We start from the raw sequence: 121,896 nt of genomic DNA on the forward strand, positions 1-121,896 counted from the left end.
ACACACACACACATCTGTCAAGACAACATACACACATTACCAAACTTGGAGCGCTAATAACTTGAGTGCTGTAATAATTAATGTTCTCTGTCATCAGAGAGGGTTCTGCATTAGATCACTAGATGTGTGTGTGTGTGTGTGTGTGTGTGTGTGTGTGTGTGTGTGTGTGTGTGTGTGTGTGTGTGTGTCTGCCCAGGTCAAAGCCCGCAGGCCACAGAGACTCAGGAGTTTAAAAAATGACAGTCCAGTTTTGGGCATTCTGTATCTCTGTCTCACACATTAAATCATCTAAAAATCTACAGAACATATTTTGCATATTTGATGGCCTCCATTTAACTCCCCTTCTCTTCTTCTTTCAGATTAACTTCTTTATATTCATCCGAATTATCAAAATCCTGATGTCTAAACTCAGAGCTCATCAGATGAGATACACCGACTACAAGTTCAGGTGAGAGAACTGGGGATATTTGCCAGACAGGTGGTGTACAGTGTGTTTTTAGTAAAAAATGACGTGCAGTGAGAGCCGAAAGGTCCTGTAGTGTTCTGTAGAGATGAGTCTGCAGAATCAGGTGATAGGTCATTACTATAATCAACCCCTTTATAAGTCATGTGATCCATCATTAATATAGCTTCTTTAAAATCTTACAAATTAACGTTTTACCTCCTTGCATTTCATTTCAGAAATACTTATTATACTGAAGAGTGTAATGAAGTATTTAAGTATTTTTTCTCCTGCTATATGTTTGTATAGCTTAATGTTTTTTTTTTAATTATAATATAATGTAAATTCTCTGTAAAGTTTAATGAACCTGTTCCATGTCTTTTTTGATTATGAAGCAGGTCTAGGTTCTATATTAATAAGAAAGTATCAAACCACTCAGTCTACGGCCTTAAAACGAGTCATCAGGGCCTCTGTAACCCACCATTCAATCTTGCAGGATCTGGTTTCTCACAGTGTTGACCTGAAATCTGCTATATTTTTATTTGATCACTCAAAAAACAGTCAGCCAATCAGAAGAGAAGAGGCTCTGGTTTTAGGTACTAAAAACCACAGAGATATCTTCTTATAGATATCATCACCTCAAATAAAACGTAGGAAAAGTGTCAAATATGGGACCTTTAATTTTACCTGATGAAGGTCAGTAGGATGAGGGTGGTACGTGAAATGAGTAGCAGCTGACCTTTCTAGTTTCTTGTAATATTCTGTAGTCCTTGCAACTATTCCCTTTGTCACGTTTCCTTCTCTGGTGCAGACTGGCAAAGTCCACTCTGACTCTCATCCCTCTGCTGGGGATTCACGCCATCCTCTTCACCTTTGTCATCGACGAGTCGGTCCCCAAAGGCTCCATGCTGCGCCTCATTCGCCTCTTCTGTGACCTCCTGTTTAATTCCTTTCAGGTCAGAACAACTTTACCGGAAACTTAACTCTCTTCTTCACATTTTGTTGTAGTGTGTTTAACTGTCTTTTCTCTCTCTTTTTCTCCTCTGAGTCTGACATTTTCTAAGCCAGTTTCTTCAAAATGCATTTTTCCTCTCAGAAACGTTTGATTATAAATAACCTGGGTGTTATTTTCTGTCATATGTTTCATCACAGTTTGCAGTTGTGGCATTTAGAACACTGAGCATTTCTTCTGTCTATAATTAATATTCCACCTCAAAGAAGATTTACAATGTCAAAATGTCTTTTATCCATTTCATACTTTTCCCCCGTAAAATGTTTCACCACTTTTCAGTTGAGAAAGAGTAATAACATGGATCTGGAATAAACCACAGTACAAATGGATGAATAATGAATGAATAGTATTTGTATTTAAAGGTGCCCTGTGGTGTTTTCTGTTTACATGTGGTGTTACTCACCATAACACATCTGCAAAGCTGATATCTAGAAAAGTTTGAGTTTACGGCCCCCTGTAGATGAGTAGAATAGTGTGAAGCCATTTGCAGGAATGTGTATCACTTCACCTGCTTAATGACAAAACAGAGGCGCACTCATAAAAAACATTGCTCAGTAACATTACTACTGAACCAAAACTCCACTGGGTACTTTATGGTATGGTTCTTTCACATATTTTACATTGTTATTTTTTTGGATAACAATGGAATTTATTATATAAAATTACTTACGTGATATCTGGGTATTTGTTGATAATAATAAAAAGATGAAATGGTCAGAGCTTTGTCCTTTAAAACACAGTTAAAAGTAACATTAGTTTCATTAGTTTCTTTGTTCAGTATCTGATGTGACTGTTATGTTAAAGCTCCTCCCTCCATTTCAGGGCCTGCTGGTTGCCATCCTCTACTGCTTCGTCAACAAAGAGGTGAGATAGATGTGCTTTCATGTCAAGAAGTACCTTAATTCAATCTCTGCCATAGCTGCAGTTCCTTCCTTCCCCTTTGTAGAGAAGATAAATTAGACATTTTTCATAATCAGTGTTCATGTTGCCAACCTTTATTGGTCTTTTTATATCTCTAAAAGCTCCATCTTTGTTCAAGACCCACTTGATTCTTTTGTCTACAAAGTGGGGCGGACACAACATCGTCCATCTGCTTATCTCTAAACTTTTAAATGTAGTCTTTGGCAGGAGACGTCCATCTAATGAAGTGCTCAGTGTCTTATTTAATCTTCGTCACAATGCTTCATGTGTCCCTCCGCTATCTGCTCTCTCTCTGCCATCCCATCGTCCCTCAGGTGCAGTCAGAGATGCTGAAAAAGTGGAAGAGGTGGAAGCTGGGAAAGGACATTGACGAGGAGTACCGCCACAGCCACACGCCGCACATCAAGAGCGGCAGCATCGCCACCGGCAATCTGCCCGACCTTCACGACAACAACGCCAGCGACCCCAGCGGTGACTCGCCCCGCCTCAGCAAAGCTGACAGAGGCCCGTCCTGCTCCGCCGCACCGGAGGAGAACCGCCGACTGGTCGTCTCCTACAGCAACGGGATGGGGAAGGGCAGGCCTGCCAAGAGCAGACATACCCTCCAGTTCTCTTTCCTGCCACACCGAGGCCCCGCCAACCATGCCAGTACCACCACAGAGGACGTGTGTCTGGAAGAGAGGGCACAGTGCCGCGTATACCCTCTGAAGGGAGAGGAGACTAATGTCTGAGGGCAAACCTGCTCTGAGCTCTCACCTCATCGTGAAAACTCTCACTGATTGTGCTTATTGTTGTTTCAGAGCAGTGTTTATGGACGGCCTGAGTGGGAATGAGGAGAATGAGGAAGTGAGCCTCACGGATCAGGATGTTCACACCTGCATGACATTGCAGGAAGTGATGTTTTAACCTGCCCAGCTGCAAATGAATATTTATTGGTTTTGGGACCTTGAGCAAAAAAAAGCACCTATTGACTTCAGACATCAGGAATGATTAAACTCTAGTGGTGTGTCAGTGTGAATGTGTGTATGAAGTCATTTTGACCCTTTGCCATCACACCCTGCCCACCTCTGCGCTGCTGACTGTTGCCGTTGTGAATCATGCTTGTGTTGTGTGTCTGTTGTACTCTCCTACAAAAACCTCTCAGTGTCAGTGTTTTTTTTTTGGTTTATGGTTTTATGAACCTGAATGTGGACTACAGCGTGCATGGACGTGGTTATTGAATGACTCCTGCCACACAGTGTTTGCCATGCTCAGGCAGTCTCACAGAGGATGGATGCTTTCATCTTCAAGACTGTGCTATGATGTTTAAGTTATTCTGGTTTTAAACGACCAAAGCCAAACAAAGAAAAATAATAATATACCTTTGCGGGTTTTATATCATTTGGGTAAAGCATTAAATCCATTCTTTGATGCACATTACTTTCCTCTTTTGTTTTCTGTACCAACTCTATACTTCTCCTTTTTAAACAGGTTCTGCTGTCTGAATGTATATGAGCAATGGAGATATATGGGTGAAACAATGTCTAAGTGTATATATTGTATGTAATTAGAAATACACACAATCTCCACAGCACCTAAATTTAACCAGTGATGAGGCTTCATTTAAAATCTTGATTTGCTTTCATACAGACAAAATTCATACATGACACACAGGCAGTGAAATGAGTTAAAATAAATTTGGCAAATTTGACTTTTACTATATATATATATATATATATATATATATATATATAGTACCTATAATAATACCCTCCATGTGACAGCTGCAGTGGCTATGACTGGAGTAACAGGTGATGGTACGGTGGCCCTGAGAGCTCAACACACTGCAACTTATTAAAAACACATGCCAAGACACAAACGCACTGCAAATTCAGAAAACATCTTCATCAAATTTGCAACACATGCGCTGCAAATACACACAACCCAACGGAAGTGTTTCCAGGGGGACACTAAAAAGTGATGGACCTGGCAGGGACTTGTTCAATGCCCAACAGTGACTTTTGAAGTTAAAAGCATTGAATCTAGTGCGCAGCGTGTGTGTTTTCAAATTAATGAAGATGTTTTCTGAATTTGCAGCAGGTTTGTTTCTTTGCATGTGTTTTTAATAAGTTGCAGTGTGTTGAGCTCTCAGGGCCACCGTACCATCATCCTGTTGCTCCAGTCATTGTCCATACAGCTGCACATTTAGGCTACAGTGTTGTTTGGAAAGAATGGAGACAGACTCAGAAAATTACATGTACAGATGAGAGAAGTCCTTTTATATGGCAGAAAGCTTTTTAAAGTAAAGGTGTTGCATTTCATAACACAATGTGTGAATATTTTTTGTTGAAAAGATCACCACATTACCAATGGAAGAACAAATTTGTTTTATTTTCTCCCTCTACTGATTGAATCATGGCTCGTATGTCATGACACAGAGAGGAAAATGTGCCTCACACAACCGCTTTTATTACTATGACTTACTATGGAAATGACAAATTTTTAAAAATCCATTTTCATTTAAGAAATAGACTGGATTCAGCTGTCAATAGATTTCAGTCACAATGGAGCCGACAAGGATTTTCACAAAGAGATTCCTAATAAAGTTTTTGATCAAGGACGGACTACACTTCAGTTGGAAGTGTAGGAGAGTGCATTGTATAATGTAAATAATAAAAGTGAATATTATAGAGACAAAGAGGGGAAGGGTGGAGGGATGTGTTGTTTGTGTGTTTTTGCTTGAAGTCCAGGTGACTCAAAAATGAAAATGACTAATTATCTTGAGAAAAGACTCTATTTCACACAACATGATTGTACCTGTCCTTTTATTTAAAATGTTGCAGTGAGGGGTCCAAAGCAAACAATGTCATGAGTGAAAGCAAAAGGTTTTATATAAAAAGCCAAATTGTTGTGTCTCATATGTCGCTGTAGATCCAATTAAAGTGAATTCTGTCAGCCAAAAAAAAAATTGTCAGTATATATGTGTCAGTATGAGATTCATTCTTTTGCAGCTATGCAATGAGTCTAATGAGCAGGAGCGAATCTGCATTTGCCAAATTTGTGATGTAAAAGTTAAAAAATGTTGTACCTAACTGACATCTGGTGGCGGCTTTCACTGCACAAATGATCCTCTCATCGACTTGTAAAGTGTGTTTCAACATGAGCCGAAAAATGAGACAAATAAATCAAATAAATTAAAGTGTGTGCGCACATGCGTGCATATGATTGTGTAGTTATTCCACACCATGTTTGACTGCAAAGCCGGTCAGTGGACTTATTATCAATCATCAGGCATGTTTCCATTGGAGATTTCTGCGACATGAAATTATAGACTCATCTAAGTCCTGTTGTGCAGACGGTAATAAGTTGTCAGCACATGAATTATATATTGGTTACGCTCCCAGTGTCAAACAACGTGTGTGTATGTGTGCTCTCGTGTGTGATTGATCAACAAATCTCTCTGTAAACACCTGCCTCGCCATGCTCGTATAACATTAACCACTGGCTCTCTGAATGGCAGGATGAAGTCAGCTGAGAATATTAGTCAAGGAACAATGAGTCACTGAGGAATCACCTGCCTTTCACAACAGGTGAAGACGGTTATGACAACAGGATAAGACGACAGTACATGGAAGATATTAGACTTTTTAGCTGATAGGCTTTTTGTCTAACTTCAGCTATACGCCTCGCCCTTTCATGTGCATCCATTTACCTGCTCATCAAAGTCTCATATTAGTGTCAAATATGGATGTATTCCACATTTCTAGGACAACCAGGGTTAATTGAAGTATTTGATGTGATTAATTGCATTCAAGATTTATAACGGATTACATTCATGTGTTCAATGAGAGTTTTGAAGGTGTTAAATGTACTAGATCATTACAGGACATCTTTTGGTGAAAATGAGCAACTATGGGTTCACAACTGCCTCATGACCAATAGATAAAATAAATTAAAATGTTTTTGTCATTACTTATGCCAAGGAGATTATCTCTTCAGCCATTGCTGCTGTTACTTTAGTTTTAGTTTATTAGGTTGTGTTTGTTTTTCAGCAGGATTACATAAAAAGGAGTGAACTGATTTGCACCAAACTTGGTGGAGGGGGCCAGGGAAGATTCCCTTCAATCTGGATCAATAACTATGAATATGAGTTGAAGTATATTTTGTTTGACATTGGGCTCGGTGGAGGTCTGTGCTGTCTGAGTGCCCTTCTAGTTTTATTTAAATGTATAAAGCCAACATAGCCTCATCCGTTCAAGGCCAATTTACAACACACAAATTGTGAACTTAACATAAATTTACCTCCGCCAACAAGGTTTTCACCCGTGTCTGTTAGTCGGTTCATCAGAGGGATTACTTAAATAGCACACAACCGATTTATTCAAAACTTGGTGGAGGGATGGGACATGGGCCAAAGAAGCAAATAGAAGAAATAATGGAGTTCCTAAAAAACCTATTTCATCATTATTCGTTGTATTTCATTACAACACAGATTAATAACATGGTCTTATGTATGCAGCTAAAGGCTGGTATCACTCAATCATGAACGAAATCTGTTTTTAAGCAGTGAAACACTCAACACCTTTCCAATAATAATACTGATCGAATCTGCTTTTGCAAAAACTTTGCTTTCACCATTTCATTAAGAAGCTGTTGTCACCAAAACAGCGAAATTCTATTACTTGATTGTCTAACGAGCAAGCAGAAGCTTATTTTCTGCAAAAAAAAAAAACAAATTATGAAACCAAAGCCAAGTCTGCGGGGAGGAATACTGCATGGAAAATACATTATGTTCATGAAGGGTCACTGAAAACATATTGGAGTGGTCAGAAATCTTCCATGCATCCTCCATAAAGCCCCAGGATCACTCTGCTGAAACCATCTGTCAGCAGCAGGTCCAGTTCATTGTTGAAAAGTTTTACAGCAATAACCTCAATTTCAGCCCAGACCCAAAGCCAGATGGATTGTAGAAGCATAAAAACACCTCTATTCCAGGTATTAATGAAATCTCTACCACATATTTTCCCCACATTTACTTGTCCAACTACGTTTAAGGTCAACATTAGTCCAGCAAATATTCAGCTCCATAAAAATCTCCAATCTGGTGAAAGGTGTGTGAAAGTAGTGGGTGAGACTGTGGGAGACGGAGCAGATCATCATTGCTGAGCGCCATCTTCAAAGCAAAGGCCAGTATAATTATTGAGTGAAATATTAAATATGTGGGATTATATTGAATGATATTGAATGGATAAATATTTAAAAGCTAAATCCAATTTTCCCCAATGGTTCCCTGCGCTTTTGTGGCTAGAATTATCACGTGCATGTGTGCATGGGCGTGTGTGTGTGTGTGAGCGTGTGTGTGTGTGTGTGTGAGTGTATGTGAGCGTGTGTGTGTGTGTGTGTGTGTGTTGCAATCGCCGGCAGATTTTCTGAGTGAATACCAGTCTCCATCTTTCTTGTGTCGCTTTAGTCCGTGACTTCCTGTGAGTTAAAACTGGGTAGGAAGTCGTATACACGCGCCACACGAAATCAGGAGACGTTATTTTGGGATCAGGACAAAAACAGCTCCTAACAAAGACATAAGAACGACAAAGGAGCTACATGGAGCAGAAATCAATCAGCCGCGACAGGTCTATTGTGGAAAGTACTTGAGTCTAAGAACAGGCAAAGGCTGGGTGAGGTTTAACAGTCCCCACATCAGTGAAGGAAGAGGAAAAAACATCTGTGTGAACAGTGTGTGATACTGTGGGTTTGTGTGTGTTGGGGTGGGTGGGGTGTCAATATTGCATAAAAATCATTACACCCCTCACGAGCACAATGCAATTAGGTCTGTGATATGAATCAAATCCCACTTTTCCCACTGAAACACTTTAATTACGGTGGTCCTTGTCCTCGTGTTCAATGGAAGGAATCAATCTTTTAGAAATGAGATGTTTCCTTGTAAGAAAAACATCAACATACTAGAACTGCAATGAGCTGACCAAGTTCAGTGTTTGTTACATAGAGACACATTCAGAAAAGGAAACATGGACATACGGTGGCACCAAACTGTACAAGAAATGATTGAGATGTTTTAACTTATAGCATTTTATCAGCATTTGACAATAAACAGTAACAAAATTCAAACAGACCACGCGCTATGTGGACTGTGGACCCGCAAATGCAGTTGTGTGTGTTTATTTGTAACACATGGAATGTGGTCTGGCAACTCTGGCTCAACTCTTCCCATCATGTGTTTTCCTGCGTCTGGAGATCCGTGAAGAGTCTTCATACAAGACTTCAGCGTGCGCTGGTCCTGCAGGCCGAGTGACTGATAGAGGAATGCAGATGACTGATGGCTCATTAAGTCCGAATATATGTAACAGCAATAGAAGCAGACACAGATAGATGCTGATTCCTTCCACACTTGGCTCAGACTTCCATAACCACTAATGACTTGTCAGTTCATCTGCCAGAGAAGCGCCGCTGCTGTACCTCTTGCCCATGAAATGATTTGTCCTCGACCCTGCAACGTATCCTTCTCTTAAACTACCTGTAGTCTCATCTCTTAACCACCCTTGTCTGACTGGGTGAGCTGCACTTCTTTCTGTCACATATATAGACCGCAGTGAATTTTAATTACTAAATGAGAAGGGATTGGCATGGAAGCCAAACACATTGATTTTTGTGACCACTTGTTCCCCAAATGACAGCGTGTGGAGAAGGGAAGTGCATGCTTCAGAAAGCAAATGAATAAAACAGATTGAAGTCACTTTTGGCTTTTCATCAGCTTGTATGACATCGATGAAGCTGCAGTGGCAGTTCATGGAAAGGTGTGACAGGTCACCTGAGAGCATCGAAACACTGATGATGGAGAGTAAACATTGGTCATAGAGCAAACACTGCAAAGGTGTAATGTTGCCTGTGGGGGCAAGTTATTTGAAAAACACATCATTACTTTTACTCATTAATTATATTACCCTACTAATTACTCATCAGAAAAAGCTATTACATTACTTATGTTATATATGTCGCCATATCAAGAGTGATGTTGCAATAAATGTCGCCTATATAGGGGATATATTATTATGACACATATACATCCTCTGGATTAAGATGTAAGTTAATAACAATGAAATACCCATAGTACAATTTGTAAATGTACATATATGAAAAATATCTATCATGAATTTTTACATGGTATAATATGTTGTGATCATATTTGTTAATGATATATATATATATATATAATTTATATATGCAAGTTTATTAAAACAACATGCATACATAAAAAATCTGTATGCTTCTATATGTTTTTTCTTATTCATTTCTTATTCATTTTAATGTCTATCTTTCCATCCTGGGAAAGTGGTCTCAGACTTGGACTGTATATACTGTATGTCTGCAATATAAGCATACATAAATTGACATACATATTTGTATGAGCTACAATATATGTCAATATGTAATAGATTTCATATACATAATTTTTACATATATGTTTTTATGTTACATATATTCTACATGTGTTTCATATATGGGCATTCAATATATGTACATATGTGCATAAGAAGGTTCGAATGGGTTTCTCTCAAGCTCAGAAGATTTATTAGAGGATTTTTGGTATGTATCAGCTAAAGAAACTAGTTTTTAGCTTCACCTTTTGCTTTGTCATTCTGACTTGAACCTACTTTTTATTTTCCATGGTCTACTAACCCTAGCATTAGCTAATCATAGCTGCCTTTTATGGATGATTGGAAGAAAGACTGATGGAGTTGATGAAAGGGAAAGAGGGAGGAAAAATGATTGAGTGAGAAAAATGATTGAGGAAAGTCAGTGAATGTCATTTAGTCCAGATCATTTTACCCCTGGCTTTGTCTTATAATTCTGATGTGTCCTGGTTAAAGAAAGAAAGGGAAGTCAGAAGTAAAATCTTTCTTTATTATTACCTTTTTATTTATTTGGTAATTTCATTTTGTGAAAAAAGATGATTCAATCCGGGGACAGAAAGGAATGGCAAGGAAGGAGAAGGAAACGCAGAAAAACTACGATGAAATAGAAGAATCGACCTTTTGTACTTTCATAAAATATTAATTTTTTTAGTACATTTTCTCCTCAAAGCACAAATCAGTTTTTCTTCTCTAGAGTTCAACCCTCTCTGTTACCTTACCTCTAAGTTCTTGTCCAGTCTTAAATTTGCATTTCGGTTTTTCCCTTTGCTTTAATCTTAGCATGACACTGTGATTTGACTGACTTCATGCAACAGATTTCAGAAAACTTTAGAAAATGTAATTTGGATTAAAAAAAAAAAAATATCTGACCACTTTATTCATTTTACTCTGGAAGATGAGTTCAATTCTGACAGCCCAGCCAACATGTACCATTTTTCAAATCCCAAGGAGACAGCACTTAGCACAAACCATTCAAGCCAACCATTAAGATCTCTGCAGATAGACCCTAAAGACTGGACGAACCCTCACAGGAAAAGTGAGTGTCTGACATCATTATGACATGAAATGTAACACACCAGTTCGATGAAATAACAAGCACGTTTGACAAGAGACTGAATGAACACCAGAAAAAGACAACAAACCGTCTGTGAACATCAGACCAAAATCACAAATTTGCTGCGGAAGACCACAAGATGTGGCTGAAAGCTTCAGACACACCATGTAAGTGGACCTTTTTATCCTCTGTGATGTGATGTATTTCCTCATTAAAAGGAATATGGCGGAGGGGTGCAGTTCATGGATGTATAAAAAGCTGGATGCAGAGCTTCCACTCAGTCTACCTGCCAATTTCTTCCAGTGGCCACTTGCAGTAGCTACTACAACAACAAAATCACCTGTGGCCAAAAAGCATTTTCCCCATTACGGTACGTTTCCAACGACAAAGTAGGTCAGTTATTAGACGTGCAAAGAAAAGTATTCTTTCAGGAATGATATAATTGTGATGTAAAGTGTATGGGCCTAGGGGGAGAGCATAGGTGGGGCCAACGGAACACAGTGAAATGCACATGTGCATGTGGGCCACACAAAAGTAAACCCAGAAGCTACAAACATTTTTTTTTTCTTTTCTTTTTTATGCCTCTGCTCCAGGGCATAAACGCAATATCTCAGTAGCCTTGAGGGAATTTCTTCAAATTTGCCATAAACATTCATTTTGACTCAAGTATACACAGATTCGGTTTTGGCAATCAAAGGTCAAAGTTCAAGGTCACGGTGACCTTACAAAACGCACGACCTGTATTTCCTGCACGGCTCACAGCTCGCTGCTGTGACACATCATCTAGAGATTCAGTGTCTCATCTATTTTTCATGCGTGACATGCGCAAAATTGACAGGGAAAAGATCTGTAGATCGTAACCTTGACATCATACCAGCCACATTACATAAAAGTGACACCAGACACTTGACAATGTCTAGGCTGAATATGACACAGACATGAGAAAAATTTAGATATTAAATTGTTTAACCATTTTAGCAACTGCATGTGGAGACAGTGGAGGCCACATGTACTATATAGTCATAGTCAGAAACCCAAGGTAGGCTATAATTATATTATGTCAATAATTAAATTTGTCCTCTCTCTTTCTCTCTCTCTAAAGTTAAATAAGGTTAATGAGGTCTATAATGAAAAGACATTTGATTATCGATGGCAATTATCCAAGACAAAATCAGTGTAGAAAGACAGGGCTGAAAGTAGTAGCGCCGCAGCAGAGCCACAGCAAACACTGTGACAATAAAATGACAAACAGGAGGTTGTGTATCCTCCCTTTGATTTCACAGATTTACAGCCATGTCCCTCTGTTTTCATTCACTGACAAAATAGGAGATAAATGTACTGAAGGTATGACATCATTGTCATAACCCACTCCTGGCTTTCCCTTCTCCTGCACAGCAAGATGTTTCCAGAGAAAGAACAGATGACGGTGTGGTGTGTGTGTGTGTGTGTGTGTGTGTGTGTGTGTGTATGTCTGTAGGGGGTTGGGGTGATGGGGTGGGGGGTGGGGGGTGAATGGAATTTTTTGATAACGACCAAAACATCCAGACCCAGGATCAGTGGTCTGACAGAGGGAGAAAATTCCAGTGGCGGCTCATGCTTCCTCCGCGGCCTTGTTTTTCTTAACAATACAGCAATCTACTCAAACACACACACACACCAACATCAATATCGTGATTACACTCAATGTTAAATTAAAGCTGCCCTTTAATCAAGTCCTGTTTATTATATGTAATGAACATGCTTTCACCTTAAAGAGACATTGAAGTAGAGCGGGAACAGGGGAAAGAAAAAATAGAGAAAACAAGAGGAGAAATTACATGATCAGTGAGTCAGAGAGAAAAGAAAAACTTAAAAATATGACTCAGTAAGCTTAGAGGGAGGGAAAGAGACACATATAGAGAGATGAGGAGGAGGAGGATACAGATGTGAACATGCAGTCCAGCTGAACTTTTCATCCGTTGTTCGCGTCCTGATGAGGAGGTGCGAACAGAAACAGCTTCAGGCTACCTCCTTGCTCCTCATGCATCAGTAGTTCCCTTCGGACGGTGAAAAAGTTACGTAGTTAATAGAGACAGAAATTAATGGGTACTGAAAAATCGGGACGTGAGGAATTAGTTGAATAAGGACAAAAGCAGGAGACGTAAGCAAGGAAAGCAGAAAGGGGATGCAGAGGAGGAGGAGGAGAAGAAGAGATGGTGTCCATGCTAAAGTAACTGTGGGTTATAAAACTAATCTATGCACATTGTTTATTGGCTTAATTAATTCATGTTGATTCAGCTCATTGGCAGTTTCAATTCTCCACAGACTTCTGTTCTCTTTGAATGAATCTTTTAATATGGTCACTGACTTCGGGGCCTCACTAATAAAGTCTGCTGCCTGAAAAATTCAAAGAATAATAATTGAAGACTCTTCTTCCTTCCCACAGCAAGATTCTGTATCATTTTACAACAGGGTAACCTACACATACATACACCCTAAGAATGTAGATGATTTGAATTAATCAGACATGATCATGAACAGCTGACTGATAGCATTGACCGCTAGCTGAGAGCACGGCCAACGGCTGCTGCACTGGCTGCAAAACGGTGAAGAGCCTTGGGGACACAAAAGAGTATCATGCAAATTCTTTTAGAGGCATGTACGCTGCAGTGACATGCACACTTTACACAGAGTTGATTACTGTCACCCTGACTGGTTAATGATTACACATGATGATGAGCCTCATTATTTTTTCTCCCACACACACACACACACACACACACACACACACATACACACACACACACACTACATCTCCCACTCCTACACATACAGCATACACACTGAAGACACTATGTTCTGCTTAATGTGTCATTTTTCTACATTTGTAATTGTAAGTAATTTGTTAATGAAGTCCACAATTTATCTACTTGACATAGAGACTGAATTAACACAGTTGCGCAAATGCATTCAGAAGCAAACACAAGGACACATGCAGTGTCTTCATTTAAATGAATAGTCATCGGATTATTTCTGACCGACAGTAGGTGCCAGGCTACTAGTGTCTAGTACTGTTGCTTCATATTTCGCGTACACCCATGGGAGTGGTATAGATCTTCTCATCTAACTCTTGTTGAACTATCCCTTTAAGAGTGAATTTCCAGAGACTTAAGAAGCGACAGACGTGAAAGAACAATATTTGCATGCTATGCTGTAACCCTCCCCTCCCTCCCCACATTCATCTCCTCCAAGACAATCCGGATATTTTTCAAACTGTTGGTCGCTGCTCAGTTGCTTCGTTGTCCCTAATAAAACTCGGTAAGGTCAGAAGGCAAGGCAGCTTTGATGCCTTTGAATGGTCCCTGTGGGAATCTGAGCACAGTCTGCTCCTCTTTGAAATTCAGATCCCATCCACGCCAAATATTATTTTGCATTTCAAAGTATGGAATTTCCTCTTTCCATATATAGAGGAACATGTTGTGATGGTGAGCTCTGAAGCTGAAGGCACATGCACACACAGGCACATGCACACACGCACGCACACACTTGCAGTTTACTAGACTTATGAGCAGTTTCCACTGTTTACATTTACTCCCCTAAATTGAACTCTAACCACTACATGTCTTAGCTTAACTCTGACCCTGAACACACACACACACACACACACATTGTCATTAATGAAACCTTGAACAAACACTGCAGAGACTCTGTGGATACATTTTTCCGAAAATGTGCTACTGTTTATACAGTTGACAGCATGAGAGAGGAGATAAGATTAGTGATTTAACGTAGCAGAGGCCTTCAGGGGACCCGATGACTGCCAACACAGTACATCCATTTTAATTTATACATCAGACAAGGTCTGTTATCAGCTTGGAAGAGAAATTTTAAGACTGATCGATGTATTTGTCCTACCTTCACACAAGCACCTGAAAGTATCATTCAGTATTGCCCTTCCATAAAATTACAGGAGCAGAAAGTTTTTTTTTTTTGTTCGATCTTCCCTGCCTGGTAAACACATGAAACTGTTTTGACTGGCTCCATCGTGCTCCTCATGTCTAGATAACTCATTTTGATGTGTAAACGGCATTAACAGGCAGTGAAACACAAGACTGACGAAAATAAAAGACATGCGGTAACTGTGATTGATTACCTGGAGCAAGTTTCAAGTCCATGCAAGTTGATTCTTCAACCGCTCTGAAAGGAACAGAAACCAGTGACTGTGTGGAAGGTAGGAAAATGTATTCAACAACCAAAAACCTGTGGATTGGAAAATGGATGGCATATGTGTTGCATTTACTTTAAGTTCATCCAAACTTTGTGCACATTTCAGTTATTTCCTGTATCTTCAGACAAGACTGGACTTTCTGTATCTAGGTGTCTCAAAGAATTTTGTTTAAAGACAATTAATGCAAGATATAGTTTGTAATATTCACAGTTTGATAGAAACACATTACGGCTGCTTAGTAAATATGATTATTTTACCAAGTAAATTTGATTACTTTTGTCTGTAAAAAGTAGTGTAGGGGATTGTAGTATAAAACAAAAACATTTTCTGGAGAAATTTTGAATGTGCCTGCTTGGCAAGCACATTCACCACACCACGAAACAGGTCAGGGAGAAGGTAAAATACTGAAACAGGACTTCAAAAAAATAAAGGACCACAACAACCAGAGTGCCTAGGGTTGCAGCCCGTCACGTTTAATACGTTTAAAACTAAAAGTTCCAGGTACTTTTTGGTCGAAACGCGGCTAGGGTAAGGTGAATATCCATAAGGTGGAGATGGTGCTTGTGTGTAAATGTATGTGTGTGTGTGTGGTGGTAGAAACTGCCTAATCTTAACCCTTATTAAACCATTTGTTTTGTAGTTTTCAGGACTGGCCAAAATGACCTCACAATAATGGTTTCAAACCAATGTACACACACAAACAACGACACAACAACATGCACACACGTAGTACACGCACATACATGCTGTTGATTTACCTTACAGTTGCTCTCATACCCATGTTAAAAAGCTAGGAGTTAATTAATCTAATTAACCAATCAGAATCAGCTTTCTGCCAAGAATATGTGCTCACAGCACCTGCTGGGACACTGGTTGCTATGGCAACTGTGGCCACCAGGGGGAGGAGGGAAATATTCACACACAATCCCCTCTTTAACCCTATAGTATGTAGTATGGAAGTATTTCTGTATGGAAGTATTTCTGTGCCATCTGAGTTTGAATATGAATTTCTAAGATTGAATTTTTTCAATATCAAAATCAGACTTTGAATTTTAAAAACCATCAACTTTCTAGCACTGATTTTTTTTTTTGCCTCTGAATTTTTTTCAATGTTGAAAAAAATTCAGTCTAAAAAAATTCAACATCAAAAAAATCAGTCTAAAAAAAATCAACATCAAAAAAATCAGTCTAAAAAAAATCAACATATCAAAAAATCCAGTCTAAAAAAATTCAACATCTCAAAAAATTCAGTCTAAAAAAATTCAATCTCAAAAAATTCAGTCTAAAAAAATTCAACCTCAAAAAATTCAACATATCAAAAAATTCAGTCTAAAAAAATTCAACCTCAAAAAATTCAGTCTCAAAAAATTCAACCTCAAAAAATTCAACCTCAAAAAATTCAGTCTAAAAAGAACCAGACTCAACATCCGGGTCACCAGGGAGAAGCAATCGATCCCTGTCTCAATTAAGCCAACGTCCAGCCAATCATGTTACGCTCCATTGGTCATGTGACACCCACCCAGGTAGGACAGACCGGTCCAGCCATGGCCACAAACGCAGGTGATGGTGCTTCGGTGAGCCTGTTTACTTTATTTGCCATTTGTGTTCGTAAAATTGAGTAATAGATATTACTCGACACGTTGCACATTAACCGGGTTTATTTAACAATATCTACAGTGAACTTTTAATGAGGTGGCGTTCGTGAAAACTGCGTTAGTAACTAGCTAACGGTAAGTAGGCTATTAAACCGTGATAGTGTTAACTGGTGACAGTGTTTCCCACAGGGTTTTAGGAGACGGGGAGGGGGTAATTTTAACACTGTACAATTAGAGACGGCAGGTGGAGGGGCTGACTGGCAGAGAAGGTAGATGGTGAAACGCTGTTTATTTTTTTTTATTTTTTTTCTGTTGGGAAACAGTGGGTGACAGCATATCGTGGTTGCTCTAAGTTAGTGATGGCAGCTGTTGACAAACGGCTACAAGCAACAAACCAGTCTATACCCACCAGTCCTCCCATTAGCTGGCCTACTCTCCTTGCTTTACCTGTATTTGGCCCTGCCTGCTTACCAGAAGCTGCATTCATCAGCTCCTCTTTGACTGAACGATCCCATTTCCCATATTTTTCCATACTCCACAGTGTTTCTGAGCTTTACTTTCCATATTCAAGACAAATCAGCATCCTCTATAAAAAATGGGATTATAACAAAGTTGAACAACAATTACTTTGTTTGAACAGAAAAACTTACTTGCTTATGTCATCAAAAGTTAGAGTGGTCCATATTCCATAAAATTCATTAATGCGCTCCTTATATATGTTTTTTCCAATGTTCTAGGTGTAAATATGGTTCTAATCATTCACTCCTCCCTGTCCTCCTGTTGTTTCACCTGAGCTAGCCGCCATCCCTGGACTCATTTTGACGAGTCAAACTGCGCAAACATCAAGGGCTTAATCCGTAAATTCTGTTTCCGGTTCTCTGTGTGAACTGCAGCAGCAGCATGTGCATGGCAGCAAAAGTGTGAGCAGACAGCTTAAGTACAACACCATAACCCATACTATGCTGAATTTGTGTTCCAGTGAGAAGGGTGTGCCATAGCAGCAGCCTCAAGTTGACTGCCTGAACTACCTTGCAGGCTTTGCTTCATGGCACTTTCATGGTGATCAATCTAATAGCTGTCATTATATTGCACTCTGAACCACAAATGTCAACCTCATGCTGGCACAACAGGAAAGGTCATGGGATCACAAAAACATTAGCATTCATCCTATCGACCAGGTTATCAAGATATTACAGTCTGGCAAAGTGGTGGACCTACCAACAGAAATTTTAGCCACGCTGCTAAGAGCATGATTTAAGAGTTATTTGTGTTGACTGACTTACAACAACCTGTACAGCTGTGATATCATCCACACTAGCTCAAATTAAACTTAAATTTGTACCTAACCCATCAGAAATGACTTTGTTTCTCTATGGTGGATCAGAAGAAAACACCATCATGTGTCTGTTATATTATCTTTGTTTGTGTAAGGCTGAAGTCAAATCTCATTTCTACACCATGAACATGGAAATGTGACAAAACATGATCTGAATGCAGAAAGCATCTCCAGCAATTACTCTGTTCCCAAAATATGTTGATTGAAGCATCTCGCTTAAACTTTGTTAATTAGCATCGTCCTTGAGTGTTTCTTTTGTTTTTCTCTCAGGTGCGACTGACTTAGAGGCAACATCTTGACATGAAACGCTACTCGTCATCAGTCTCAGGGCTTAGTCATACTTGTTCTTTCCATTTTGATTTGCATCTTCTCTACCTCTCTGCTCATGTTATTGTTGATATGATTTATCTGAACACATGTCATTTTAGGTTTCTGAGCAGCAACGCTCATTCTGGCAGCTTCTTACAATTCTTTGGATGATTGATTTTGGATAACTTCCACTGCAACCAACCACAGCATCAATGGCGAATAGATTTCGCAACACTTTTTCCAACTGTGTCTGTGATTGTGCTCACATAGCAACTGCAGATTCAAGTGACCAGATGTTTGCGAGACAGCAGTTGGATCAGATTGGTGCAAACTGGCTTCTTCCTTTACTGTCTATCAATCATGTGAGTTTGTTTCTTCTCTGTCTTTTTTTTTTTTTTCTTTTGAGGTAACCGTGATTTATTTTGAGATGATAGATGACACAACCACAGCTCCGAAAAGAAAAGGGTCCAGGGTTGAAAGAAAATGATTGATAGTGTCACATTTGTGATATAAAATATTTACTAAGTATGGCACACTTCACTATCAACTTTGTTTTAAGCAGCCTACCTTATTTGCTTCCATGCATGCATTTTTTGTAACACTTTATAACAGTAAGCACACAGGTTGGCCATCTTTAAACCAAATTATAAAGTCAAAAGGAATTATTATTAAAAGGAACAGTTCAATATGTTGCAAAATAGGTTTATTTGCTTTCTTCATAGTTAGTCAAGAACAGTTCTCATGCATGTTTGGTTGATATGAAGTTACTCCCAACAGCCAGTTAGTTTAGCATAAAAACTGGAAGTTGCAACCTCACTAGAAGTTGCTGTGTGGTCGCTGTCAACCTCACAGTGACAGCAAGACTCCAAGCAGTCGTTACTACTGGCCAACAAATATTGCGTCACATGACCTTTCAAACTCAAAAGATATAACATGTTAATAAGTGAGCTTAAGAGGTACTGGTAGGTGGATATAATCTTTGGACAGAGCCAGGCTAACTGTTTCCCCCTGTTTCCAGTCTTCATGCTAAGCTAAGGTAACTGGCTGCTGGCTGTAACTTAAAATTTAGCGTACAGAAAGAGTGGTATCAATCTCAACAAGGCACTAATCCGATTCATCATCAAATCTCAAATATTCATCCACCAGGTTACAGAATTAATTTATCTATCTATCTATGATTCATTAAGGATTTCATTAAAATGTATATATAGATACATTTTAATGTATCCTTCACGTACAACCCTCATTATTTTGCTGTTCAATCTGGGTTTGGTCTTTCTGTGAGTCACCATGTTTAATGCTGCAGGCTATTGATCACCCACTGAATAATTAATGTGGTTGTGCAGAAATAATACAGAAATACCATTTTGAAGTCTGAGCTTTGGAAATCTGAAATCTGTGTATGTGTTTCTGATCTGTGCATGTATGTGTGTGCATGTGTGTTTGTGTGATTAACTGGTTCTCCTGCCATTAAAATGATTGTGCACACTGTCACCACCACACATCTTCACAGCCTGTCACAACGACTGGAGTCACATGTTTTTCTCAGTGATAAGCCCTGAGATGATTTGACAGCTTTTGTTTGTAGTCTTTGAGGGAGAGAAAGATTGAAAAAGAGGGAAGGAAGGAGGTTGAGGAAGCGATACAAGAGAGGCAGAAGTGACGTTTGTATTCTGTATAAACATAACTGCTCCCTTAAGACATATTTCATGAATTAATTCCATCTAGTAGCTTTTGGCTTGTTTATTTGGATGTTAATTAGCTGTTTTTGCTTTCCTAATGTCTGTAATTATGATAATGGGCTAATATAAGTGATTTTGGAAGTGTGTTGTGAGTGTGCATGGCAGTACATATCTGTGTCTGCCTGTGGGCCATATCTTAATATGCATACAAGTGTGATTTTCACTTATGACTCAGTTCTTTTGTTTTTTGTTTCATTTTTTGAAGCTCTAAGTAACTCTATAGCATCAGACATGAAAAGCATTTTATCACAAAGCACATGCCAAGAAATGCCACAAATTGCTTCACGCGCGTCATTTTTGCACACATGTACGTAATGCTGTGGAAAGAGAGAGACTCTTGTTCAAGAGATGTGGGCATTGCGCTATGACTCAGAGAAGCAGTTAGCGAGGAAGAACCATAATTAGTTTAATGATATCAGTAAACATCATACACTTACATTAAACCAAACATATTACAAACAGATTCTCTTGGTACTTATCCTTCATAATGTAAGAAGTGTAAGCCACAAATTACGAGTGGTTTCCCATGGCTCAAATCATTTCCACAATATAAAGGTAATGAAGTAATGAAGGCAGCACAGTGGCTGAGTGGTGTGTTTTATTGTCCTGTAAGCTGTGGGACTGATTCTACAAGGGTTTTGTGTGTTTTTCATTGGGTTTCTCTCAGGTGCTCCACTTTCCCCCCATAATCCGATGATATGGGGATTTCAAATTGATCTTGAAAAAAATTTGTAAATTCTTTTAATCTTTTGCTCAAGTATGTTATAGTAACTGTAACATATATGTTACAATATTTACTCAGCATCAAGTGGATGTTTGAGAGCAATCATTCATAACGATCTATAGCAAAAAGAGCAGAAAGATCTTTCACAGTAAAACCTACCAGTACTTACTATTGAAGTAAGAGAAGGTGGTCTAAGCTGCCAAACTGTTTAAATTACAATCTTTCCTGTTCTTTGTTGCTATAGTGACTAAGACTTCTAACAAAAGATGCTTGGCGCAGAGACCCAATCAACATCATGTTGCATGTGTGTGATAATGAACTGTGGTATGATTGATAGTGTCATAGCTCTTGTGGTCAGTCCTCTACCCACTCCTTGTAAATTTTTATCCACTTTAAGGAAATAAAACTGTGCTGCATTTGCATACAGGACACATAAGGCTTTAAGCACACCCAATGCAACTCTGTGACCCATATGGCTGACTCTTCAAACACATAATGATGACCTTGTTTACACACAGTCAGCTTCCGGTGGTGCTCTGCTGACTGATGTACGCTCCAGCCCTGTGAAGTCTACAAATAAAAATTTTTTCCACACAGTGTTGGCCATTAGTTATTTATGACGCCCTTCATAACATTGAACGTTTGAGAGGAACCCTCATTCTGTTAAGTTTGTATTCCACACACAGTTACGCTGGAGTGCTCAGATCACAGATGGCACAACGTCTCAGAGGTTATGTAAATCATATTGCAGAATCAGATTGTATCGTGATATATCGGTATATTTGTAGATAAAATAGCCGTACAGGAAATTCTTTTTCTGAAATGCCTGAAACATCAGGTTTCCCCACATTGATGCAAAAAAATCCCTCTATAGCCATAACGCAGACCTGCTCATTGACCTCATGCACCACAAGATATTAAAGGGGAAGTTAGTGGCAAAATTTCTGAAGGGTAACACATTTCAATCATCTCATGCTACATGTCATAAAAATATTGTTTAAACTTAATGCAGCCTGTAACTCACAGTCTGACTAAGTAAAGATAATGCTTTATATTTGTGAATGCTGGCCCCTTTTATTGTTTTTATGCAACAATTTTTACATTTGTTTATTTTTGATTTATTTTGATTTGCTCTTCTTCTTTGTAGGACATAATATGAGAGAAAACTGGATGTGAGAGGAATGACAAGAGGCAATAGGCAGATTTCTGCAGGCTTGTGGTCCACTAATTCATGTATCACTTATCTTTTATTAACCTTTCACAGGAGCAGTGATTTACTGGGGGAATATCTACTCAAGATAAACACAGAATCACAGCAATAAAACAGACTTGCATGAAGTTTTCATCTTACTTTAGTTTAGTTTTTTTTTTATTTGAAAGGGACAATGCAATTTAACATAGTTTCACGAGTTCATGTGTTGCACAAAGAGTTTATAGCTATTGCTAATTCTCAACTCCTGTCCCTAGTCGGGCTTTTACATGTGTAATGTAATTAAAACAGTCAATAGCAAATGATGTTGTGTGTAAATTATAAGTTTTATTCCTTCCCTTCACTAATCTTTACTTTGTCCTTCTTCGATTCCATTTCTCTGCTTTCATTTTGTGTGTGTGTGCACTTGTCCTTTCAAAGTGCTGAGTACCCTCTTCAGTGATGGGCGTTTCCGACAAAGAGGGTGGTTTTATGACTCTCCTTAATGAGAGGCAATGTATCTGCCAGCCCTTGCATAATATGACAAACTGCCGGTCGAGTGTTCCCCTCAGTGTAACATATTTAAATAACCACAAAATTTATGAGCAGTAAGAACACTTGGAAGGAAGTATGTGTGTGTGTTTTACAAGTGTGACATTTTAACAAAGCATACTGGGAGGAAAGGGTGGATTAGACTGGACAGTCGTAGAGCAGGAAATGCAGGGATGATGGTCACACTGGTGATATGTGAGGTGAGACTCCAAGAGAAAGACAAATTGTGATACTATAGGAGAATGTGACCTGAGGAGTTGAGAGTTTGATGGAGCGCTTTTAATGTGCAACATTAGGATATGTTCTGAAAGAAGGACAAAATGCTGTGCACACTTCATATCCTCCCAAGGAAGGGAGGAGGCAATTACAGCAGTGAATTTCAGTGTGTGCGTGTGTGTGTGTGTGTGTTAGTCTTTAATTGCTCTACTCTCCGTCCTCAGGCATTCAGGAGTAAAAACTTAATGTGCCGCTGAAAAAAAGATAAACATCAGTATATTAAAAAAGGTATGTGAGAGAGCAGGTGAGACTCAGTTAACCAGATGCTGTAGTTTTCATCTTTCATAAGTAAATCAGATTATGTTTCAGTATTGAAAATAATTCACAAGGCAAACAAAAGGAATTATCTGCTGGCATATTCAAATGCACATACAACGGTGATGGATGTAGAAGCCAAAAAAAGAACCTTGCTTGTTATATGTTCAGAGACATTTCATCAGTTGGATTTTTTTTTCATCAGGATATTGTATGCCTACTACTTTATGCAATAATGAATGCACTCAGGCTTAAGAACTGCCTTTATAGAGGTGAGTATTGGTGAGTTTTAGTACCCGCAACTTTACAACCCATAAAATGTAAGATTTAACCAAATTAATTTCCAAAAAGAACAGTAAAGGGACAGGAAGCGAGAGGGCATTCAGCTGAACAATTATAGATCTCTACCGCCCTTCTGTGGATATCAGTTGTAACTACAGTGATCACGGCTGGACCATCAGTCCCACAGCACAAATACATAAACAGTTATATATAAAGTCATATCTTGTATACCCACATACAGTATTGAATCAATGCTGTTTTAATAATAATGATAAACTTTCTCAATGCAGATCAAACTAAGGTTATGTGTTAGAGTGCACTTGGAGCCCCATTTGATGATCAATATACGGTAAACACTATATTACTTTTATGTGGAGCTTTAAGAATTCCTGTACGTTATTATTTTTTATGGCCCAGCATCAGTAGCCCTTTCTCTATATTTAAACTAATGAATGATCAGTTATAAGAAACACAGCTGACTATTCACTCAGACAGACTTAAACCAAATTTGAGAGTTAATATTTTACACTGCACTGTAACTTTTATTCTCCTGTTTTTCCTTTTTAGCTTCTTTTTATTTCCAAATTCAACACTTTTTCAATTGTATTTAAATGTCTTTTTACTTGTGTTGCTATTATATTCTGTCTTGATGCCTTTTTATGCTCTATGTCAAGCACTTTGAATTGCCTTGTTGTTGAAATGTGCTATACAAATAAACTTGCCTTGCCTTGTTTTTTGTGAATCTGATGGCTGTGTTACAACTTGTTTCAGGCTCTGGCTCTGGCTGCAGTACTGACTGGTTACTGTGCAGACAGTGGCTGGTGGGTCTCGTGGGTTTGGCTGTAGGTTATTTGAGGTAAGGAAAAGAAAATGTAATAAAAACAAATCTAGTCAATCTTCAACCTTAAGTCCAGATACTGTAAATCCAGATCGTGATCACGTGTGATTGGTGATTTCATTTAATTATCTCTGATGTTTTCTTTGGAAAAGGCTAACTGCTGCAAGAAAAGGTTGGGGAATGCCATCCCATTTGCAGACTATCACATTCTGCTTCCTTCCAGGCTCTGTTTTCAAACTTCCTGTTTCTACGGGCAACAGCACAAACAAAATAACAAGCTGCTTCCAAGTGATGGACAACTTTCAATTGGTTTGTGCAAACAAAGTATTCACTGAGGACACTGAGGTCATGTCAGCTTGCGAGGTGCCGAGGCACAAACTATTGCCTTTAGATACAGACACATGTCGAGTCATAGGACCAAGTTTGATTGATGAATACTGGAACTGGGCATGTCAGGGCCCAACATCAGTTATGACATGGATTGTATCTCTGTGTTCCAGGGAAAAATCTTTTCCCAAAAGCAGCATAAGACTCAAAACCAGGATACAATGAGTGCGTGTAAACAATGGCCACTTGTACATTAAGATTTGATAATGCTCCTCAGCAGAACATTCGCGTGTCACAGCAGTACAAGAAGCAGTCTACAGAGGTAACAGATAAATAACTATTTCAAGTGAATAAATGCAGCAGAATAAGAATGCTGTTGTTGTCTGTCCCCATACGTTAAAAAGTAGTTAGTAGGCTGCAGGGCCTCTCCTATCATGCTTATTTCCTCTGGAATAACCTCGCTGCTGACATTAGACCGTCTGACATTGTTAAGGCTTACAACTCTCTTTTTTTTTTGCCATAGCTTTCAGTTAGTAGCCGTTTCTTTGATTATTTGAGGCCTTGTAACTGTTACCAATGTCCTGCCACTGGTTGGTCTCTCTCCTATGGGAGCAGTGGTTGTGCAGCTCGAGTCTGCTTGGTGACATATGGAAAGTGATCTATTTCCTTCCAGATCCATATCATTCACATACTGTATGTTTAGTCTATCTGTAATTTTGTCATCCTACTATAATTTTACTATGTTGCTCTATTTACACATCTATTGTTTGCATATCTGTTCATCCTGGAAGTGCGATCCCTCCTCTGTTGCTCTTCCTCAAGACAACTTAAGGAAGTTGTTGTTTTTCCTCCCATTAAAGGGGTTTTTGGGGAGTTTTTCCTTGTCTGAACCGAGAGTCTAAGGACAGAGGGGCGCTGTACAGACTCTTAAAAACAAATTTGTGACTTGTGATATTGGGCTGCATGAATAAAACTGGCTTTATTGATACTGAGGCAAAAGTTCACATTAGTGCTAGTCCCTGCATGCCAGTGAGTCAAGCTCATGCCAACATTAATCCTTTATCCAGGAAATAACAAATAAAAACCCCCACCTAGATACACATTTGCCACAAGTTAACATGCTATTTGTATATGATTATAACCTATCTGACAGTTTATTCGGCATCCTTACATTTAGCCATCATTCCTTCACATGCTAATGTCAGCCAGATTAAACCAGATGTTACACATGGTGCAGGCCAGTGGCTTTTCGAGGGCCTGAATCAAGCTTTAAGGTCGTTTATCTCTTCATTCTTATCAACCCCACTACAACCGGTGTCTGTTCGGGCTGTCTTCCAGCCAGCCAGCCGGCACAGGCAGGCTAATTTTCCGGCCGTGCCCGGTTCCCGTTGCCATGGAGATGACGTCATGCTGCAGCACCGGGATGAACGGCGCAGTCGCGGACGCAGGGAAGGGCGAGACAGAGAGCTTACAGCGCAGCCACAGCTCCTCCGCCATTCAGACAGACTGTTGACTGAGTCGGGAGGGCCAGGACGGACCAGCCAGCAGACCCGTCGTCAGCTTCCAGTGTTCCCCTGCAGCAGCAGCAGCAGCAGCTCTCTGTGAGACTCCCCACACCGCAGCGACAACATGCGTGAGATAGTGCACCTGCAGGCCGGGCAGTGCGGGAACCAGATTGGAGCAAAGGTATGAAAACACGCATGCACCCGTTGGCGTATTATCGACCTGTTAACTGCAGTCGGCTTAATGTGATCGAATTTAGTTTATTCTTGTTGCTGCCTACGTGTCTGCTGTTAAGACGTCATGCTGCCCACAGGAAATACTAAATAGGTCAACACAGTGGAGTGGAAAGTGTTGTATAAGACTGTGGTGAACGCAGCGTACAATAGCATCCTTTAGGATGGGCGGTGGCGAGCAGAGACATCCCCGCTGTTGTCACTTGATGCCCTTTAAATGAGCGCATCCACCTCAACTGAGCCACTGTCACAGAGTGTGTCTGCGATGTAGTTGGTGTGTGTATTTCAGGGGAGATTGTTTTTTTCTGTTGCAGTCAGAGTTTTGACACTCCTGTGTGTGTGTGTGTGTGTGTGTGTGTGTGTGTGTGTATGTTTTTCTTTTTCTTTATTTTAGTTTTCTTTTTTTAGTGAGTGGTGGTGGTGGGGGGGGGGGGTAGAGAGAGAGGGGTGTGGCTCAGAATGCACTGGAACGCAGACAGGCAGTTTTCAACACTCATGAGATCATATTAAATTATAATAAGAAGTACGCCTATTTACTGATATTTTAATACCATCCCTGCATCAAATAATGGGTTAGGCATTAGCCTCATTTCAAGTAGTAGATCAACCAATCCTTTAATGGGATCTGTGAACCTGATTTAACATTATTCTGGGCCTGCAGCTGGCAAGTTTTTATTTATCCATTAATCTGTGGCTTGTTAAACAGAGAGATAGAGAAAAGTAGCCATCACAAGATGACATTGTGAGATTGCCTGTTTTATCTAATAAAGAGTCCAAACTCCAAAGATAAAATTTACAGTTATGTTTAATAGTAGTGGCAAATCTTCGCATTTGAGAGGCTGCTACCATAAAAGAGTTTGAAACTTTACAAAAGACTTAAATTATTATTCTGTCATCAGTTTTGCTGTCAGTTGATTTTCTGTTGAAAACCCATGGATGAATTGATTGCTTCAGCACTGTAATACTCACTTGGCGAGGCTGCTGCGGCTCAACAAGTTGACCAGGATGTACAGGGCAGTATAAACAGCAGGCCATTTACTGTGTTGAGATTTTAAAATGTCAGTAGTTAAATTCAGCTTGAATTATACAAGTTTTTATTAACTTGTCTCTGCCTAATCTCACCCATCGACCCGTCTGTAGTTCTGGGAGGTGATCAGTGATGAGCACGGCATCGACCCAACTGGAACCTATCACGGAGACAGCGACCTGCAGCTGGACAGAATCAATGTCTACTATAACGAGGCTTCAGGTCAGGACTGCTAAAAAACGCAGTGAGCTTCTAATATTCTGTCTTTTCTTTTCTAATAAATAGTTTTGACACATGCATTTGTGTTCAAGGTGGGAAGTACGTGCCTAGGGCCATCTTAGTGGATCTGGAGCCAGGCACTATGGACTCTGTCCGCTCCGGCCCCTTCGGACAGATATTCAGACCTGACAACTTTGTCTTTGGTATACACGATCAGTCACACGCACGCACATATGTTGGTTATTACACAGGAAACAATAAAATCATGTTAATTATCAGTTTATGTGCCAGAATTGCTGCAGTCCATGTTGAGAAGTAAAACAGTTTTTCAGTTTAAATGATAAACTAAGACCTTTTGGCTTGATCCATTAATTTGAATATTGCAAGAGTAGATTGTAATTAATCCATTCCTTTCAGGTCAGAGTGGAGCAGGTAACAACTGGGCCAAGGGCCACTACACAGAGGGAGCTGAGCTGGTGGACTCCGTCCTGGATGTGGTGAGGAAGGAGGCTGAGAGCTGCGACTGCCTCCAGGGTTTCCAGCTCACACATTCCCTGGGCGGTGGTACCGGCTCTGGCATGGGAACTCTGCTCATCAGCAAGATCCGAGAGGAGTACCCCGATCGTATCATGAACACCTTCAGCGTTGTGCCCTCTCCTAAGGTACGGTGATTATGTCACTCTTGTTTTTGGTACTTTATTCTGGCTCTTCATCTCCCTGACCTTCGTATGTTCTGCCTCCAGGTGTCAGATACAGTGGTGGAGCCCTACAACGCCACGCTGTCTGTCCACCAGCTGGTTGAGAACACAGACGAGACATACTGCATCGACAACGAGGCCCTGTATGACATCTGTTTCCGCACCCTCAAACTCACCACACCCACTTACGGAGACCTTAACCACCTGGTCTCCGCCACCATGAGCGGGGTGACAACTTGCCTGCGTTTCCCCGGCCAGCTCAACGCTGACCTCCGCAAACTGGCCGTCAACATGGTGCCCTTCCCTCGTCTGCACTTCTTCATGCCCGGCTTCGCCCCCTTGACCAGCCGGGGAAGCCAGCAGTACAGAGCCCTCTCTGTGCCTGAACTCACTCAGCAGATGTTTGACGCCAAGAACATGATGGCCGCCTGCGACCCGCGCCACGGCCGCTACCTCACCGTGGCCGCCGTGTTCCGTGGCCGCATGTCGATGAAGGAAGTGGACGAGCAGATGCTGAATGTGCAGAACAAGAACAGCAGCTACTTCGTGGAGTGGATCCCCAACAACGTCAAGACGGCCGTGTGTGACATCCCGCCCCGTGGGCTCAAGATGGCGGCCACTTTCATCGGCAATAGCACAGCCATCCAGGAGCTGTTCAAGCGCATCTCCGAGCAGTTCACTGCCATGTTCCGCCGCAAGGCCTTCCTCCACTGGTACACCGGCGAGGGCATGGATGAGATGGAGTTCACCGAGGCGGAGAGCAACATGAACGACTTGGTGTCCGAGTACCAGCAGTATCAGGACGCCACAGCTGAGGAGGGAGAGTTTGAGGAGGAGGGAGAGGAGGAGGTGGCCTAAGGCTAAAATCAATCATCATTTCTCCACTGCACTCATCATAACTCCATCCAACCGTCCATCCACTGATTTCAGCCCTTCTCTGCTCTCTTTCTCTGACTTTTATTTTTATTTCCCAGCTCTCTTGCCCTTGTATTCCCTCTGTTTCGTCTTCTCTCTGCCTCTCCTCTCTCTTCCATTGAGCCCCCTGTCCTCCTCCAAGAGCAGGATTCCCAATACTACACTGACCCTCCCATCTCAGTGCTAATGTAGAGGTAGCTAACACAGGTGTGCTTGTGGTCTTTTGTCAGTAGCCTTCTGTTAATGTTCATTTATCATCATCAGTCATGCAGTTCCATACCTGGGCCAATTATTCAATAAAACTCCCTGAAATTTGATCACTTGTCTAATTTGGCACTGATTGAAATAAACTTATTGGAAAAATATGCCTTTGTGTTATTGAAGTTTTCCTGTGTGATAGATTTTACATTTGAATACATTTTAAAATTATGTACAAACAAATTGAGGAGATAGCTACAGTTTATAGTTATAGAAGTAAAGCTCACTCTGTAAATCCTTCTGATAAACCTTTACAAAAATATACTACTCTTGAATGAAATGGACCAAACACTGTATCAGCAACTTTTGAGGATTCTACTCTGATTGTCACAGTATGGAGCAAACCAAAATGGAGACCTGCATTGTGTAGAGATTAGGCAGTGTTGCTTGAACACCACAAGGAGGCAGTATGAGATCTGTGTGTTTCCCTGAGCAGGATGTGGACACCTGATTGTCTCTTTTCCACTTAAAAAACTGTAACGGCAAATGCTCTGTTATAATGTAAATGCCTATCCTGTTTATTTGAGCAATAACTAAACAAACCGTGTCAGTTTTCCATGTAGGCTATATGAGATATTCTCAAACCAATGCATGTCTTTCGATGTAAATCAAGCAATAAACAGATCCTAAATAGCAGCTCCCGTGTTCTTGGCACATCACAAAAGGATTCATGAATTGTGGGTACCATTTCTTTCATGTGTTTATTAATGACTGTTCTTTAAATGATAGATTATCTGGCAATGGTTCTAATGTAGAGATGAAAAATGAAATCAAAGGCGGAGAAAAGAAGGGGAATATTTTTATGCAAATAACAATGAGGTCACAGAAATGCTTTTTCTATAACTTGAATATTTGCTGCAGCTGCTCATATAGATACATACCATTTTGATTTGAAAATAAATAATAATAATAATAATTACAGGCTTAGTAAAGGGCAAGCAAAGGGAAGTTAAGAGGAGAGAATATAAATAAGAATTTGGAGAGGTGGTCTTGTAACAGACGTCATATGCATACATTGACACAACACATATAATGAGATAGATCAGGAAGTGTTCTGTCACTCCTGCGCTTATTGTGCAGACTGCTTCCTTTGCTGTTATCCGCCTTCGTTTATACTGTCGCTACATTGGGGAGGGGTGGGGGGGGTGACCGTTACCTCAAACACCTGCTGAAGATCTCTGGACAAACACATGGACACAGACACATTCAGACAACATGGGCTCCAGACTGAAGTAAGTTAATCGTGTCATTTGAGTTGAACTTCCATCATCATCACTCTGCCCGTCAGTCTGTTCTTGTGGTTTTTATTACTTCCTCTCACAACTGCACAGGAAGCTTCCTGCAGCAACTCTGTTGCCCTGTATCAGTTGCCATACATTTCATGGTAGACGCACTTTTGTTCAACGCAGAGCAAGACTCTGTTTCAATTACATTCAACCAGCATTTGAATATTTTAATGTAATCACACTCAACTCTTTCTGTAAAACGTATCTAGTCACTACTGAATACATCGCATTTTACCTTTGTCTTTAAAAACCTATTTTATATTTTCCTGCGAGCAGAATCATTTAGGTTTTTGTAGAATTGTGATTTCGGTAATGTATAGTCTATATGTACTGTATATATATTTAATTATGCAGGCCCACTGGAATGTCTTAGTATTAATGTGACCATGTTTGGTCGGTAACACACTGTAAATATAGTCTCACATCAGAGTCTGAATCTCTTTCCTGTCAGACAAAACCCTGAGCGAACTTTCTACTGGTTCTTTGAAGCATCTTGCCCAGTAGCCAGAGACAAAGGTGAGGCCTCTGTCTTCTTTCCCAGCAGCGTAACTGGGCCAGGTAGTATTTGCAAATACCGTGTTTTCTAGCATGTGTTTCAGCCTCCATTGAGTACTAGAAGTGTGCCACTTGTGACAGCACAATTCATATGTGCAGAATGATTTGTTAGTAAAAGAGAAGTTGATTAAAATTGTTCCTCCTATGACTCTGTTCGTCATCTTCTTGTCATTTTCCCACGTGACACACCACACCGATTTAACTGTTAACCACCAACTGAGATTGGCTTCAATCACAAAAAGACACACACTAAATAATTTCTGTCTTGTAAATGGTAAAAATGTAATGGTAAAATGTAAGACTTTGTGTATATGAGGGTGTTTCTGTCGAGCTGAGAGTTGCTCATACTTCCTGTCATGTGATCAGTCTAACCACACAGCCTGTCTAGTCATACTTGAAGTAGATGGGGGCATGTTGTGGTAATCTGACAGCCTGCACAGCTGAGCGTGAGCTGAAGGGGTTAAAAAACTTTTTTTTTTATTGTTTTTCAACTTTTATTGAATTTGCCCAGTTCAATAATTTGTGTCACTCATTTACTCGTGTACAACAGAAAGACTTTGCCTCACTGTGTATTCTGTAAAATACAAATAAAATGGAGTTTGTTTGGAGAATTATCAATGATGTTCATTCAGTTGTTTTGATTTTACAGATCCTGGTGTACAGTTTCAGTTTCCAGAGGACTTCAGTGATGAGGTAGCCACTCATGGAAACATACAGCATAATGTTTGTGGATGTGTTGTCCGGTTGACATGATCATAGCAGCTTGTTTTTAGCCTCATTAGCAGCATGGCTCTGGGGATTGTAATGTCAGTCAGTTGGTACGTCTGAATGATATATTGACGATAATACTGCAACAAAATAATAATAATACTAATAATAATATTATGATGGAGTGCCATGAAATGTTTATAGACACTCATGGTACCCAGATGATCAATCCTAATAACGCTGGTGATTTGGTGATTTTTCTTCTATTCCCCTCATGAGGAACTGTAACAAAAATTTTACTTTGCAAAACTAAACTCACATTCCCATTAACCTCAGTTGTACCTTGCATTTAGTACCAATTAGCAAATGTCACAGTGCTGACATATAACAATAAGATGGAGATCATGATAGAAATTATACCTACTAAAAATCAGGACACCAACTCTGCAGAACTAGCTGACGAACTCGAAGAATTTCACTGTTGTTTTGGCGCGGGGTCTTCATCAGGGTGAAATCACTGAAACACGTTAGTCTTTTTTTTAATTTTTTATTTGCTCCTTTGTTACTTGAGCATGTAGTTGACTGAGGTAGCAACAGCACACTCCACTTCATGTTTCATTTTACACACACAATTATGTCCCACTTTCTAGGAGTCCTGTCAAATATTGCCCAGATTCTGCTTCCCATATGACATACAAAGGTGAGTATACTGCCTCGTTGGCTCTTTACTCCATCTTCTAGCTTGTTTGTTTTTCATGTGTCCACCTATCACTACATTCGTTTGCTCAGAGTGAGGGATGGAGTGGCCGTGCAGCACTTTACTTTTGTTCTGACTGACCTTGAGGGATGCCAACGCTTCGGCTTCTGTCGTCTCACCAACAGCACAAATACCTGTCTTTGCATACTCAGGTACGTGCCTGGGGTGTGAATGCATGCATGTGTGGGATGTGTGTGTGTGTGTGCGTGTGTGTGAGTGTGTGTGTGTGTGTGTGAGTGTGTGCATGGGGCCAAGTTGAACCATGTCTTTAGCGACATGATAAAAACCACTTGTATTCAATGTCATTACAGCTATCTTCCATGGTTCGAAGTGTTTTACAAACTTCTCAACAACTTGGCTGATTACCTGACAAAAGGACAGGTGAGTTTCCACTGCTTGTGTGGGACGGTTTTGCTCCTGTATTAGTTTCTGATTCATAGTATCATTACCATAACCACCATCGTCTTCTCAACAGACCAATGAGATGAAAGCGCTGCTGGGCGCCCTCTACGAGCAGCCCATACCACCGGCAGCTGGATCTGTCACTCTACAGATGGTAAATCTCTAACTAGCCAATAAGAACCTGCGGTCATACTTGACTTAAATGGCTGTTTTTCTGTCAGTGGTTAGCGTGTTGTGTTTTTTTCTGAGGGAGAGCAGCTATTGGTCAGCACAGAGGTGTCCCATCCTGTTGGACACCAAGAGGGGCAAGAGGGGGTGAGTCCCACAGGAGTTCATGTGGTCTGGAATAATACCAGAGTAGAGACAGACTAACTCCTGCTGGAAAACTGGAATCTGTCTGTGCTTGATGGCTGAACCTGATGTGTGTGGACTAAAACCTTTTCTCTCACCCCAAAGCCAAACTTAATACGATTAACATCTAACAGTCAATGTGATGTTTGGAACAGTTCTAACTGTATGTATTCATAACCCATGAATAACCCACAATTGTACTGACCCCACAACAAATGTTTTGTCTTGCGAGAAATTGCCTCCATGTGGCTCAAATCTACAGCTGTGTGTATTTTGAGGATTTTTTGTGTTTCAAGAGTTTCATTCCAAATTGGAAAATCCTCCACTTGAAAGAAACATTCAATCATCTAAAGCAATTCTAGAGCGTGAAAATATAGAAAGTATTATTGAAGTTGTAATCCATACGATTTCGGTCCTAATTGATGTGGAGACACCCATGGTTACCGTGGTAATGACTTAACTCTGGTTTGCATTAGCATTAACTTAATACAGGTCTGATGTGACGTGAAGCAAGTGAAGGTAATTTTAATTCAGTGCAGTAATGGCAGACTGCGCCACTAACAATGACACCTCTACATTGAGAGGTAATTACTGAATGCAAACAAATTAATGGCCATTGCAGAAGAAAATGCCAACCAGAAACAGTATCTTAAGCGTTATAACTTTAACGTTGTGTCACAGTAAAACATAAACTTACATAAGATCACTGTAGTTTGCATCTAGCATTGTTGTTTACTGGATACAGAATTTTGGAATGAAACCCTGAAGTTTGATCCTGTAAACTTTGATGCATGTATGTCTGTATGATGCTGAACATACTAATCCCACTGAAAACAAAACCTTTTTCTTAAATCCCCACAGTTTTCTCAGTAACGTTCTGTTTCACTCGTTCTTGACCAGGTTCCATACTTCATTGCTCCAGACCCCAGAAGTCTCCCTTCCATTCCTGAAAACGTGAGTATGTTAGATTAAACTGAACTCTTGGTTTGTAGTGTATATCCTTTACAAAGCAGGTGGGCTGTTATTTGTGCAGAACCCTTTGCCCATTTAAACTGATATGTGTGTGTGTGTGTGTGTGTGTGTGTGTGTGTGTGTGTGTGTGTGTGTGTGTGTGTGTGTCTGTGTGTGTGTCTGTGTCTGTGGGTTTACCAGAGGAATTTGACAGAGCTGATTGTGGCAGTGGATGTGGGGAACCTGCTCCAGCTCTACGCCAGCATGCTGTTTGAGAGGCGTATCCTGATCTTTGCCAGCAAACTCAGCACTGTAAGACGCACATCATTCTTCCTTACTTGTGTGAAGACGCATTTTCATTCTGTGGAAACCTACGCTAAACCATATTTCAACTCCTACCTACCTTAGCATTTACCTAACCATGGTGAAAACCACCACTTTAGTTTCTGCTAAATACAACCACAGGCAAACATTACTCACTGCAACTAGATAAATCTCCATTGTGCTGTCTTGGATTCACACATTGGCCACCACATGTGGCCTCTGACAGGCCACACAGGCATGTTTGTGTGTCCTGTGTGTTGTTGTGTTGTCTGAAACAAACCTCCATTTTGTGTTGTGTGCAGCTGACGTCTTGTGTGCATGCACTCAGCGCTGTGTTGTACCCCATGTACTGGCAACACATCTTCATACCTGTCCTGCCACCCCACCTACTGGACTACTGTTGGTAAGAAGTCTGTCTATCGAGCCAGCTAGCTATGCATTGACTTTGGATTCACACATTTTTTGTATTTGGTTACAGTGCACCTATGCCTTACCTAATAGGGGTCCACACCAGTCTATCTGAGGTAAACTACCTATTAAAACTATTTCACTATGTCTCACAATTTACCAAATCTATGAATCTACCACGTTTGTCCCCGCAAATGGACAAATATTATAATGTGTCTCTGCGTCTGTCTGACAGAGGGTGAGGAGTCGTGGGTTGGAGGAAGTTGTGATTCTAAATGTGGACACAAACACAATAGAAACCCCATTTGACGACCTTAAGAGGATACCTTCAGATGTGGTAATAAATAGTCCGTGTCAGTTTGTATGTGTTTGTGTGATTGTATGTGATACTTCTTGTTTCCCACTTAACATTTGTTTTGTTTTTATCGGGATGGAAAGTGTGACTAAAATGTTATTTAAATGCTTTCTTAGATTATGGTCTGTAGCACGGAATCAGGTGACACTTGTTAGCACAGGAACCACAGGAACTAAACTAGGAAATAAAAGTATACATTCCCGGTTGCATTTCCACCACATCTGAAGAATCATGAAGATTAGGTAAATGAAATCATTAACAACAGAAAAAAAACATCTCTGTCATTTTAGATAGTTATTGTACTGTAAATAAATTCCATTCAAGTTTGGGATGTTCAGCACTTGACACTCATGAATAGAGCACAGCAGTAGCACTGTAGGTTGCTCTGAATTAATGTCCTAGCTGTGATTGTAAATTTGCTTGCAGATGTCCGGGCTGAAGGTGTGTTTGAAACGTCAGGCTGTGTCTCCGGGCTCTGGTGTCTCACGGGCCTTCCTGAAAGCTCAGGCGCTGCTGTTTGGAGGCTACAGGGATGCACTGCAGGGTCACAAGGTCTGTCACTCTCAGACTGGCTTTTTGTAGGTTTAAGTATTTGTATTTTTAATAATGAAACTAACAACAGTAGCGTGAATAATTGATAATTTGTTAAAATATATTGTTTTCACTTTAATATACATTTAAAACTCTGATTTAATTATTTTACTTTTAATACTCATTCTTGTCTTTAGTTGTGCCTTTCTCTCTCTCTCCTTATTTTCAGGAAGGTGAAATATGTTTCAATGAGGAGCTGTTTCTAGACCACAAGTCTCACAGTATGAGGCACTTCCTACAGTGCGCCATTCATTTACAGTTCTTCAAACAGGTACACCCTGTGCCTCATGTAGTTTGGCTGCCCCCTGCTGGACAGATACTGCAACTCTAACACTTGAGAAAGGCTTGTCGGGCAGAGAATTAAAGTGAAATAGTAAATAATAGTTAATAAATTATAGATAAATAATAATAAATGAATAAATAATAATTGTGTCGGACACCCTTTGATGCAGAAACATAGACTAATGGGCAAGTTGTTGCACCTAGTCTGGGTTGTTATTCACACCCGGTATCTAGACATTTCACATGGTTCAAGCCACATGATTGTATCTTGGTTAATAAAGTTCAATTTGTTGTGAAATCATTGGGACTATCCTGTCCAAGTGTTACACGAGATTGATTTTCATATATTTAGATAAAAAATAAATAAAATAATATCAGTTTATATATTTTTTTAGTTCATTGATGGCCGCCTGGATATTCTGAACAAAGGGAATGAACCAGATGACCTCTTCGAAGATGAGATCCTTAAGTGTGAAACAACAGCCGGTGTGTATCTGTCTGTGTGTGTGTGTGTGTGTGTGTGTGTGTGTGTGTGTGTGTGTGTGTGTTCAATTTTCTACGACTCACTTATCACTTATCCTCTTTGTATTTTTTGTTTTGTTTTTGTTTTGATTATTTACAGGAAGAGGCAAATCTTATCAGCAGTTAGTTGGTAATTTAAAGGTAAGTTCTTTAAATCTTTAATGAAAATACTTTTACGTTTGAGCATTTGTTTCCCATCTTGTTAAAAAGAAAAGTGTAACACGGATGGATTTGCCCTTTTGATAGAAGGGGGGAGGAGCGCTAATCCTCAACATGAAGTCAAAGGCAAACATTAGGGTGAGTGCCGGCTGAGGTGTTTTGGCAGGTTGGGAGGGCAGGTGAAGTCTGTCTGCAGTACCAAAACAATTCTCTTCATTGTTTTTTTAATCTCTCCCAGGCCAAAGGTCTCGCCAGGTCTGGTTTGAAAAACTTCCTGATGCACAAGGTGGGCTCGTGTTTATGTGGGCATGTGTTTCAATAGGTACAAGTTCTGCTGTGGTTTTACTGTAACACTTCTTCCTTGTGTGTGTGTATGCATGCATGTGTGTGTATTGCAGACCCATGATGAAGAACACACCCTTCAGAGAGGAGGGTCGGTGTCGCACCGCCGTGCCCGATCTGACTGCCTGCAGAATCGCCTGCCGATCACACAACACTTTGGGATGGTGAGATCTCTTTCAAAACAGCAACACATCTCATTTTCATGCGCCAACTGTAAATCTCATTCATTTTTGAAGTCTTAATAAATTGGAGATACCATCCACTCATATTATATTCATGACCTAATCTACCTGTTTTGTTTTTTTTTTTATATTTTTTCTTTGTGCTACTTTTGTTGCCCTGTGTCATTGTGATTCACCCCAACATTTGTCATGTTTGTTGTGGGGATGTTGCGTTGCGATCCCTTTGCTTTGTTACTATGTTGCCTCATGTCAGTCACGTCCCCGTCGGCCTGTTAACAAGGTTAGGGCTCCAAAGGACCAGGAAGACTTGAAGGACAGTGGAGATACATGGGATGGGTGAGCAATGGTGCAACGTAACTGAGTACCCTGATTAAAGTACTGTACTTAAGTACAATTTTAAGAGTAGTTTCATTTTCTGCTGGTTTATACTTCTATGTCATTACATTTCAGAGAGAAATATTGCACGTTACTCAAATTAAGCTTACATGTAATATGATCTACTGTAACAGATTAAACTACCACAATCAAAGTTAAAACAAACTTGAAACGAACAGCAATCCAACGATCACAAAAAATTTATTGTGATTTATTTATCCTTGTTGAGTGAGCGAACAAATTACAAACTCCTGCTGTCTCTTGCTCTGGTACAAAAACACTATCTAAGACACTATCTAAATAAGAAATAAGAAAATACAGAGAATAAATCACACACCCACAATGAATTAGCTCCCACACGCCAGTCCCAACAGTATATAAAAAAGCCTAGTTCAAATTGGCTCCATATCAAACTAAATGGCTCCAATGTACATTATAAAACAGTGAAGGGGACCATTCTGCATAAATAGTACCTACTATTTTTGGCTGTTAATAAGTTTAACATTTTGATGGAAAGACTTTTATTGCTACTTTTACTTAAAAGATCGGATTACCTGTTCCACCAGTGGGGTTGAGAGACAGAGAAACGGGGAAACGCAGGAAAAAGATTGTATTACACAGTATGTGTTTTTTTGTTTGTGCTGTTATGTGTGTTTCCTGCTTGTTATTAGGGCTGTTTCTGGGCCTTCAGTTGAGCCTGGCTCTGAGCTCCAGAAGGATGAAGAAGAAGGGGAAGATACACTGCTGTGTGACTCGGAGGAGATGGATTTGCTTGGTGAGATTTTTGACACACTCAGCTCCCGGAGCTCCCATGACCGTGGCCTGCTGTACGGCACACGCAGCCTGGATCTGTTCGCACCAGACAGTCATGACTTTATCACAAAGGTAAGAAATGAAGGAACTGACACACACACACACACACCCACAAACAGACATGCATTTCTTGTCTAACATGGGCTGTTGCTGTGTTTTCCAGCACGGTCCAGCCAACCCCAGCCAGGAGAGCCTGTCACTGTCCATCAGTGGCAGTGGCAGCCTGCACAGCTGGAATCTGGAAACCACAGAGGAGCTGTCAGACCTGACGGGGGACTCTGATTGGCTGTGCCAGGACACCAGCCTACGAGAGGAGGAGGGGTCAGAGAGTCTGCTGGCAGCATGTGAAATGGGGGAACAAGAGAGGGGACAGAATGAGGGCAGAGAGAAACAGGAAGAAGTGAAGGTATTAATAAATGGGAACCAAGGCAAAGACATAGATAACAGAAATAACTTTAAGGAAGTGAACTTTGAGGAAGAGAGAAAGAAAGATCAAGAAAAGAGAGAGAGTTTAGGAGAGGAACCTGTGAAAGAAACATCGCAGAAGCAAGAGGATGAAGGGTTAAAAGAAAAGAGGGAAGATGAGAGAAATCAGAGTGAGGAGGTAGCTGAGGGACAAGAAGCGGAAAGAGAAACAAATAAAATGCAGAAAATTGTAGGAAGAGAAGACAATGGAAAAGAGAACCAAGAGGAGAAAGACAAAGACGCGCAAGGATCTTTAAACTACCTGAAACCCCTTGATCCCAACACAGTGGAGGAGCAGCAAGGACAAGAGGAAACAGCCAATCCAGAAACGTCAGGTTCTCCTGGCTCTCACAGCCTCGCTGCTGACCCTAAACCTCCAGCAGGTCAGGAAAAAAGGAATGAGGAAGTAGTAAAGAAAGAAGAACAAGAGATAACACAAACCCCCCCTCCTCCTAAAGTACTATCTGCTGTAGCACGCTTCCAGTCTCAGGCATCCAGCCAGAGCTTACAGGCGAAGTCTGGGACCAAAAGCTTGGCCGAACCTGGGAGACCGTGCAACTTGTCGCGGAGCAGGGAGAACACACAAACTCACCCGCCGTGGGACTCAAATATATCTGAAGAGAACGACCGCTCAGAGGCACATGAGGAAGGCCCTTGTCCCATCAAAGTGTCTGAACTTAAGAAGAGATTTGAAGCTTGAAGGATTAAGCTGTTGACATTGTTTTTTGTTTTTTTTTGTTATTGTCAACAAATCACATGAAAAAGACCAAAATCAATAGTGTGTATGTCTCTCTTAATATTTCCTATACTACCCATCTCTCCAGCCCGTCTGTGACTCCAGGCCCAAGCTTGATTGTTGCTGGAGTAAAGAGTGCATTTACTGGAGACTATTTTCAGCCATAGATTTGGTTCTTAAGTGAGTATTTACAGCAACAGGACGATGTATGTGTGACTGAGTCAGTGTGTCAGTGGCAGTGACTCGCTGCCACAGTGCGACACAGGGATTTGTTTCTAATAGTTTTCATTGGATCTGTTGACAATAAAGAAAACAAAGAAAAATCAACAGACTTATCCTTAGGGGTACAAATTTGCTGTCAGGTGACTTTGCCAACATTTAGCAAATATTTAAACAGATTTGTTTATTTGCATATTGTATACTTGTTGAAATGATGGTCAATTGTCTTAGAATGAAGGCAACTAGGCAGCATGGCTGAAATAAAGAAATAATGAATTTTTTAACAATGGGGACATGAAAAGGTTTGCAGATCAGCTACTGTATGATGGTGCATTTATAAGTGAGTGTATTCTACAAATACATGTGTGTGAGATAGATACGCTCTCCACCAGCTACTGCCCAACAACTGACAAGTTCTGAGGATAATTACTCTGTTTTTTGGTAACACAGTATCTAAATAAATAACGTAAAACCTTAATAAACTTAACATTTTGAACATCCAAGACATTTTCCCCCTTGCCTTCAATGCTCTAAGACAAGGGATAGAAAGAGCTGTAGTACTGGGTGTGCACATTGGTTTATTAACAGAATACTGTATCATACACATTGGTTAAGCATGAAATCGAGCTTCTCCAAGTTGACATAAAAGTGCATCATAGTCACCGTCACTGTTTTTAAATCAATCTCCTTTGTGGAAATAGTGTAAAAGACTATGTTTTATATATAAATACACAGAACACACAGTACAGTAAAAATAAGAATGTGCTTTGTACAAATACAAAACATACTTCAGCTCATGTTCCCCATGCAGTGAGAGTGAAGGGAGTGTCTTGTTAAGATAAGGAAATAACAACAGAGAGCGAACACACACAACATATTTACTCTTCTCATGCAGTGTAACAGGTGGTGGAATTGACAGTCTGATCAGTCTGTTGTCACTGGGAATGAGAAGGTGCAGCACAAACAGTGTTCAGTGTGTTTGAAGATTTCTGGTGCAAAAGACAAACATAGCTGATCCCCGAGGACAGCAGCACAGGCAACGACAGAAAACAGGAGGAATCGATCTCCAGGCTTACACGGTGACAGAAGAGTAAAGGTATGCGAGGCCACTTTTATCATATGAGACGTTCCTCTTTAGGCAACGGTAAAGGCAGGCCAGGTTTCTCAGATCCCGCTGCTCCTGTCTGTTTCCTCTCCTCTGCACTGGGCCTGTATGTTCCCTCCATCCTTCTTTTCTTCCTGATGACACACAGCAGCAGCAGCAGAGACAAGCTGAGCAGGGACAGCACAGTGGAGACAAACGCTGACACTGTAGGTAGGAATAACTCCTGCATCGCCATGGTGACACAGAGCTGGGGAGGGAATAGCACAACAGGTCAGGCTGTCAGAGGGGTCCGTTAATGTATAACTCTAGATCAAAACACTGATGCTCATATGCATCATGTAAAAAAAAAAAGTCTTTGTAATGCTTTGGTTTATTATTTCTCATTAAGTTCTTAATTATTTCCAAAATGTTACAAAGAAAGAACTATGTAATTTGGTACAAAAAACAGCATAAAGTGTAACCTTGAGAATAAGATCAGCAAACCAACTGAACATGCAAAAATGCTAAATGTGTCTTCATCCAAGCTTCCAATTCAACCTAAATGTAAAGTTTCTATTAGTAAATGTATTAGTGAGTAAATATTTCCAAAGGTTTAAAATAATTTTCTCTTTTGAGAGAATTCACGTTTCCTGTGATCAGTACCACATCAGACGATTCTTTTCATTAGACCTCAAACCTCATCCCCCAGTCTTCCTTATAACAAACAGCTGAACCGTGTTTAGACATTTAGTCAGCGCCCGCCTCCCTGAGCAACAGAAAGATCCGATAAGGTCTGTGAGGCCTGTGCTCTTACATCTCCAACACAGCATCGGTTTCATACACTCAAAATAAAAAGGACAAACCGGGGATGAACCTCATCTTACGCACAAGAACAAAGGCAAAGACCACATCAGTTCGTCAGATTTATGTAGGTATAGGAGGTCTATGTGAAATCACATTCTATTTGTAGAACACAATTTGTGAAATAAGGCAGTTCAGTGTGCACATGTTCATATACGTAACAGAGAAACAGATAGTGGAGAAGTGGGTTTGGATGGTGAGCTACATACTTATGTGCCAGACTGAAAAAATAGTAGGGCTGTAAAAGATCAGTGTGTTCCTTATCGATTAATCCGCCGATAATTTGCCGATCAACTGTAAAACAATTAGCTTTTAAATTTATCAGAACATACAAGAGAATGTCCATCACATTCTCCTAAAGTCCAAGTTGACAGGTCGCTTGTTTTTTTTCCCCAATCAGCTGTCGAAAACCCAAAGGTGTAGTGTTCAATATTTATTATTATTATTATTATTATTATTATTAAGTATTTGACAGTTAATTTTCTCTAGCCTAACTAATCAATTAATCTCAATAATTTCCACTAAAGGATTATGAAAGTGGAAAAAGCAGAAGCAGGGTTGGTGGTTGGCAGTTAAAGCACATGAAAAAAAAGGAGAAAGACTAAAAGCCCAAAGGCCAAATGACCTAAGTGACCTGAAACCAACGTAACTGTCAAGGAAATGTTGATCTTTCAGGGCTGGAGAACTTTGAGTACCAGGAAAAAGATCTTATCAATTCATCACACTGACTGGAAGACAACTAAAATGTTTAAGAGGAGTATTATGTCATTGCCAGGACAGGTTGCATCCTTGGAAGAAAAAAAAAAAAACTGCACTGCAGTATATTTTGCTGTTCCATTTGTGTAAAACAGGAGAAAACATCCGTCCAATCCCACAAAGTATGACAGTTGAACCAAGAACCTCTCTGACAAACAAACAAGTTTTTACACATATTTACAGAAGGCATACTGTACTGCCTACACGGTTAAAATTAGACGTATTCCTCACATATGAAACAATAACTATTACTACCCTACCCTAAATACCACTAATTAATGAGTCTATAAATTGGCATGTACTCGATAAACCAATTACACCCAGCAAAGTTTAGTGTTGCCACAGGCGCAGGCATGCCTGTGCTCGGCGGAATGCCACAGGTCCTGCTACACCTGTCTAACCAGTACCCTCTCAGCTCAGTTGAGCGCTTAGCTGCTGCTGTGAGCTGACAGGTGAAACGCTGAGAGCTGGAGAAATTAAGCAGCTCCTGTAGCTCTCCGAACCACGAAGCCGCGCAGAAACAGTTTCAGTTGTAACTCCGCTCGAAGGTTAGGCTACGTGTTGTTTCCTTTATAAAAAAAAAAAAAAACCGGTGGGAGTTAGTTACCTGCCGGCTATGGAGCTTCGAGGTGAGATGACCGATGTGCCCTGTGTTGACCCCTGGTTTAAAGCAAGATGCTCCGGGTAACCGACAAAACTCATAATCCAGCAGTCAGGGGTCGACGTACCGCGACATAGCTGAAACTATTTTCTTCCACGCTCACCTGCCCTGCTCCACCTGCCACTACCAATGCAAATGAGTCTGATCACGTGTTCCATCTGCACCAATGAAGAGCAGCTGCTTATCAATCGCTCTTCCTCTCTCTGTCTCTCTCTAGACACTACAATGATACAATAATACAATTTAATTTTTCTGTATTAACACAAGTCACAGAGCCCACTACTGAGAGTATTTGGATTGATTGTATTTGCTGTGACAAACGCAAAAAAGTCAGTTAGGTTTAATAATTAGAGAGAAGAAGCCTTGCGCAAGTTTAGAGAGCTGTTGTTTGACATCCCTGGACAAACGGCTTTCTGGCCTGGCCTACTTTCGTTATTACCAATCAAACAAACTTTGTTCAGATGAAACAGTAGGGCTGCTTCCCCAGGACAACGACAAACTGACAGCTGTAGATTGAATAGGGTTTTAGAGAAAAGACATAATCTACATTTGATGAGTTAGACAGATCTTTTTGTAGATCCTTTCTTGTCATAGGTGGGAGGAGTATTATACTCCTTGAGCAGAATGACTGCACTGTTACTTCTCTGAAATAGTAAGAAATCAGAAATCAAATATATACCCTAAACGGACAACTGGGAAATTACCAGTTAAAAGTGCAGAGCAAACAGCAAAATGTAACCCCAGGTTACCTTTTTGAACTTTGAAGGTCGAGTTCTCAAGATCTACATATATGGTTACACAACAGTTAGCTCCGATCAAGACATTTGATTGGACGAGAGGTATTCCAAGAGTGCTGACAGAGTATAAATGCACTGGGACTTTTACTACATGTATCACTCCGCTTCACAGGTGTTCCATTAACCGGCCTTACATTTATGGTCGTTATCTATCTTAGATTGTAACAAACCTATATATATCCTGGAACATATTTTCAAAAAATAACATCTGAATTAAATTATGTATGGTAGTCAGAAGAGCATGAAGGGAAGAAGCCTGGATACTTCCGCGCACACCTGAGGCAACGTGTAGACAAAGTAGCAAGCTAGTGTGCACCGTGACCGACTCACAGCCGTGCTGATATTCAGTACATTATTCCCTCGTGTTATATCCAATGGAAAAAAAATCAATATTGTTTATTAACTACACACACGTAATTATGCATCGTAATGCATACATACTTGCCTGTAAGTCTAAATCTATTTCCCATATTCATGCCTGGATATTGTTCGACGATTTCAAACACTCCTAGTGGACCATACAATTTACAAACCTTGACGTTAGCTGCAGGTTACCTACCATGGTACCTACCTCACTCCTACTACTGGCTGCCATCCTCAAGGCTACTTACAAAACAGTAGGTAAATGTAAGTAGCAGTAGCTAACTATCTTTCTTGTTTAATACAATGTACTTTCTTACTTTTTGAGTTTCCGAATTAGGCTATGTCAAGGATGCATGCTAATGTCAAGGACGCATGCTAATGTTAGCTAGTTTCTAACCTTAGCCTGAAGTTACAGCTAAGCTATCTAACTTTAGTCAGCTGGTAACGCGCCCTTTTGTTGTAGAGGTTTTGACATGCTTTGTTATCCTTGTTGATATTAGCTTTTATAACAGACACCTCCTGTCTTTCCTCTGAGGAATTCAGGAGTTTTACCTGTTGGGTAAATGAAAAGTTTTAAACTGCATGTGTGCTGAAGGCTAAGTAATTGTATTAGCAGTTGTGGAAAGTAATTAAGTACATTTACTCATAGTACTGTACTTAAGTATAATTTTGAGGTACTTGGACTTAATTTGGCAATTTATATTTTATGTTACTTTATACTTAAAATCCACTACATTTCAGAAGGAAATATTGTTTTGTACATAATGTTCTGTCCATTACATTTATTTGACAGCTTTAGTTAAACAAGCAAGGTACTTTAAGGACTGTGACACTCGCCACTAAAGCATCTGCCCTTGTATATATGTTTTAAACGTAATAATGGTATCAAACTTATTATCTCATGACTAGGAAGAAACCGGAAAAACTCATGTCCGAAATGTCAAACTATTCCTTTAAGAAACAACATATTAATAGAAAATATTTTCACTTCCAATTTTCTTGTAAATATATATTTTTCTGCAATTACTGATGTACAGTAGATGGACAACATGTCTAAAATTCACTTTCACAGTAAATGCAATTTTATGTTGCCCTTTTCTATTCATAGTGCCTTTTCTGTAACATTATACAGTAGCTGTTTAGGGATAAAACACCAGTGAGATGTTTGTTTTTGGCTAATCCAGCAAATTAAATACCAATCATTTACCAAATTTCTGGTGGTTGACAATTTGTAGGCTAATTTCTCATCGTATTTATCACTATATTTCAGAAGCTTGTAGAGAAGATGTAATCAAAATGTTTACAGCTTAAATATACTTTTTTATTTTAATTGAAATAGTCTTTGCCCTTAAAGCACAAAACTTACTTAGTAAAGTTGGATCAGTCAAAACACTTTGTTTGTATTTGTTTACTGTATAATATTAATATAAAAGATTTTGCACTGAAGGATTCAGTATAATGTAAATTGATAATTTACCAGTCATCAAACAATACTTCAATGTAATTGTTGGTAACAAAGGGGTAAAGGTGCCAACCGTGAACTGCAGTGTCATTGGTTCACAGCAAGATTACGTGAAAATTTAAAAGATCAAACAGTGGCATCCATCTTTCAGTAAATGTATTCATTCGAAAATATCTGAATAGATTTTCATTGGCTATTCAAATCATTAAATCTCTGAGCCATAGAATGATATGAAATCTTTAAAAAGAAATATGGAATTATATAAATTAAATGAAAAAAAATTATAAATCATATAATGTAAATGATATATATAATTATGTTGAAGACATAAATATAAACCATCAAAAAAAAACATCAAATCACAGACTCCCAATCACTCCCTGCTGTTGAAACCTTTACCCAGTAATTACTCAACACAAATTTAACCCCACTATCTGTGAGTTTGTGCTTGTCCAGTATGTTTGAGTAGTGTGAGTGTACTGAATCAGCAAGTTCAGAATAACTATAAGCTACTTAAATTTGCCAAACAACAAAATGACAGAGAGAACAATCATGCCATGCTAAATTTATATTTTATTTTATTTTATATGATTTTCGTAATATGCACACAAAGTGCCCAACCTCCCAGGGTTTACAATACACCAAAAGTACAGTTGCAGTGGTCAAACATTTCATTTCATTACAAAATTACAGTACATTTTATAACTCAGCCTTAAACAAAATATTCTGCCTTCTCTCCCAAGCTTGGCAGATAAAATCTGATGCAAAGAAGTTCCCTCAGGTTCATAATCACCCAGCCAGAAGAAATTAGTATAAATAAAGGACATTTTAAAAGTATATCACTTATGTCCTCAGCAAAACAAAAAATGAACGTCATTCTCAGTTTCACCTAGCTCACACAACAAGCAAAGTCTGTCCTCATCTGGAGTGGCATTAAACCTGCCGTCTATCAGAAACAGAACAGTGTTTTTTTTTTTTTTTGCAATGAACTGTTTATTCATCCGTGAGTTTAGAAATCAAAACATGTGAACCCTCATTGATTTTCTAATGTTTATTTTTTACCTCAGAGCAGAGATAACTTTTATCAGAAATTGATTGGTTTCTCAACTGCTGCTGGGAAGTCATGAGGCATTTATTTGTTAAGTGTGTTTGTGCTTTCCTGTGTACAGAAACTTTTGGGTAGGGGAAGCATGAGACCATAGCAAAGTGAGGTTGAGGTGCAGGAGGAGGGAGGTGAAAGGATAAAAGGAGGGAGCTACAGAGCAGTAAACTACATTGACAGCAGAACGGGATCAGGAGGATGATGAGTAGGACTCAGCTGTGGCTGCTGGCCTCTCTGGCCTTTGCCTCTCAGACTTTTCAGGCTGATGGATCTCCATTGTGAGTAGATCTGCCTTACCTTTATACACTGTGTGCACAATTATTAGGCAAGTGAGTATTTTGACCATATCATCATTTTATGAATATCTTCCAACTGCAAGCTGTATAAACTTGAATGCTTATTGGATTTAAGCATATCAGGTGATGTGTATTTGTGTAATGAGGGAGGGTCTGGCCTAAAGATATCAAGGTGTGCATAATTATTAGGCAAGTTCTTTCCCTCAGACAAAACGGGCCGAAAAAGAGATTAAACTGACTCTGAAAGGTCAAAAATTGTAAAAAAAAAACAAAAAAAAAAAAAACAAAAAAGAGGGATGCAGCACTCATGAAATTGCTAAGATATTGGGGCCTGATCACCGAACCATTAAATGCTTTGTTGCAAATAGTCAATCAGGTCGCAAGAAACGTGTTGAGAAAAAAAGATGCAAATTAACTGCTAAAGATTTGAGAAGAATCAAACGTGAAGCTACCAGGAACCCATTATCCTCCAGTGCCATCATATTCCAGAACTGCAACCTACCTGGAGTGTCCAGAAGTACAAGGTGTTCAGTGCTCAGAGACATGGCCAAGGTAAGGAAGGCTGAAATCCGACCACCATTAAACAAGACACATAAGTTGAAACGTCAAGACTGGGCCAAGAAAAATCTGAAGACAGATTTTTCAAAGGTTTTATGGACTGATTAGATGAGAGTGACTCTTGACGGACCAGATGAATGGGCCCGTGGCTGGATCAGTAACAGGCACAGAGTTCCACTTCGAATCAGACGCCAGCAAGGTGGAGGTGGGGTACTGGTATGGGCTGGTATTATTAAGGATGAGAGATGAGAGTGACTCTTGACGGACCAGATGAATGGGCCCGTGGCTGGATCAGTAACAGGCACAGAGTTCCACTTCGAATCAGACGCCAGCAAGGTGGAGGTGGGGTACTGGTATGGGCTGGTATTATTAAGGATGAGCTAGTTGGACCTTTTCGGGTTGAAGATGGACTTAAAATCTACTCCCAAACCTATTGCCAGTGTTTAGAAGACACTTTCTTCAAGCAGTGGTACAGGAAAAAGGAAAAGAAGGCCATGATTTTTATGCAGGACAGTGCTCCATTGCATAAAGATGAAAGAATAATGACATGGCCCCCTTCCTCACCTGACCTAAACCCTATTGAGAACTTGTGGGCCCCTCTTAAACGGGAGATTTACAGTGAGGGAAGACAATACACCTCTCTGAACAGCGTCTGGGAGGCTGTGGTTGCTGCTGCACAAAACATTGTGCATAAATAGATATTCTCCTAAGAAAGCCAAAAACTCACTTTTACTGTCTTAAATATTCAGATTTGAGGTTTATTAACATTTTGGATTGACCGAGAGCACTGTATTTGTTCAACAATAAAATGAATCCTCAAAAATACAACATGCCTAATAATTGTGCATGCAGTGTATACTCTCACTGCGTTTTAATTAATGCACTCTAAACAGATATAAAATATACAGTCAACAGTATCAGGGGCTCCGTCCGATTTAAGTCTATGGAAATACGTATTATTAGTTTAATTCGGTTGCATTTCACTTGTGTCTTACATAATAAGCAACTTTAGTCCAATTTGCAGTTTGTGTTCACATTAGTCAAGGTAATGTGCTCTTTTAAATGATGCAAATAAGTAGTAAGCCTAAATTTCTGCAAACAGAGCCCAGAGCCATGATGAAATATTGTATTGATTCAGTGCTGGATCTTTATCAAGATAATTAATAGATCATTCATTGTGTTTAAAGTCCATGCTAGAGCAGATGACCCTGAAAATGTTTTTTTCTTGGAAATTGGATGAATTGAAACATTTACACAAAGACTCTGTGACGAAATGCTTAAAGGGATAAGAAACACTTATTTGGAACAAATTTATGTTTTTTTTGCTGTTTTTGTTGTGAGATAAGGATTGATGAGGATGAGGATTTCACATTGAAGCCATAACCTGTGAGGAAGCACAAATTACCTCATTATGAGCGATAACAAGCCAAAAACATCAGAAACAACTTCTCTGAGAAATTTACACATACAACCTTTGTACAGACAAAAAAACAAACAAATAATTCTATAAATAATGTGTCTAAACAGTGACCATATGTGGTCTATAGTGCCTAAATGCATACAATAAAAAAGGTACTTGTGCTTGTCATTAAGTCAGTAGTACAGTACATCCCTAACAGTACTAGGGCTGTCACTATTTATTCGAAATTCAAACATTCGTTCGAACTTGGGTGAAAAGTTCATATTCAAACTATAATAATGACCTGTTCGAAAGCTACAGTCTTTACAAGCCATCAGGCTATTTGAAGTAGTTTGCCTTGTGATCCAACAGAGGGCGCTCTATCGGCTTGAATTATTGAACTATCAGTAAACTAAGGAACTAAGCATGATAATGCCGTGTTGTTTTGTTATGAAAATGGACAATAGCAAGCAAAGTCGTCCTTAGCAGACAACCACGACACCAAAACATCCTAGAAGTCACGAATAAAGATAAAGCTGTTTGTTGACTTTGTAAAGAGCAGCTGCCTTACTCTTCAACAACAACAAATCTGCAGACTCATCTGTTGGCTTACCATCCCACTGAGCCAGCAGAGGCAGCACAGACAGCCAGAGCAACGCCAAGTGTACAGCCTCGTCAATCGATCTTGATTTTTTTGGAAAAAGTGACAGCCCTAAACAATACGTGGTGCACAGTGACAACAGTGTATTCTCTATCTTCTTCTTTTCCCACTGCTCTGCAGGAAGGTGATGTCTGCCCCCAACTTGTTGCGTGTAGGAACAGCAGAAAACATCTTTGTGGAGTGTCAAGACTGCACCGGAGGAGACATAAAGGTCGATATCAGCGTGATGAACTATCCATCCAAGGAAAAAAGGCTGGTAACCACATCTGTGACCCTTACCAGTGGAGAACACTTCCAGGGATTTGGACAAATAACGGTAGATGAAATACTGTTTCTCCTACTTGGCTTCATGTTCTGTCATGACCTCAATGTAGAATTCAGAAATTCTCATCATATAAACCCGTCCTGCTGCTCACACGCCACATCTCTCTTCAAACTGGCCTCAGATTCCTGCAGGAGACTTCAACAGGGATCCAACCTTGAAGCAGCGTGTCTACCTGCAAGCTCAATTCCCTGACCGCCTGCTTGAGAAAGTCGTCTTAGTGTCCTTCCAGTCCGGCTACATCTTCATCCAGACTGACAAGACCCTCTACACCCCAAACAGTATAGGTGAGTCCAGTACTACATCAGTGCTGAGAAACACTCCCATCTCTGTCAGAGTGTCTCTACATAACAATGTACATTAGAAAATACATAACAGTATGATTTTATTTAGATTAGTTGGACTAATGCATTTTTCATGTTTGTAAATGAATGACTGTACTTTAAACTACAGAAACATGAACCTCTTTCTCTTTCTGTCAGTTCATTTCAGGATGTTTGCAGTAACACCACGCATGGAGCCTGTGGAGAGGGACACCGTAACCCAAGCTGATACTACCATAGCCATCGAGATTGTGGTATTGTATTTTCACTTAAGCACAGAATCAAAAGTAATATTATAATTAGGGCTGGGTGATATGGCCTAAGAGTAATATTGCAGTATTTTTAGGCTGTATCGCAATACACAACATATAGTGATTTTTTTAAAATCTACTCAATAGAACTTCGTAAATACAAGATTTAACCCTTTGTTGCATAAAGAGACACTCTCATGCTTCGCTGCTGTTTTGTGTGATGTGGAAATTCAGCATCTCACCAGCCAAAATAGACAGGGAAACAATTGTTGATAGTCATACTAATATCATACCAGCAACGTTATATATAATTGACACCTTTAACTAGCCTACAGCTTAAATGTCTCGACTTTATATGAATATGACACAGACATGAAAAAAATATAACTTTATAAATATGAATATATATAAAGTTTTATCTATATATATATGTGTGTGTGTGTGTGTGTGTGTGTGTGTGTGTGTGTGTGTGTGTGTGTGTGTATTATATAACTTATTTCTAACCATTTTAGCAACTGCGTGGAGAGAAAGAGGAGACCACATGTAGGCTAGTAGATGGTCATAGCAGAAACCCAATGTTAGTAAAATTATGTTGATAATTTAACAGGTGAAGGGCAGTATTTTACAGGTGCTCTCTCTCTCTTTCTCTGTGGTGTCTTGCTCTGAACAAGGGTAAACAAAAGTCAAGGCAAACTGTATGTAGAATTACAGAGCTGCAACAGTACAGCTGCCACGAACACGCGTGGTTTCTAAACTTGGATAAACTTGCTTTGCCATTTCACTTTTTTCCCTTTTCAGTTCCCTCCGCTCCAGATACAAACACACCTCCTCACCTACATCACACATGCAGAGAGTTTTCTGGATGTGTGGGGTAGTATGTCAGTGAGAGGGAGAGAGCAAGAGGAGCGAAATGCCAAAGAGAATTTAATGCTGGCGTCTTAAAACAATTATGTGACAATTTATACTTGATGTTCGCGATATTGTCATTACAAAAAAACAGCAAAAAGATATATAGAGTATATTCAAGATATTGCCCACCCCTAATGATAATCATCTGTCACTGTTGAACAACAGGTCATTTCCCTACTTTCACCTTCTTCTTGCAAAATTGCCACTGTGAAACTTAATATCCTAAACGAAGACAGAAATTTTAGTGTCAGTCAAGACGCTGATCAGACTCATGGATGATAGACAAAAGATTTGTTGAAAAGTCTTTGTTGCAGTATGGTTGTACTACATGCATTTGTTAAGTGGCTAGGCTCACTGTTAATGGTTGCTCAATGTTGTTTGTGTTTAGACTCCTGAAGACATCATTTTCCCTCTTGACAGTGTCTCTCTGAAATCGGGAATCCACTCTGGAAGTTATCAACTTGGTGAAATTGTCAGGTGAGTATTTAATTTAATTAAATTTACATTTCTTTACATTCTGTTTACATTTCAACAGTAACAGGTGAATTCAATTCAATTAAATGACAAGTATCTTGTATATTTCAAGTGTATTTTAACATGTTTATAGTAAGTACAGTACAGCCCAGTACAGGTAATGTTGTACAGGTAATGTTGCCTATTCAGTGTTTTGACAACTAATAAAAAAATGATCAAGTCATACAAGGTGAACAAGATGAGGAGACACTTTGAATCCTTCGTACAAACACATAAATGAATGAATAATTCTTAGTTAAACTAAATAGGAGAGGAGACATAAACTGGAGTTGAGTGAGGTGTAACTTTGTTTAACAAATATGAAAAGTCTTAAATTCCTGGGCTCTGCAATCCTAAAACCCTGTTTGTGTGTGTGTGTGTGTGTGTGTGTGTGTGTGTGTGTGTGTGTGTGTGTGTGTGTGTGTGTGTGTGTGTGTGTGTGTGTGTGTGTGTGTGTTTGTGTAGTCTCGGGCTTTGGAAAGTGGTGGCCAGGTTTCACAGCAACCCACAGCAAAGCTACTCTGCAGAATTTGAGGTCAAAGAATACGGTGAGTCCCTTTTCACCCGAACTGTTATTTACTGTAAAACCTATAAAGCATTCACCTATTTTGACCTGATGTTGGACACAAAATAAAATGTATTTAATTTATCAGTGCTGCCCAGTTTTGAGGTGAAAGTGATACCTACGAGCTCCTTCTTCTACGTGGACAGTCCACAGCTCACCATGGACATTAAAGCTACGTATGTGAAAGTTTTACTTTGTGGCTTTGGACAACAAGTTTTAGTAGACGTATTGGAGGAGAAAATAAATAATGTTTTTAAGAGGTTGGAACTCTTGCTGTTGTAGTTTGTTAAAATAAAATGTCCTTCTCTTGTGGCTTTAGGTATCTGTTTGGTGAAGAGGTGGATGGGACAGCCTTCGTGGTATTTGGTGTTGTGCATGAGGGTCAAAAGAAGAGTTTTCCCGACTCCATTCAGAAAGTGCAGGTGAGCACACGGGGGTGACTGCAGATGGTTGCAACACTTTTTGCATTTCTCTCAATTAGTCAAGAGACTTTTTGTTCTAGACCAACGAAACATTTGCATATTAAACTTTCATCGTTTTGCTAATTTCCCATACACCCATACACTAAAATGATTACATATGACACATCATTACCCAATATTTATTTGAATGGAAGAATTCAGATGATGCAACTGATCCCAACCCAGGGGACAGTTGAAACACAGGTCAGGGATGGTTGCAACATATTGAAAATACATTGAATTTCACCAATTATCTCTTGCTTTTGGTCTCAATAAGAGCAGTATTCTGTAAATATGCACTGTTTTACAATATTATTATTATAATATTCATTTATCAAGTGATATTTATCAAAGAACATATATTGAGCTTTGTTTGCATAGAAGAGAGGCCTACCTTGTGTCAAAATAGGCACAATTTATCAATTTTATTGCTTATGATGAACAGAACAGGCAAATATACTATAAGACCATAAGAGGCTAACAAAATAATTCACAAAATAAGTTGTTTGTATTCTTTTATATGTATGTACAGTATGAATAAAATACAGTTCATGAAAAAATTACTTTCATACCTCCAAAACAAGTTTTTACATTAATACATGCAGCAGCAGAAGTTGAATGTGTGTCAGTTTGTTGGTCATTCTGTCTCATACAGTATGTGTTTTACAGCTTGGCTTTTACCAGACCTACAAAATATGCAAGACTATAAAGACTTGAAAATGTTTAGGATTTCCTATTTTTCAGATGACTGCTTTTATTTCAGTTACATTGTTACAGCCCTATCTGTAGAGATTAAGTATTTATGATGTTCAGAATGTATGTATTTTGTACCTATACCTGTTTGCTGGCTGTGTTACTGTGCCACTATCCTCTATTTCAAGGTGTATTTTTGTGTTATGTCAGATCCAGGACGGTGAAGGAGTGATCGTACTGAAGAGGGAGCACATCACACAGACCTTTGACATCAACGTCCTGGTGGGGAGTTCCATTTTTGTATCTGTCAGTGTGCTGACGGAGAACGGTAAGAAACAGACTGTGTGTTAGTGACTGTTCAGTATATTTGATCATTTGTTATTCATAATAATTCAGCAGCTCAAAGGGTTTATTCAGTATTACTGATGTCTAAATGCTTCATAGACTTCATATCAGGAAACGTACGTCAGAGATGGAATGGACATGTTTTTATTAATCAGTTTATCAAGTGAATGAACAAATGAAAAACACACTCCTGTCATCAGCGTGTGTGTGCATGTGTTTGCGTTTCTGCATCAACTCACAGGTGGTGAAATGGTGGAGGCAGAGTTGAGAGGTATCCAGATTGTCACATCACCTTATACTATCCACTTCAGGAGAACGCCCAAATATTTCAAACCAGGAATGTCCTTCGATGTTGCGGTAAAGTACTTAGATTTACATTTATGTAAAATGGCAGCAACAATATGGCTGTATTTCTACTTTATTAAAAGTCTTTTCTAAAAACATCCTAAAAAAATTTCATACCATATTTTTAGAATTTATTTACTTTTCAAACGCCACATGCAATTTAATGCTCTCTTAGTAACTAAAAATAATTAGTGCAGTGTTTCGATCTGTTATGGATCTTCATTATGATGCAAAAATATTCCAGGGGAAAAGTAGAAGTATTGGATCACTGTATTTTATCTAAGTCATAATACTTAATGCACAGCTAGTGCAGTTTGTAGACAAAATTATTTAATTGCCTTTACTAAGACGAGATTAATTGAATGACTTTATAAGACAGTAAGATGTTTTCTGATTGGTCAGATGTTTGTTTCTTTGATGGCAGGTTGAAGTTATGAATCCAGATGAAACTCCAGCAAAAGGTATTGCGGTGGTGCTGGAGCCAGGCGCTGTGAAGGGTTTCACTGCAGCCAACGGCATGGCAAAGGTTACCATCAATACAGTGGCAGGACTCTCAAGTCTGCTTATCACTGTAAGTCTCCAATTTTTCTTTTTCTTTTTTTTTTTTTTGAGGGTGGTGGTGGTGGGGTGGGGTTTGCAAGAACCTACAATTGTATCATCAGAACGTTTACAAAAAGTACAAAGGTATATAGTATCTTAATAAAGACATTATGAAAAAGATGACAGTGACATAGTGCGACAGGCACTGAGTTCAAAGGTAGGCCTTTAAAACTTGGCCGGGTACACCTCAGCTGAATTCAGATTCTGTCAATTAAGCCCAGAAGCTTCTAAAGCCCTGGCAGCGCTGTAATTTTCCAAGCAGTTTCAATGCATCATCAACTTAGTCTATGTAAATGTCTGACCAACTGGAATTGTGATATAGTGAATTAAAAACTAAACAGTTTGTCAGTAAACAATTGTTTGGAAAAATTACTTGTGTCGTGCACAAAATCCATAGATGCCCTCACAGACTTGGGAAAACTTAAGTTTGATAACATGAACTCTGTGGAGTGGTTAAAAAAATAGCTTTGATGACTTTGACTTAAGTGTATCTAAACCTCTGACTTGTGTGTATGCTTACTTGTGTGTGTCTCTAATTGCAGGCAAAGACCAATGATCCTGATATTTCACGTGAAAGACAAGCATCAGCCACCATGACAGCTCTCCCATATAAAACTAAGAGCAACAACTACATCCACATAGGTAAAGAAAGTCTTGAAATAACATCAGATGAAAAAACAAGGTGGTGACAGCAAAGTATGCACCATGTACAAGATCTTTTCAGCGTTGAACACTCACTACAAAATGTCATTTTTGCAGGTGTGGATACAGCAGAGCTGGAATTAGGAGACAATCTGAAAATCAACCTCAACCTCAACAGGCAGTTAAATAATCAACAAACTGATATCACATACCTGGTGAGAGATATTTTGAACATATGGACATATACACAGCTATTTTTGTTGCATGTTATGACCTACTTAGTGGGTAAGTGCTGATGTGTAGATCTGTGTCCGTAGATCCTGAGCAGAGGTCAGCTGGTGAAACATGGCCATTACAGGAATAGAGGCCAAGTACTGATTTCCCTGATAGTTCCCATCACCAAAGACATGCTGCCATCGTTCCGCATCATAGCCTACTACCATACAAATGACAATGAAGTGGTTTCAGACTCTGTTTGGGTGGATGTCAAGGACTCCTGCATGGGCTCGGTGAGACACACAACACTTGATTTAACAACATTAAACTAATTAAGTGAACAAACAACAGACACACAAAGTAAAAATGATTGTTTTCTATATTTAACATATTTCAAGTAATTGCTTTAACAAGTACAAAACAGCATTCTCATTCATTGCCTTTCCCTTCACATTTAGCTGACGTTGGAATCATCAAGACCTGCTGTGTCCTATGAGCCTCGCAGGATGTTTGGTCTGAAAGTCACTGGAGATCCAGAGGCCACAGTGGGACTGGTGGCAGTTGACAAAGGCGTCTATGTCCTGAATAACAAGCACCGCCTCACCCAGAAAAAGGCAATTTCTTTATTTCATCTTTAACTGTGAAAATATTTGAAATTGTTGTTTGTATTTTTGTGTGTAAATGATTTCCACCCTGCTTAGATCTGGGACATTGTAGAGAAGTCCGACACAGGCTGCACCCCAGGTGGAGGGAAGGACAATATGGGTGTGTTCTTCGATGCTGGGCTGTTGTTTGAGTCGAGCACTGCTTCTGGGACTCCCTACAGACAAGGTGACACTACTTTACTCTACAGTCTGACTGTTTTCCCCTCTCCTTCTAGACTCATTTCATCCTCCCCTTTTGTGGTATCTTGCCATGCAGATAGACTCAGAAACACTGTTTCCTAAATTACTTGTTGCTGTTCAGTTTTCCTAAATGCCATTTTTCAGTGCTGTGAGCAAGGCCTTTATTTTTAAGACCTTTGTTTTCAGGCACAGAAAACCAAGATTATCTGCCATATACCACTAAGGCCCTGTTCAGATCTGGCATTAACATGCATCTTAAGTGATCCGATCACAAGTAGTCAGCTCTTAAGTGCGTGAACACCTGGCTTTAAGATGCATCTTGAGTGACCACCTGTGATTGGATCTCAATTCCTCGCTCTCTATGCAAATAAACCTGTATGCATTGTTGTTTTAGCCAATCCAATGGTCAGATCTGTTGTCAATGCACTGATCAGATCTCAAATGTGTCCTCAATGCATCTTGTGTGCGTTCACACCTGTACTTAGAGCTGACCACTTGTGATCAGATCAACCGAAACGAATGTTAATACCAGGTCTGAACAGGGTCTAGGAGTAAGTGAGATGTGAAATAGATAACAGAGAAACACAACTTTGAGGCATTTCTATGTTGACTTCAACAGTCAGCCATGGTCATTTCCAGTTGAGCAGATTATGATCTTGCGTGTGTTGTTAGGGGACTAAAGCCGAGGTCCAACCTTGTTGGATTATGTTAAAGATCTAGTCTATGTTGTGTTTCCAGAATTGAAGTGTCCCACAGTGGCCAACAGGAGGAAACGAGCCAATACTCTAATGAACGTCACAACCAGCTTATGTAAGTACATAACACAGCTCTAAACTACCCAATAACCACACACACAGACAAATTATGTATATGTATTAGTGGAGGAGGAAGGATGCAAATAAGATGGATCCCTTTTTACTTTATGTATTTTTTTAGTTGTGACTTATTCAAAGGGTAAAGTTGTGATTTTGGGTGATGTAGATAAAACTGGCTTGACCAGTTAATTTTTCTCTATTTTTAATTTGACATACCTTAAATCTTTTATTTACAACTTTCCAGTTCACCCCTCGTCTTGTCTACATACCCTCACACCTCTGTCTCCCCTTCACAACCCTCTTTCTCTCCAGTGAGTCGGTATACAAATGAACTACAACGTGACTGTTGTTTGGATGGCATGAGGGATACACTTCTTTCATACAACTGTGAGAGGCGGAGTGAGTACATCTTGGATGGTGCAACCTGTATCGAGGCCTTCCTGCACTGCTGCAAGACGATGCAAAGTCAGCGAGCTGAAAAGAATGAGGAAGAACTCCAACTGGCTCGCAGTAAGAGATAGGGACAAAAGACAGGACAAAAGCCCAGGGCAGTTATTCATGGTCATACTGGTAGTTATAAAACGATCAAAATAGTAACCTTTTTAATGTCACTTCAGGTGAAGATGATGACAGTTACATGGACAGCAATGACATTGTTTCTCGCACCAAGTTCCCTGAAAGTTGGCTGTGGACCGACGTCAAACTGCCTGCTTGCCCTCAACAAACACCCAACTGGTGAGGCAACTGAAACATACACGCAACAAATACACTGATAACTTCATGTATGACAAAAGTTGAACACTTCTCTTTGCCTCTTCAAGCCTTATCACTTTTTTTGTTTCAGTGAGTCCACATCACTTGTGAAAAATGTTCCTTTGCAAGACTCAATCACAACCTGGCAGTTCACTGGCATTAGTCTGTCAAAAACTCATGGTGAGAAATCAGTGACACTAAGCTGTCTTGTGTTTTAGGTGTACCTGTCTAAACTTTTCTCATCAATTACACCTTTTGTTTCTCTTTCCCTGTTTCATCACTTTTTTTTATCCCTCTCATCTTTAGGTATCTGTGTTGGTGATTCATTAGAAGTAATTGTCCGCAAGGACTTCTTTATTGACCTCAGACTGCCCTATTCTGCTGTCCGTGGAGAGCAGCTGGAAATTAAGGCAATCCTTCACAATTACAGCCCTGACCTTGTCACTGTAAGTCTGTGGTACTCTGCTCTGTTGTTTCAGGCCAGAGTCAATGAGACCACATTTTTCGCCACATTGTTTGGACAGTAAATATTGGAATGATTATTTCTCCAGTCTTTGATAAGTGTAATCGCTGCTCATATGATACAACCTGGGGTCCATGAAACCTTACAAATTACAACATTTAATGTGAACCTTCTCGTTCTCAAGATCAAATTGATCCTCTGGGAAACAATTAAATCTAAGTTAAAACTGATGATAACGATCCTTATTAGTTAGTTAGTTCCTATTTAAGATAGGACTAATATTGTTGTTTTTATTTTTTATAAATAATGACAAAGACTACCTGAAATTGTTAAAAGTGGATATTATCAGTAAATGCTGAGAAGAATCAAAATATGTCATTAGCATCTGGTCCACTTTGTGTCAGGTCTTCATCTTTGATCAACTACACATATCTCACTCTCTTTAAGGTGCGTGTGGATCTTCTTGAGGAGGAGCATGTGTGCAGTGCAGCTTCAAAACGTGCAAGGTATCGTCAGGAGGTCAGAGTCGGGCCTGAAACCACACGATCTGTACCCTTCATCGTTATTCCCATGAGGGAAGGACAATTCCGCATTGAGGTCAAAGCAGCTGTTAAAGACTCGTCGCTCAGTGATGGAATCATGAAGATGCTGCGGGTGGTGGTAAGAGAAAAGACTCTAGTGGGTTTTTTTAATTTTTTTACCTATTAAAACTGTTCTGTTGTAGGAAAATGTTCAATCTGCAAAGAAAGGTAGTCAATATAAACTTTACATTACATCTCAGTTCTGTAACTTTGTGTGAGTACTTTCAGCCAGTTGCTGTTTGGACTGACTGGAATTGAGATGTAAGATGTAGCCTCTTTCTTGAGAGTCAAATCAAGTCATATTCAGCAACTCATCCAGATTAAATGGCCAATATATTGTTTATCCATGTTCTCTAGGACGACAGACAGAGGCGTTTTCTAATCAAAAGCCATTGCAGTTACAAATCACTGTTGATATATTAGATGTTGAAAAAAGCATTGTAGTTTTGGGGTGTCCCAGTAGCTCACCTGGTGGAGCGAGTACCACAAAGGCTTAGTCCTAACCTCAGCAGCCCGGGCTCGGGTCTGGCCAGTGTCCCTTTGCTGCATGTCATCCCATCTCTCTATCCCTGCCTATCCTGTCTCTCTCACTGTAGCTATCTGAATACAGGCCAAAAAAAAGTATTGTGTGTAAAGGTGTTCACCCTTTGCTATTTTGCTTGAATGTCCGAATTCTGAGCATATAACTGTATACACTATCTGTGTACAATATTCTCTGCTACCAGTCCTACAATGCTCATTTCCATTTAATGAATGCTAAAATTTACCATGTCTACAATTGTCAGTGATGACGCAAAATAATGGTGATAAGTAAGTGTTCAAAATCTCTTCTGCTCACTGCTGAGTGTTTATTTCCCATTTCTGAAATCACGTACTACCCCCCCCCCCATATAACAAACAGCGATCTCCTGTGACAAAGTCAAATCAGGCATCTCTTGCACATAACTTTGATGCAAATCATACAATATCTGCAAGTATTGTGCACAGCACAGCACAGTACTGCACAGTATTTTCTTATCAGTGTATAAACTTTTAAAGTAGTTGTGATTTCCAATATCTGTCTTGTCTTGTTTTTCCAGCCTGAAGGTGTACTGGTTAAAAGTCCAAAAATTATAACTCTAGACCCCACCAATAAAGGTGTAGGTGAGTTTACCAACTACATAGCTACATTGTACAGTAATTCAGTAATATTGTTTTCATTCCTTGAATCAATCCCCCAACTTGCACACTATTTCTCCTTTTAGCTGGTAAACAAGAAGAAATTGTGAACAGTGGAATTCAAAATAAAGATTTGGTGCCCAACACACCTACAAGCACACAGATCTCTGTGACAGGTGAGATTTGATGTTGTATTTGGTCATGTTATGTGGCACAGTGCCTGTACATGAATTCTGCATTGGTGTAGATTAATATTGTTCTTATTTGGAAATTATCACCTCACTGGTTGTGGGGAACCTTTGCATGTCTGTTTAGTTGTTTCTTCCTGTTGATTTATAATTTTTTGGTTTTTCTGTTTGTGTGTATGCATGCAGGGAGGGAACAAGTAGGTGCACTGGTGGAGGAAGCCATCAATGGGAAATCAATGGCTAGTATGATCTACCAGCCATCAGGCTGTGGAGAGCAGAACATGTTCCACATGACCATGCCTGTCATTGCAACCATATATTTGGACAAAACCAATCAGTGGGAAACTGTGGGCATTGCGAAACGGAACGAAGCCCTCGAACACATCAAGACCGGTGGGCCCACCCAGATGTATATTTGCAGATACCTGAAGTTTTACTGATGCCCCTCTGTGTGGGATTTTTAAATTTCTGAATTGGCTGAATTCGTATCATAACAGACAGTGAGGTAGACAACACGCTACCCCTGCCCCACAGATCCAAGCTACAGCAGGGACACTGAGATTGATTGAACTGAATGCAGCACATAGACACATAGACTACCGGGGCCGCACTCAAACAATAATTCAGGCCAGGAATTTGAGGCCACTTACAAATCATCGGACTGGTAATTCTGCAGGCTAAAACTATTTGTTGATTTAAGGGTTATCAGACTAGTTAGGAATTTGGACACTATGTTCATCTGGTTGGAAAGTTAGATTACAAAATACAAAAATGTGTGACTGACCAATAAATATGAGAAAATGTTCTATTATTACACAGCTCTCACCTGCTTGTTAAATTATCGCCGGTTAAGTTGACTGTTCACGGTACAGGCCAAAACGACCCTCAGGCCACCGGGAAATGTCCCGGTTCTCCCAACGGGCTGTCCACCACTGTGGACTACAGAGGTTTTCGCTAGGATTATCTTTTTTTATAAACGAAAACACATGCCATCAGAATGATTTTCAATAATAAAAGAAAAAAAATACACACAAGGGCACAGCTTCTTTAAACAAGGAGTCCAGTTTAAAAAGATTTCTCAAACTACCATCCAATGGATGAGATTAATGTCAGTCAGTAAAAAGGTTGTTTTGTTTGTGTACAGGCTACCGGAACGAGCTTGCCTACCGTAAAAAAGATGGATCTTTTTCTGCATTTCCCCATCGCCAAAGTAGCACCTGGTGAGGCATACAAACATCCATGAACCATGACTATGTGAGGATGGGTGTGTTTCATATGCAAATAAACAAAACTCAACAATTGCACCCTCTCCTTTCTTAGGCTGACGGCCTATGTGGCCAAGGTGTTTGCCATGGCCAACAGTCTGGTTGCAGTGGAAAGGAGCGTGATCTGTGATGCTGTCAAGTATGTGATTCTCAATGCCCAGCAACCTGACGGCTTGTTTCGAGAAATCGGGGGTTTGATTCACGGAGAGATGATGGTGTGTGCCCTGATTTCATGATTTCATCACACTTAAACTTCATGTTAAAAAAAAATAGCGCAGATTAAAACAAGTACATTCCATTGGCTACCTTATACGAAAAAAAAACATGTTTTTTTATGTGTGTGTGTGTGTGTAGGGTAATGTGCGTGGCAAAGATTCAGATGCCTCCATGACAGCCTTCTGCCTCATCGCCATGCAGGAGTCACGCACACTGTGTGCTGCCACTGTTAATGTGAGTATCTCACCTGCAGTGTTTTCTCTTACCTCCTTTTATTTCTTCATTTACTCACTCCACACTAGTGATGGGTGAAACAAAGCTTTTGTGGCACTGAACCAATATGAAGCAACTGACCATTGGCTATGCCCCATCCCCCTTACTTACCATTTCTACTCCTGTTTTGTTTACGTTCTTGCATGGAACACAGTTTACAATGATGATTGTGGCAGATATACCGCTCAAAAGAATGATAACAAAAGCAGGCTTGTATTTCTAGCCACCAGTCACAGTTAGGTTTTGTCAAATGTAGTTAGCTAACTAATTAAGCTAACGTTAGCTCTGTGAGTTGGTTGAAAAATGAAGTGCATTGCAATTATATTGTATTATTATTGTTTTATGTATTAGTGCGGTGAGGAAAAATGTTAAAGCAGACATTTCATTCTAACTGGGCTACTTAGTATATTTCTTAATAAACAATCACTGTTTGGGCGAAGGGTTTAGGAAACAGTCAGTTGTGCTGACATTGTTTGGAAGCATTTCACACATTCAAATTGGCGATATTTACTGGGCAACTTGTCTGGAAGGATTAAATCCAAGAGCATGATGACACAGTGAGTCAGAGCAGAAATTGGGTATTTTCTGTCATTTAGTGGTATTTTGCTAAATAAAGGTTATATTGTAAAAATATACTTTTCTAGAGTCTATGGTGTGGCTTTGAAATACTGAAGCAAATTGAAAAGTACATCTAGTATTCAAAACCAAAGATACCTCTCTGGTACAATAGGCCATGGTGGTGTTGTGATCGTTGGTGTTTTGAAGAGAGGCACCAAAATATCTTGCTATTGCTTTGGAAGATCAATTGTGTTGAGTGGTCTGCCTCACAAGTAATGTAACTACCCCACACCCCACTAATAACTGCAGCTAATGAGGCCCTGTTATCTCACCCATTTACAACCTTTCATGTTTCATGCACTGAAATCCCTGCTGTCTATCTTTTCTCCTGTTACACTGATTCTTAATTTACACTGATTTTTTTCTCCTGCTGTCCAGAGTCTGCCAGGCAGTGTAGACAAAGCAGTGGCCTACCTGGAGAAGCGTTTGCCTTCCCTCACCAATCCATATGCTGTTGCCATGACATCGTATGCCCTGGCCAATGAAAACAAACTGAACCTAGGCATCCTGTACCAGTTTGTTTCTCCAGGTACCGTCACACAACAATATTTATATAGATGCAAAAATAATACACATCCACATTATGGTCGATATTATGGGAAGATTTTAGCCAAAGATATAAAGATGATATATTTTGACTATCAAGTGTCCTTTTTTTTTTTTTTTACAAATGTTTCTTTAAGTAAGGTGTCTATGTTAAAAAACAAATATCATATTTCTTTAAATTGTCAAATTTCAATATCTGTATTGGCCTTAAAAATTCTTTATCAGCCGGGCTCTCATGTCTACAAGCCTGTATGTGAGTTTCTGCTCACATTTTACTTCCCTGTTTTTAACTTTATTTTAAGCATAATTAAATATTATAAGTTACTGAAGTTTGTCACAGGTTCTGCTTTGTTATAAAATGTATTTGTCTGTGTTTTCTATAGATTTCTCCCACTGGCCTGTACCAGGAGGACATGTTTACACAATGGAGGCCACAGCTTACGCTCTTCTTGCTCTGGTCAAAGAGAAGGTGAGTATGTCCCACTTATGTGTGTTTCACCAGCATGTTCACCTACAGAAACATGCAATCAATTCATTGTCTCTGCTACCTCACTAGATGGGCAAAGGGTTCATGAGGAGGAACCAAAAATCAGTAAAATGTGTTATATACTTCTAAGGGTCCATATTTTTCAAAATGTTTGGCTCATTCACTAATCATCATTAACTCTTTACATTTCTGCAGACCCCTTTTCAGAGCACCTCATAGTTATATATAGATATCTGAAGCATTTTCTGCCCCTCCATTAACATTTATTTTATTTTGGAATGAAAATCCAACTACAGAGACTTAAATATTAACCAAGAACAGTGTAAATGATTTCCATCTTACATTGCATGCGTCTCTCCACAACAGTCCTGAGTGAGTCCAGACTCCTGCCAAGCACAAACCCAGCCTTTTTTTACCATTACTCAAGACACAAAATTTCACACAAATGGTTAATGTTTTATGTTACTCTGGTTAAACAGAGATGTAACCTGAAACTAGTCAGAGTGGCGGAGGCAGACAACTGCAAGGCAGTAATTCTAGTTTCGGCTATATTGTAAAATGATCACCCAGTGGGAAAGTTAGAAGCAACTGAATATCTTTCTTATTTTGTCTCTCACGAAGCACACAACCTCCGTCTGGGTAAAAAACTGCTGGACAGAGTAGACACAGCGAGGTGTGCCTCTCGCTTGCAGGGCATTACTGGTGATTGTCTTTCATGGAAAGTAGCTTAAGTTTGTCCAAAAAGTCACTAGAGTTGTCGCTATGTGTAAATGTAAATCTGTTGACAAATGCATTAAGTTGGCAAGCAACAGCCAATGTGGAAACTCAAACACTCCGCCAGCCGACCTTCATGACACAGGCAGGTGGCATAACTTGATCACTCACTCACTTGCTCAGTCAGCCAGTCAGTCTGTCACATACATTCATTTTTTCATGGCTGGCTCCGCTGTTGCGGTCCACCTCCAATATACAGTTAACCACAAAGAGTTCAACCCATTTCTTGCCTTCTCTTAATAAAGGCCTTTGAAAAAGCCAGACCTATTGTGAGATGGTTCAACCAAAACCAGAAGGTGGGCAGAGGCTTTGGATCAACTCAGGTAATACAGGACTCTATCCATCTTGACCTCTAGCTGTTTTTATTTGTACTTTTTTTTTATGTGGGATTATAAGCTTTTTTTTCCTTTTTTTTTCTCACTCGTTTTCTCTCCAGGCTACTATAATAGTGTACCAGGCTATAGCAGAGTACTGGTCCAGTGCCAAAGAACCAGATTATGATCTGAATGTGGACATCTTGTTGCCAGGCAGGTCAAAGCCTGACAAATACAACTTCAACAGGGATAACCATTATGCCACAAGAACATCTAAAGTGAGAACACAAGCACACAAACTCACACACACACACACACACACACACACTTACTCACAGTGGCATGTTAATATCATCATTCCTGTTAGTTTCATTGTGCTTGTTTCTTCTGCTGATCCCTGTGTGTGTTTGTGTGCATATTTTAAATCCCCACAGATCAACGATATAAACCAGGATGTGAAAGTGACTGCCACGGGCACAGGAGAAGCAACAGTGACAGTAAATGAAATCTGTTGTTGGTGCTGTTGTGTATTGATGTGTCCTTTTTGAGACCAAAGATATTTTATTTTCTAACGTTGTGTGGACAATACTATTGAGATGGGAGCCCTATTTTCTTATCACAGTGCATGCAATATTAAAGTGCACTTTTCTCTGTGTGACAGATGGTGTCGCTGTATTACGCTCTGCCTAAAGAGAAGGAGAGCGACTGCCAGAAGTTTAACCTGTCAGTGGAGCTCATCCCAGGTAATCTGGTGCCCCCTCTCTCTTCCTGTTTATTGTCTATATTTGCTTTCATTTTATATTTGTCTACTTGTTTTTGTCAATTTTGTTTGCTTATCTACAAACATTGTGTTCTCCCTGGTGTCTATTGATCATTCTGACAAGTGTTTTTCTTTAATGAGAAAAGAATTTATGCTCATCTGATGTTTTGCTCCTCCAGTGAAAATGAATGAGGAGGAGAAGATATACAAGCTGAGAATACAGTTTTTGTAAGTACAATCAAGACCATAATACTGACAAGTGTTGCAATAACATGGCTTCATGAAGAACATTTTCTAACCAGCTGCGGCCCCTCCATTACTTCACTTCTTAGTCACTCTGTTTCTGTCATTCTTATTGTTTTAATTGTCCAATTAATGTCAACATTGCCCATTTTCTGCACAGATATAAGGACAAGGATCGTGATGCAGCTATGTCAATCTTGGATATTGGCTTGCTAACTGGCTTCACTGTGAACACAAATGATCTGAACTTAGTAAGCACTCTTAAAGATACACACATACCCACATAGAGTGCAATAGTCAAAACAAAGTGTTTTATGCTTTTGAATGTTGCCTGACAATGTGTGTTTGAATGTTTGTGTGTAGTTGTCCAAAGGCCGTGCCCGCACCATTGCAAGGTATGAGATGAACAAAGCCCTGTCAGAGAGAGGCTCGCTCATTATTTACCTGGACAAGGTAAGACATCAGTCTTTCTTCTCTCTTCCCCTTTTTCTCTCTGACTGGTTGTTTCTCTGTTTATCTGTGTCTCACCTTTGCTTTACATCTCTCCACAGGTTTCTCACACACAAACAGAAGAGATCGCTTTTAGAATCCACCAGACGCTGAAAGTGGGCGTCTTACAACCAGCAGCTGTGTCTATCTATGAATATTATGACCGTATGTCTCAAAGACACTATATGCTGCCTCAGTGTGCTTCAATATTTTTTCTTTGCTTCAGATACAGTAGATGTCAGAGTAGATAGATAGATCAACAGGCATTATTACATCTTGTTAAGTATTTAATGTACATTTACTCTGATGCACTGAAGTTAGCACAAAATGTTTTTAAATATCTTTCTTTCTTTTTGCAGAAACACATTGTATGAAATTCTACCATCCAGAGAGGAGAGGTGGAGAGCTACTGAGACTCTGTAGAAATGATGAATGCACATGTGCTGAAGGTAAACAGGCTGCCCACTTATAAACACTTGAATACTTGTAGGAACTCCAAAAAATAACATTGTGCTTCATGAAGCATTGGATCATTTGTCATCTTACATTGTCGATTCACTTCAGCAATTAAGTATTGCACCACAATAAATCTGGGCGTCTTGAGACCAAGAGAGTATTAAAAAGGATTGAAGGAGATGGTCGTGGAATTTGCCTTACAGTAAATCACCAGGTCATGACATAATCATCAGAACTTTGTTAGAGGCAACAAGCACCTGCAGGATCATGTTGGATCAGAGCAGCAGTCAGAACTAAAAAAAAAAAAAAAATTCACCAACATACTTAATACAGCTTCACTTACTCATCAACCCATCCACACACATGCACATGTGCTCATTTAACCGGGTCATCAGTTGTGTATTTATTTTGTGCCTGTTGTGTATTTTCAGAGAACTGCAGTATGCAGAAGAAAGGCAAAATCAGTAATGACCTGCGCATAGCAAAATCTTGTGAGAGTACTCCGACCAGCAAAATAGATTTTGGTAAGATGCAGTGTATATTATGTAAAGCATTCATCGTAATTAACTTGTGTGTTTGTGTAAAGAGATTGGAAGAATGTGAGGTAACAGTCTGCAACTTGTCTGTCCTTAGTGTACAAACTGAGACTGGAAGAATATAGAGATGGTGTGTCCACTGACATTTACACAATGCGGGTACTGGAAGTCATCAAAGAAGGTGGGTATTTATCACCTTTAAAACATCAAAACTGTTTGAACTGCCCGAAATCCCCTGATGCTTTAATGTGTTTCTAAGGTGGCATAGGATTTTTGTTTGTTTTTTTTGTTTTTGTTTTTGTTTTTTTGCACCTTCTTTTGCATCTTCTCAGCGGTGTTTCTACACAAACAGCAGTTCATGGCCATTTAAAGAAAACATTACACATTTTGGGAAGTACATTTATTTGTATTTGTGCAGAGAGGCAGATGAAAGATTGATGCCTGTATACTAAGTATCAAGCTACTCCTAGCAGCAGGCTAATTTGGCTCTTGTTGCCAGGCAACAAGTAGAGACTCTAGTTAACTAGTGGTCCTTACCAAAAAATAGTAACATTAACTCCTGCAAGATGGTGAATTATTTTACGATTCATTTTTTGTGCAGGTTAAACAAATGAGATACACTATGTTAATGAGTGAGCTGGTGCTGGTAGACAGATTCTGTCTTTTGAGCAGAACCCTAAGTTAGCCACTGTGGCTAGCTTCATGTTTACTGTACAAACATAAAGGTGTTCAGCTACAAAGAAAATAGGCCTAATTCCCAAAATATGTGACTATTCCTTTAAGCATGGTTCAACTGGTATTATGTGAGAATATAACATCAATGTTTTATACCCTACTGTACCTTTAGCTATGCATTTCATCCTTAAATATATTCTCTCTCCTCTGCTGTATGTTAATTACAGGAGGTTTTGATGTGGGTCCTCAGGATAAATTGCGTACATTCCTCAGTTATCCGCACTGCAGGGAGGCTTTAGGTCTGAGAAAAGGCAAAACCTACCTTATCATGGGCGAGTCCAAAGATATTCACAGAGACGACCAAGATCAATCGTAAGTTCTTTGTGTGTAGATATGTTTGTTTAGTGTGTGCAGCTCCATCATAATATTGTCTCCATGAAAAACATTTTATCTGTTTCATTGCTTTCTATTACTAAATCAAGTTTGACTATCTTGTACTCTCATCAATGTGTTACTGTATCTATTGATAGACTCATTGAATGTACAATTTTTGTGGGAAGGAGGAAGTTGTGCTTTTTCATGTTATGCATTCAACATGTGTGTTTCACTTTGCTCTCCTTAGGTATCAGTATGTGCTTGGTGAGAAAACCTGGATCGAGTACTGGCCCATAGAGGCAGAGTGTCAAACTGGGGAATACAGACTTACTTGTTTGGGCTTGGATGAGATGGTCCAGCAGTACGCACTTTTTGGATGCAATCAGTGATGAAGCTCAAGGAAATAAAATGTAGTTTTTAAATCTTTTTTTTCCATTATCCTTGTGTAAAACTTTCACAGCTCTGAGACGGATTAAAAAGTAACAGTGTTACACTCTTGATTAAAATGTAATGGTCTTAATCTCATTGATTGTGTCTTACATAAAGGTTCATTTTTGGTTAATGTAGAAAATTATTAGTAGTGGCTACCATTTGGCTGCTGTATAACAATCTTCAAACTATAAGTAGATGTTTGATGAAGTTGAGCTTAATGGAGTGATCCTACATTCCATAGGAAGGTCAGAATAATAATTTTATTGTTGGAAACTGTTGAACAAAGATTAAGGTAAATGTTGGTCTCAAGCGATATCGGTATAGTTCCAAGATCTTTGTCAGAGGTGATATAGTTTTGATATATGAAGAAGCGTATCTGCATATAGCAAAAGCTTATGTCCTCTATTACCGGATACTATTCTATCATAGTCGTCATCGTTAGGCCTGGCCATCGGGGGCTGAAGCCCCAAATATTTTACAAATAGCCCCGGATCTCAAAGATGTATTTTATAAATATATAAGAAGAAAAAAATAGCCCTGAATCTATTCCTTAGTCATTAAAATCATGCATTAAAGCCCTTGAAAATAAAATGAGGAAAAAAGGATGAAGGAGGCAACGAGGTGCAGGCAAGGCTATAGGAGGTGGAGGAACAACAGGACATCAGTGATAGTGACTTACCTACAGGCCCAGGTTGGTGAAGGAGAGGGCTCTTTAGCTTGGTAATCTAGCTCAGTGGTTCTCAGATGTTTTGTCTAAAGTCACACCTTACATTTTATGTGATGGCACAGTTCGAAAACTACTTGTCCTATTAATCTGCACTCACTGATACTAATGTGGAACATGGGCTGAGCATAGACAGTGGGAGGACCCCTTAACTTAATCACTATATCCAAAATTACCATATCAATAATCAAAGTTTAAGGATTGAAGTTCTACTGAGTAGAAGTTGGCAATATTCACCTGATTTGCCTTTTCAGGACTTCTAGTCATCCTTATCCTAAACCCTAACCATTAACAAATAAACATAGAAATAACAATTCCTGGCAACCAGAGGTATCACTCACCTGGTGGACAAACCACCTCACACAACCTCAGTATGTAGACAGGATGGATTCAATGAGTGAGTCATTGAGAGACATTCACTCCTCTAGGTCATTCCCACACACTACAGGGTCCAGGAATATACTAACTTTGTAAAGAGAACATACACTGGCTCAGAGCTAAGAGCCGGGGGCTTAGAGCCATGTGTGCATTGATCACGACTGTTTTATCCCCTGGGGGCTGCCGTACGTCTCAGGGGCGCCATCTGTCTTCTCCTGTGTTTCAACTTGAGTGATTTAAGAGAGTAATTTTCCATGGAACTTATGAATAGTTTAATTCTAGAGTTTACCTATAAACTCGCACATCCGTCTTCCACCATGACCATAAAACATTAAATGAAATAACAGACAGGAATAATATAAGTGACTCTTATCTAGAGAGAGACAGAGGAAGGGAGGTTGGTGTTTGTGTGTGTGTGTGTGTGTTTATGTATTCATGCATGGCACAGAAAGGCCGGGAGATAATCAGTCCTTTTGGTGCTACTTTTCCTATATAAGAAACAATCAAATATCAATAGACAGAGTCTTATTGTTACATGCTGGAGATTTTGCTTGGTGTCCATTCATTGATCTTCTGGAGCTGACCCTTTGACCCCTGATCTGGTTCAGCGTCTCTCTTCTAAAAGCATGTTTGTGAGAGAAGGGTCCTTTGTCTCTGTTTCCTATGAATTTGATAGGTTGATGGTGGGAAGTGTAACAGAGTGTCAATTTTGGGTCCATAACTGCATGTCCTTACAATGAACTTCTTTAACGGCTTGTGACTGATGCCAGGCCAGGTATGTCTGCTACATACTATAGATGGCCATAAGTTTCCCTGACTGTAAATGTCTATACAGGGGCTCTTCGCTACAGCCTAAATATAATTGCAGTCTGATGACAATGGAAATAGCTGCCCCAGCCTGAGAAATTGGAGGTGTGGCGTGTGAAAAGGGTACCACCAGTCTCATGCTCAATGCATGAGAGTTGGCAGCTCTGCACATATGTGTGTTTGTCTGTGGGGACAAAAACAAAGGCAAGATGACCGATTCAAAATGGTCACTGTGACCACATGGCCTAAACATGAAAGACCAGGGCTGCAGTCGAAAAGTCAAAATAATTTCCTTTCCAAACCCATTTTCCTTGACCTCGATGAAAAACACCACGAGATCAAGGAAAGATGTGAAGGAGAATTCATAAGGACTCAGCAAAAGACAATTTCAGCGTGGAGAGAATCCGACCACTTAAACTAAGCTTTTTTTTAAACTAACTTTATTTATAACACATGGAAGATAAATCCTCCTTTCCTAACCACAAAAACGGAGCAAACAGGATCGAAATGTTGAAATAAGATGAAATGAAAGGAATATACAAATAAAGAAAGCTGAGCCAGTAAAATAATAGTTGCAAGAAATGAGCAAGAAATATGAAGAAATTATATTCAGACATAAGTATATAGTTTCTTGACATATACACTTGTGATATTTCTATACAATTCTAACAGATTTGAAAGAGAATAAATATATATTTATGGATTTGGGCTTCAGTCGATCAGACAAAATTTTTCATCAGTTCTGGATCGTGTCAAACATAAAACAGCTGCTCTGTTGTTTCTACATTTATGTGGGTCTGCCGAGGTGACACTACAATGGCGCGTCTCTTTACATGTTGTGGCGGCAAGGAATTATGGGACGGCATTTTCTCCTTTACTTTCATAAAAGAAGGTCCAGTGTTTCCTATGCTAAATGAGATAGGTTGGGAGCACTAAAGCTCCTTTCCTCATCATTTAGAGAATTTGACCAGCTCCTATCATGGCTGCTGCTGAGACACTTCTGGGTCATTTCACTCAGTAAGGAACCTTCCTATGAGCAAAAAAGACTGATAGATAGATCTGACTCGTACCGGATTCGATGGTACGAGTCTCTACAACACCCGGAAGTGGGTTTTCTGAGTATGATGTTTCATAATGTGTCTAGGAATAGGGGAAGCAACAACTGCCGATGTGGTGTAAAGGTGTAAACCTCACTGTAAAGTCACTGAACAATGCCAGATTTATGTACCAGATATCACAGATGTTATAGCAGTCACAAAAAGATGGAACGTTGTGCTAAAAGCACTAAATTTCAAAGACTAGAGGGTTCATAATAACATCAGATGAACTTTTAAATATATTTTTGCACAGAACAAAGACTGCGGATTTTATATTGCAAAGTGCTAAATTGTATAAACCGTCGTAGTGTTCATATGGGCACCTGGTTGTTGTTTTAAGACAGACCTCAAATACTGCAAACCTGTCCTTTAACCTGGATGAGTCAATAATGAGGAGAATTAAGGTACAGCAGGATGGACTTCATTAGATAAAAAGGAGAGTGTTGCAGAGAGGGAGTCTAGTCTAGTCTGATAGCAGATGCTGGATCAGGTAGGACAATGAATTGGACTCAGCTGTGGCTGCTGGCCTTTCTGGCCATCTCCTCTCTGACTTATCTGGCTGTTGGATCTCCATTGTAAGTAGAACTATTTTACTTTTATACCCTGAATGTCTGTTCAAAATTGCTTTGAGGTCAAAACAGCTGACATGTTTTCCCCCCTGCTTTATGATAACCTTTAAAACTTAAATGAAATGTTGTAAATTTTCTTGTCCATTTTTTCCACATCCATATATGTTTCTTTTTGCTCTCACACAGAATTTAAATGTATACTACATACTACAATATAATTCAGATGTTATCTCTGGAAATATATTAATTTTTGCAAAGTGTGTTGTCGACCGTTAATGTAATGTGTATTAACGGTTAATAGAACACCTGTGAAGGGGAGTGATACATGTCGTTAAAAGTCCCAGAGCTGTCGTACTCTATAGCAACACTCATGGAATGCCTCTCGTCCAATCAAATTACATGGTTGGAACTAACTGTTGTATAATGTACTGTATCAATTTATCTAAGAATTGCAACACTATATTAGAAAATGTACTTTAGTAGTAGGGGAGTGGTATATTGTGGGCAACAATAAAGCCAGAGATTATCTGCATTTGTTATTTGCAGTAAAGGATACAGGATAATAAATGAGACTATTATTATCATTATTATTATTGGGAGTATTAGTTTAACTGTGATCCATTTCATTTGTGTTTGTGTCACATAAGGGCAAACTTTTATCTTTCAAATGCCAGTAAATTGCACAAACATTTGTCCTGAGCTTGCATAAGAACAGACTCAGCAAACAGAGGCCAAAACAATTATGAAATGTTTTACTCTAACAATGGATTCTAACTAGATCCAACTGGATCTTGGTCAAGAGAATAAATATATTACTCATTAAGTGTAAAGTCCATGCTGGATCTGACTGTCCTCATCTTATCCTTACACTTTCTACATTTCCACCACACATCATTTAAGTTCTTTGTTTTCCTTAAGAAGTTACTTATTCTAAATAATAAATTGACATGCTCCAAAAGCAAACAAATAGAATAATAATTCATGTGTGTTCTGGATTGCAATGCTGGTTTGTCAACACTCTGGACTGAAATACTTCAACAACTACTGGATGGATTTCTGTGGAAGTTCGTATACACATTCATGCCTCATCAGTCCTAATAACGTTGTGATCATTGGACATTGTACCATTATCAGGTGAAAATATCATTTTGTCCAGTACTTTGGTTTATGACCAAATACCTGCATTACCAGCCCAAGCTGTACTTAGCCTTTAGCTCAAAGCACCACTGTGGTAGCGTTTAGCCTCGGAGGTCTTGGTAGAATGTATGTGGTGTTTACTTTCAAACATGAAAATGCATATAAAATTAAACGTCAAATTCTCTCTGTGAAAGCAGTACCACATTCTCTATATCTGTCTCCACTTTCAGCCCTAAACAATACGTGGTGCACAGTGACAACAGTGTATTCTCTATCTTCTTCTTTTCCCACTGCTCTGCAGGAAGGTGATGTCTGCCCCCAACTTGTTGCGTGTAGGAACAGCAGAAAACATCTTTGTGGAGTGTCAAGACTGCACCGGAGGAGACATAAACGTCGATATCAGCGTGATGAACTATCCATCCAAGGAAAAAAGGCTGGTAACCACATCTGTGACCCTTACCAGTGGAGAACACTTCCAGGGATTTGGACAAATAACGGTAGATGAAATACTGTTTCTCCTACTTGGCTTCATGTTCTGTCATGACCTCAATGTAGAATTCAGAAATTCTCATCATATAAACCCGTCCTGCTGCTCACACGCCACATCTCTCTTCAAACTGGCCTCAGATTCCTGCAGGAGACTTCAACAGGGATCCAACCTTGAAGCAGCGTGTCTACCTGCAAGCTCAATTCCCTGACCGCCTGCTTGAGAAAGTCGTCTTAGTGTCCTTCCAGTCCGGCTACATCTTCATCCAGACTGACAAGACCCTCTACACCCCAAACAGTATAGGTGAGTCCAGTACTACATCAGTGCTGAGAAACACTCCCATCTCTGTCAGAGTGTCTCTACATAACAATGTACATTAGAAAATACATAACAGTATGATTTTATTTAGATTAGTTGGACTAATGCATTTTTCATGTTTGTAAATGAATGACTGTACTTTAAACTACAGAAACATGAACCTCTTTCTCTTTCTGTCAGTTCATTTCAGGATGTTTGCAGTAACACCACGCATGGAGCCTGTGGAGAGGGACACCGTAACCCAAGCTGATACTACCATAGCCATCGAGATCGTGGTATTGTATTTCAACTTAAGCACAGAATGAAAAGTAATATTATAATCATCTGTAACAACAGATTGTTTCCCTACTTTCATTTTCGTCTCCTCCATTCATCTAAAATTACAACAACAAATTCAGTGAACCATGTTCCTACAGTAGTATGTTAGGTTTCATGTGGATCTCAAGTAACAGGTGTCCCACCACTCACTGTGAAACTGAATATCCTCTAGGGACTGATTTCCGCATTTGAAGGCAGCATCTCTCTCTAAACCAAGACAGAAATTTTTACAATAGCCAAGTGTCAGTCAAGACGCTGATCAGACTCATGGATGATAGACAAAAGATTTGTTGAAAAGTCTTTGTTGCAGTATGGTTGTACTACATGCATTTGTTAAGTGGCTAGGCTCACTGTTAATGGTTGCTCAATGTTGTTTGTGTTTAGACTCCTGAAGACATCATTTTCCCTCTTGACAGTGTCTCTCTGAAATCGGGAATCCACTCTGGAAGTTATCAACTTGGTGAAATTGTCAGGTGAGTATTTAATTTAATTAAATTTACATTTCTTTACATTCTGTTTACATTTCAACAGTAACAGGTGAATTCAATTCAATTAAATGACAAGTATCTTGTATATTTCAAGTGTATTTTAACATGTTTATAGTAAGTACAGTACAGCCCAGTACAGGTAATGTTGTACAGGTAATGTTGCCTATTCAGTGTTTTGACAACTAATAAAAAAATGATCAAGTCATACAAGGTGAACAAGATGAGGAGACACTTTGAATCCTTCGTACAAACACATAAATGAATGAATAATTCTTAGTTAAACTAAATAGGAGAGGAGACATAAACTGGAGTTGAGTGAGTGTAACTTTGTTTAACAAATATGAAAAGTCTTAAATTCCTGGGCTCTGCAATCCTAAACCCTGTGTGTGTGTGTGTGTGTGTGTGATTGAATATTATATTGTTAGCACCTGTATGTGTGCTGAGCTTGTGCAAACCCCTTGTGTCGTGTGTGGTGTGTGTGTTGTGTTGTGTGTAGTGTGTGTGTTGTGTGTCGTGGTGTGTGTGTGTGTGTGCTGGTTGATGTTGTGTTAGTCCTCGGGCTTTGGAAAGTGGTGTGGCCAGGTTTTCACAGCAACACCACAGCAAAGCTACTCTGCAGAATTTGAGGTCAAAGAGAATAGGTGAGTCCCTTTTCACACCGAACTGTTATTACTGTAAAACCTATAAAGCATTCACTGCTATTTTGACCTGATGTTGGACACCAAAATAAAATGTATTTAATTTATCAGTGCCTGCCCAGTTTTGAGGGTGAAAGTGATACCTACGAGCTCCTTCTTCTACGCGTGGACAGTCCACAGCTCACCCATGGAACATTAAAGCTACGTATGTGAAAAGTGTTTACTTTGTGGCTTCTTGACAACAAGTTTTAGTAGACGTATTGGAGGAAAATCATAATAATGGTTTAGAGGTTGAGAATCTTCTGCTTGGTAGTTTGGTTTTAAATATTAAATGGTACTTCCTTCTTCTATGTGGACTTTTTAGGTATCCTGTTGTTTCGGTGATAAGGTGGGATTGGGACAGCCGTTCGTTAGGATCTTTTGTGTTTCGTGCTCATTGAAGGGTCAATAAAGAAGACTTATTCCCCCCCGTACTCCATGTCAGAAATGGTGCAGGGTGAGCATCACGGGGCTTGACTGCAAGATGGTTTGCCAACACTTTTTTGCATTACTCTCAATTAAGTCAGAGTACTTTTTGTTCTAGGACCATACGAAACATATATTTACGCCATTGGGTATATTTACAACTTTCATGTTTTGCTAATTGTCACCCATAACCCCATACACTAAAATTGATATTACGATCATATTCTAAATGTTACTCATCATTTACAAGTATTTAATGGAAGAATTTCAGATGCATGACAACCTGATCCCAAACCCCAATGGGACAGTTGAACACAGGTCAAAGGGAATTGGGTTGACACACCATGATTGAAAAAATACATTGAATTTCACCAATTTATCCTTCTTGGCTTTTGGTTCTCATAAGACATATAGTATTCCTGGTAAATATGCACTACCTCTATGTACTCAACTATTATTATAATATATAATATTCATTATATAAAGTAGTATATGCTATATCATAATGCAACAGATATATTTGATCAGACTTATTTGTGTAGCATTTAGCAGTATTCGCTAGGTTACCTCATGGTGTCTCAAATAGGTGCACAATTTATCAATTATTATTGCTTTATGATGAACAGAAACAGGCAAATATACTATAGACATAAGAGCTAACAATAAAATTCACAAAATAAGGTTAGTTTGATATTCTTTTGTGACTTATACGTGCTATGATGTACATATGCAATAACAAATACAGTTCTTATGAAAAAATTTACTATATCATACCTACCATAAACACATTTAATAATTAATATTAATACATGACAAGCAGCAGAAGTTGTAATGTTGTGTCAGTTTGGTTGTCATTCTGTCTCCATACGAGTATGGTTTTACAGCTTGGCTTATTTACCCAGGACCTACCAAAATATGAGCACGACTATAACGGAACTTGAAAATGTTTAGGATTGTCCTATCTTTTCAGATGACTGCTTTAGTTTCAGTAGTACATTTGTTTACAGCCCTATCTGTAGAGATGAAGCTATTTTATGATGTTCAGATTATTGTATTTTGTACCTATACCTGTTTGCTGGCGTGTGTTACGTGTGCACTATCCTCTATTTCAGTGTATTGTTGTGTTATCGTCAGATCGAGGACGGTGACGAGTGATCAGTACTTGAGAGGGAGCACATACAACAGACCTTTTCGACATTCACGTCCTGGTGACGGGATTACATTTTTGTATCTGTCTCAGTGTGCTGACGGAGAAACCGGTAGAAACAGGACTGTGTGTAGTGCTGTTCAGTATATTTGTATCGATTGTTATTCATAGATAATCTCAGAGCGGGTCAAAGGGTTTAATTTCACGTCATTACTATGGTCTAAATGCTTCATCCAGATGACTTCAGTATCAAGGCAAACGTACGTCGAGAGACGTATGCACATGTTTCTATTTATCAGTTTATTAATGAGTATGAACAAACTGAAAAACAGCTACTCCTTCTAGTCATTCTGCGTGTGTGGTGCATGTGTTTATCGCGTTTCTGCATCAACTCACATAGGTGGTGAAAAATGGTGGAAGGCAAGAGTTTGAGAGGTATCCAGCATTGTCCACATTCACCTTAACACACACTAACTCATCCACTTCAGGAGATCACGCCCCAAATATTTCAAACACCAGGAACTTCCTTCGAATTTCACGTAACCAGTACTTAGATCTCTTACGACTTTAGTGTAAAATTGGCCAAGCAACATGTGGCTGTATTTGTCTACTTTATTAAAAGTCCTTTTTCTAAAACATCCCTAAAAAAATTTCATACCATATTTTTAGAATTTATTTACTTTTCAAACGCCACATGCAATTTAATGCTCTCTTAGTAACTAAAAATAATTAGTGCAGTGTTTCGATCTGTTATGGATCTTCATTATGATGCAAAAATATTCCAGGGGAAAAGTAGAAGTATTGGATCACTGTATTTTATCTAAGTCATAATACTTAATGCACAGCTAGTGCAGTTTGTAGACAAAATTATTTAATTGCCTTTACTAAGACGAGATTAATTGAATGACTTTATAAGACAGTAAGATGTTTTCTGATTGGTCAGATGTTTGTTTCTTTGATGGCAGGTTGAAGTTATGAATCCAGATGAAACTCCAGCAAAAGGTATTGCGGTGGTGCTGGAGCCAGGCGCTGTGAAGGGTTTCACTGCAGCCAACGGCATGGCAAAGGTTACCATCAATACAGTGGCAGGACTCTCAAGTCTGCTTATCACTGTAAGTCTCCAATTTTTCTTTTTCTTTTTTTTTTTTTTGAGGGTGGTGGTGGTGGGGTGGGGTTTGCAAGAACCTACAATTGTATCATCAGAACGTTTACAAAAAGTACAAAGGTATATAGTATCTTAATAAAGACATTATGAAAAAGATGACAGTGACATAGTGCGACAGGCACTGAGTTCAAAGGTAGGCCTTTAAAACTTGGCCGGGTACACCTCAGCTGAATTCAGATTCTGTCAATTAAGCCCAGAAGCTTCTAAAGCCCTGGCAGCGCTGTAATTTTCCAAGCAGTTTCAATGCATCATCAACTTAGTCTATGTAAATGTCTGACCAACTGGAATTGTGATATAGTGAATTAAAAACTAAACAGTTTGTCAGTAAACAATTGTTTGGAAAAATTACTTGTGTCGTGCACAAAATCCATAGATGCCCTCACAGACTTGGGAAAACTTAAGTTTGATAACATGAACTCTGTGGAGTGGTTAAAAAAATAGCTTTGATGACTTTGACTTAAGTGTATCTAAACCTCTGACTTGTGTGTATGCTTACTTGTGTGTGTCTCTAATTGCAGGCAAAGACCAATGATCCTGATATTTCACGTGAAAGACAAGCATCAGCCACCATGACAGCTCTCCCATATAAAACTAAGAGCAACAACTACATCCACATAGGTAAAGAAAGCCTTGAAATAACATCAGATGAAAAAACAAGGTGGTGACAGCAAAGTATGCACCATGTACAAGATCTTTTCAGCGTTGAACACTCACTACAAAATGTCATTTTTGCAGGTGTGGATACAGCAGAGCTGGAATTAGGAGACAATCTGAGAATCAGTCTCATCTCTAACAGGCAGTTAAATAATCAACAAACTGATATCACATACCTGGTGAGAGATATTTTGAACATATGGACATATACACAGCTATTTTTGTTGCATGTTATGACCTACTTAGTGGGTAAGTGCTGATGTGTAGATCTGTGTCCGTAGATCCTGAGCAGAGGTCAGCTGGTGAAACATGGCCATTACAGGAATAGAGGCCAAGTACTGATTTCCCTGATAGTTCCCATCACCAAAGACATGCTGCCATCGTTCCGCATCATAGCCTACTACCATACAAATGACAATGAAGTGGTTTCAGACTCTGTTTGGGTGGATGTCAAGGACTCCTGCATGGGCTCGGTGAGACACACAACACTTGATTTAACAACATTAAACTAATTAAGTGAACAAACAACAGACACACAAAGTAAAAATGATTGTTTTCTATATTTAACATATTTCAAGTAATTGCTTTAACAAGTACAAAACAGCATTCTCATTCATTGCCTTTCCCTTCACATTTAGCTGACGTTGGAATCATCAAGACCTGCTGTGTCCTATGAGCCTCGCAGGATGTTTGGTCTGAAAGTCACTGGAGATCCAGAGGCCACAGTGGGACTGGTGGCAGTTGACAAAGGCGTCTATGTCCTGAATAACAAGCACCGCCTCACCCAGAAAAAGGCAATGTCCTCATCCTTTATTTCCCCTAAGATTTTTTTAAGAAGTTTAATTTAAGACCACAGTGTGTCGACTGAGTTGACACTGTGGTTTGAGCCTGCTGGCTGGAGAGGGGCTCTTTTGTGTGGGGTTTGTATGTTCTCCCTTTATCTGTGTGGGAAAGGCTCCAGCCTTCTACACCCTTTCAATGACAAGCGAGTATTGATAATGGAAATGTGTAGAATTCGAAAATTTGTTGGTGATATTAGCAGCATGAATGTTGTCTCACCTCTACCCTTTTTTCTTCTATTAAGGGGCTGAAATAAAAACGTATTATAACTACTACTTGATTGCTGATTTTTAAAATAGACAAACAGAAAAACAACTTTGTTACATTAATAAGAGTATATGTGATTCATAACGTTCCCTTCTGTTGATTTGGACTTTATCTTGTATAAGTAAGCCTTGTCTGGTTGTATGTCAGTGTGTAAATGATTTCCACCCTGCTCAGATCTGGGACACTGTAGAGAAGTCCGACACAGGCTGCACCCCAGGTGGAGGCACAGACAGTATGGGTGTGTTCTTCGATGCCGGGCTGTTGTTTGAGTCGAGCGCTGCTTCTGGGACTCCCTACAGACAAGGTGACAGTACTTTACTCTGCAGTCTGACTCTTTTCCTCCTTACTAGTCTCATTCTATACAGGTACGTCTGAGTTCACTGCTCATTATTATCTCGAAGTATCCCTAAACCAGTGGTTCCCAATTCTGAGGGCCGCGAAGGTATTTCAAGCGGGCCGACAAATTATTTGCAAAACAGTGCAACTTTGGTGAAAAAATGTAAGATTAAAATATTAAGATATAAATAAGGTGTTTACATATCTTAAAACAAAATGATCTTTAACAGCATTAAAAAAAATTCCTTTCATTGTTTGTTTGTTGGAAAAGGTTGGGAACCACTGATCTAAGCAATGTAAAGGCAAGCTAGTGGCAAACACACTACTGAATATGCTTTATGCCAGCCAAACACCAAACCACTTTTGAAGCAATTTCACTGTCACAGACTAATTTCCCTTGGAATAAAATCACGAAAGTTTTGCTAGAGCGTGCTCCCGTCATCTCGATCATTTGGTGTAAAATGTTCGTCCAAGCTGTTTTACAGATCGCTTCATATGTGTGCTGTATACTTCTCTACACAACACTTTGGACCATGAACTAGCAGTGACTTGGAAGCAACACAGCAGTAAAGCTACCTCTGTAAAAATTTGCAATTGTAAATTACTGTATTAATGTACGTGTTCAGAAACATGAACATTGCTGTGTCTGCTGTGTCAAATGACCTCTCCCTTGTTTTAACAGTTTCACAAGATACCTTTCAGAGTGGGTTTATATTTGCTGGGTTCTTTTTTAGAGCTAGTTTGTTTTGCCTTTCCAGATTTGAGGTGTCCATCCCCCACAAGGAGGAAACGAGCCAGCAGGACACTGGACGTCACAACCAACTGGGGTAAGACCCAACAACTACTGAACTGCTGCATGACAGTTCAGGCTTTTTAGGATATCTGACTTTCAAAATGTGTGTCTCTCTAATGCTATATGGCAGTGAGTGATTTTAATTTTATACAGTAATTTCACCTCTATGTATTATTCGTCTAAATGGCAAGTTAGAATTGAAAGAGTTGCCACTTGCTCACCTCTTGGTAGGTGTACAAAGAGCACTGCAGGTAACTTATTCTAAGTGACAAAGAATATTTTTTAATGCAATGTTGTTTAAGCCAGCAGTCAAGACAAAATAAATCTTTCAGGTGTACTCCCTGACACACTGTACATATTTTGACTTGAATCTGGTGGGTGCAGCAACTGGTTTAACTGTTCTCAGTCTTACTGAGAGTCTGAGTCTTACTTACCCTTTACTTCAACCACAGTTATGGCCAGCAGTGTTTTTCTGCACACTGGTTCCTAAACTATTTTGTTGAACCCCTTAACTTTTGCAGATAAAGCCATTTTTAGCACTAATCAAGTCACATGATGGATTTAAAACACTAACCAATAAAATAAATGGGGCATTGAATAAAATGAATAATAATTCAGCCCAAAACATGATCATGAGTACTATAATACAAAAACAGTTAAATTTCCCTGGTGTCACTCAAAAAATTTGGTGGTGCAGCCTGTATCATTGGCTTCCTGATCTGTTGAAAGAAGATGGAAAGCCAGCGAGCTGAGAGGAAGGAGGAAAACCTCTAACTGGGCAAAAGCTGGAGTGGTTACATTCATTGTCATACTTGTAATCAGAAAACAATCACTGCCTGCCAGTGAAAAATAGTAACCATTTTAATGACACTTTAGAAGAAGAAGATTTGGAAGACAGAAGCAATGGAATTGTTTCTCGCACCAGATTCACTGAAAGTTGGCTGTGGTCCGACGTCAAACTGCCTGCTTGCCCTGGTAAAGCACCCAACTGGTGAGGAAACAGAAATAGACGCACAATAAAGCCATACCACTACTAATGTTTCCTGGATGATATTTGCTCAGCTGAATCTGACAACACTTTTTTTTTTTTGTTTCAGTGTGTCCACATCATTTATGAAAACATTTCCTTTATCTGACTCAATCACAACCTGGCAGATCATCGGTATTAGTCTGTCAAGAACTGGTGGTGAGGACTCTTCTTTTGTCTTTCTGCAGGATTTGACGTTTTCTTTCTTTTTCTTTACATTGTTTGTGATTATAAGGCTTTTTTTGGGCAGATTACAGAAACATTTCTGGTTTGATTCTGTCCCAGTCCTTTGATGTCACCCTCTCTGTCACCACATTCCCATCTGTCTCAACTGTCAGCTGTCAAATAATGGCACATAGCCAAGGCTTGCCTAAAATGTTCCCATATTTGCTTGCTACATATATATTTGAATCTCTTTTTAGTTTATTTGATTTATCTTTCATTCCTCCATTTCTACTTTTTAAAAATATGTACACATACACATAGAGACATGAGGAAATATGATTAAGTGTTAGATATTGGATTATGACAAGAATAACCATGTCTTCTGGTACAGGATAAGATTATGGCTCCCTTCATCTCATTGGTTTAATGAGTCACGGGTTGTGTGGTCCATAGGCAGTTTTTCACAGTTCAGGCGGGCGTCACGCAGACTGACACTTAGTGGTCAAGACTTTCAGTAGGTTGCATCAGCAAGATATGATAGAATTATAACTCTGAAGGAGGATTCTGGTCTTTGGGGATTAAGTCACACATTTAGATTTTAAACAAATTTTTAAAATTATAAGGTTTCTCCATGTCACTGATGCCCTCGCCATTCTCTCCTCCTCTTTCTTTTCCTATTCTTTTATTTAATGTTTATTTTTTCTCTTGTCTTTAAGTAATCTGTGTGTCCAATCCATTGGAGGCAGTTGTTTGGAAGCAATTCTTCATTGATCTCAAACTGCCGTACTCTGCTGTAAAAGGGGAGCAGCTGGAAATTAAGGCAGTCCTCCACAACTACTTCCCTGAGCCTGCTATCGTAAGTCTGGGCTATTTAGCTTGTGTGTTTCAGGACAGATGGCAAGGTTTTCTACAAAAATGTACAGTGCAACTTTCATTGAATTTATGCATGATTCACTGACATTCAGTGGTATACATACTCATCCTCTGTTAGCCTGTCACCACATTTCATACTCATGATCTTCCCTTGAACGAATAGTTCAGCATTTTGGAAAATGTGCTTATTCTTTTAATATCATATCAGTGAGCTAGCTCTTTAGCCTAGCTTAGCAAAAGTACTGGAAGCAGTGGGATACAGCTAGCCTGGCTCTGTTCAACATAAAAAAAAAAAAAAAACACATCACCTATCTGCTTAATCTAATTTCATGCATGTATGCCATTTGTAGTTTTAGAGGGAGCTCTGTGTTGTAACTATTTCTTGGCAAACAACAGCCAGGTGCAGCGGCTGTGCGCAGCATCACAGTTTTGAGTTTTGTCATCAGAGACAGATTTAATACCATTGTTCCTGCACAGACACTTATTGCTGTTGTCGAGACAACAATCTGTCTCTTTGAAAAAACAAAAGACCTGCTACACACACAGTGGCATCAGGTTCCTTTGGGAACATGTTACACAGGACCTCACCTGGGCACTGCTGAAATGTCGACATATTGCTTTAATGGTAGATATGGTTATTCTTGTCACTGTCCTAAACTGGGTATGCTCTCCTACCCCAACTGATCATTTTGATCCTTATCCTAGAACTGTGTCCGTGTGTTGTGGTGATGGTGATGCCAAAATATCCAACAGGTGTTAAATTAGGTTGAGACTGAGTGCCAGAGCATTTAATTTACATCATTTTCATACTCGCTGAACCATTTGATGACTCCACATGCCCTGAAAACATTTGCATTCAATAATTTTTCTCCCTTCATTTACTCAGTTTTCTTCGATTTGTCACCATCAGAAATCTCTCTCAGTCTTCATTCTCCACCTCTCCCTCTTTACCTTTTTCAAGGTGCTTGTGGAACTGGTTGAGGCGGAGCATGTGTGCAGTGTAGCTTCAAATCGTGCAAGGTATCGTCAGGAGGTCGTGGTTCAGCCTCAAACCACCCGATCTGTACCCTTCATCATTATTCCCATGAGGGAAGGACAACTCGGCATTGAGGTCAAAGCATCTGTTAAAAACTCGTCGCTCAGTGATGGAATCAGGAAGATGCTGAAGGTGGTGGTAAGAGAAACCAACCCCTAACTGTCTAGCCACTACCTTGATGATCAAAATTGTTGTAGATCTTTGACACTTGTCTTATTTTTTATTTTATATTGTGTGTGTGTGTGTGTGTGTGTGTGTGTGTGTGTGTGTGTGTGTGTGTGTGTGTGTATCAGGCTTTTGATATTAATGTGGAAATAGTTAGAAACACATGGTAAAACAATGAGAAGTATTGTAACATGTACGCTTTTGTCTAGTGGTCAACGGTTTGTTTAAAAAATAGTCGTTATTCCTGTTGTGTTTATTAACTGCTGTTTTTCCAGCCTGAAGGTGTGCTAACAAAATCTGAAAGTATTATAACACTAAACCCTGCTGAGAAAGGTGTAGGTAAGTTTTGTGTTGAAGTAGCTTCAATGAGCAAAAATATTGCAACATCTGCTTTTTTATTTGCTAATCTTCTAACTCGTCCTTTAGACGGTAACCAAGAAGAAATAATCAGAAGTGACATTTCTCATAAACATATGGTTCCAAACACAACTGTGAGCACAACGATCTATCTGACAGGTGAGCTCAAGTGACTTATCTTCATGGAACTAAAGACGCTCATCAGTCTCATCATGTGGCTAATTATACTGAATTGCAGTTTGAAATAGCAATTTCACATGAATAATATGAGATGTTTAGCAAACTAATAGAGGAAGAAAATGCAAGTGGCAAAACTTATCATACATGTGAGGTGTAACCAGTAACCTACTGGATAAGTTTAACTGACTTTGCTGGTCAATAGCCACGCTCGGCTTACCTCTAGCATTCCTAGGCTAACCACTAGCATACCTAAGATAACTGAAAAACAGACGAGGAAACGTGGCTCGTGATTTTCACAGTAAAAGCTCTGTTGCATCTGCTCTCACTGAACACTAATAGTGTTCGCACGATTCTCTCATTGTCACAGTTAATAAATACAGAGCCTATTTCAATGGCATGTTGTTACAGCAACATGATGGTGCAGTGCCTTGGTTACAGGTTTAGGGCAGAGCAGCATTTTCTTTGATATCGGAGGATCTTTATGATAACATATATATATATATATATATAACATATAACATAGATCAGTAGCTGGCTTTAGCAAAGATATACAGTAACTTCTTGGGAGTCTTAATTTTGTCCCTTACCCTGCACCATAGCAGGAACACTCTTGCAAAGTACATTGTTCCCTCTCATTTGCAAATAACTACCTCACTGGCTATGGGGTTCTCTGTGTGTCCACACAGGAAAATGGCAGCATAGTGGGCTGGTGGAGGACATCATTGGTGGGAAATCAATGGGTAGTCTGATCTATCAGCCGGCAGGGAGTGGAGAGAGCAACATGATACACATGACCATGCCTGCCATTGCTACCATGTATTTAGACAAAACCAACCAGTGGGAAACTGTGGGCGTTGAGAAACGTAATGAAGCCCTCGAACACATCAAGACTGGTAAGCTCACACACACAGATGCATTTGTTAGTACAGGTACCACAAATTTTATTAAAATGAGGAGCCCAATTAAACAGGACTCCAATGGACAAGATTCAGTAGAAACCTGAATGTCAGTCAGTAAAAAGGTTGTTTTGTTTGTGTACAGGCTACCAGAACGAGCTTGCCTACCGTAAAAGAGATGGATCTTTTTCTGTATTTCCCCATCGCCAAAGTAGCACCTGGTGAGGCATGCAAACATCCATGAACCATGACTATGTGAGGATGGTTGTATTTCATATGCAAATAAACAAAACTCAACAATTGCACCCTCTCCTTTCTTAGGCTGACGGCCTATGTGGCCAAGGTGTTTGCCATGGCCAACAGTCTGGTTGCAGTGGAAAGGAGCGTGATCTGTGATGCTGTCAAGTATGTGATTCTCAATGCCCAGCAACCTGACGGCTTGTTTCGAGAAATCGGGGGTGTAATTCACAGAGAGATGATCGTGGGTGCCCTGATTTCAATTACACCAGTTCCTTAAACCTGCTGCTAAACAAAAACAAAAAAAAGACACCTTTGCATGTGTGTGTGTGTGTGTAGGGTAATGTGCGTGGCAGAGATTCAGATGCCTCCATGACAGCCTTCTGCCTCATCGCCATGCAGGAGTCACGCACACTGTGTGCTGCCACTGTTAATGTGAGTATCTCACCTGCTTACAATACAGAGGCACTTCCTTTTGCCTCTTGTTATTCCTTTGTTTTTGTGGCTTTCTACAAGTCAACAAGGCGTGTGCTGACTATTGTACCCTGCAGGCAACACCATGACTTTATGTACGTAAACCTAGGTGTCTTGACTTAACTAAAGCACTTCCAGCTTTCATTATTTGTCCCCCACCCCCGGCAACTCTTTAAAACTACTCCTTTGTGATCGTGAAGTCTTTCAATTAATTTTTAAGCATTCCTTTCTCCATTTAAGGGTTAGTTCGCACAAAAATTACAAGAAAAACAAACATATTTTTCCACTTGCCCTTAGAAGTATCGAGGCTCCCAGACTGCTCAGATTTTAACCATCCAAATTATTACTGCAAATACCTGTCTGAATGACTTCTTCTGCAACCCAAAGCAATGGATGTGAATGTGATTTTGTTTATGATGCTCATGGCATTGAAAATCGACATTTTAACAGCAACATCTCTTTAACATTGTCCCAATGCATAATCTGCTGAGTTGGAGCTCGGCTCTGCCACTCACTAAGCTTCTGGATGTAGTTATGTCTCCTCATTAGCTGTCTCCTCCTTCTGTCCAGACTCTGCCAGGCAGTATAGAAAAAGCAGTGGCCTACCTGGAGGGGCGCCTGCCGAGCCTAGTCAACTCTTATGCTGTTGCCATGACATCATATGCCCTGGCCAATGAAAACAAACTGAACCAGCAGATCCTCTACGCGTTTGCCTCCCAAGGTTTCCTTACATAATATTCCCATACATGATCACAAACAAAAGCTACTGTGTGTTTACTTTTGTGTGTGTGTTTGTGTATGTGTTTTTGTTACCTCTTTTCCTGTATAAACACTGTCCTTGTTGGGACCAGTATTCCTCATGTGAACTAAAGCTCAGTTCTAACGGAGCAAAGGTCATTTCTGAGGTCCTGGTGAAGGGTAGGCTTTCCTCATTGAATGACACAACAAGACTAGCTGTGCAAACTGTGTGTGTGTGTGTGTGTGTGTGTTTGTGTGTGTGTGTCTTAGTCTTAGACTTGTCCCACTGGCCTGTACCTACCTGTATCACACAGGTTCTGCTTTGTTATAAAATGTATTCATCTGTGTTTTCTATAGATTTCTCCCACTGGCCTGTACCAGGAGGACATGTTTACACAATGGAGGCCACAGCTTACGCTCTTCTTGCTCTCGTCAAGGTCAAGGTGAGCGTGCAAAAAAAGGAAAAAAACAAAAAACAAAAGAACAATACAGTTGAAGGCTTGGTGAAGGAAAGTTTCTGGTGTGCACGTGAAACTTTTGTGTGCTCACACTTTCTGTGTGTGGGCGCGTATTTTTCAGTGCATAAGTTGTTTCAGTGTAACCATGGATGTATTATAAGACCGGTCATGAGATCTGGTAAACAAAGAAGCCTCCTAAAAATATGGATAGCCTCCTCCGAATGGCTGCCTGCCATTGCTACTCTCCATGAAGTTGTTACTTTCTCCAAGGAGCTGATGGGCCACCGTGCCGCTGCCCTCCTGAGTCTACGGGTGGATGTCGCGCTTGCACAATTATGCCAAGCTCCTGAAAATCATAGAGACAAACGCGTCAAGTTCACAAAAATAGAAACTACCGCATCCTGTCCTGACTTCCAGAATAAAATGTAAATTTTTTTCACGCAAAGCGCTCCATGTTAGCGTAATGAGCACATATGTATCCGGAAGTCAGCACATTAACAAACAAAAGCACCATATATCACTCTGTGTTAAAATTTTGGGATGTGTATATGCATGTTTTTGGTGTGTATATGAAGTTTTCATTGTGTACGTGGTTAATTTGATGTGTATGTGAACACTTTCATAGTGTTTCACCCTAATCGGCCTCCCATAAATAAGCCTACTTTAACCTGTGCACCACAAACTTTCTTGTGAGCACACAAAAGTTTTTTTTTTTTTTTTTTTTTCCCATGTCCCCTTAGGGGCTTCGTAGATACCAAAGGATTCTTAGACGGTAGAATGCATTGAGAGATCTTAAAAGTTTGTTTCATCTTTTGAAAAGTTGCATGCAGTAATTAATCAGGATTTCTATGTTAACAAAAATAGATAGATAGATAAACTCACAACCACAAAGAGTTCAACCCATTTCTTGCCTTCTCTTAATAAAGGCCTTTGAAAAAGCCAGACCTATTGTGAGATGGTTCAGCCAACAGCAGAAAGTGGGCGGAGGCTATGGATCAACTCAGGTAATATAGGACTCTCTTCTCTCTCTCTGGATGCATTCATGGATCTGTAATAACTCATGAGCTCAAGCTTTGACATTGATTATGTCGTTCTTTCATTCTCTCTCTCTCTCTCTCCAGGCTACTATAATGGTGTACCAAGCTGTAGCAGAGTACTGGTCCAGTGCCAAAGAACCAGATTATGATCTGTATGTGGACATCTTGTTGCCGGGCAGGTCAAAGCCTAACAAATACATCTTCAACAGGGATAACCATTATGCCACAAGAACATCTAAAGAGAATACACACACACACACACACACACACACACACACACACACACACACACACAGAGACACACATAGAATGAACTCACACAAGCACACTCCGTATTTGCCCTCCTTAATATACTGCATTAGTCTTTCAGGTTTCAGCACCTTCTTTCTTCTACACATAATATGTACATCATTTATCAATAAACCTCAAAAATACAGTTTTAACATATTATATGCAGCATGATAGAAGATACTTATATACAAATGGCTCTTCTTGCTTATCCTTTCTTGTAATTACTTGATGAACCGAGTTCTAAACTGCCCTACAAAAGCAAGGTACAGCAACTACAGAAGCAGTGAAGGTGATATAAAAAAGGATTTAAGGTTTTCAGGCTGGATGGGAAACAACAGACAAAGGGAGGCTACAAAGGTTGTAATATAGTGTTTCTCATTTAGGCTGATTATTTTACCTGATCAGAATTTATATTTTCAATTTACAGATGTTGAATATGGAAAATCAATAACTAAACGTAGCTTTTGTTTTAGCTATGGCTAACCACAGCCATCTTACAAGCAGGGTTCCTGCACAATTGGGTTATTTCTGGTGTGTTGCTGTGGGTTGTTTCATCTAAAGTGAATACACACAGACACACTTGTGGTAGATATTAAAATGCATTTAAATGCAATGTTTATGGTTTGGCAGAGGCATATTTTGAGTTCTGTTATTGGGCCGGTTTTTGGGCTGGTGGTTTTCATGCTGGTTTTTTCACACAGACCTGGCAACCCTGCTCACAAGCATACATTATTATTATTGCTTTACCTTTTGAATGTGTGTTTGTGTGTGTTCATATTTTAAATCTCAACAGTTCAAAAATATAAACGAAGATATAAGAGTTTCTGCCAGAGGAACAGGAGAGGCAACATTGAAAGTAAGCAAAACACATTTTTGTGTGATATTTCATTATCTTTTGTGTATTGTTGTGTGCTTTCTGAATCCTTGATAACTCCAAAGACATTTTTAATTACACTGTGTAGGTTGTGAATGTACTGGAAATGTTACCACAATATTAAACTGTACATTATAGTTTGTAATTTGCAGTAATAAAGCTACTATGTGAAGAAGTAAAAAAAAAAAAAAAAGCCTTACTTTGTTACAGTACCTTCTGATGGTAGAAGAACCACCAAAATGACACACAGTGCACAGTGACTAACCCTCCCCTCAGCTCCCATCAGATATGACTCTGGGACACCAAATGAACCATAGTATGTGCCCATTGTCACTGTTTTATTTTTTTAAACAAACATTATAGCATAGCGTACTGTGTCCACCTCATTTTTACCACATTTCGAAGCATGAAGAAGTTATAATGCCTTAAATAATTTGACTGACAAGTAGCTGGAGTTCTATTTCGTATAAGCATCACCCTCTAAGAGCTATCTTTAATGGATTTATCCCCTCACGTAGACGCATTAATATTTTTTTTTGTGGCCTGTGCCCAGCACTGGGCCCCAATCAAGTCAGACTCTATAGCATATAACACGTGCTTGACCTACTCCCCTTTTTTCTTCGGTGCTTTTGCGCTTTTCCATCTGTGCCCCTCCTGCCAGGCAGGATATATCATGAAGTTCGGTCTCCACGCACACTGCGAATCATGCCTTAGCCCAGACCACACCAGCCTTGCTATTGCTCTCCAGGCCACGGGCCCCAGCTGTGCGTGTTTGCCTGTAGAAGAAGCAGCAAGTGTACGTCTTTGCTACGACTTCAGGAAGGCAATAATGATGATGTCAACAGTAGCCTAGACAGGAGGAATTATAAGTCCTGGATACTGTGTTGCTGCTCAGCCTTGCAGATGTCATGCAGTAAATGTTATGGGCTGGATTCGAACCCTGGGCCACTGTGGTAAAGACTGATTTTTAATGGCGTGCGCTCCACCAGTTGAACCACCGAGGTGCTCCGTTGTCGTTTTTTAGTGTTGGAATGGCGTGGGTGCGCTGTGCGGTGTGCATTGGTTCATGTTTGAGTGCACATGACATGACAACAGCAGTTGCAAAAAGTGGGTGCACTTATTTCTGTTCATGACAACAGAGCAAAATGCAAAGACAAGCTCTCCAAAATTGGTCACATTGCTGTGCTGTGGACAGGAAGGCTGAACACATAGTTGCAAAGACCTTACATCCACTACAATCAGTTCGAGCTGCTTCTGTCTGGTCGTCGATTTAGGGCCCCGAGGGCCAGCCGGAACATATATAAGAAGTCTTATACAGGCACTGAACACAGAATGACTACATCAGGGAACTCTTTAAGATTTGTTGTCTGGTATTTATAATATAATCTGCTGTTACCTGCTCAGTTGCAATCAATCAATCAATTCAGCTGAATGAAATGGTTCTCAGAACAAGGGCAGTAAACGTATGGGTCAAAATGGACAAAGACGCTAGACAAACATATATATATAGTCAATCTAGAATAGGTGTACGATTGCCATTGAATAGTTAGTTGAGCGGGATCTATTGGGTAATGGATCCACTGGCGGCAGAATAAAAAGTTTTGCCTTTAAAACATTTAGATTATACGATAAATGATTTTGAGAATTAAAGTATTAAATGAGAATTAATACCTTCCACCAAATTGGATTCAGAGTTAATCTTGTCTCTGACAGATGGTGTCGACGTATTATAGTTTGCCTGGTGAAGAGAAGAGCGACTGTAAGAAGTTTAACCTGTCTGTGCAGCTCCTCCCAGGTAAGTTGTTGTCCTCTATATCCCTCTGTCTTTTGCTGTTGGTTTTTATTCTAGCTGTGTCTGTCTTGCTTGTATTTGTGTGGTCAATTGCTTGTTTGTCTGTTTTTTCTGCGAAGTATTCTTTCTTGAGAAAAATTAATAAACTAAACCTAATGTTTTTCTCCTCCAGAGAACGTGGATGAGGATGAGAGGATATACAAGCTGAGAATAGAGGTTTTGTAAGTACAATCAAGAGAGTCATTTGTTCACATTACAACTGAACTGTATTGTTAACTTAAGTGACATCCATCTTTTATTTCCCACTGTAAGACACTTATTGGACAGGATTAGACATGAATTTCACTTCAGTTTATGGTACAGCTCTGTTTTTAATGTGTCGCAAATTACTCTCTTAAGAGAGGCTCATAGGTGTCTATCTGAGATGAAGATAAATGAAGATGCAATGCCCTGGCAGCTTCCATAGCCTTTGTGACATACATGAGTAGAACAAGTATCACTACCTACAACCTCCAGGGACTCTGCACAACATCCAGGCTTATAAATGTCATTTAAAGGAGCGCCCAGATGTGACCTGATGTGGTTTGACTTTAGTTTACGGTACAGTATTCTTCTAATGAGCAACAAAAAACCCAGTAAGAAAGTGAAACTTGAATAAAGGCCAAACAAATGTATTGTCCTCTGAGCTCTCATTGTTTTGTGTCACTATTGTAAAGGTTTTGCAGGATATAATATGGCATTTTAATTTTGTCTAATTGAAGCCTGTGTTGTCTAACGAGGCTATCATAGGCCCATGTTGGTCATATGAAATGTGTTTTCTATTTCACCATTATTTGTAGAATAGCATCTAACTATAGCATATTTTGGATCTGATAGGAGATTGTATATTATTTCTAATAGTGTATCACAGTCTCCTATTTGGCTCTAATTTAGTGTAAAAAGTGTCTGACCATTGTTTTCGCTCTAATATGTAATTATATACAGGGTTACTATTTACAGCATAATTTAGGTGTATGGTGTCTAATTAGTGTATGAGTGTGTTTGTTTACTATCTAATGAAGACCATGTTATTTCTAGTTTTGTTTAATGATACAAAGTACTGCTTGTTATGTCTTATTAGTGTACTGTAAAATGATGTGTGACTGACAAGTGTCACAGTTACATGGCAACGTACAGCCGCCACCACCACCTCAATTTTTGACCCATTCCTGTATTTCGGTGGTTTATTTTTCACTCTTGCCATAGTTGTAATTTTCCTAACCCCTGTGCCCCAATTTCACATGTCAGCCTCTGTTGACATGGGAAATCAGCACGGGTTGAGTGCTGTGTTTGCTGCTGTCTCTCCTATGAGCAGCTCTAAATCACCCTCACCCTATTTGAAACATTTAAAAGATTTGTAAAGGTTGTTGGATTTTAAATTTGATAAGTGCTTTGCTTTCGCCTCACCCATCTCTTTCATGTCATTATCTTAATTTTTCCATCCATTCTGTGTACAGGTATAAGGACACGGAGCGTGATGCAGCCATGTCGGTTTTGGATATTGGCTTGCCAACTGGCTTCACTGTGAACAAAGGAGACCTGGATTTAGTAAGATTACACGCAAATTTACAAACACAGGGTCACGCAATCCTCTTTATCTTGTTTGTTCTAACCAGTAACACTGACTTTGAAACCCTGTCTCTCTCTCTCTCTCTCTCTCTCTCTCTCTCTGTGTTTGTGTGTGCTTAGTTATCAGAAAATCATACTCGCAAAATTGCAAACTATGAAATGACCCGAATCCTGTCAGAGAGAAATTCACTCATCATCTACCTGGACAAGGTTGAATTTCTTTCCTTCTATCCCCTTTTCTCTCTGGTCCCCTTACTCAAATTCTGATTCAAGTATGTTTTATTGATAAGAACATTGACCATATCATCATTCTTCATAGTGGACCAGTGGTGCATATCATATACTTTAATCAGGCCTGTAGATACTTCAAGACAGCTCCCACCTCACCTGATTGACACCTCACCTGAACCCTTGATTACAACAAATAAATGTCTGTGAACATTAAATGCTTACAGATCATTGATGTAATAAAGTTTGGATGCACCAATTTGCTGGAGCCAGGCTAGAGACATGGAATACAATGATACTACCTATACCCTAAATCAACTACGAGAGGGCAAAAAAAAAGCACTCTACGGGCCATTCCAGGCTAATTTCGACTAGACAGCAGCTACAGCAGGTTGAGAAATACAGGGTCAGATTATTTTAGTATTCTGACTTATCTCTATTGGTAACCTGCTGACATCACTGTGAACAGTTTCCATTAGAGCTATTCTACCAAAGAAAAAGTCCCCATGAAACCTGTCAACAGCAAGGGCTGCCATTGTGTATGTGCATTTTATGGCCTAAAAACTAGTGAAATGAAGTTGTGTTTCTCTCGCTCTCTCTCTCTCTCTCTCTCTCTCTCTCACATCCTGTACCTTTGTTGGATCAATCCTCAGGTTTCTCACACTCAACCAGAAGAGATCGCTTTTAGGATCCATCAGACGCTGAAAGTGGATGTCTTACATCCAGCTGCTGTGTCTGTCTATGAATATTATGACCGTATGTCTCAAAGACACTGTATATTGCTTCAGTGTGCTTTGATTAGTTTTCTTTGCTGTCTGTCTATGAATAATATGACACTGAGTCTCAAGAAAGACATACAGTATAATTAACAAATGACCATGCCTGTTCATTGTAGCTTAACAATTTATTTATCGCTACAAATAGCTTTGAGTGTATATGACAGAGTAGAATAGGATACAATTAAGATACATTATATATATTATATTATACAATCCTGTGATCAGTCAACACAATATTTTTCTAATATCTTTCTTCCCTGTTGCAGAGACACATTGTGTGAAATTCTACCACCCGGAGAGAAGTGGAGAGCTAATGAGGTTGTGTAGAAATGAAGAATGCATATGCGGAGAAGGTAAACAAGATGACAAAATCTCCTGATTTTACAAATAAATTCGTAAAATGAATGTGTGAAATTGTTTCTTGGATGAGTGTAGGATTTAAAGGCAGTTTAAAGATATCTTAGGTGAGAGCTTGAGAATGGTGTCATCTTACTTGTGTAGACAGGTGCTGCTGATTGCACACGAGCAGTTCATTGGTCTGAGGCTTTATGAAAAAAATGAGTAAAAGACAGAAACACACATGACTTAGGTTATAACATAAGCTACAGGCATATACATACAATTGCTCATTCATTTGAGTCATCTGTTGTGTATTATTTTTGTGCCCATTGTACATTTCCAGGCTACTGCAGTAAGCTGCAAGAGGACAAGACCAGACATGAAAGCCGTGCTGGTATGGCTTGTGAGTCAGATTATGGTAAGAGTGTGTGTGTGTTTGTGAGTGAGTGAGTGAGTGAGTGAGTGAGTGAGTGAGTGAGTGAGCGATCTATCACCTATTGAGCTAACAATCTGAAACTTGTCTCCTCTCAGTGTACAAAGTACGATTGGCGGGGTTTGAACAAGTTTCCTCTGTTGACATTTACACAACGGAGATAGTAAAGGTCATTAAGTCCGGTGGGTATTAATCTCTTCTTTCCTTTCCCAGAAGATCCTGAGTCATGCATACATGAAATGTCCAAGAGTATGTCAGAGACTTTTTTTTTTTTTTTTTTTGAGAACTTTTGCCTTTATTCCAATAGCACAGTGAGAGATAGACAGGAAAGTCAGGGAGCAGCAAAGGGCCGCTGCGGTTAGGACCAAGCCTTTGAGGTAGGCGCTCTGCCAGGTGAGCTACCGAGGCACCCCCACAGAATAGTTTTTTGTAATTAAGGGAAGTCAGTAAGGATAATGATCTTTAAGATGATTCAAAGTGACATAACAACTTCCCAGATTGTTTCCAGCCAGGCAGAATTCTTACCCATGTATGCAATGTGTTTGAGAATACAGCAGCAATAATCCTACATGAAACCTGTGACAAAGTTAATTATGGTCTCCTGTACTCTCCTCTCCATATACTTTAATTGCAGGATATACTGATGTGAATCCTCTTAATCAATCGCGCAAATTCACCAATCATCCACAATGCAGGCAGTCTTTAGAACTGACTGTAGGCAAAACCTACCTTCTAATGGGCACAGACAGAAATATTCGCAGGGATCCCCAAAGTCAAATGTAAGTTTGTTCTGTGTGTGTGTGTGTGTGTGTGTGTGTGTGTGTGTGTGTGTGTGTGTGTGTGTGTGTGTGTGTGTGTGTGTCTTGTAATATTGTCACCATTTAAACATTATCATTTCCCTGCTTTCTGTTACTGCATACTGTAAACTGTACCCGAGAGAGTATGCCTACATTGTAAGTCAATGTAGGAATTTATTAAATAATGACACAAATGCAATGACGTGTACAAAGTGGAACATCTTTACGCACACATGCAATTTTGGGTCATGTGTGTGTAGCAGCGTGACAGGTAACTGACTGCAGTAGAATATATCTGTAGATGTGTTGGTTAAGTAAATACACTCTCGCACTTTTCAAATTGGAGGCCACAGACTTGCTTGTCCTGCTACATTCAGATGGCGGCACAAATGTACTTAACTGATAGAGGACTTCATACAGTACAAAGCAGCTGATAATAAGTGATTCTATCAGAATCATCTATATCAATATATACTTACACACAGACAGCCTTTCAACATTTCCTTCCTATAAGGTTTGCCTTGTTTGACAGAAGAGAAACTGATGAATGTCTGCAGAGTGACATAAATGAAAGACCTGGTTTTCAAACATCTATTCTAAGCACAATGTCTAAGACGCATTTAAAAAAACTGACTTTGCTCTGCCTCAGTTGAGTGAAACTCCCACCTGTTTTGTGCCACTCTTTGTACCTCTGTGCAATGCACGCTAAATAAACACAGTAAATTATCTGCCACTGCTTGCACTGACTGTAGTGAAAGGAGCTCTGAATGTTTCGGGGTTTTTTTTGTGAGAGAGAAGACACGTCAGTAGTTGCTATGATCATTCTGATCTTTTTTCATTATTTGCAACATACTATAGATTGTAGAATCGATCATAAAAATAAATGAACTGCATGTAGGTAACCTTGATGAATCCTATTTCCCTATGAACAAATACCTGGTTACATGAAGACCCACTGTGTTTTTCATTTTGTTCTCCGCAGGTATGAGTATGATCTCTTAAACTTTAACTGGATTGAGTACTGGCCCACAGAGGCAGAGTGTCATGCTGTCGAACACAGATTTAACTGTTTAACCATTCGGGAGTTCACTGCCACCGCATGTTTGCAGTAATGAAACTTTGCACTTTGCATTATTCTTAATATGTAAAACTTATATGACTTGCAGAAGTCTCAATATTATACTGTATTCTGTTGATTAAAATGTATAACAGCCTTTATCTAATGGTCATGGTCTCATCATTGAGGTACTGTAGTTGCCATCAGTACGGTGCAATGCTGAAAACAGATACTATTAAAATATTCAATAACTTCCTTGTACACTTGTGTCTCGAAAATCACTTAACACATCAATAGTCTCCTGATGTTCATATTACCATAACACTTAGTTTGGAAAAATAGGCTTTTTCATAATTTTGGGGAATTTTAAAGGTCTTTGTGGAGCTCTTCATATGAATTTTAACAATGGCAACATGCACAGTATTGTAATCATACAAGAACACATTAATGGATGTTTTGCAAGAATTTGTAATTAATTGCAAGGCTATTTATATGTTAGCCTTTACCAACAACATAATTAATAGAAATGTTTCTTAAATGTTGCTGTTCACAATCGATTTACAGTAAAAGACAAACATTGTGTTGACAATGAATCACATACACACACCAGGTGACAGAATAGGTGAATGAATGTCTGCTTCACTTAAGGACTACTGTGTTTGAACTTACAGTATTAAATGAACAAACTACTACATGACAAATGCTCTTCTATAAATTGTGTATTATATATAAGAACACACTTTTTGTGATATGATTTTGAGAATAAACACGATTTCTAAACAGAGATTGTGTGTGTGTGTGTGTGTGTGTGTGTGTGTGTGTGTGTGTGTGTGTGTGTGTGTGTGTGTGTGTGTGTGTGTGTGTGTGTGTGTGTGAGAGGGAGAGAGTGTGTGAGAGAGAGAGAGTGTGTGAGTGTGTGTCTATGTGTGTGTGTGTGTGTGTCTGTGTGTGTGAGAGAGAGAGAGAGAGAGAGAAAGTCATCTTAAAACAGTCTTCTGCGCTAATAGAAGGTTCTCATGCTGAATAGCAGACATGCCAAAGTGGAAGAAAGAAATCAGCATACTAGCATCAACAACTATAGTTAATTTCGAAATAATATATTGGGAAAATTTCCTGTTTTGATTTTACCATGTACTTTAAAAAATGGCCTGTATTCACATCACATTTATTATCATTAGTCACCTTGCATAGGTCCTGGTGTCCCTGTGCCACATATTGTTAGACGCTACTTTTCCCGTATTCTGGGTGTTTAATCTTCCAATCTACATTACAGTAAATAAGTCTTACAACCTGCAAATTTGTTTTAGCTGTATATCAACCTTAAGAATCAATGTCTATGATTTGTATGTAATGGTGCTTCCCATTCATTTATTTAGCATCCTCATTTCCTCTCATCTCTCCCAAAGGAGGACCGAAGAGACCGAAAACAAGTAAATGGGATAAACCTAAACATAGATGTTGTACTGCTAGCCTGCAGTACAACATGTCCAGGTATTGACATTTTATTGAAACCAGTCTGACAAAAAGAGCAGGTATCTATTCTGTATTAAGAAAAAGGACGGTGTAGTTCATTAGTTACCTTGAGATTAACTGGATGAGACTGGATGAGTGAGGAGATGTAAAGCTGCAGGAGAAGGGAGGTTAGTAAGTAAAAGTAGAGTGCTGCAGAGCTGGACGGTACAATAGCAGCAGAAATGGGATCAGGCGGGACAATGTGTAGGACTCAGCTCTGGCTGTTGACCTTACCGGCTTTTTTCTCCTTGATGTCTCTGGCTGAAGAATCTCCAATGTAAGTAGAGACATTTGTTTTTACTGTGCAATAACAGCATTTGTATTTACATTACTGTTAGTGTTAGGTGTTGTGTGAGTTGTTGTGGATACTGTTTGACAGGCTAGAGAAAAAAATATGACTTTATTTCTAAATGATAGTATGTCTGAATGATGAGCAAAATAAATAAACTCCTTGCACATTTTGTCTTTATTGTCTTATGCAATCAGAAAGGGAAATTTAATTGTAGTGGCAGTGATGCACTTTCTGATGAAACTGTTTACTTTTTAAACACGGCTTAAATGCGTTGCCTGGGTTATGACCTTTTACGCCTCATACAAAAAGTTATCCTGCATTGTAAACCAAAACAGTACCTAATGTTTTGACAGTGTTTCAGAAAATTTACTAAAGCTGTTGAGAAAAAACGTAATGGGAGCAACAATAAAGCCAGAGATTACCTGCATAAGGAGTGAAGATTGAGTATTAGTTTTACTCAATTCAAGACTTCTATGTGTTATATAACGAGAAGCTGCAGTCCAGTTTGGAGTTTTTGTTGAATAAATCAAGGTCCTTGAAAATGATTCCAGTAATTGTAAATGTTGTAAATGTTGTTTTGAATTTGCACAGTGATTCATTAAGCCTACCACAGCAAACAGAGTCATGATGAAATGTTTTGTTGATCCAGTGCTGGATCTTAGTCAAGATAATCAATGGATCACTAATTGTGTTTAAAGTCCACGCTGGAGAAGATCATCCTCATCTAAGAAAATGTTTGTTTTTTTGTTTTTTTGTATTAGTAAATTGGGTGAACAGAACCTTAAACGCACTCTTAAAACTGTTGAGAAAAGCAAAACAAAGCAAATCAGTAAACATGTCTGTCACTGTTCCTCGGTTTGTCAGGGAGTCAGTATCCTAAGCTTTCTGTACAGTGTCTAAAGTGTATTCTCTGTCTCTTTTCCCACTGCTCTGCAGGAAGATAATGTCTGCCCCCAGTGTGTTGCATGTAGGAACAGCAGAAAACGTCTTTGTGGAGTGTCAAGACTGCACCAACGATAATGATACCAGAGTTGAAATCAACGTATTGAATTATCCGACCAAATTGAAAAGGCTGGCATCCACATCTGTGATCCTTAACAGAGCAAATGAATTCCAGAACTTCGGTCAAATTAATGTAATATAGAAATGTTGAAACATACTGTATGTTACTGTCATTTGGTTTTTTTGTTTGCTAAAATATATTGGTGAACCTTGTCTAAATGCAGGCCTATCACATGTCTAAAGAAACATGACTGCTCCCCCAGCACTGCCTGTGTCTCTCCATACTGCTTTCAGATCCCCACTGGAGACTTCAGTGAGCATCCCGACACGAAGCAGCATGTCTACCTGCAAGCTCATTTCCCTGATGTAGTACTGGAGAAAGTTGTCTTAGTGTCCTTCCAGTCTGGCTACATCTTCATCCAGACTGACAAGACCCTCTACACCCCCAACAGTAAAGGTGAGTCCAGTAATAGCGCTGAGAAACAGACAACAACCCAAACACTTGTAAAAATGTTTCTGTCCTGTTAGTAATTTTGAATTTAATATTATATTTGTATTTTTCAGACATTATCTTAAAATATATCATGCCTTTTGTTTTAGAACCAGGGCATCAAGTATTTCGTGATATGGGGTGTCCTGGTGGCCTTGGAGTTTAAGATGTAACTGTAACATCCCTGCTTTGAGTCTGACTGTTGCGTGTCATCCCACATCGCTCTCATTTCCTTGCTGCTCTGTAATAAATGTTAGAATTTGGCCTAATCATAGTTGATAGATTTTATCTGATTTTTTTCTTATTTTCAGAGTGAACTGCCGTTCTGTCAAATTCGTTAAATGAAAAGTCAGTTACATGACCAGACATATAGATGCATATACCGTCCTTCAACCTTTAAAGGTAAAGTAACAGCAGTACTGTCTTTATTCCAGTTCTCTACAGGATATTTGTACTGACACCCCGCATGGACCCTGTGGGGACGGATAATGAAACCAGAACTGATACTTCTCTTGCTATTGACATTGTGGTATTGTATTTTATCTTTTAAAGCACAGAATTGAATGTAAAATTATTGGACTTCACTTTTTACATAATTTCCATACTACCACCTTTGCCTCCCACATCCATCTAAAATTCCTTTTTAACAGTCCAAAGCACATGGTCTAAAGCATATGCAACAAACCACCCTGAGTGACATCTCCCATTCCCTTTAAAAGCCAGGAATGCTTGCACCTTGGCACAGTGTTTCACACAGAATTAGATTCTATTTGTGGCGAGTTGATTACATATTATGACTTGCCGTTGAGCTCAGTCCGGGCACACGCACGCAGCGCGCTCTGTGAGCCCTGAGGGGCGAGCAAACATCGAGCCGATCAATGTGCTCCACATAGATCTACAATCACAATGTTAGACATCTTTTATGTTATATTATTAGAAGTGTAAATAAATGTTTGGTTCGTTGTGAAACTGTGGTGGGACAAAATTAGTCTAGATGATGAATGGAAAACACTGTGGCGGATGTACCAGGTACAGGTACATGCCCTTGGGACGCCTAGAGCCATGCTACTACTATAGCTAAACACAGAACCGCTGAACCTTGTTCCCATGTTAGGTTTCATGTCCATCTCTAGAGATATGCATGTCTCCCTGTAGTTGTTAAGCTGCTCATTTGAGTGCAGCCTTTCCCTCATCAGAAAGAGAGAGAGATTTGAGAAATAGTCAATCAAGAAGCTAGTCAGACTCAGATTGTAGAAAAAAGATGAGTATTTAAGGACTTTGAAAATGTAGTATGCAATTAATGAATTGATTTGTAAATTGGTGAGGTTCACTGTCATTGAATTTTTCCTTGTCTTAGACCCCTGAAGGCATCATTTCAGCACTTGATCCAGTCTCTCTGAAATCCGGCATCTACTCTGGAGATTACCAACTCGGTGAAATTGTCAGGTGTGTATCTAATTTGATTTTTCTGGCTTGGCTTTTTATTTCATTTATACATTTTTGTTCAATGGTGAGGGATTAAGTCATTTAGTAAGTCATAATTTCAAAATAAGGTCTCCAAATATTTTTTTCTTTTGTGAATGCCATGCATTTCAGTAGGTCTCGACCAACATTTGAGGGAAATAATGGCTCCTTAGTTGCTAAATGCTATTTTTGGTGCTAAGCAGGTAGTGTACAATGATGCCATGAGAGCAGTGACAGTGATACACACCAGTAAAGTTGCAGGACAGCTAAGCAATTTGCTGAATCCCGATGTAAAAGCTCCATAAAGCAGAGATGCCTATTTGGGTGATTGTTATTTTGTAGGTTCATCACTATGAGCCACCTCTTTCAAATTGTCACATTATCATTTGATACATTGTCATTGTAAAATATCAGGTATAGCCGCTTTTTAACATTTACTCCAGACATGTTTGAATACATTCAAAAATATTTTTTGAATAATCAAGTTTTCTACAAAATTTGACTCATAAAAATTCTTAAAAGTCTACTCCTCATTGAAAAATCCTGAATCTATGCAAATGTATTTCATTTCTGTTTAAATTCTGCACCAAGTCCATTATTAATATATTTGCACTTGAGGTCTCAGGTTTCCACATCATACTAGCGTAAGATTAATATTAGACCACAGTTAACTCCTACACTAGTCATGATGTCTCAGATTCCTGCGGGTATATGTGCACGTTAAACTCAGAGGTGAGCACCAAGATTCAGATGAAGGTGAAAACAGCCTTCTAGTGTCTAACTCTGCATACATCATTCTTCACAGTGAGTAAGTAAGCAAGTGCGTGTTTGTGTTTGTATAGTGTTGGGCTTTGGAAAGTGGTGGCCAAGTTAAACAGCAGACCACACCTGAGCAACTCTGCAGAGTTTGAAGTCAAAGAATACGGTGAGTCAGAGCAGAGGTCGTCTTTACCTGTTTAGCTGTCATTAAAACCCTATATCACTTTTACAATATTTACTTTTGACCTGATGTTGGACACACAATAAAATGCATTTAATTTGTAAGTGCTGCCCAGTTTTGAGGTGAAACTGACGCCTACGAGCTCCTTCTTCTATGTGGACAGTCCACAGCTCACCATCGACATCAAAGCTACGTATGTGAAGGTTCTTGTTTTTATGTTTGATTAGTATACTGATGAAGTAAAGGGGCTTGTTTATTTTATTTTTCTCACCTTTAGCTTATTATGAAATAAAACATTTACTTGTGGTTTTAGGTATCTGTTTGGTAAAGAGGTGGATGGGTCAGCCTTCGGGATATTTGGGGTTATGCATGAGGGTCAAAAGAAGAGCTTTCCCAGCTCTCTTCAGAGAGTGGTGGTCAGTAGATACTTTTGTAACCTCAACCTTGTTTTGTAGTTTGGCCTTTTATCAGTGCTACTAGATCTGCAAGCAAATTTAGCAAAGTGCCAACTGTTAAGGTATGCTATTTCAAAATGTTTTTTTTATTTATTTTTATATTTATTATTAGATTGAGAACGGTAATGGAGTGGTCATGCTGAAGAGAGAGCACATCACACAGACCTTTGAAAACATCCTGGACCTGGTGGGGAGCTCCATATTTGTAGCTGTCAGTGTGCTGACAGACAGCGGTAAGAAAGGGAAAAAATTAGACTTAACACATATTTGCCTCCACTTATGTGTAGAATAGGGTTGGTTGTCACATTCATCAACTCTCGCTCACTGGGGGGCGCTGTTATAATCTGTTGTTACAGAAATTTTCAGAATTGGGGTCAGAGGTCACCTACAAGGACATTTCTAGTTGTGGTTACATTGCTTTTAATTTTAATGTTATTCATGTCAAAATGTTAATATCCAGCACTTTGGTGTTTTTCTAGTTTTTTACACAATGGCTTTATAAAATTTAAATGGATGATTATATAAATATTCACCGAGCGGCCGTTTGAGGAACTGCAGTTTTTTCCACTTGAGTGTTGGCTTCACTTTTCAGCCCCGGAGGTTGCTGTTTGGTCTTTGTGTGTGTTTGTCTGCATGTGCACACTGTATATCTTTGCACAGACAGTGAAATGGCGGAGGCAAAATTGAAAAGTATCCAGATTGTCACATCACCTTACACCATCCACTTCAAGAAAACACCCCAATATTTCAAACCAGGAATGTCCTTTGATGTTGCGGTAATGTACACTTATCATGCGTGTAAAATAAAAGTTAGGTTAAATTTCTTAAAATACATAAATTGTTGAAATTCACTAGCCACAACCAATGAAACAGGACTGTATCCTGAAAAATTATTATCATTGTATTTTTAATGACCAATAACTAACTGACTTTTTTTTAATGCTACAGATCATTTGATTGATGTACCATTTTTGTCAAGTGATATAAATCTCCTCTGAAAATGTTAATTTCCAAAACAAAAATAAAATCCACACACTTTTTAATACTCCCATGATTATTTATTTTATTACTGTTATAATTGCATCTGTCATGGATGTTGAGTGTTATGCAAATAGAAATCTCTTCAAACAGATGAGTTTCCTTGGAAAAACTAGAAGCTCATACATAGACTCGCTGGGTCATTATAATCTCAGTCATAACAGGTTTTCTGTACAGCTACTAAAGTTTGCAGCTTCTATTTCCAGAACAGTATTAGATTTGCCTTAGACGTGTTTTCATTAGATAGTTGGATGTTTTTGATTGTGCAGTTGTTTGCGTCTTGGCCAGTAGATTGAAGTTGTGAAACCTGACGGCAGTCCAGCACAAGGTGTTGCAGTGGTGATGGATGCAAACGAGATGCAGGGCCTCACTGCAGCCAATGGCATGGCAAGGCTTTCCATCAATACAGTGCAAAATCCTGAACCAATGACAATCACAGTAAGTGTTGATAATTGGTAAATATGCATTTATTTATTTACAGTTTGTGTTAAAGCACATTTAGCAAATGTAAGCTATAGGTGATAATTGGACTGCCAGCTAGTCAGAAACACAGCCACCTCAACAGGGCAGTGACTCAGGCTGTTGGAAGGGCCTTTAGCATCATCATCTTCCAAGAGAGGACCAGATGGCTGAACCTGTCTGGGCTTTTAGACATGGAAAAACTTGTATTGTGCAAGGATAAACCAAAAGAGGGGGAAGCCCTGTATCTGTGCCCTCCTAAGTCCCTAATAGGAGATTCCTGAGGTCTGCATTTCGTGGTAAGATGTATAAATACCTGATCCTGCCTCTTCCTGACACCCTGGGTACTTGTTAACTGCATAGAGTCTGCCATTGCTCCTTTAAAAGAAAGTAGGCATTCATAATTCAAATAGACTACTGGGTATTTCTTGCAGTATCAAAGATGTTGGCAACGGAGCACACCAGAATGATAGCCCTGGGCCATTAACCAGGAAACAAAAGCCCCGTACACCACCTCGGTCATCTCTTTTATATGAATCTCCCTGAAGTCCATGTCATGCAGGGCTCCCCTTCAACAGACAGGGTAAAGAAACTGCTATCACAGGTGGGTTTAGTAGGTGTGAGAAAACACAACTCACTCACACCGAATGCAAATGCTGGGGCTGATGGCGTCTTCGCTCATGGTAGTTTCGCAAGGCAGACGCCACATGAGAGAACTTGCGGCAGTGATTGGCATCACTGGGGATGCTATCACCATGTTCACTGCCATGTGACCTGCAACTGCACCGCAGGGTTATACAACTGGAGAAATCCTAAACCTATGTCACACTCAGGAATTTTGTAACCTCAGATGTGGTCCTCATCCAACAGTAGTGAGTGGTGTGTGGGGCCTGCTCCAGTGGGGCACTCATATAAACCAGCTGGAACTCCTGGCAGCATCTCTGGCTGGAATTTCTACCATTAATAAGAGATCAGAACAGACAGCACTGCAACGGTGGCTTACATCAACAGACTAGGTGGCCTCAGGTTTCATCCTCTCAATATGTTGTCTTGCAGTCATCATGTACTGTCACAGAGAACCATTCATGTCCCAGGAATCCAGAGCTTGGAGAGTCAAGTCCAAAATGCCATCCTCAGGTTGTAATTTAGATTTGGGCTTGCTTTGGCAAATCCCAGGTTTGCCTTAAAGAGATTGCCCAAAGCATTTTTCCCGGCAGAATGAGGAGGCTCCACTGAGAACAGAGGTGCAGGCTCACAAGTGGCTACCAGTTCTGCTTTATGTGTCTTATGTGAGACCCTTATTTCCCTCACACTGACGAGAGTGAGAAAGAGGTGTCTGTCATTGATACTGATTAAAAGTATGTGGGCAATGAACCATTGGACAGAACTTTTTAAACACTCTGAAGCCAGCCATGGTCTACAGGGGAGATTTCCCAAGAATAGTGTCAACACTATTTAGAGAGCAAGAGTGGTGGCCACATTGCTGTTTGAATGCAAGTGGTGGGTATTTGAAGAGTGGTGCGATGGGTCACAGGTTATCTCATTCCAATGCCCTGTGGCAATTCTGTCTTTGTCTTCAAGGACAAGGTCTTTTCCACTATTAAAGTCTGCTTGGCTTTTATTTCAGTCTGTCATGTGCATTTGGCACAGACCTGTGAGCCAACACCCCACTGTTTGCTGTTTCATGAAAAGAACACACTGACTGCACTGTGTCTAAATCATTTGTCCCTTGATGGGATAGTGAAAGGGTCAGGTTACCTCAAGATTTGTGGTGGCTGTGTATCTGTCAGCTGATGGCAGTCTGTGTAGACATGGTGTGAATTTAAAAGGTTAAGAAAGGGCGTAATTTTTTACCTTAGCATAATTAAAAAGATTTCTTTGCATATGAAAGAATGTGGTACTATATAATGACATAGACAACCTAAACTATGGATAGACAATTGTCATTTACATCACTGTATGTAACTGTCTGTATGCTTACCTGTGTGTTTAATTGTAGGTAAAGACCAATGATCCTTATATTTCACCAGAAAGGCAAGCATCAGCCAGCATGACAGCTCTCCCATATAGCACCAACAGCAACAATTACATCCAAATAGGTACCTGCTATAAAATCACAGAGGTGGCAATGGTGCTGGTACTGGCAGTGCTGTCAAACTACCATACAAGATTTTTTTTTCAGAGTTTAGCTTTCACTACTTTCACTAATTCGGATGTTGGTATGACAGGGGTGGATGCAGCTGAAGTAAAATTAAGAGACAACCTGAAGATCAACCTCCACCTCAACAGGCAGGAAAATGCACAAAATGACATCACGTACTTGGTGAGAGACCTGTGTATGTGTGTCTTGGTCCACATGCTTGACTGTTTGAGTTGCTTCCCGCAGCTTGTGTAGTACAGTATGCATGCATATCGGATAAGTACTGATGTTCATATCTGTGCTTACCAAGTTCCTGAGCAGAGGTCAGCTGGTGAAACATGGCCGTTTCCGGACAAAAGGTCAAGTACTGATTTCCCTGATAGTTCCCATCACCAAAGACATGCTGCCATCGTTCCGCATCATAGCCTACTACCATACAAATGACAATGAAGTGGTTTCAGACTCTGTTTGGGTGGATGTCAAGGACTCCTGCATGGGCTCGGTGAGACACACAACACTGATGTAATAGAGTTTGGATAGAGTTTAAGTGGGCAAACAATACACCCACACACAAACTGATGAAGTTATTTGAATTTGTCACATATACTTATATTCATATTTTAATCCAATTGTTTTAACAAATGCAAATCTACACATTTTCTTGCATTGGTATGTCTTCCTGCTTTAGCTGAAGTTAGAATCATCAAGACCTGCTGTGTCCTATGAGCCTCGCAGGATGTTTGGTCTGAAAGTCACTGGAGATCCAGAGGCCACAGTGGGACTGGTGGCAGTTGACAAAGGCGTCTACATCCTGAATAACAAGCATCGCCTGACCCAGAAAAAGGCAATTTCTTTATCCTATCTTTAGTTTTGGATATACTTGAAAACGATTTAGTTTGAAAAAAAAACCTCACATATTTCCATTTTTAAGTATTTCTATAGTACAGGTTATTAAACTCAACTGACACACAGCAGGTATATTGCATTAGCTAATGTTTCTAATGTCATATCAGATATGTCATTTAACTTACATGCTTAATGTACTGCATTTACTTACTGCTTTGAAAATGTTCCTCTATCCAACCTGCACACACACCAATGGCAGCAGACCTGTGATGCCAGGTATTGACCTAACCACTTGGAGCAGTTTGGATCAGTTTGGAGCAATATGCTGTAACCTTCACATGTGGCATAACCCTGAGCCCTCTCTGTTGTGTTTCTTTATGTTCAGGTGTGGGACAGTGTAGAGAAATATGATACAGGCTGCACACCAGGTGGAGGGAAGGACAGTATGAGTGTGTTCTACGATGCTGGACTGTTGTTTCAGTCCAACACAGCTTCTGGGACTCCCTTCAGACAAGGTGACACTCTACAGTCTCACTGTTTTTCCCCCCTCCTACTAATCTCACTCTCTAAAATCTTAATTTGGGTGCAGCCCTGAGACAGGTGAAACAGGGCAAGCATGTGATAACAACCATAGCTGAGTATGATTGGTTCAACAACCTGACATATATTTAGGCATAAGCAGACTGTATTTGTGGTACTTATACTCTCAATATATGCACACACAACCACTTCACACTCCCACTGTACGCCTCACCATAGCGCTATTGGTGATAATATTTCAGTGTTTACAGTTTTATTTGCTGCTCCCGAAAATACCAGTTAATGCAAGTTCAACTTTTTTTAGACAATAGAGGGACTATGTTTTAAAGGGTCAGTCACCAAAAAAGCTCTGTCTCGCTCCCCATGTGGCGATGCAGATAGTTTGTTGTGGTTTATATTTTTAAAGGTAATTCTTAATGGTGTGAACACCACAAACAAAATTTCGGTCACCTTTTTGGTTTTGGGGATGAGGCAAATATGGTTTAGACAGGTACCTCAAAACTGGCCAGAATTGCCAAATACCACTAGAGGTAAGTGAGAAAACATGTTTTTTGCACTTTAGTTAAACGTTTCCATGTTGGTTTCAACTATCAAGCATGGTTATTGCCACCAAGGACCATGATAAATGAGCTGATTATGATCCCATATGTTTCGTTAGGGATGTTAATGATTATTATTCATTATTTTTTTACAATAATTTTTTAGGAAATATTATGTTTTAATATCCATCCATCCATCCATCTTCTCCCGAGTTCAGAAGCTCCTCAAATTGACAACAGTTCCTAACCGCGGCTTTGAACATGAGCCCACTCAGACTCCATGTCCCAAACCTCCGCTGGGATGCACAAGAAATTCTTCTGGTGGTGTTAGTTGAAGACCTCATGGACAGTGGCCATGGCCAGATGTTCCCAGTTCATCCTCACTAAATGTCTGTGTTTGCCAGGTCTGTCTGGCAGCCTTTCCGGCCATCTGATCCAACTCACCACCAGGTGGTTATCAGTTTACAGCTCTACCCCCCTCTTCACCTGAGTGTCCAAGACATAAGTCCGTAGATCTGATGATACCACCACCTAAGGTGCTCTGGTACTAAATACACTTATTAGCAACCTTATGCTCGAACATTGTGTTTGTTATGGCCAAACTATGACGAGAAGAAGTCCAGTAACAAAGCACCATACAAGTTTAGATCAGGGAGGCTGTTCCTACCCATCATGCCCCTCCAGGTTTCTCCATCATTGTCCACATGAGCGATGAGGTCCCCCAGTAGAACTATTGAGTCTCCAGGCAGAACACTTTTCAGGACACTGCCCAGAGACTCCAAGAAGGCCTGATAGTCCGACCTGTTTTCTTGCATAAGCCCACACAACAGTCAGAGCCTTCCCCTCATTCGCTTTTGGAGCCAGCCCCAAGCGGCCATTCGAAGAACTGCAGTTTTTCGCACTTCTGTATTGACTTGATTTTTCATCCTTGGAGGTTGCTGCTTGATCTTACCCATTAAATTGTCTTAGAGAAGTGTATCAATTTTACCACGTAAATTTCAAGTCTAGTAGTTGTTGGGGTCTGTTGATCTGGTCTTTGTTGTGTTTCCAGAACTGGACTGTCAGGCTCTCAGCAGGAGGAAACGAGCCACTGCTATAATGAATGTTACAACCAGCTTAGGTAAGAACCACAGCTCTACACTACCCAATAACTATACATGCAGTCATATTAAGACTTCCTCTGTCTGTAGTTGGACATCTTGTGTCACAATACACAGCTTTGCCATGCTATGTGTTAGTGGAAGGATACAAATAAGCTGAAGCTCTTCTTACTTTATACTTATGCCTATATTAATATTACATATTACATAAGTAATACTGCTACTTTTATTGCATGTCTGTCAGTACTGGGATGAGGGCTCCTGCTATCTTGACTTGACCAACTTGACTCATTCATTCATCTCTATTTTTAATTTTCCCTGTTTTGAAATGTTTTATTTATTTCTTGTCTGCATACCTTCTCACTTCTGTCTGTCCTCCACCCACAACTTGCTTTCTCTCCAGTGAGTCAGTATACAGATACTACAAGTGACTTGTTGTTTTGGATGGCATGAGGACACCCATTTCGGATACAGCCCTGGGTGGGGGAGAGGGGCGGAGTGAGTACATCTCAGATGGTGCAGCCTGTATCGAGGCCTTCCTGCACTGCTGCAACGAGATGGAAATACAGCAAGCTGAGAGGAAGGATGAAAGCCTCCAACTGGCTCGCAGTAAGACAAGGGAACAAGGAACAGTTATTCATGGTCATACTGGTAGTTATAAAACGATCAAAATAGTAACCTTTTTAATGTCACTTCAGGTGAAGATGAAGACGGTTACATGGACATCAATGACATTACTTCTCGAACCAAGTTCCCTGAAAGTTGGCTGTGGACCAACGTCAAACTGCCTGCTTGCCCTCTACAAACACCCGACTGGTGAGGCAACTGAAACATACACGCAACAAATACACTGATAACTTCATGTATGACAAAAGTTGAACACTTCTCTTTGCCTCTTCAAGCCTTATCACTTTTTTTGTTTCAGTGAGTCCACATCACTTGTGAAAAATGTTCCTTTGCAAGACTCAATCACAACCTGGCAGTTCACTGGCATTAGTCTGTCAAGAACTCATGGTGAGAAATCAGTGACGCTAAGCTGTCTTGTGTTTTAGGTGTCCCTGTCTAAGCTCAAAAACAACAGTCCACTCTACATTGTACTCTCTGTACTTATTTCTGTTGCTATATCCCTCACCCCGCTACCCCCTTCTTCCTTTGCCACATTTTATGCCTTGTTTTTTTCCTTATTTCATTATTTGTTTGTTTTTAGGTATCTGTGTTGCTGACCCGTTAGAGGTAATTGCACAGAAGGACTTCTTCATTGACCTCAGACTGCCCTACTCTGCTGTCCGTGGAGAGCAGCTGGAAATCAAAGCAATCCTCTACAACTACACACCGGATCCTACCACTGTAAGTCTAGGTCACTCAAGCGAGACAGCAGGATCATATTTTGTTATGGTGAACCAATCCAGGGCAAAATGACATAAAATATTACACTTTCATACAACATGTGGCTAAAAACAGAATGAATTCAAATAATGCAAGACTTAAGCTATTTAAGTAACTACTTTACAGAGCTTTAGATTTGTTTGTGCTGCATTGCTCAGTCAATACTGGAACTGGATTTTAGACAGAAATTATTGTTATTTTATAGGTAAGGGGAAAGAGAGCCTGAAATTGTCAAAATCTGATCAACTTAATGGCAGATCTTGATCCATGGTCAACTACACATACCTCAGTCTCATTCTCAATCCTTGTTTTCAAGGTGCGTGTGGATCTGCTTGAGGAGGAGCATGTGTGCAGTGCAGCTTCAAAACGTGCAAGGTATCGTCAGGAGGTCAAAGTTGGGCGCCAAGCCACACGTTCTGTACCCTTTGTCATTATTCCCACAAGGGAGGGACAACACCGCATTGAGATCAAAGCATCTGTTAAAGACTCGGCGCTCAGTGATGGAATTGTGAAGACGCTGCAGGTGGTGGTAAGAGAAACAGGCTGTAGAGGGTTTAGAGCTTCTTTTCTGTTGTCCACAACTACATAATAATGTATCGAAGCCGTCCCATTTCTACCTTAAATGTCTGCAGCCATCTGAAGATGGCAGGACAAATATGATGATTAATCTGCAGCCTTTGAGAAGTGCCACTGCCTTCCACTTTGCGCTGGTCGTTGGGGTTGTCCTTTTTTTTTTTTAGCTTTTTGTCTTTATTGGACAATCAGTGTATACAGACAGGAAACAAGGGGATAGAGAGGGGTATGACATGCAACAAATCTGGGATTCAAGTTGTGAACATTGCAGTTAAGTGGTGTGCACCCTAACTATGGTCACTTTTATTTCATCAATCTGTCACAAAATGCTGTAGCATGTTTCCAATTTATTGAAGTTGAAATCAAAATTTGTAAGTTACTTGGTTTGTGAAGTAACTTTTGTCAATTCATAATTTATTTCTTGGTCTCAGTTAAAGAAATTGTTAAAATATTTTTGGCAACTGAAGTTCAATTACTCAAATGTACCCAATCAAACATGATTTGAATGACCAACTAACTCTACCCATCTTATAAAACCACACTTGACCGTTCACTCATGGGTCGTAGTAGCTAGCAGAGCAGTAGCATAGGTCAGAGGTGTGTGTTTGGATCTCAGTCAGGAAAAACCTTGATGAAATTTCTGAAAAGTTTGCTGATCGTGCTCTGATTTATTCATTTCATCCTGACCACAGAGTGCTGATGAAGGAGGTGCTGGTGAAGGCAAGGACTTGGTTTCTTTTTTGTCTTAAAGACTTTTCTCAGCTTTTTAGTTTGGTCAGACAGTCTTCATCAAGACCAATACCTTAAAGATGTCCTGTTGAGTTTTCATTCAAACAGTTAAACAAAAGTTATGTTTACATCCAGTGCACTGTGTCTAACAAATTTCCTTCCTCATACAACAAGCTATTTTTTGAAAACATTTTGCGGTGTTGAAATGCATGTAAGCAGTTATCGCCACTGCCTTCCTATCAGCAGAATAGTGTGAAATTGACTAAAGGAATGTGTACATTGCATCGTCTGTATGCTCAAGCGGGTGCGCATCCTGATGTGCTGTACCAACAATTATAATTGGAAGCCCAATTATAAAAGTGGTCAAAAACTTCACAGGTTACCTTCAACTGCTAGTTAGGTTTTATCCATAATTCAGTGGACTTGAAAATAGGGCTTGCTTTTCTAGTTATTTGATCAAGAATTGATTTTGAATTGATAGCTGATTCTGTGTTGAACTGTGGCACTTCTGAATTAAACAATTATAATCAAATCTAATCGTGAGAATCCCCAAAGAACCAACCTTAAATTGATTACACATTAGTTTGAAGAGTTGAACTTGAAACTTGTTGTGATTCCAGATGTTTGTCCTAACTGTTGTTTTTCCAGCCTGAAGGCTTGCTGATGAAATGGCCACAGATTATAGCTCTGGATCCTGAAAATAAAGGTGTAGGTGAGTTTACTCAGCTGCCGTATGATTCTGATTCAATGGCCTTTTGGGAGATGTCAGGCTTATCTTTCAAATTGACCATGTGGAGGAATTTTGGGTTTAACTTGTGAAATGACTCATCTCAGTATCCTGTTGCTGACGGCAACAACCTGACAGGATTACATCTATAATTACTTCTGTTCCTCCCATTCCCCTAATGGTCCCTTTATGGTTGACAATTCTGAGGGAAAAACATCTCTTCGCCAATCTACTTTACCAAAGAAAAGAAGTCTTAGCCCAACAGGCAAAATCAAGTGCTGATTAATATCAGTTTTATCTGCACACAGAAAAGCAAGCAATCAAGGCAAATGTGCAAAGTATTCTAACTAATTCAGGCAAGACCTCCTCTCTTACAACCTTCAGTCAAAACCCTTTGGAAACGATACAAGTTGCTTAAACAGACAGTTACCCAATAGTACAATATTTCCCAAGAACTCTGTTGTACAACGTTAATAACTTCAACAGTTTCGGTTACCCAACTCAGCCAAGGGCTATGTCCTTGTCCCAAGTCTTCTCACATGCACAAATGTCAGTTTGGTGACGCTCTTGACTTGAACAGCAGGTCAGGCAATGAACTCAACACAAGAGCAAACGCAGTGGTAGCAGCAGCGATAAGACACTGTAAATTTAAAAGCAGGGTCTTAATACTGGCAAACACAGAAGCCAAAGACCCAACCAGAGGTCATCTTGCTTCTACGTTTAATGAGCATAGAAAACAGCATCATGTATTGACCAGAGGGATTTAAAAGCAGATAGCTATAGAAACTGTTGATGGACTCTCTGCAGATATTCCCCAAGGTGGTAAGTCAGCCTCAGCAGTGTTATTTCCAGTCTTTCCAACCTGGAAACCCTTTCTGCAAATGTCAGATAGTTGCATTTAGCACAAGCATTATTTGAAAGTCCTTGCATAGATATTAAACACCAAGGCTCAAAGGATATTTGTCATGGCAAACACAGTATCAGACCCGGAACTATAGTGAGACCACCCAACAGGGTGCAAGTCTTAGTTTGCAAGTGAAATAAAGTGTGATATGTGTGATATGTCTCTGTGTTTCATAGCTGAAGCTGTAGATTGAACATCATTCCGGCAGGGCTAGAGAGATGAACACAGCCTCTGGAGAACAAAAAAGTAGCTCCAACTCATGGTTACAAGGCTACTGGCATAGGCGATGTTCATAACATACGCCCTAAATTTGTCTTGTTTAATTACTTATATGCATAGTCATTTCTATGTAGTTAATGGCCATTTAATGAAAAAGTTAGCATATGTTCTTCCTTTCTTTTAGATGGCAAACAAGTGGAAATTATCAACAGTGGACTTGCTATGAAAGATTTTCTTCCAAACACACCTACTACCACACAGATCTCTGTCACAGGTGAGATATCTAATGAATGATATGTGGTAGTGTCTGTAATCTTACCTAATAGTTGTTACTTTGTTCTCAGTGATAGATTATCACCTCACTAGTTGTGGAAATGTTTGCAGGGAGAGTGCACACAAGTGTATTGAAGAATGCCATCAGTGGGACACCAATGGGTAGTCTGATCTACCAGCCTGCGGGCTGTGGAGAGGAGAACATGATCCACATGACCCTGTCTGTCATTACAACCACATATTTGGACAATGCCAACCTGTGGGAACCTTTGAACATTGGGAGACGTGTCGAAGCCCTCCAACACATAAGCACCGGTGGGCTAACTCAAATGCATTTATTAGCACAGACAGCATATTTTGTTGAAAGTCCTTGTGTAAAAACGCAAACCACCTAATCTAACAGTGCAACTTAAAGTGGCTTTTTAATGGATGATCTTCAGTACAGAGTTTAATCAGGTGTCAGTGAAAAAGACTGTGTTTTTATTTTGTTTTATTTAGGTTACCATAATCAGCTTGCCTATCGTAAAAAGGATGGGTCTTTTGCTGCATATCTCGATCACCAAAGCAGCACCTGGTGAGGACTGCTGACATGCTTGAACTCACACATAAATGTGTGCACATCCTCCCACCTAGACTCTGCCTCTCCATCCATCCATCCATCCATCCATCCATCCATCCATCCATCTAATCACTAACTAAACAATTCCGCCCTCTCCTCTCTGTTAGGTTGACAGCTTATGTCGTCAAGGTGTTTGTCATGGCCAACAGTCTGGTGGCAGTGCAAAGCGAAGTGATCTGCGACGCTGTCAAGTTTCTGATCCTCAAAGCACAGCAACCTGATGGCGTGTTTAGAGAAGTAGGAAGTGTGTCCCACGGAGAGATGATAGTGCGTGCCCTGATTTCATTAACATCAATTCTTCATCTTGATGCTAACCAAAATGATTTTTCTAAAAGCAAACCATTGCATGTCATTGGCTATCATCTTGTATGAATATAGACATGTGTGATACTGATGATAGTAATGATAACGATGATACTGACACGTTTGTTTGTGTGTGCATGTGTAGGGTGATGTGCGTGGCAAAGATTCAGATGCCTCCATGACAGCCTTCTGTCTCATCGCCATGCAGGAGTCACGCACATTGTGTGCTGCCACTGTTAATGTGAGTACTTACCTGCCTACAGTGTCTGTCTTTTCTTCACCTCTTTTCTTCTCTATTTACTAACTTTGTGCCCCAGTGTTAACTGTGATTAATGGTTCATAAGACAGGTAATAGAAGGGACAAACAGGGTCATGTCCCATAGCCAAATAATACTAACATTCAATAAAGCAAGCTATCTTGAATGTTAGAGTAATTAAACAAGCCCACATATTTACCATCTAGCTGTTCCAGCTACATTTAGTTTTCTTACAATAGAGATAAGTCAACTGCAGGATTTATCGTGTAACGTCTGTCATAATCAGGGACCAAATTGGTCACTCTAAATTTGCCATCGGTGTGAATATGAGAGCTAATATGTGTGACAGTCCTGTGATAGACTGGCGACTTGTCCATTTAGTACCCTACCTTTCCCCCAGTACAGTTTGGGATACACTCCAGCACCTAGTATTACAGTATTCTCACAATTTTATCTGTTACACAGTGAAACCCCTGCTGCCTATCTGTTCTCCCATTACTCTCCCTCCTCCTTTAATCTGTCATCTTTTCCTTCTGTCCAGCATCTGCCAGGCAGTACAAACAAAGCAGTGGCCTACCTGGAGAGACGCCTGCCCAGCCTAATCAACCCTTATGCTGTTGCCATGACATCATATGCCCTGGCCAATGAAAACAAACTGAACCAGGACGTCCTCTACAAGTTTGCTTCCCCAGGTTTCTTCAAATCATATTAACATACAGAAACAGATTCTATAGATGAATAGATCAGAGGGTTTGCATAGCCACATATTCTTTAACATGTATACTCGAGCCCAGCTGATCACTCTGATGAATCTTGCTATTAGATAGGTTTCCAACTTCAGTGCATATTCTGGCTTGTCGCGAGTACAGTATAGTACTACAATCTTGTGTCTGTGTTTTCTATAGAGTTGTCCCACTGGCCTGTACCAAAGGGACGTGTTTACACACTGGAGGCCACAGCTTACGCTCTTCTGGCTCTGGTCAAGGCCGAGGTGAGCACGTCCCACTTACTGCATCTGTGTGTCACCAGCATGTCATGCTACTAAAACAAATCCATTGATGGTATCACAGGAAAGAGTAGAAGGTTGGTGAAGACAGGGATTTCCCTGATTGCAAAGCCTCTAACCTTCTAGTTCAACAGCTATATTTTCTCTGTTTTCACCACAATAATTTAAAAAACCAATCCACAGTCAAACACTGATTCCAGCCATTGCTTTCTGTCAACAAAGGCTTTTAAAGAAGCCATACCTGTAGTGAGATGGTTCAACAAACAGAAGAGAGTGAGTGGAGGATATGGATCAACTCAGGTAACACATGTTGCATGACTCTTGTTTTCTCTATATTGTTTTGTTTTGTTTTTGGCTGCTGTTTCATCACTTGTTCATAGGTAATCTGGGCTCAAACTACAGGTCATGTTTCTCTCCAGGCTACCATAATGGTGTACCAGGCTGTAGCAGAGTACTGGGCCAGTGCCAAAGAACCAGAATATGATCTGAATGTGGACATCTTGTTGCCGGGCAGGTCAAAACCTAACAAGTACAACTTAAACAGGAATAACCACTATGCCACGAGAACATCTAAAGTGAGAACACAAGCACATAAACTCACAGTGGCGCATTAATATCATCATTCCTGTTGCTTTCACTGTGCTTGTTTCTTCTGCTGATCCCTGTGTGTGTTTGTGTGCATATTTTAAATCCCCACAGATCAACGATATAAACCAGGATGTGAAAGTGACTGCCACGGGCAAAGGAGAAGCAACAGTGACAGTATATAAAACCTCTTTCCATTTGAAGTGTCCTTTTTGATCCCAAATGAGACCAAAGACATTTTTTAACCTTGTGTGTGTTTAGCCTTACTATTGAGACAGATACCTATATTATTTTATCACAGTGCATCCAATGTTAACATGCACTTTCTCTGTGTGACAGATGGTGTCGCTGTATTACGCTCTGCCTAAAGAGAAGGAGAGCAACTGCCAGAAGTTTAACCTGTCAGTGGAGCTCAGCCCAGGTAATTTGGTTTTGTTTTGTCATTTTAACCATTTGTTTATTTCTTGTTTTTATGCTCATCTGATGTCTTGCTTCTCCAGGGAAAATGAATGAGGATGAGATGATATACCAGCTGAAAATAGAGGTCATGTAAGTAGACAGAAGAAATAATACCAGCAAACATCACAGTAAAATGACTTTCTACAGAACCAGTTTTCATTACCCATCTCCATTTCACAACTTTTTCACCATCTCCAATTATTTCATTTCTCCATCTTAAAAGAAAATAGACAACAAAAATCGTATTGATTTGATTTTCATTTAATCTCAATTTGTACATATTTTAACAAATCAGAAGCAAACCGTTTGGAACAGTAGCTACTTCAAGAAGTTCTCATCCATGTTTACTTAAAAGCTAAGATTTAAAGTTCCTTCTTGAACTTGGAAACAGCAGTTGACAAAACAGGGTCAGTTTTGTAAAAAAGGATAGTTTAGGGGTAAAATGTTTGCTTTATAGTGGTTTATAGCTGTAAACAAGATATCCCTCATAATACTTTTTATTAATCTGTTAATTTTATGTGCAGGTATAAAGACATGGCGCACGATGCAACCATGTCAGTCTTGGATATTGGCTTGCTAACAGGCTTCACTGTGAACACAAAAGACCTTGACTTGGTAAGTCTTCAACTACACACACATACACACCACACATAAAAAGGTCACTTTTTATTAGTGTGTGTGTGTGTGTGTGTGTGTGTGTGTGCGTGTGTGTAGTTGTCCAAAGGCCGTGCCCGCACCATTGCAAAATATAAGATGAACACAGCCCTGTCAGAGAGAGGCTCGCTCATTATTTACCTGGACAAGGTAAGACATCAGTCTTTCTTCTCTCTTCCCCTTTTTCTCTCTGACTGGTTGTTTCTCTGTTTATCTGTGTCTCACCTTTGCTTTACATCTCTCCACAGGTTTCTCACACACAAACAGAAGAGATCGCTTTTAGAATCCACCAGACGCTGAAAGTGGGCGTCTTACAACCAGCAGCTGTGTCTATCTATGAATATCATGACCATCAGTACAGTAATAGTAAGTCTCAAAGATGCCTAGAAACATGCTGCCTCTGTCTCTGGCACACATACACACACACACACACACACATACACACACAAACATATACACACACATATACAGTATATCTATACATATTTTCTGTCTTGTTGCAGAAACACATTGTGTGAAATTCTACCATCCAGAGAGGAGAGCTGGAGAGCTACTGAGGCTCTGTAGAAATGATGAATGCACATGTGCTGAAGGTAAACAGAATGATATCTACCTGAAGACATAAGGTGTATATGCATTAATTTGTTAGATCTGAAATTCTTGAACACTTTTGACGGAGGAGGTAAACCAAATATTCATCACTAATTTGCGGGTTGCACTTGTTTGTGATGTGCTTGTTTTAATATGTGGTGAAGGAGATGGTCATGCAGCATAATTGATTGTAGCATGTTCATCTGAACCTTCTATCAGAGGCAACAAGCACCAAAGAATAATAATGTGATTATTTAAGTGGGCCATCTCTGCATATTCCCAGAGAACTGCAGTATGCAGAAGAAGGGCAAAATTAACAACGCTGAACGCACAGCTAAAGCTTGTGAGACTGAAGTGAACATCAAAATAGATTTTGGTGAGTTCCTGTTTGTTTATGTGTTGGTGTGAGAGTAAGAGATTGAGAAAATAAGTAAGCAAGGGAGCACCTGAGGTAAAAAATCTGCAACTTGTCTGTCCTCAGTGTACAAAGTGAGTCTTGAGGAATATACAGATGGTTTGTCCACTGACATTTACACAGTGCGGTTACTGGAAGTCGTCAAAGAAGGTGGGTTTATTTCCTTTAAACCTTGAAATGTTTCAACTGCCTAAACGTTTGCTTTCCTCAAATGTTTCACCTAAAGCATCTTGAGGGTGAGAGACCAAATTTCTTTTACCTTTTTGAATTTTATGAGCTCTTTGCACCCACCTCTCTTATTTCATAACTGAAAGCAAAGATTGTCAGAGATCCAAAAAACCCAGTTTGTAATATACCATAGTTGTGTTTAAGTATCTTCTCTCTCTTCTCCCATATTTCAATTACAGGAAGTATTGATGTGGGTCCTCAGGGTAAACTGCGCACATTCCTCAGTCATCCACACTGCAGAGTGGCTTTAGATTTAGGCACAGGAAAAACCTACCTTATCATGGGCACGTCCAAAGATATTCACATAGACGAAGAGAGAGAATCGTAAGTTTGTTGTGTCTACATCTGGTATTTTCATTCCCCTTGTAATATTGTCAGCATTTAGACATTTAAACCGTTCCCCCGCTTTGTGTTTCTAAATCAGGTATCAGTATGTGCTCGGTGAGAGAACCTGGATCGAGTACTGGCCAACAGAAGCAGAGTGTCAAACTGAGGAACACAAAACTACCTGTGCAGGCATAAAGGAGATGGTCGAGCGGTACACACGCTATGGATGTCAGCAGAAGTAAAACTGAAGAAAATTAAATTTGTTTGTGAGTTGTTTTTGTTTTGCATTACTCTGTAACACTTTAGATTACAGTCCAAAAGTTACACTGTAAGTATTTAGAACATACGTATCAACATATGTATCAATGTATGATCAATAAAATACTTACAGGGTATTTTTCTTAATGTTTCTGTTATCAGACAACAGGACAAGAATGAAATATTGACTCAAATGTGGCCCATTATGACTACGTGTTAACTTCCAAGCCATTTGGGAAACATGGGAGACATAAAAATGACATTAAATCCTACAGTTCAACATGCAGAAGTAACCTGCCATTTTCTGAACATCTCACAGTGTGGATCTGTGCTGTGCAGGTTGATGGACCCTCCTCCATCAGCCTGGCAATGCCCAGTCATGCTCTGTTAAAAAGGATTAGAATGTGCAAACTGTATTTCTATTCATTATATAATTTAAATAACTCAAATCAGTAGCTACCATATATCATATTACGATTTATAGCCTACCTCTGTAGGCATTTCTGAAGTTCTCTCTGTGGCAGACAGTGTGTCATCATCATCA

At 39.7% G+C, this 121,896-nt stretch overlaps 5 protein-coding genes and 1 pseudogene across 7 annotated transcripts; all 6 read left to right on the forward strand.

Moving 5' to 3' along the window:
- The window catches only part of LOC111229363, a 13,952-nt pseudogene extending 9,957 nt beyond the window's left edge, over window positions 1-3,995 (forward strand).
- A 21,902-nt stretch (window positions 3,996-25,897) lies between these two features.
- On the forward strand, window positions 25,898-29,430 carry LOC111229229 (tubulin beta-4B chain-like). The gene is made up of 5 exons (XM_022755467.1): window positions 25,898-26,156; window positions 27,347-27,455; window positions 27,545-27,655; window positions 27,870-28,114; window positions 28,196-29,430. The coding sequence occupies exons 1-5, from the start codon at window positions 26,100-26,102 to the stop codon at window positions 29,006-29,008; spliced, it is 1,335 nt and encodes a 444-aa protein (XP_022611188.1). The 5' UTR covers window positions 25,898-26,099; the 3' UTR covers window positions 29,009-29,430.
- A 1,002-nt stretch (window positions 29,431-30,432) lies between these two features.
- On the forward strand, window positions 30,433-41,221 carry LOC111229228 (DENN domain-containing protein 1B-like). 3 transcript variants are annotated; one of them, XM_022755464.1, is made up of 23 exons: window positions 30,433-30,555; window positions 31,061-31,125; window positions 31,814-31,857; window positions 32,523-32,572; window positions 32,662-32,781; window positions 32,941-33,010; window positions 33,105-33,185; window positions 33,281-33,346; window positions 34,283-34,336; window positions 34,535-34,645; window positions 34,960-35,060; window positions 35,136-35,181; window positions 35,301-35,402; window positions 35,847-35,972; window positions 36,181-36,282; window positions 36,689-36,779; window positions 36,916-36,956; window positions 37,062-37,112; window positions 37,213-37,260; window positions 37,373-37,480; window positions 37,752-37,834; window positions 38,545-38,758; window positions 38,850-41,221. In XM_022755464.1, the coding sequence occupies exons 1-23, from the start codon at window positions 30,539-30,541 to the stop codon at window positions 39,849-39,851; spliced, it is 2,793 nt and encodes a 930-aa protein (XP_022611185.1). In that variant the 5' UTR covers window positions 30,433-30,538; the 3' UTR covers window positions 39,852-41,221. The 3 variants fall into 3 exon arrangements, with proteins under 3 accessions (XP_022611185.1, XP_022611186.1, XP_022611187.1); XM_022755465.1 differs by having other exon boundaries at window positions 37,065-37,112; XM_022755466.1 differs by lacking the exon at window positions 33,281-33,346 and having other exon boundaries at window positions 30,434-30,555.
- Window positions 41,222-47,361: 6,140 nt separating this feature from the next.
- On the forward strand, window positions 47,362-69,646 carry LOC111229209 (complement C3-like). Its single transcript, XM_022755434.1, has 43 exons — window positions 47,362-47,470; window positions 50,227-50,422; window positions 50,553-50,715; window positions 50,911-51,005; window positions 52,300-52,388; window positions 52,890-52,972; window positions 53,078-53,165; window positions 53,309-53,411; window positions 54,354-54,471; window positions 54,730-54,845; window positions 55,258-55,404; window positions 55,976-56,075; window positions 56,193-56,290; window positions 56,393-56,584; window positions 56,750-56,905; window positions 56,993-57,122; window positions 57,875-57,946; window positions 58,264-58,461; window positions 58,569-58,686; window positions 58,796-58,884; window positions 59,011-59,150; window positions 59,615-59,827; window positions 60,828-60,891; window positions 60,993-61,082; window positions 61,281-61,487; window positions 62,239-62,314; window positions 62,415-62,574; window positions 62,714-62,809; window positions 63,845-63,995; window positions 64,396-64,481; window positions 65,519-65,596; window positions 65,710-65,865; window positions 66,022-66,084; window positions 66,249-66,330; window positions 66,527-66,575; window positions 66,751-66,841; window positions 66,954-67,043; window positions 67,142-67,244; window positions 67,439-67,528; window positions 67,967-68,059; window positions 68,169-68,252; window positions 68,974-69,118; window positions 69,369-69,646. Exons 1-43 carry the CDS (start codon window positions 47,391-47,393, stop codon window positions 69,508-69,510), a joined length of 4,980 nt encoding a protein of 1,659 aa, XP_022611155.1. The 5' UTR covers window positions 47,362-47,390; the 3' UTR covers window positions 69,511-69,646.
- Window positions 69,647-73,025: 3,379 nt separating this feature from the next.
- Window positions 73,026-98,183, forward strand: LOC111229459 (complement C3-like). Its single transcript, XM_022755792.1, has 38 exons — window positions 73,026-73,134; window positions 74,567-74,762; window positions 74,893-75,055; window positions 75,251-75,345; window positions 75,773-75,861; window positions 78,114-78,123; window positions 79,092-79,238; window positions 79,810-79,909; window positions 80,027-80,124; window positions 80,227-80,418; window positions 80,584-80,739; window positions 81,227-81,356; window positions 82,147-82,215; window positions 83,058-83,172; window positions 83,279-83,367; window positions 84,090-84,229; window positions 85,208-85,420; window positions 85,723-85,786; window positions 85,874-85,963; window positions 86,671-86,877; window positions 87,026-87,101; window positions 87,202-87,361; window positions 87,457-87,552; window positions 88,162-88,312; window positions 88,687-88,772; window positions 89,714-89,791; window positions 89,909-90,064; window positions 90,909-90,971; window positions 92,703-92,784; window positions 92,954-93,002; window positions 94,278-94,368; window positions 94,510-94,599; window positions 95,271-95,373; window positions 95,663-95,749; window positions 96,079-96,153; window positions 96,267-96,350; window positions 96,803-96,947; window positions 97,948-98,183. Exons 1-38 carry the CDS (start codon window positions 73,058-73,060, stop codon window positions 98,075-98,077), a joined length of 4,242 nt encoding a protein of 1,413 aa, XP_022611513.1. The 5' UTR covers window positions 73,026-73,057; the 3' UTR covers window positions 98,078-98,183.
- Window positions 98,184-99,682: 1,499 nt separating this feature from the next.
- Window positions 99,683-121,448, forward strand: LOC111229409 (complement C3-like). The gene is given in 43 exon segments (XM_022755728.1): window positions 99,683-99,811; window positions 100,763-100,961; window positions 101,123-101,285; window positions 101,753-101,847; window positions 102,676-102,764; window positions 103,625-103,707; window positions 103,828-103,915; window positions 104,036-104,138; window positions 104,290-104,410; window positions 104,838-104,953; window positions 105,507-105,653; window positions 107,674-107,773; window positions 107,903-107,997; window positions 108,125-108,316; window positions 108,503-108,658; window positions 109,046-109,175; window positions 110,791-110,859; window positions 111,251-111,448; window positions 111,538-111,655; window positions 111,765-111,853; window positions 112,047-112,186; window positions 112,542-112,754; window positions 114,176-114,239; window positions 115,562-115,651; window positions 115,762-115,965; window positions 116,149-116,224; window positions 116,377-116,536; window positions 116,718-116,813; window positions 117,371-117,521; window positions 117,735-117,820; window positions 118,058-118,135; window positions 118,255-118,410; window positions 118,535-118,597; window positions 118,760-118,841; window positions 118,921-118,969; window positions 119,404-119,494; window positions 119,594-119,683; window positions 119,782-119,899; window positions 120,037-120,126; window positions 120,408-120,500; window positions 120,606-120,689; window positions 120,947-121,091; window positions 121,192-121,448. Coding segments are annotated over 43 exon segments (5,010 nt in total). The 5' UTR covers window positions 99,683-99,716; the 3' UTR covers window positions 121,337-121,448.
- Window positions 121,449-121,896: the final 448 nt, after the last annotated feature.

Source organism: Seriola dumerili, unplaced genomic scaffold (genome assembly GCF_002260705.1).
Source record: "Seriola dumerili isolate Sdu_G_001 unplaced genomic scaffold, Sdu_1.0 BDQW01000230.1, whole genome shotgun sequence".
Lineage (NCBI taxonomy): Eukaryota > Metazoa > Chordata > Actinopteri > Carangiformes > Carangidae > Seriola > Seriola dumerili.

Bases quoted from the DNA above. Each gene is read 5' to 3' on its own strand.
- LOC111229228 (XM_022755464.1), top strand. The intron at 31,126-31,813 runs GTGAGGCCTCTG...TTGATTTTACAG, and splicing joins CCCAGTAGCCAGAGACAAAG to ATCCTGGTGTACAGTTTCAG. The intron at 35,061-35,135 runs GTAAGAAGTCTG...ATTTGGTTACAG, and splicing joins CACCTACTGGACTACTGTTG to TGCACCTATGCCTTACCTAA.
- LOC111229209 (XM_022755434.1), top strand. From the start codon at position 47,391: ATGATGAGTAGGACTCAGCTGTGGCTGCTGGCCTCTCTGGCCTTTGCC. The intron at 53,166-53,308 runs GTATGTGAAAGT...TTGTGGCTTTAG, and splicing joins ACCATGGACATTAAAGCTAC to GTATCTGTTTGGTGAAGAGG. The intron at 59,828-60,827 runs GTAAGAGAAAAG...TTGTTTTTCCAG, and splicing joins TGAAGATGCTGCGGGTGGTG to CCTGAAGGTGTACTGGTTAA.
- LOC111229229 (XM_022755467.1), top strand. From the start codon at position 26,100: ATGCGTGAGATAGTGCACCTGCAGGCCGGGCAGTGCGGGAACCAGATT. The intron at 26,157-27,346 runs GTATGAAAACAC...ACCCGTCTGTAG, and splicing joins GGAACCAGATTGGAGCAAAG to TTCTGGGAGGTGATCAGTGA. The intron at 27,656-27,869 runs GTATACACGATC...CATTCCTTTCAG, and splicing joins ACCTGACAACTTTGTCTTTG to GTCAGAGTGGAGCAGGTAAC.
- LOC111229459 (XM_022755792.1), top strand. From the start codon at position 73,058: ATGAATTGGACTCAGCTGTGGCTGCTGGCCTTTCTGGCCATCTCCTCT. The intron at 82,216-83,057 runs GTAAGACCCAAC...ATGACACTTTAG, and splicing joins GGACGTCACAACCAACTGGG to AAGAAGAAGATTTGGAAGAC. The intron at 85,421-85,722 runs GTAAGAGAAACC...CTGTTTTTCCAG, and splicing joins GGAAGATGCTGAAGGTGGTG to CCTGAAGGTGTGCTAACAAA.